A 135,575-nucleotide genomic window follows, 5' to 3' on the forward strand; every position below is an offset into this window, starting at 1 on the left:
GACATATGTAAGGTCACGAACCAGGAGTTCATGAACCTTGCAGTTTAGATCTGTTTTAATGCAGAGGCCATAAAGGTTAAGTTCAACCCCTTTGTACAGATTTTATGGGTTTAAAGGCTGAGCTGGGATTGCAAACTAACAGATTGCTTTGTCTGCTCTGAATAACAACGTCCATGCTGTAATGCATTTACCTTTGACTTAAAAGTTAACTCGTTAGTGTTGGGTCTTGTGCAGCTTAAAGCTCCGCCTACATTACACAGACCTGGACCTGAGTTATTGGTAATATCAACACATAAAGTATTAAAAACAGAAATCACTGATGTTCTGACAGGAGCCACAGATCCAGCTGAACACAGTCAGACATGAATACTTCACCATGAATTACGTTTATAATCACTCAATCAATCAATCAACTTTGCTAATATAGCACATTTAAGCAGCAAGGCAGTTTAAAGTGATTTACAAACACAAAAGCACATAAATGCTAAATCATGAAAAACACCACCAACAATTGAGAAATCTAATCACAAACGTTACATTTTGATGAGTCATCATAATCAAAATGCCAAAATCATCAATACTCATCAAATATGTTGTTCAGGGTTTCATTTATTATGGTTCAAAAGCAACTCTAAACAGGTAGGGTTTCAAGTGTCTGTGTTTTGGCTCTTTTGCAGTTTTCTGGAAGTTTGTCCCACATTTGAGGCAGATACATATATCATATTTTTATGATATATATTTTATATTTTTCATATTTTTCATCTTAAATTGTCTAGGGACTTTTTGCAACTCATGACTTGACATCACGTCCCTGTCGCTCTCTCTTGTTGGATAAAATAACTTCTCAATCAAGCAACATAATTGTTTGTTGATCTTTATCAACAAGGAAATAGATGCAAGAAGATAGGTAACTGCAGAAGCATGTCGCTACCTGCAGCAGGAGCGAGGATTCAAAAGTTCAAAACAACTGAAACTCTGACATGAAAAGGTCAGAAGAGGACACAACAAAATAAAGCTCAAAATATCACAATTATCATGAGTTCACTGCTTTTTCTAACCGATGTCAGAAATCAGACAATATAGATTCATAACAGAAAGAGTGAAATATTTCCAGCCTTAAGTTCATTTAATTTTCGGGTTCATGGCTTGACAATGTGACTATTACATTACAGTATTACATAAAAGGATTTTGTGAGGAGAAAGGCTTACTTCTGTGCACCAACACTTGGTTTAGCCAATCAAAAGAATATTTATTTTATTAAATTAAAGCCTGTGACAGACTGGCGACCTCTCCAGGGTGACCCCGCCTCTTTTTTTTATTAGTTTATTTGATAGGGACAGACATACAGCGACATAGACAAACTGAAAGAAAACAGCAGTCCCATGTTTATGTCACATTGCAATAGCAAAAGCTAATTCGCAGCACTTGTCCATAGAAGGGCTTTTTAAAAAAAACAAAACAAAAAAAAAACTCTAAAAGTAATAATCAAACAGACAGTAAAACATAAAACATCAAAACATCAAAAGTGACTACAGTTCTGTTTTTGACATAACCAGAGTTTTGTCTGCTTCTCAAACATACTAAAACTGGTTACAGACTTTAAATCAACAGGAAGTGAGTTCCAAACTGAAGATCCTCTCACGGACAGAACACCTTGAGCAAAAGTGGTTCTTCGAAAGGGAACCTTACAATTTCCATTTGAAGCTGCTCTAGTAGATCTGCTATTGTCCTGCAGTCTATTTATGCAGTCACTTAATGATTTAGATGCATATCCATTTAAACACTTAAAAATCAATTTTAAAAGATTATAATTTATAAAATTAGAAAAATCCAAAATGCCAAATTTAGCCAAAATGTGACAATGATGGAATCTGATTGGCTTTTGATATAAAACTTTCAAAGCCCGATTATAGAGACTTGCTAATGGTCTGAGTGAAGTTTGACTGGTCTGAGACCAGACAGTAGCTCCATAGGAAAAATGTGAAAGGATCATTGAGTTAAGAAACATCTCTGCACAGTGAAGTGTTAAACAGTTTCTAACAATTTTGAAAAAGTTTATATTTGATCATTTTTGCTGATTTTATCAACATGGCTCCTAAAATTTAACTGAGCATCCAGAATTATTCCTAAATATTTTTCTTGTGATACTTGCTCTATGGGGTCCCCATTGATCTGAATATTCAATGACTGTAATGATGTTTTCTTGATTGAAAAGCAAATACATTTTGTTTTCTTTGTATTAAGAGTTAAACATGAATCCTTCAGCTATGATGATAATATTAAGGCTGATTATTGCCCCTAAACATTCACTGGAGATAGGCACCCCCAACCTTGACCCCTTTGGGACAAGGGTGTACAAAAAATGGATGGATTAAATTAAAACACTAATCATGTGCAATTTTAAAAGTTTACATTAATTTCTTCCTTAAAATACAAAAAAAACTTGCATTTGTATTTTTTCAAAAAATTTTTTGTATTGTCTCCCTTCAGTTTAAAACTGAGGCAGCAAAAACATTTTTTGACCAAGAAATTCAATGACTTACGTTACAAAGTAAACTTTTAAGTCATATTCGATTAATATGGCAATTTTTAACAACTGAATTTAGCAGTATATACTGTATTGTTCCATAACATAGCACCATGTGCCTGGAAAATACGTAATACTGCTACTTTAACATGTACTCTGTAGGTGTGGGTCTGTTTCTCATGCTTTATATATATATATATATATATCTCCCTAAAGTTTTTTGCAGAGTGTAGAGTATCTGGTAAAAGAAAAACTTTTACTCAAGAAAAAGTAAAAAGTTCGGTGTGCTAAAACTATCCAAAGACTGATTTAACCCCCCCCCCCCCCGAAAAAAAATAAAATAAATAAATAAAAAAAATTATCCAAGTAACTGTACTTGAGTAATTGTAACTAGTGACTACTAGTTGCATTATTGTTGTGGTTTGTTAATATCTACTAAGAAGACAAGAAATAATCAGCCTTGATAAAAAAAACATAAGTAATTTCCCAGCAGAATAAATGCAGTTTTCGGCCCCTACAACTTTTGACAAATGAAGTCTAGGCGTAAATTCAAGCTGAGAGACTCTCTTCAGCCTATCGGCATCATCCAATTATCACGCCTCTGCCTCAGCCAACCAGCACCGGATTGCTGCTTCGCCTCAGCCAAACACCACGCAGGAGCTCCTTGAAAATGCCAACCAACTTCAGAGCCACCTGCTTTTCAGCCGCGCTTCGACCCACCTTCTCCCCGTCTCCACCCTCATCCTTCCAGGCTCCTTCCAGGCTCCGCTTCACCACCGGGGTCCAGGCCTGGAGGAAGACTACCCTGAGCTTTGCTCCGAGCCGAACATCCGAGCTCTCTGCGATTCTCGGCACGCGCATCTTCTGCGGGCGTCCGATCGCCAAAGAACTTTGGGCCAATTAAACTTTCTGCTGCTTTTTCTCGGTGTGAGTCTCTACAGATTTAAATAAACGTTCACAATCTTGACAGTAACAGATCTCCCGACTCTCCTTTAAAAAAAAAAAAAAAAGTTGCGTCCTTGGTATTTTTTACTTAAAATCCGAGTCATCTTTTTTATTGTTTATCTGCTGTGTGTCGCAATTTAAATGGGAATTTTATCGGTGCTGTCGGTACACAGTCACGGTCTCAACAATCTGGACCACATGCGATGTGGAGGGTCTTGGCAGAACCTGGTGGGCCAGTAAATCTGATGAAACATTTAGACACACACAGACTTCCTCCAGACTAGGAGGCAAAAACGTCTCATTATATAGTATTTAAAGCTTTTGTAAATGTACAAAACTAGAAAATAAATAAATAAATAAATAAATAAATAAATAAATAAATAAATAAATAAATAAATAAATAAATAAATAAATAAATAAATAAATAACACAATATTAAGCAGAACTTGACCAGCCACTGACACTTTCATAAGTGCTAAATTTAATCTTATGCAATTTCAGGAAAAAAAAAAAAGAATCATTAGAACAGTTTATCTGAAACCATATGCTGAGTAAATAACTAAGAAAATTTGCTAATTTTATCCTCCTCCATAAGAACAGGCGGAGTTAATATAGGACAAAGTTAATTCATGTGGAGTTTCGCAGTTAGAAAATTCCAACAAAAGAGAGAGAGAAAAAAAAAATCCAGTCGAGTTAAAGCGGTCCAGTCCAAGTCCGTTTGTGTCGGTGTGCAACATTTTAGCTCGTAAATTTTTAATTTAAAAGAAACAGACACAGATGTACTTTAAACATCAAAGACAGACTTTTGTCTCATTTGTGCTTCTCTTTATGGCACTGCATCAATCCACGACCCCTGCTGTTATTGTAAAATAACAAAACCTCCAAGTGTCTCGTAACAGTGCGTTAATTTGCTTTGGTTCACAGCCCGGAATACATTTTTCAAGTGAAGAATCTCGTATATTTGGTGGAACATGCTATCATGTTTAGGAATGTTTTTCCTATCAATAAATAAAAAATGAATGAAATATTTTTTTTTTCCATTTGAGACTTCATGGTCTCAGTGGTTCTGTTCTCACGGAAAACACATGGAACATCCTCCCCGTCCAGATTTGTGCACTTTATGATGCTCAGGTCATTTTGACAAGGCAGTAAAATACTGAGATTAGTAGCAAGAATAACAAGAAAATCTTACATTTTCAGTCAGCTTGTGTGTTCAGTGTGTCTTAGCCTCCTATTTTTTGTTTTGTTTACATTAGAAAGATGATCTCTGTGAAATCCTTTAAACAGACCTCAGACATTCCCAGCTCAACGTTTTCGTCAGCTTCAGCTGGGACTTGCTTTTACAGTGGCTTCCAAAAATATTTATACCCCTCAGAACATTTCCCATTTTGTCACAGAGCAACAATCTTTAATGAGTTTACTCGTGACAGGCCAGCAAAAAGTAGGGCAGATTTATAAAGTGGAAAGAAAGGGATGCTAGATTATCCAATCTTTCTCAAATTAAATAAAATTAAAAAAAACCTAAAGCTTTTTATGCTCAGCGGCTAGGGACTGGGAAGAGAAATCTTGAACTGTTGGGTTTTCCGTTAGGTTAAGCTCTGGACTTTGACTGAACCACCCGAGCATGTGTGTTTACTGAACTTCAAACAGTTTACCAACCAGATGTTAGCTTGGCAACTGTTTCAAAAAGGGCCTAAATTAGGAGTGACCTGTGGGATTTCCTGGCTTTTAGGATGTTTTTGTGAGTAAAAGTATTTTCAAAAAGCGAATGGATTTCTTTCTCAAGTGAGGGAAAGATGTAGCACTTATATATATTTGGACACACCCTCTCATTGAATTCAATTAGAAAGTGTGTCCAAATGTTTGGTCTGTACTGTATGTATATAATAAAAGCCACAAAGATTTATTGTGAAATTATTGATTTTTCTTGTCAGCAACAAAATAAACAAATAATCTAATATTTTAAGAAAACACACAAAACAGTAAAACCTTGAAAGAAACTTAAAAATTATGATTACTCACAAAGTAAAGACATGTTTGTTTCAATAAAATAAAAGCATAAAATGTCCTGAATTTTATATACCAATTGTTTGGGGATATTGTTTTTCTACCACTACGTCAATACACAGTTGTAGAAATTATAGATTCAAACCCTGAAAGTTTTCAAAAGTCGGAAATGATCGACTTTCGAAACTCTGAAATTTCCCCAATTTATTTTTCTAGAAAATTCACTCCATCTACCTTAACATGTTGTTGTACTTTTCAGCACCTATGGTTAAGTCTTTTATCAAAAAACACTTGACATATTTAGCCAAAATGAATGGCAGGACGCACCAACGTCTGTTTCTGAGTAAAAGTCACTGGATTATTTTTGCTCCTCTTTTTTCGGTTGCTTCCGTGGTTCTTAAAAAATCCTCACAATGTGCTGCGTTGCCAAATTTTGCTGCAGTTTGGTGCAGCACAAGTACAACCATTGCAACATTTAAGAAGGTTTTAACTTATCTGGAATTTTTTTTTAATTATTTTTTAAATGCAAAACACTTGTAAGTCTGAAGTCTTTATTGATTCAGAGAATTCCTTGTTACAGTACAGTAAAAGCCGTGTTCCAGGTCCGGACCAGGTCTGGGTGTATTAGGTTTGTGAAGTTCAGGGAACAGACCATGAAACACTGCTTTGGTTACATTATTCTTCAGGAGGGGAAGTGGCTTTTACCCGCTGAAGAGGAGAGTATCTCCCTTCCACCGAGGACACTGTCCTCTTTGGTTCAGGCGCTGAGGAAAGTGCTGACATGCTGCCCCAAATAAAGGCGTGGAAAATTGTGGAGAAGGAATGTTTGGGAGTGCATTATCTCATTATTAACTGATCTGATAGATAACATTGAAAAGCGGATCACATGCCAAATTTGGACCCTGCACTTTCCTGCGTGCCTACCAATTTATTGAGACTGCAAGCATGTGATTAGAGCGAAATGCAAATTTGACAAAATCCTAAATCTTCGACCTGTCCCACAGATGTCTGGCTGATAGAGATGTTCGCAGACCAGCATGATGATTGAATTTGATCACTGAGAAATTGTTCTCACGTTGTTTTGCGGAAGTTCTGCTCTCAAACAGAGAAACTGGACTCAAACTTTCACCTTAAGGCCAAAGTTTACATGCATAGAAAATAAACATCCATACCTAATCTGCTGATATACTGACAGCTTTTCTGTTCATCTAAAAGCATGATGAATAGATGCCCATTTAACCATCCTCATGCCCAACAGATAGTGCACAGATGTTGCCTTTTTTCATTTGTTTAGCCTTGGTTGCAAAAACACCTCAGTCAGGATTAAAAGGCACATTATATATATATATATATATATATATATATATATATATATATATATATATATATATCCCTCACATCTAGAGGGGTGTATTAGGGCCATTGTAGATGGAAAGAAAAAGTAAAAATAAATTTCCAGAAAAAAAACCCCTGAAATCTTTAGACTAATTTCCAAAATTTTCTGAAAGAAATCATGCAAATGTCTGAGCTTCAGAAGTCAAAACTTTAAAAAAAAGTTTTTTTCTAGAAAACTCCTGAGATCCAAATGAGATTTTTTTTTCTAGCAAATGTTTGACATAAACCTCAGAAATTTCCAAATTTCTTTCTAGAATTTTTTTTAAATTAATCTCAAAATTTCAGAGTTTTTTTTTTTCCATGCTAATTTTTGACTATTGGAGCTCAGAAATTTTCTTGTTTTATCCAGAACATTTCTGAATTTTTTGGTGGAAATTTATTCCTTTTTCTTCTATCCACTGTTGTCCTAATAAGCCACCGTACAGAACTGTAGCTGTAGAGAATCTATACTTCACATATGTATAGTTTTTTGTTTCTTTGAGCAGAGGTTTTAGGAAGTTATTAGTTGACTTGTAGAAAGTCTTTTTCTAAAAAAAAAAAAAATTGAAAAAAGAAAGGAAAAAACTTACCTCACTATTGCAGGCCAGCTAACTGTGAAACTGTGAAACTACCACGATCATTTCCAAACAACTTCGAGGTCTGGAGAAACACAGGAATGTATCATCTCCAATGCCATCGATCAAATGACATCATGTCAGAAATCCAAAACTTCACTGCTCTCTTGGTGAACCTCGAGAGAGCTGACGGGCCTCCAATAACCAGGCAGCTGCATCATCAATAGAAAGTATCTTTAAAAGTGACATAAATGTTGCAGCAGCAGCAACAGCAGCAACAGCAAAAGAGTACCATCTCTGGAAGAAACAGCTTTTCTGTTCAATAAGCTGTACCAGATGTTTGTTTCTTTTTTTACAAGCGCATTTACACGCATACTTCAATGCAACATCAGGAAGGCTTTCAGCAGGACATTAAAGCTGAACACCTGGATAATGGCCAGAGACATGTGGCTGAATATGATAGCCTACTTAAAGCACCAACATCAATTTCCACTTTTACTATTTGGTAAGCATATATCACCGTAGCAAACCTTGGATTTCTTTGGGATTGCATTGAACTGTAACATGTTCAAGTTAACTTGTTTTCAGTATCTACTAAAACAGCAATGAAATGATGAAATATTACTTATGTGAAAAAATAGCTTATAAAAGTTCCTCATTTATTTCAGGGCAAAGCAGTTAGAGCACATATGTCAGAGTCAAGGCCCGCGGGCCACATCCGGCCCGCGAGAAGATTTTTTACGGCCCCTGAGATGATCTTGATTTATTATTAGAACCGGCCCGCAGACCGCAGCAAGCCGGCACCCCGTCTGAAAAAAATATCTTCCTTATTTGAACTGTAAATAGTTCTTTAAATGTTCTGTGAGATGATGTACTTACCCATGTATCCATAACAACCGGAACTTTCAATATCCACCAAGTTATTGCCGAAATATACCGTCTATTAAACGAGTGCCCCCCGGATTAATTACACTCTCTGCAGCTGCAGCTGCGAAGTTACCGTATTAACCCGATACTTGCTGGAAAGTGCAACGTCTCCCCTTTCAGAAACCGTTGGAATTTTTCCACTTAGCGCTACGTGTGGCGGAATTACGGTACTGCAAATTTAGATGTGTCGCCGGCGACACGTCCGGTCTAGAAGGGTTATTATCACAGCAGTCGTCAGCATAACTGTAAAATTAACTTTCAGATACCCATCAAAAATGGCAAAAAGGAAGGTGGACACTGAGAACCGGGGGTTTCAAACAAGGTTTAGAGTTTATATGTAGAGGTTTTACTCAGTTCAAGTTTAAAAGTTAAAGTTTAATATTTGTTTTCACTGCATATTACTTCTCCTTGATGAAAGCGTTGTTTTTGATTAATAGAGTTTTGCACTTTATTTAATTGTATTTCAATCCAATTATATTTTAAAAATATTTCAGTTGTGTCTGTTGAAAATTAAAGATTACTGACAGAGCCATAAGAAAATATTGCTTTATTTATCTGATCATATTGGAATATATTTGTTAGGTTTTCAGTAGGTTTAATTAGGTTCACTAGACTATATGCGTCATTTAAAAAAATTTCAATGAACATTCGATCAGTCCGGCCCTCGGCTTGTAGCTAAATTTTTTATTTGGCCCTCCGTCCATTTGACTTTGACACCCCTGAGTTAGAGTATTCCAGACCAATGTGTGGATCAGTTTTACCTAACTGTAGTAAGTGTTAAAGGGACAGTATCATGTATATTCCAGCCACATGGTATCATTTTATAGCACAGTCAAGTAATCTACCTCGACTTGACCTTCTATCAAATATGACACCAAATAAATTTGACTTTGTGATTTAACACATTGATGTCCTAACATAGAACTAATCATTACTGGATACCATGTTCAGTCCTCCACAGCTGACTGTCCTGAAGTTTAAACGATTATCTGGAGAATGTTTCCTACAGCATCAGTGAGGAACGCCAGGCCATTTACTGCCCCCAACCCTGGCCATTCAGAGCACACCAGTGTGTGTGTTGCATCAAAAAATGTCAGGAAGTAAAACCAGCTAGCAAGAACATTCAGCCGGGGTTGCTTCAGCTCCTGCAAACCGCTTTAAACAAGACTGAAGTGCAATGTTCGAAGGGACTTTGTCATAAATGATGACACTAGCAATCTCTAGGAGCAAACATACTGAGTAACCTGGTACATTTTCCAAATTTATCAATTTGGAAAATGATTTCAAAGTCATTACCATGAGAGAACGATAAGCCCAAAATGCTGAAAGAGCTTAAAAGACGTCTTAGATGTGAGTGTTTAGATTGAAGGTGGAAGTGGACAGAGTCAAGATGAGCTACTGTGTGTGCAGAAATTAAAAAGAACCAGAAATGAGTCAACAGCACCAGAGGTAGAAATCAGAAGGGCTGGGGCATTAGGGTGAACACAGACTAGATCCACTGGCCACATTCTTTCATAGGCTGGATGAAAGAATGTGGCCAGTGCCATGATGAAGTACATGATGAAGTAATTCATCATGTACTTCATCTTTACATGATGAAATTCAGCCATGTGGTTTTCAACATTCAGTCCATAAAACAATAAGAACCCGACAGAAAGATCTTTATTTATTGATCCGAAGAGCAATAACTCAGGATGCTCCCATCCGTATTTCCAGTTAAATTGGCTAAAGTTACAGAGACACAATGCATCAGGTGCTTACAACTGAAAGATCAATACTCTGGATTTTTAAGGAGTTATCCACTGTTAAAAGATTCTGTCACCCACATTGTATGGTGCACTTCACTCAGGGTGGACTCAATGTGGACGTCCACCGGAAACGTCCGCGCAAAGGTACGTGTTTACGACCGCTTGCTTGTGTCTCACAGTAACCTGATTGGTGGGAAACGGTGCTCACATCCATCTGTTTTGTATGCGACACAGAGCTGATAAGATTGAGAATTGCAGGGACGGCGTGCAGCAGCTACAACCTGGTGTTGGGTGGCTGTCCAGGCAGAGCAGAAACAGTTTTAGGTTCCTAATTAGCTCATGGTACTTGCTAGCATCCATTCGGATGAAGGGGAAATAAAGTAATTTGTCACCAGAAATGCATGCAACCATTACGCTTGACTATGGCATCGTATCTGTCCGTGAACAGCATGCACAGTCAGAGTTTGCGCAGCTTGAACAGCATGGCAGGATCCAAAGAGCTGCGTGAGACCAAAGAAAGTTGTTGCAGCTTAAATATTATTGTCTCCAACCCTCAAATTTAATCGTCAGATCTACTGCGGTCTGCTGCTATTGGAGGTCTGAAAGTGCTTATCTGCACAATTAGCAAGGGGCTGCCCAAACTTAGCTTTCAAAGGGTTCGTGCAAGCCGGAAACTGTCAATTCCCAAGGTCTCTTTACTACACAGAGTCACAGAAATCTTATATAAAAATAAGAAAAAATGAAAAGTACTTGCCCAAGTTAAATCCATTGTTCACGATAAGGCACTGTGTGGTGATTTGAGACAGGTTGTACATAAAATAAAGACTTCAAACATCTCACAACTTATAGTGGGGAGTGGACCAAATTTTCCTAGGACAGGGGTCAGACATTGGTCAATCACTAGATGTGTCTCAGTGTCTTGAGTTATTTCAGCCAAGATTGTTTAACTAGCCATGAGCTACTTCTCAGTGAACTGCTGGTAAAAACATTAAAAGGTTAACAGAGGAGCCATGTTGTGATGACTTACTGGATGAGGAGTTTCAGAAACGAGTTATTAACATACAAGGAAATACCTTACGCAAATCTTAAAATAGCAGAGAGTACGATGGCCACCATAAGAAAGGCTTAAAGTATTCAAACCTATTGCAACTGTATACAATACTTTTGCGGGGTAACAAAAAAGAAAAAGAAAATCCTCCATGCCCCCATCAAAAGGAATATTTAAATTCCTTTTAATGACATGTCTGGTTTTTATAACAAAGGTGCGCGTTTGCCATCGTTGGGTGTGTGTGATTTACTGAAACTGCCATTAGTGATGAGGCAGACGCCAGGATTAGATCACTTTCTATTTTCCATGAGTAACGAACTCAGTGCACTGGAGCTGGGCAGGTTCCAGAAGGGGATCATCTGCTCCAAGCTGCCTATCCCAGTACTTGATCCTTGACCGGTTGCTGATCAGACAGATCACTGAGTGGGAGAAACACACATCACTGGCTATTCTCGCTGCTTATTCGGTTGTTGGGATCTTAACTATTTTAAGCATGTCAGCTTGGATTTGTCGTGTTAATAGCAATATGGTAATGTGACATATTTGCTAAATTAAATTTTTAAAAAGTACAACTGAGTTCTGATGAATCAGCTGTGCGGCTGTCACATGTGAGTAAGCTGTTTTTCTTGAAGCGATAAAATTGTCTCAAGTAGGTAATCCAGGCTGGAAGCACTTTCTTCAAGTGATGCAGCCAAAGAGAACAAATAGACTTTAAAGCACAATTGATGACTTACTTCACCTGTTCTAATTTTATGTCTTCTGGTACTGTATGATAAATGTCCTAGTAAGACACATACAGATGAGTAGAATAATAATAAATACATAAATCAATAATAATAATGATAATAAAAACATTCATTTTGATCATTTAAAATAGTGCAGCTATAACTGCTCTATTTCCACACAACCATCTATTGGGTAGGAAGTCTTACTAACAGAGCAATCCATTGTGTTGAGAGAGAATAACCACAGTCACTGCATGTTAAAGTGAATTTGCGTGACAGCTAATTTTAAGTGAATGACTTTTTTTTTTGTACCAGGACTGTCCATGGACTGAGAACAAATACTAAATAAAGAAAAACAAATACTAAATACAACCATTTATTACTGGTTGAGTCTAAGGTGACCCTTCAGAAGGTTTTTAACTCCACAATGCTGGACTAATAAACGCAGTCAAACTATGACATTTCTTATGACCAAACATATGGCTATGTATATAGATATATAAATATACACTCACTGGCCACTTTACTTGGTACACCTGTCCAACTGCTCAACACAAATGTTGAATCAACCAATCACATGGCAGCAACTCCATGCATTCAGGGATGTAGACATGGCCAAGATGATCTGCTGCAACTCAAAGCGAGCATCAGAACGGGGAAGAAAGGCGATTTAAGTGACTCTGAACGTGGCATGGTTGTTGGTGCCAGACGGGCTGGTCTGAGTAGTTCAGAAACTGCTGATCTACTGGGATTTTCACGCACAACCATCTCTAGGGTTTACAGAGAACGATCCAAAAAAGAGAAAATATCCAGTGAGCAGCATTTCTGTGGGCGCAAATGCCTTGTTGATGCCAGAGGTCAGAGGAGAATGGCCAGACTGGTTCGAGCTGATAGAAGGGCAACAGTAACTCAAATAATCACTCATTAAAACCGAGGTACGCGGAAGAGCATCTCTGATCACAAAACACGTCGAACCTTGAGGCAGATGGGCTACAGCAGCAGAAGACCTCAGCGGGTGCCACTCCTCTCAGGAAGCTGAGGCCACAGTTCGCCCAGGCTCACCAAAATTAGTCAATAGAAGATTGGAAAAACGTTGCCTGGTCTGATCAGTGTCGATTTCTGCTGCGACATTCAGATGGTAGGCTCAGAATTTGGCGTCAACAACATGAAAGAATGGATCCATCCTGCCTTGTATCCATGGTTCAGGCTGGTGGTGTTGGTGCAGTGGTGTGGGAGATATTTTCCTGGCACACATTGGACCCATTAGAACCAATTGAGCATACCTACCTGAGTATTGTTGCTGACCATGTCCATCCCTTTATGACCACAGTGAATCCATCTTCGGATGGCTACTCCCAGCAGGATGTCATTAAGCGTGAATCATCTCAGGCTGGTTTCTTGAACACGACAATGAGTTTACTTTACTTGAATAGCCTCCACTGTTCCCAGATCTTAATCCAATAGAGCATCTTTGGGATGTGATGGAGCGCGAGATTCACATCATGGATGTGCAGGAACTGCGTGATGCTGTCATGTCAATACGAACCAGACTCTGAGGAATGGTTCCAGTACCTTGTTGAATCTATGCCACGAAGCATTAAAGCAGTTCTGAAAGCAAGAGGAGAGTGAAACATGCTACTAGCAAGATGTGCCTAATAAATGGCTGGTGAGTGTAAATGGAAAGAATATCTCACATATTGTTGTTTTCAGGTGAGTCCAAACTGAATTTCTGGTCTACATGCAGTATCCCGTGTGTGGCAACAAAACAATACTGCATATCGTTCTAAACATGGTAGTGGGGATGCTTTTCTTCACCAAACTCAGGGAAGATGGTGTAGACTTACCCCATAATGTTTGCAGCTGTACTTTCACTGAAACTTTGGACTCAATGGGGCTGAATACAAGTCCTTGTTGAAAGAAAGTGTGAAAAACTTTTCATGTTCTTTTTATTCTGGAAAAGACCATCTCTGTCCGTTCACGGGTTGCTGTTAATTTCTAAATTTGAGTGTCAATGCACTTTCAGGGAAAGACGAATTGTGCAGTGATAACTAAAACAGCTTATATAATTTGTAGACAAGCCACTGGTCTACACCAGTAGACCAGTGACATATTGAAAGCCCATTAATCAGTATAATCTAATTCCTTTTTTACAGGCCTAATAAAGTGTTCCCTGGCAGATATTTACAGCAAGTCGATTTATTTAATCACTAGTGGCTCCAGCAAACTAAAATGCCTTGAATGCCTTCGATTTACCTGCAATTTTCTTCTGAATCACATGCTTGTGCGTCGGCAGACAGACTGCAAGATATCAGACATGGGTCCTCTTCCAGGAAAATGCTCTAAGTAATTATTTTTGCTTTGGATGCCTTTACAATTAGCCACATTATTTACTGTCTGCTTCGAGACAAACAGTGCGAAGATGACAAAACAACACAGATTTAAGCTACTTTGGTAATTAGTGATTCTTCATGCTTCATTTCTCTTATAAAGCATTAGAAAGTCATGCAGTGGTCATGAAGGGTACAACCTGGATGGTTCGGGGCCAACGCAGAGACAGACAACTATAACAGCAGCTCACACCTTAAAGCTCACAGAGAGAGATTTTCAGAGGTTTTCTCCATCCACCTCAAGTGGTGCAGCATGAATTTCTGGGCCTGTATAAACAAAAATCTTATTTGCTCACACAGTCACTGCATTTCCCTTACAAATGTGTGCAAATATTTGCCTATTTTCTGATGACGTCGAGAAAAAGCACAGTTTCACGGTTGCGATTTCTCCAATGAATACTTAATAAAATGAAAATCACACGTGAATAAGCTTGTTCATGCAACAAGTCATTACTTGGAGATGTATTCATAACTCAGCCATGGAACAAGCTCTCATCATCTATCAGCCAATCAGAGGAGACATAGGCGTCTTCTTCAGATGTTGGTGCAACAGGCCCCGCCTACATGGGACCTAGTATGCAGTATTCTGTGGAAATTGTAGTCAATGACTTTACAGAAGAGCCTAATAATTCAACACATGACAACTTTTCATGAACTGTGAGATGCTGTGAGATCTCTAGTGGAGCCAGCTGGACATTGTCAAAACCAAACCATCATCCTCCCATCACTGTTCCCATCACGTGTTCTTCGTCGTTTTCACCAGTAGTAACATCCAGCTGTGTGTTGTGTGTTGTGAAAATTTAGCCGCAAATCCGCCGCAAAAACATTTTTGTTTTATGCTTTTTCGAATAATGTGTGTTTTCAAAACTGCAGTGTTTCCATTAAGCAAATAAATTGTTATTTCAATTTGCACATTTTTATGGTTAATCAAATTGCAGCCAGAGTGACAGCAGATTATGGGTTCTTTGAAACAATCTCATAGTTTCCTGCTTTTATTATCTCACATTATACTACATACCAGAAACATACATAGTATTCAAATCAGTGAGCAGAAAACCAAACGCTATCAGATGGCAGGTTGATGAGGATGTACAGCGTTTCCTTTTCTTGGAAGACACACATTCAGGATTTGTGATGAACCAAAGGAGCCAAACGGATGTGACAGCCTGATTGAATGTAATGAATTGTTACTGAACTGTCTCCCAAAGTTCCCCATGGCATCAAAGCAAAAGATTAGCATTAGCCATGAAAATAATCTTACTTTCTGGTGTGTAGGAGAGAAAAGATTCTGTTTTGTTTGTCAGAACAGAACTGTTTTTCACTTTCTTTCTTTTTTTTTTTTTGTGATTTACCAACTGAATCTGTTTTTAGCCAGTCATGTGTTCTTCTAACAGTTCCTCCATTTCTGAACTGGTCCTATTCATAATGTGTGCAACCGATTTCATGGTCCTTTTTTATCAGACATTCAAGAAGTGATGAAGTACTTGTGCACACGTTTGACACACATTTTTCAACATCACATGGAAAATGTGATGACCGACAGACACAGATAGTCTGTCTTAAAATTTTAGACAAATCATTGTCACTGGGTGTTCATTGCAGCCATGACACAAAATCTGGTGTTTGTGGAGAAGTTGTGGGAAAAGAAGCGCAAATTTTAAAGTCCTCTATATGTTCCAATTACGTGAAACAAGGTGGTCACGTATGCTGAACTTTGGACCTGGACTCAGTGTGTGTTGCAAAACCAAACACTGCAGATCAGGCTGAATGCATCCTAGAGCTGGGCAATAAAACAATATCAACAGCTATGGTAGCAACAGCTAATGCAGCTGATGGAATGTCGATCCACTGATTAACTGGATCGACATTAATCAGTGGAAAAGAACCAAAGAACCATGCAGTTCTTTGATCCAGAACCACATGGCATTCTGGGGGATGGAGGCTAAGGAAAGACTACAGCCATCTGACTCGTCTTTTCAAAAAGGAAAAAGTGTTCATGTCTAACTGTTTTGTATTCGACACTGAGCTGATGGGACGATGGTGGGAGGAGTTTATCTCACCATTGGTGGGTTACTGAATGGGTGAATGACTGAATGTATGTGAAGCAATTTGGGGTCCTATGGACTTGATAAAATGCTGTATAAGAATAAACTATTTACCAGTTAATGTTGAGAATCAACAAGAGAGCTACAACCCTCCAATTTGTAGCTTCGGTTGAGAAGTTAATGGATGTTTTACTGGATCCAGTGGCAAAGTTAGGAGGTCACAAGACAAATCTGAAGCTACGAGAGGGAAAGGCCATATTAGTCCATATTTGCTAAATAAATGAAGCACAGTTAAGACAACGCTATTTATGTAGCACCTTTCAGCCAGAGACAATTCAAAGTGCTTGTACAAAAAAGTTAAAACATATATGAAAAAAAAAAAATATTACACAGATTAAAAGTAGACAGATTAAATAAAGTTTTTAAGATAATACATATATTTAATATTCAATAATACAGAATTTTTAGATATTGAAAACTTCTCACCACAACTGAGTGGCAAATTCATTATATGTAGGCAAAATAGTTCTGAAGATTTACACCAACATAAATTATTTATCCTATGACAGTGAAGGCTTTGTCACTCTGCCAAGAGGAAGAAGAAGAAGAAAAAAAACAAAAATACCTTTAGGACTTTTTTTTTTTTTTTTTTTTTAAACCACATCATTTTTGACAGGTCAGTTCACAAATTTTGTGACAATATTACAAGTTCACTGAAAGGTAAAAAATGTTTCCTGTTAGATTAAGGTAACAAGCCACTCAAAAATAATCTTTAAAAAAGTTGATTAAATGTAATCTGAGACTGGGGACCAAGTCCAAACCTGCATGGTTGTGGTTGGTTTTTGTTTTTGACAGTACTGTATATAGGAGATTTATTGTAGCACACTGTCACAACCTGCATGTCACTGTAGACTAACAAAAGGAATTTACAGAGATAAGAATGTTTAGTTTTATCTCACGCTAAAAACTGAACTGCAGGTAATGACATGAAAATCTTGTCCAGTCACAAAACTAAAACAAGAAATTTCCCCAAGGATAACTTTTCTCCACAGCATCACAAATATCAAAAACAAAAACTAAACATAGCATTAGGCCTGGACCTTAAATCTCAAGAGCTTTTCTGCAATTGGAAAATTATTCAAAGTTCAGTTTTAAGTGATAAGATTAATAAACTATTTTATTTAAATGTATTTAAACCCTGAACTGTCTTGGAGACCCAAAGAAAACATTTTTAGGGTCGCTGTTACAGAGTGAAATATTAATTGCTGGATTTCCATTACAAATGTACATAAAACTTTCTCACTGTTCCTTTGATGAAATGCAACTGCAGCGTTTCCATGACAAAAGAAAGGCAATTAAAACCGCATGTGATTAATTTTTTTCATGCTTTAAGTAAGTAGAAATCAGCCTCCAACTACTTCCTGTCACTTCCTTTTTTCTCAAAATTGTCATGTTTCCATTGAGCGAATTTATTTTCAAAATGTGAGCTTGTGCAGTTTCATTTCACCTGAAAAGCAATTTCAATAAAACTACCATGAAAGATCCAACATACAGACAAAACAGGCAAGATCATTTTGTACTCGCACCTTTTTGAATGTTGTCCTTGAAAGTGACTGCAGAGTGGTGTCTACATTTATATCACTACTGGTCGGCTGCACAAACTAATCATCACAGCATAACTTCCTTGATCTGCAAAGTCAACTTGGCTTTGTACAAGTCAGCTGATCCGGGGCTGGAAGTACCTCGCTTGGCAAGTCATAGACATAACAGACAGGCCTTACTTTCACAGAATACATGAAGATGACAAAAGGGTTTTCTTTTTTTCCCCAAGCACTTGAGGCTGAATGGGGAAAACAGGGTGACAACAGACAGAATAGACTGACTGGTACAACAAGAACCCGACAAAGACACAGAAACACAGGTGGCATTAAACACACCGAGGGTAATCAAGGAAGAAGACACACCTGGGAACAATCAAGGGCTAGACAGGATCAAAAGACACAGAAACCCAAAATAAACACAGAAAAACTTAAATCAATACAGAGAAAACCAAATCCTTACAGTATCAAATATTTCATTCCATTCGTATCATTTGTTGATCTCTTTTTGTTTTAGTGTGAAAAAAACTGCACAATTAGAAAACTGTATCAACTGTGAAACAGATATTGTTATTCCTGCTGTTGATACTTTGTTCTTGTCCCTTTTCCAACAAAACAGCTTTGACTAAACCTAGAGATGGATCTTTGACCATTTACTTTGCCAAAAGACTCTTGTAGTTTAAGGGTCTTCCTTAATGATAAGGTGCTCCCACTAACTGAGGACCAGGTGCTGAAAAATGAGGAGTACTCACTGTACTCACTGTTAGCCAATCCAAGGCTGGGGTTAGCCTTGGATTGGCTAACTAGCATGGCCAGGCTAGATTACTAGATTACTTTGTCTGCTGTTCATTTGCACAGAAAGGCTGTTGTTAACATTGGATAGGTTAGCATAAGCCTTGCACGGACTAACTAGCGTACCTAAGCTGGTCACCCAGTACTCACTGTTTCTTTACAAAAACATTATCAAGAAAAATAGTTGGCGTGTCATATCTGTCGTACTGTAGGTGTGTTTTGTGACAGACTTTACTGTAGTCCATTATGACATCAAGCACAAACGTACTGGATAACACGGAGCTCAAGTTGGCCTCCGACTCCAGCTTCCGATTCAACAAACTAAACTTACTTAAATAAAAATGCTCCGGTTGCATTTTCTTAAAAGGCCTTGCTAAAGGGCAGCAACAGTTGTACTTAGAAGATTACACAGCAACGGTTACATTAGAATACTTTTCTTTCACTGGATTCAGGTAGCACTTCATTCCAGTTGCACTGTTTAGAAACTCGACATGCCATCATGGCAGTTTGTAATCTAATCTTGAGGAAAAAGTATATTCCTCATTCCGTGGCTGACAGCACCTTTGGCAGTGGTTCAGAGCGTTTGATATCACCTGGAGCGATGCTACATATCAAACTACAGACATTTGTTCTTAGAACCGACAAAACACATTTTAACTGGAAATGAACCTCATGTAACGCATAAATACTCTAGACAAAGAAATAAAAAAAAAGTGTGTGAGGATACCTGGTACTAAAAAAAATATCATTAGGCAGCTTTACTTGTCTAGAGTGTTGTGGATTAGCTGTTGTCTTTTGTTTGAAAAAGAAAAAAAAACTTCACTCCTGCTAAACAAATTGTAATTGTGTCCCTTTAAATTAAATAAATATTTACTTTTAGTGCAGCTTAACTTAAACTGCAGTTGTAGTTAAGCTATTATATAACTATTTCTTGTTTCTAATAGTCCGTTGCTAATCCCGTCACCAATTTTTGAGGATTAAGAGTGTTACTGTACTTTGAGGCTAATCCAGTTTTATCTGCTCCCTTTTGTCATCAGTCTTAACTCAACATTAGTTGCTCTTCTTGGTTTCGTTTGACATAACAAACAAAACATTAAAACTCATGTCAAACAAAACCAAGAAGCAATTTTGACTAATAATAGCTGTGCTATCAGTCATTCTTTTTTTCACTGAAGAGAAAAAAAAGCAGCTACTCAAACTCTTTAGGTCAATATATTCTAATACGATACTATTGATGATGTTTTTTCCTTCATTAACAAGTGCAAAAAATAAAAAAGAAACAGAGTAGATGTTGCCTTATACATGGTTTAAGAGCTTTAAGAAAAAGTACAGCTCTTAATTTACTTCGACTGTCTACATTCTGTTCTTCACCTTTACGTCCAATAAGATATGATCATGGTGGAAAGAACCAGATTCCGGAAACAAGCTATTAAATTTACATTCCTTCTGATAGAGATCATGTTTGTGGAACTTCAGGTTTTTTTCCAGGGTGGGGCTGAGTGGTGTGCTCCCACACACCTGCAAATGATCAGCCATCCACCAATAATGATAAAAGCAGCGAACAGGAACCTCAAGCTTTCTCTATGTCTCTTATGGTTTTTCCGTAAAACCTAGTGATGGTGAGATGAAGCCTCATGAGGCATTGTACCACTTGAGCCAAATGGTTCGAGAAAGGGTTCATTTCTTGAGGCTTCATGTGCACACGAAACCACCTACTGGCCAGGTGTATAATCACAGCCAGCTGTATCTTAACACATGTGATGCATTAAATTTTTGTCTATTATTGCTCTTGGGAATGACTTCACAAAAGGTGTAGGACGAAATAATTTGTCCACATAAATTATGTATACACATATGTGTATAATAAAATATTGTTTGAATGTATTCTCTGTGTGTAATTATTCCCAAAATAGTAGTGTTGTGATATGGCATGTTGTGTAATAATGTTTTTCTGTGACTCTAGAAAAATGGCATGAGCTTAATCAGGCAGAGGACAGTGAAAGTGCTTGTGGAACTAGGGAGGGGGTAGTGAATAGGCTAATGCTTGTGTAACTTGGATGATTTCATTCATTTTTATTAAGAAACAACAATTTCTCCACAGTTTTTGGTTTCAAACGATTTCTCTTTTTTGACACTACTTCTCCAGCCTTTGAAAAGACACGCTCACATGGCACACATGATGCCAGGGTGCATAAATAAATAAGTGCAAGTTTGTACAGATTGGGGTACAGTGACCGATGATTAGCCCAGTATTCCAGGGGGTTCTCCAGCCTGCTTATGTTTGCCTCTGACAGGTAGCGCTGGACCTAGGTAGGCATCCATGTTGATGGATGTCCACATATCTGATGTAAGGCTAACAGCAGCCACCTTCTCTACTTTAGCCTTAGCGTGCTCCTTAGCAGACTCATATTTGGCCTCCACCATGGCCTTCAGAGCCTAAAGGAATAAATATATATATATATATATATATATATATATATATATATGTATATATATATATATATATATTGCTGAATTGTGACACATACAATAATGTAGTCATTCGTTTCATGTATGGACCCACACATACCTGCCTTGTAGAGAGAACATAATAGACACAAATGTCCTGAATCCAACGTCATCCACAATAGTGAAAGGCTGGGTATCCTTCACTATCATGGAGACTAGAGCTTCATCCAGCTCTTGTTTTCTGGTGGCTGGTTAAAAAGGAATAAATACAGTGTCTGTTACCTGTCTTTATTTGCACAACAAGCAAACATCAGCATGCAAAAAATTGTGATAGTGTGTTTGCAATATAGTAATGAAATACCTTGGCTGGGTGAAGCTCCAGTTTCCTCCCTATTCTCATGCAAGGCACGGTAGTGGCTTTAGCATGGATGAGGTGTTATTATTGTACCCCAACTCCTTGGTGCACAATAAACACCTCACCTTTACAGAAAATAAGAAACAGTGAAAAATACAGTTCCTCATAAGCAAACCTAATGCATCTGCAAATGTTCAGTTCACCTTACCTTGTTAGGGCTTATCAAATCGAAATGTTCCCACATAGGGGAAATCCTCCTATTTCTCGCTGGCTCCATCCTACTCCTATCCTGTCCTCACGCTCCTAAATCTCCTATCTATCTATCTCTCTCCTAAACTCTCCAAACACCAAACTAACTGTCTCAAACTAAATAACCATTATCCAAACTCTGCTATCCAAACTATCAAAACTCTATCCACTCTCTCAACTGACCGCAACTCGCCTACAACAACCCACATTTTGAATGGAGCCTGTGAGGTTTATAAAGCTGTCAAACCGCGCGACAAAATCTGAGCCATTTCCCGAAGCAGTCACGTGGTACAGCCGGGCAGCGAGGCCTCGGACGTCATCGTTTTCGGCTCCTCCTCTAAATGAAGCAAGCCTCGATACGCGCTTTACGGAAACGCCCCCTCCATTACTCGACACACGCCTCGAAGCCTCGGCTCATCACGTAACATCACTAAAAACCTTTGCTAACATTTTCCTCCTGCTTTCTGCTCAGGTCACTCCCCCCACCTGCTCAAGTTCCTACAAACAATAGTTCTTGGACATAAAATGTCCAAAATTCCCACCCAAAACGGTTCCATGAATACATCGTGCCCTGATTCCCCACCTTCACTTCCGGTTCACTGCATTGTTCATTAGTGTGTATATAGGTTCCCACCCTCATCTATGGTCATAAGCTTTGGGTCATGACCGAAAGAACGAGATCGCGGATACAAGCGGCCGAAATGGGTTTTCGCCGTAGGGTGGCTGGGTTCTCCCTTAGAGATAGGGTGAGAAGCTCAGTCATCCGGGAGAGACTCAGAGTAGAGCCGCTGCCCCTTCATGTCGAGAGGAACCAGTTGAGGTGGCTCGGGCATCTGGTCAGGATGCCTCCTGGACACCTTCCTGGTGAGTTGTTCCAGGCACATCCCACCGGGAGGAGGCCCCAGGGAAGACCCAGGACACGCTGGAGGTGACTATGTCTCTCGGCTGGTCTGGGAACGCCTTGGGATTCTCCAGCAGGAGCTTGAAGAAGAGGTTGAGGAGAGGGAAGTCTGGGCCTCCCTTCTGAAGCTGCTACCCCTGCGACCCGACCCCGGATAAGCGGAAGAAGATGGATGGATGGATGGATGGATGGATGGATGGATGGATGGTGTACCCGCCAAGTTTGGAGAGTTGGGTACATTGTGGCAGCAGCTGGATCTGTTGGATGGCGCTGTGCTCATCAGGTTGCTGCACCAGGATTTGCACTTTGGTGCAGAATGGGATTTATTTCAGTGGCTTTTTACTTCAAGCATTTGAAATTATGCTGTTGTGTGGCTGATTAAGATTGCTGCTGTTGCATATTATGCTCTCACCAAGGTGCATTTTTGAGATGCTCTCAGTTAACTGGTTAATAGTTCATCCTCTAGAGCTGGAGTTGTAACAAAGCACCACAGAACCAGAACAAGAGTTCATATTTCTTAATGGGACTGGACTGATGCAATGGGAGATTTATTTTTCTTTTGTTTAATATCATTTTGTGTGATTTATTTGCGTTGCTACTAATTTGGTTTGCAGTTGTTTTTGTTTATGTCTCAGATTGCTTACAGTGTTGTCCTAGGTTGCTGTGCTAAATTGGGTTTTAAATTAGAATAATAAAGTATATTTTTAATATAGTAAAAGAATGTATAAATAAAATGTATTTTGTATATTATTTCTGTTTCATCCTTTTAGGCCAAACCTTCCTGGGTATTTTTAATTGGGAGACCCAAGGCTACTTGATGGTATTTGAGAAGTCTACCAGTTGGCTCCAGGGCCACGTCCTCTGTCACAAGCCGGGTTCTTCCCCAGTGTTACACTTACTAAACGAGGAAATGAACAGCAAACCTAAATAATGTAAATGAAAGTAATGAGGATGAATGGGAACAATTCATAAACCCAGCACATCTTTGCCGGTCTAAACAAAACATAAACTATTCAGGAATAGTTTCTGAACAGGGCAGAAAAAACAACAGTCTCTGACCTAAGTACTTAATTAATTAAGTTAATTAATTATTAATGAACTGAATTGGAACTAATTACACCAGCAACTGTTTCTTTCTGGCTAAATTCACAGCGATCCAGCAGACTTTCAAGAAGTTTCAAACATGTGTTGCCTTCAACATTTGGAGTTTTTTATTTAGTTAGTTTTTTGGTAAGTTTTAGTTGAATAATCTTAACATATTTAAACATTTTTCATATATCGCAGAGAAAATACAAGTAAAGTCTCATCACTGTGTTCTTAAATGAGTGGAGATTTTAAGTGACAAATTTTGTCTGAAATTCTTTTTTTGTGTGTTTTGTTTCTTTTGTGACTCCAGCATCAGAGTGACCCAAATAAAACAAATAAATGATGGATTTTAGCTCTTTGGTCTCCATGGATTAGCTAATTGTGTCGTACTTGGGAGTAAAGCTGCAGAAAGTAACCAGAGGGAAACTAAACAACTTTTATTTTGTCTTTTCCTTCTGATCGTTTGGTCATTAAATTCAGCTGCTTCTCGTGATTTGCTAAAGGGGTACTAGTATGTAGAATCAACTTTTTTGAGCTTTACGTCTTGTTATAATGTTACTCTCTCATCAAAAACATACTCGGAGTGTTGTCATGACTCTAATGCAAGTTTGAAAAATCATTGAATCTCCAGTGGGGACCATTCAGCTGTGTGAAACGCCTGGCTGAGCCTAGCCCCGCCTTCAATATGGAGCTCCTCCTCCGAACTGCAGTTTCCGGGATTCCGAGCTTTCGCCTCACTGAGTAGACCTCTCCTTCAACTCCTTCAGACTAGCCAGCAGCAATTAGCGAACTCCTGGTGTAACTGTTCATCTGCCGAGCTTATTATTCGAGCTACTTCTCAGTGCAACGCTGGTAAAAATGTTATTAAAGGGTTAGTAGAGGAGCCATGTTGTCTTGACTTTCATAAGGCCAAGTTTCAGACAGAGCAGGAGTTTTCTAAAGTCACAAAGGCCCAGTTTCAAGGTGGTGAATTACGAATTAAATTAAGTCATTTTTGACATATATAGCATTTTCTTTAAAAACTGAAGTGAACATAGTTACTTGATTATGTTGTAAAAATGCCCCATGTTTCTGTAAAATGCATAAAACTGCCCCTGTAAGAAAAACTTTCGAATGCACACTTCTGTTGGGGAGGCAATTTACAATAATAGCAGGTCATTCAAATTTTTAAAGGAAAATAAACAAAAGGAAAAAAAGAGTTGAAAACTTGTAGTACTTTCACAGAATAACCAACAAATTTTATGCAAAATCTTGTTTTGATGCTTGTTTTCAAACTTTCTTTTGCTTTTTACAGACAAAGCATGTTCTTTTTACCTTTCTTTTTTTTTCCCCACAAGAAAAAAAAAAAAATCCAAGACTTTGAGCTCAGACTGACTGGCATCTAGAATAAGTCACGTTCCCCAGGGATGATAAAACCCTGGCAGGTAATGCTCTGACAGACTTTCTCTAATACCTCGCGCTCAGAACATTGTGACCGGGCGAGCCTCTTCTCTTAATGAACACTCGCATATGCCGATACGGCTTAATCCACGTAAGCATTCGGTAATCCTGTTAGATTTGTGCAAAACAAGCTTTCATTTTTATTCCCTGCAAACGACCCTGTTCCTACGTCGGGCAGACTGTCAGACTTGGCACACGCCCCCCAAACCTACAAGGCTTTTACACATGGCACCCAGTGTGTGTGACCTCGTTTCACTCCCTGTTTCACGGCGAACTGTTGGTGTCGAACAGACGGTAGCGATTGTTTTCAGCGCTCTAAGTTTTGTGTTTGTTGCTGCTTCTGGTTCACAGATTGCGACAAAAAAAAAAAAAACAAAAAAACAAAAACAAAAAAAACATGCTATCTGCACCACATGTTTGTTTGGGTTGACAGCTGTCAGCCCGTAGATATATCTAGACGTTGAGTTGACAACATTATGCGTCATATTTCTCTTAAATTTTAAAACGTGTATATTCTCATACCGGGTAGATAAAATGCTGCTGATGTAGCATAGAGATGAATGCACCAGTTTTTGATATTGTATTCAAAGAGAATGTTATGTCCTTAAATAAAAACATTTAGGCTTTAAATAAGTCATTTGGAGAGAAAACGTGCAGCACTTCCTGCCGAGTGATCCTCATGGAAACAGATTCTGTCAGGAATAACTTCCTGGTAACGACACCTGTCTGAAGCATCGATCCAGCCTAGTTCACATAATTGATAAACAAACCTTGCATGAGAGGAAGCAGCCAATCATCAGCTGGCGTCGAGCTTCAAGAAACAGGAAGTCATTCTAGGTGTTTCTTGAAAACTGTGTAAAAACGTGTAAGAAACATCCACCTTCCCCGCAGATGAGACGCCCACGTTTGAACTGGAATCTATTCATGTTGAGCTTTGAAGTAATATGTCACTATGAGCATATTCCTATTTTGATAGTTTATCCTCCTTCCAATAGGCAGGATGAACAATCTTCGGCAGCCCTATTGAAGGTGTAAAGGTTGAAGTAAGGAAGGTTTCACAAAGGATGAATGTATGAAAAGGCTAACGGTTAAGCATAGTGGAGGATCTATCAAGGATTCTTTCAAATATTGAGCAATTTAAATACAAATATGTTCATTTAAATACAAATATGGTGGACTCCAGCAGTAAACTGTCACTGGGAGTTTCAACATATTGTCAGATCAGTGCAGGCAAGGTTCTCCTGAAATCAACCTTCAGCATTTAGATCAGTCTTCTGATCTAAATGCTAAAGGAAACTTGTGAGACAAGTTGAAAAGAAGAGAGAAAAAGACTTTACCCACTGGATGAGCTTGAGAGAGAAGAAGAATGATTAAAGATCTCTCTGTATTGTGAAATGTCATAGGAGGAGTGTAACGAGTGACAGCGGTGAGTTAAAGTCTCCTTCACCAACGCCCAAGATGTGATGGCAACGGCAGCAACGCCGCAAGAAAGTTTAACACTTTTCTGCTTTCTCGTGGCACATCGCTGGCGTTCGTGTGCACGTCTACGTGTACAAGATTGAAAATTCACAAATTTCCCTCCTCAGCTGGACGAGTGAAAATGATTGTTGCCTCATCGCGCAAGTTCTGTAGAAAACAAATAGAGAGGGAGCAACATGTGACTGGTCCTGAAGTTCTCTCCTGCTGGTACATGTTGCATCTCCTAAGTTTGACATTTCGGCCTTTATAAGTAGACTCACAATCTGAATCTTTTTGTCAAAAATGAACTCTAGAGACAGTTGAGTGCTGTCTGTTCTTATACCACAATTTTCTGTATGAATTTCCATAAGGATTAGTGAATCCTGAAGAGATGAGACAGAAATCAGAAATGGGTTTTTTTAAGTTTCAAAGATTAGTTTTTAAAACTTGATACATAGTTTGTGTAAAGCTGTATTGTACAGTGACTAAACCTCACCTTTATCTCGAGTGCCTAATCTTAGCGTTTACGTTAACCCACTTAACCTCTTCTGCAGTCCTAATCCTGACTGTAACTGATCTAATATTGTTTCAAAACTACTTCAACCTGAGGGATTCAGAGCGAAGACATCAGTGATGAGCAAAACGAAGGCTTTCGGGTCATGGATCAGTAAAGCAGAAAGTGTACAGTTGGTTGGTTGCATGCAACTCCAGCTCAATGAGCTTTCAATGCACCAGTTTTCAGTGGTTTTTGAGGTTTCAAACAGTGATTACAACTTCCAGAGGTGTCACAATTAACATAAAAACAATCAAGAAAATCATAAACCACCACTTTTATTTTTGACCCCATTAGGCATCAGTAGAACTAAAAGATCTAAGACTTGTTCTACATACACAAAAATACTGTCTAAATCGAGTAGGACTAGGTTAGTGAGCCCTACTCCCTTAGCGAGATAACCACGATTATTGCCCATAACTTAGTTGAATTTAACTTTAGCTGTGTGAAGCTGTAAGAATACAGTTTATAATGTTATCTATGACGGCGTATCAGGACCATTGCAGAAAAATCTAGGAAAGAACATTCAAAATTTGCAAAGTCAAAAATTTGCTGGAAAAAAGATTAAAATATGGAAATTTCTGGGTTTGAAAAGAGAAAGTTTGCAAAAAAAACAACAAAAAACTCAGAAGTATCCATGTTTTAAAAAACAAACAAAAAAAAGATAGATTTCTGGAAGAAATGTACTTTTTTCCATCTGCAAATGTATAATGTACAAGTGTTCCAAAAGTGTCCCAAACTCATTATACACTTCACATATATAAATTCTTCAATTTATTTATTTCAAGCCTTTATTTCTTGTAATTTAGATGATTATGACTTACAAGTTATGAAAACCCAAAATTCAGTCTCAGAAAAGTTTAAAATGGTCAAAAAGTTAAATATTAAAAACTCACGATATCACATCCTAATCAGCAGGTCAACTCAAAACACCCGCAAAGGTTCACTGAGCAAGAAAGTTGAGTGGAAGGAAGAAGTGTAAGAGAGAAAGGTGCAGCAGCAACAGGGATAACTACAGTCTTGAGCAAAAAGAACAGTTTCATAATTTTCTAATGAAAAAGACAGTAATGTGATGCTTTACCGAATTGTGAGCATTATTACTCAATGGCATTGAATCTTCAAAGTTATTTATTGAATTGGAACAACTCTTTATTATCACAGTTCAGGGGTATTGGAACAGAAATTAGTAAAAGCAAAGGCAAAAAAATTTTGATCTCTTAAACAATGTCAAAACATTTTTACTTTCACATTAATATACAGTTGTATATGAACTTAAGACACACAAATAAGAATAAAAAAAAAAATCCTTCCTATTCAGTAAGCGAGTATTAATCATGAGGTAGTAATAATCATGTGAGAAATTGGTTTATTTCAGGAATAACTCACACATCAACGCAAATGAACTCAAATACTTTAATTTCAACAACAAAGTCAAACCAACTATCTACTAAAAAAATAGACAACTCACATTTTACTTTATTAGACTTTTATAGACTAGGTTTTATAAAAGCACCATCACCTCACAGTGAGGCTCAATGGCGAAAACAACATTTTTGGCTTTTTTTCAGGATTCCGGGATAAATATTGCTCAGGAAGTTTCCACTTCTTCATGTTGACGCTCTCTTATTTGAGGTTTTGTAAGACGGCAAAAAGGGTAGATACTGGAAACATTTAAACCGTTTCAGAAAACTGTTGCAGAACGGGATGTCGTAGCATGACAAATTAGAGGAGTTTAAGCCGCCCCCTTGCACTTTGTCCTGCCAGTTCTTGATCCCTCTTTCTTTGTCCGTGCCTAAAGAGAGAAGACCGTGTAAGCTGGCAGCAACAATAAATTTTGTAATAATTTGATGTTTTATAATGTTTTTTTTTTCTCTACCTGGAATCGTATTATCAAGAAGAAACCCAAAAATTCCACCGATGAACATATGTGTGGTGAACAGCACTGTGATCACCTGGTCCAGCTCTTTTATTCCTTTAGAAGGGAATAAAAAAAGTTAAGCACCTTTAAAAAGATCGTGCAGTGTCAAAAGTCTTGGTTAATTAAGTTTAAGTTTCTGAACCAACAATTCCATGAAAAAGTAAAGATTTTTGTTGGCATTACATTTTTTATGTATTCCATATGCAGTTTTTGAATGGTAAGCTCATTACATGTTGAATAAAGGTTGAATAATTTTAGCCCACTCTTCTTTGCACAATTCTTTTAAAGGGACAGTATTATGTGTATTTCAGCCACATAGAATAATTTTAAGAAAGGAACGCTGTTTCCTTCACTTGTTATAAAAATGCTACATAAATCAAATATTACTCCAAATAAATTTGACATCGTAATTTAACACCTTGAAACTGGACCGGAAATTAACATGGATATTGCTCTGCTCAGAACGTCTGGGAGGAGATTAAACAGTAGGCTATTAGCTAGCATGCTAACACTAGCTGGTTTCTTCTCTGTGATGAGGTTCTGGTCAATAATTTGGATCAGGACATGTTCTCTTTGAAGTTCCAATTCATTGTGTGGGAAACAAAAATATACTGGAGACGTGGCTGTCATGTTACACCAATAACTGATTTATAATCGCATCGTAGCCTACTAATCAAATCTAATTGTAAAGTGACTAAGAATTCCTGTTTCTAATAGATTATGTCCTTTTCATTTTTCAGTGGGACTTGTAAAGTAATTTACATTGATGTAGGTAAATATATATATAATGTATAATACATATATAGCACATTATATATGTAAAATTTTACCAGCATATACAATTGAAACAATTAGCTAAATATGTTCAATTTTGTTAATTTAATGGTAAATTAGCTAAATTGTTTTAGCTAATTTACGGTTAGCTAAAACAAACAAGAATATTTTTTCTACTATGATAAATTAAAATCTGTACACATAATTATTTAAAAAAAAAAAATCATTATCACAATTATTCCTCCCCGGAGAAAGAATGGTCCAAATTCAAAATTTATCCGGAACTTTAATTCAAAATAACAGTCCTGCCCTGATGAATGTATGTACACTTAAGACCGTATCTGTTTTCTTTATTTACCATTAAAGCTCTCACGAGCTAACCACTGGGAGCTAATGAGAAAAACAAAATTTAAGCTGATAGTAGATGAAGATTGTGAAAGGGATAAAAAAATAAAAACTGTTGGAGGACTGAATGCCTGTTTACTTTCCTGTGAGAACATTTACATGTGAGTGAATGGGGTGGGGATACTTCCTGAGTGGGAGATTAAAGCATTAAAAAGAAAGCAAAACAAAGACATTAAATAATTCCCAGAGTATTTCACTTTATAAAACTTTGTGTCAGTTACTCGGCCAGAGAACCTGACTGATTTGTTTTTAATGGAACAGCCTATTCTCAAAAGCTCAGTTTTTTTTCCAAATCCGAAGATGCCACAAACAAAGTTCCAATTAACATTTATAGTATGTGTTCAAGCCTTAATCTTGGAAATGAATGTTTTCGCCTTTGCCAAGAAAAACTAAATTCAGGTCCAGGAATAAATAAATCCATCAAAAGAGGGGAGAAAAGAATGTTTGTTTGTTTTTTTAAAACTTGGAACAGTCCAGTGGCCACACAGTCTTGTTAAAATTCCAGGGTGTAGAGCTTTAAAAAATTAAGAATGTGATAATTAATATCCAAACATTTTCCGTCAATTAATGTTGCATATATGCTGTGGCAATTATAATAAAAAACAAAACTCTAAAATAAATAAATATAAATGTGCATAGACCTGACTGCGTACTAATACTAACTCTTTGTAGGAAAGTCTTCAGGTTTAATGTCAGCATTCACTTTGATCATCATAGATTGTTAGCAAATCTTTTGTCCCCAGCTCCCTTCAGAACTTCTGCTGAATTTTGTTTTGGACTCTAGTTAGATCATTCCCAAAGTTACATATCACTCATCAGCTTTCTAACAGACACCTGTGGATTTTGGGTCTGTAAGCCACTTTGAAGGTTCAATGAGCCCAAAACCTATGATTATAAAACACAAAAGTGGTATCACAAGTTCATACATGCAGGCCAAACAATGATAAAATGAAATTTCGCTTGAAGAAAACAAAAACCACAGAACATGATGCTATCGCCACCATGTTTACTGTGGTTTCGGTGTTGTTTTGGCGATACTCACTGGTGTTTTTGTGTTACACACATTTTACAATTGTGGTCTAGAATTTCCAGTTTAGAGCATACTCTCCCACAAGACTTTGGAATATTTCAGCATGACTTAGTGTTTAAAAATAGACATCTGTTTTAGCTCATGCTCTAGAAATATGTGAAATCCTGATATGGTGTGGAATATTTTTACACCCTTCTTCCAGCTGATAGTTTGGTGGCTATGCCTTTATTGCACTGATGAGTAGATATAAGCACAATGATGTTTGGCTTGGCTGGAGTTTCATTTTCATTCACCAGTTTTACCGTATTTGGCTAGAGGTTTGACCTCAGTAAGAATGAATGCTTGAACTGACAAAAAAAGCCTTAGTTTAAAGGTTTCCATACACAAATCCAAATCCTTATCAAACTGACTTGTACACAATTCAGGTTTTCTTGAAGGTGTACCAAATGTGGAAATAATTTACCCAAATTTTTACCCATTTTTACTTAGGAAAATAAATGAATGCATATGAAACCCTTAATGTTGCAGTATTTAACTTTTATTTATAACAAGCTCTTTACATATTATGTTAAAACTATCACTTTATTGTGACAGTATAATATGAGACAATAATCTGTGAAAAACAATCAAGCTGGTCTGCTTTCTCCTATAAACCTGCTGTCATCTTTACAAATACACTGTTTCATCAGAAACAACCATCAGATAAAGGAGGAGGGTGTTAGTGCTGTCAATCACCCTTCACTTTCCTATCTGATACGCTACAGCTAGTTCACCAAAATGGAGCCTGCCACAAATGCTAATGCTAGCTAGCATGGCTACCGATGATGGCGCTAAACAGTTTTCTGTGATGGTAAGTTGTTTCTCTGCCTTTAACACATTGAGAAGCATGTACACGAGGTTCAGTGACAGCGCTAAGACCTTTCTCAGGGTTGATTTGATTGCTCTGATTGGTTGTGTTTCACCGGGAGCGGTACATCTATCCAAAATGGCAACAGGAGCCATCAGCTGGGAGGCGGTGGAGGAGCTCCATCTTTTCACAGATTATCTGTCTCATACCACACTGTCGCAACATAGTGACAATTTGAAAAAAATATGTGAGAAACATATTTTTGTCAAAGTTACATATTGCAGCCTTAAGAAGGTAAGATGGCAGGACTGATTGAAGAATGTTAGATTCAAGGGAAAAAAATACATCACCAGAAGACTGAGGTCGCATTAAAAATCTAAGAAGTCAAGAAGGTCTTCTGGTGGTAAAAGGGAACCCTTTGTTGTCACCAGACCCCATGAGTACTGATTTTCTCAGTCAGTGTTAGCCTTTTATGTGGCATGTTTGACCACCAGCACAAGGGTGAACACAGAGGGCTATTGAGTGTGAATGCCAGCATGTTGGATGCCCTGCTTTCATAACATCCCTCGAGCAATAAACCTCCTAATGAAGTTGTATCGAATTGAATCAAGAACTGAAAACAGCGCTGACGTAGTTTTAATCTGAACGCACTCTTGTTTGGTTAACCCAAGACGCACACACACACACACGCACACACACACGCCAGCATGCCCAAGCAAGCTCACACCCAAGCACGCAAACAGGAAATTCTCCTGCCCAGAGAGGTGCCAGTCAAAAGTTCATGGTACCTGCTGAGCTTACTGGAACTCACACAGCCGATAGTTTTAAGAATGTCTGGAACAGTCTACGGTTTGTTTACAAAGAGCATCGAGAGGCCTCGATCTTGTTGTGCGGACAAATCAGCTGAGTGTTGAAGCTAGAGGAAGACTCTGGAGAAGGGTGCTTTATTTGATCCGGGCAGATTACAGCCACTGTCATGGGGGCCAGCCAAGAGGATTTGGGAGGTAAGCAGCCTAGACCTGAGAAAACCAGACAAGCCTTTATGCCCAGTGATGACTCTGGATTAGCACCTCCCTTGGAGACACTCGCATCACATGACTTACAGGATCAAAGTCTTATGTCTGCATAGAAGAAATGTTTAATCTTGGGGATTGCTCCTTTGACAATGCCTTCATAGAGGGTCACCACAAATGGCCTCTTTGAAACCAGTCGATGGAGCATCAAGAGTAACTAACGGCCTGTGACGTGGTTATGACGTCTTCAACATATTGCACATAGAACCCTGTCTATTTCAACTGAATAGATGTGTTTTTCTGGCTGAGGCCATATCTATACCAAGGTATAAACATACTGTATAGTACGGGTGGGAATTTATCGTATTGTTTATCATTTATCATGATAAATTTCTTATTATAAGAATTTTGATTTATTATAGTCACAATAAATTCCTATTAACGAAGTTAAAAAAAAACTGAATGTATTGCTCAGATTATTTCTTTTTTTTTTTTTTTTACGATTTTCTCCACTGTTTATTCAATGAGAGTATCAATAAATATCAATAAATAAGAAAATGTGCTTAAATTAAGTCACAGTGTGCAGATTATGGATATAAATCACACTTCTTTATGTGACTGGTGTGATAAGAAGTGTATTAAAAATAAAAATTTGTTTCAAGACTAGTATTTGTGGGGCTATGAATGTTGTATCATGCAGTCACAGTCAAACAGTTAACTAAGAATTGTCTTGTTTATTGTTATCAAAACAGTACCAAAAATAGTGATAAAACCTGAAGGCCATATCACCAACCCCAACAAGAGGTTTTTTCTTATGTGAACTGAGATTTATGTAAAAACTTAACATAAACACCACAAAGGAAGTTGATTTTTAAAATTTTTTTTATTTAATTTTATTTTATTTTTTTATGTTTTATTTACAGTTCTTGAGCAGTTTTCCCCCAGTGCTTTCACTTTTTGATAATTCATTTTTGATCATAACCTTTAAGTCGATGAGGTTGATAGGCCAATGTGAGCTAATCTTTAAACTCAATCAACTCAATCTGGGTCACTCAAACACATGGATATGACTTCACTCACAAGAAACATGTAAATTGAATTAAAACATTTCTTATTCTTTCTTATTATTTATAGCCAATGGTGCAAATGATATTGGGCTTAGTTGCACTGAACAAAAAGTAAGAAAAAAGACTCATTGACTAGTTCCTAGACCTAGAAGTATACTTTAATTTCCTCCTGATATTTTGTTTCCTCATCGTTTTTCAATCTCTGTCTCTCTCTTGCAAAGCAGCCAATACACTACCCACAGCCACCACCATTTGTGGACACTGGTACACACAAACAACCCAGAGGTACCAGTTAACCTGGATTTAACCCAGATTAAACCCTGGGCATAGGTTACAATGCTCACCTGTCACCTCAATAGTTTAATTCTTGCCTTTGACCTGTTGCACCACTTATGTCATTCTGCTTTTGCTTCCACCATCCCACACATATATGAGTAGCACAGCAGACCAGCTTTACCAACAATTATCTAGTTAGATGGTTAAACGCATTAACAGAAAGGGTCACTAATGTTCCAGAGTATAAAATATCCCCTGTGATCCACTTTTTATTTCATCTGTCGTCTTCCATAAGCTTGTATGTTTTTTCTTTCACTGTCTCACCCACAGAGGTCATACCTTGTGGGGGCTAATAAGGCTTTTTCAGTTCATCCGGTTGTGCCAGAAAGCTTGGGAAAAATAACAAACAACAAAAAAAAAACTTCCTCTATACCCAGACGCTAACAAGACACAAGCCAAAGAGTTCAAAATCTGAGAGGAATCAACGATCAGGAGCATAGAAGACACATTATTGCCCCCAGCAGGCTGATCTGGTTCTTACATGCCAATGAAACTCAGCTGATTGGTTTGGCCTGACCGGCTGAGCCACAAACTAAATCCATCTACTCCCTCTGTTGAGTCTGACAGGAGTAGAAAAATGATGGAAAAACAACAACATATTTAGATCTGTTCAGGTTAGACAACGGTAAAGTCTGTCCTTGTCACTTGGAAATCCAGGCTGAAGGCTAATGATAAACTGTTTGCCATCTGGGGCCTCTGGGATTTGGCAACACCTTCCCTTTAGAAGCTTAGGCTGGCAGAACTGCTCCCATTTTTTCAAGTGTAATCTGAAAGTGGAAACACAATGGGAGAACACTCATGTTTTCAGTCATCAGCCTGTTATTTTTTTAGGGAATCTTATCTTCAATTAATCAGATGGTGGTTTGTCATTCAAACGGCAAATATGACACGTGAAATGCAAACGATGAGCTAGCATCACCGACCGTGACTGCTTCAGGATGCAAACCAAAGAACACTGGCACTAACAAGGTATACTTCTCATGGGAGAGATATACAACAGTAACCAGATACAGTAAATGTCATTAGAGCATAGTATTCTTGCTGATACTGATAAACCAGTGACGAAGATATGGTAGTTCCTAAACGATAAGCTAGTGAGTGGTTGGCAAAATTTGTCAAACATTTCCACATGCTGACAAGCTAATACAGGCCAGCAAGTTGTGATCTTATAACCCAGAGGTGGGCACTCCTGGTCCTCGAGGGCCCGGTCTCCTGTAACTTTTAGATGTATCTCTATTTCAACACACCTGAGTCAAATAATGAGGTCATTAGCAGAACTCTGGAGAACCTGACTGCACTTAGGAGGAGATTCAGCTGTTGGATTCAGGTGTGTTGGACCAGGGAGACGTCTAAGAGTTACAGGACACTGACCCTCCAGGACCAGGAGGGCCCACCCCTGTTATAACCTGTCAGTTTAACACAGGTATAGAAAACACATGGTTGAATGAGAATTTTTTTTTTTTTGTAATAAAACGGCGTCCTGGTTGTTACCTTGTTCTGTAAAAGTTTTCTTTGCAAATTTTGTCACGTTAAAACCAACAAATTGCGACGTATTTTATTATGATTCTAAGCAATAGTGCAACAGAAAGTAGGGAAATATGCAAAGTTTACACATTTTATTGACAAACTAAACTGGAACCCCCCAAATAAAATCCAGTAAAACAACTTGTCTCACTACCTGCAATTCCTGCATAAGCTTAAAATTGTGCAAATTGAAAGTACCAAAATTAATTTGATAATTGAAACACAGCAATTTCGAAAAAACATGTTCTTCAGTAAAACATTTTTGTACTAGGATGAGGAGGTTTTTCAGTTGTATCGAAATAGATGTATTTCGCAAAACTGCAATGGAAATATTTCTTTAGCATCACAAAAGTCACGTGATCAACAACCAGGTGTTGAAAGTGGTAGGAGGATGATGGTTTGTTTTTGTTTTTTGTCAGACAATGTCTAGTTGGCTCCTCCAGAGCTCTCACAGCATCACACGGTTCATGAAAAGTTGCTCTGAAACACTTCATCAAGTGCAGCTTAATTCATCATCCGGAGATGAACAAAAGCAACACACAATAGGAAAGCTGTCAAGACAAGAAGCCACGAAAGGCAAATATTCTTTACATTTACTACACTGACAGATGCTGCAGCGGGAAGAACTCATTAGGATTCAACAAAAGTTCTCTACTTGTGTTTTTATGAATTTTGTCAAATCTTGAAAGGGTTTTATTCTTGCAACATTGTGTAAAAGAAGAAATCAGAACATACAGGCCTTAATTCATTATTAAAGAAAGAGCCAAAAAGCCCATCAGAACCAAAAAGCCCATCAGAACTCTCCAGCTGCGGGTGGAGAATCTAGCAAACCCACTGCTAATAATTATGTCTCCTTCATAGATGAGTCGATAGAAAAAAGACCTTTTGCTTCAAAACAACCATGACTTTCTGTTAGGAGTTAAACATTTGTGAGGAAATCCCTGTAAGTTAAATTGATTTTAAATCTCATATTAGAACATAAAGTTATTAAAACACAAGACCATGTCAACTGGCAATCATGTCAAATGAAGTATGTAGATATATTGCCAAATTATTTGTCATAAATTGTAACGCACGGCCCCCTAAATCTCACTTTTTCAGTGTATACTCGCCAACATTAAAACAGAGTTTTCGCAAACCTCTCCTTTGGTCAGAGTTGTTGTAAATAATTGTTGTTTGTGAAATTACAGTTTTATGTGGCTGAAAGGCAAAAAAAGACAAAAAAATGATTTGATTTTCCAGATATCTGGCTACATGTGGACTAGGCCTAAGCATACAAATGCACTTTACTTGGGTAATCATTCATTTTTGTTGTAATGTTTTCCAACCTGAAAGGCTTTTAAAAGAGTGTCTATTGTAACTTTACCTGTGTCAATGATGCCTGGATTGGAATGAAACCAGGTAGGTAGCACAAGTCCACTGAAGGTAGAAAAACCAAGGATGAGGAGGTTGCGGGACGAGTTGAGATCAACATGCTAGAGAGGGGGGAAGGAGGAGGATGAAATTAAGCCACACAACTTGTTTAAATTGGTTTATTGACTATTACTTCCAGACTATTTTGTTGTTCTGTGAAAATGAGCTGCCAACTCTGTTTTGGGACAGATCTAAAATAAAATTAGACATAATGTGGAAATAAATAAAAAAAAGTCAAATACAATTTCAAGACGGATTCACATTTGATCATAACAGGTTAAAAATGTTAAAGTGGGGTTAGCCCATAATATTTATAGACTCAGAATTGAATCAGATTGGGGGAAACAAGCAAGAATCTTTATTTTCCCAGGACACAAAATTGTCAGTACTCAACATGAATAGCAGCAGGTAAACACAAATGCACACAGAAACTGGAACTTTTGACTTTCTATCTGTTCCATCTGCATTGTGCCCTTGTGTGTTTTTCCATTTGCTTAAAAACTGAAATACAATACCCCAGGTTTCAGTTCAATGCTAAATCTGAACTCTTTGATATTGCAACCAGGTATTGTGTAAATGGTACACACTGAGCTGCAGCTCCCTCAAGGTTTTGCTATGTATAACTGGGACTCGAGGGAGCTGTAGTCGTTCAATGGAAACAAAACAGTTGTTGGATGAATAAAAAAAGGAGCCAAAACGTATAAAGTTTCAACTGTTTTACAAAGACTGATAAAAGAAATTCTTTGAAGGAAAAATATCTCATTGGGGCAGGACTTCAAACACTAATGAGATGATGAGTCGGTGCTTTGCGAGAGCAGAGCAGAGATTTCTATGTTATTGGGGTTACTTTCTTGCAAAAGCTTCCCTGGACTCCCTGCTGCTTGTTTTTTTTAACACTCGTTAAAAAGCAGCATGAGACCGCTAAGGACCAGCCAATAAGTTATGATCTAAGGCAAATAAAACCAGCACAAACCTTTTAGTAGTTATTATTTGTTATTTGAGCGCTCCAATATTTTTCAGTTTCATCAAATGTTCTGCCAGATCTCATATTAACTTGTCTATAGCGGAGAAGGAAAGCGTTGTGATTTGAGTTCCTGTGTCTCTGAGTCTCTGTGTTCTCCGGTCTGCCCTTGATTAGTTCCCAGGTGTGTCTCGTTCCCTGATTACCTCCTGTGTATTTAGTGTTACCTGGTTTCTCTGTGTCATTGTCTGGTCCTTGTCTAATGCGTTCGTCAGTCCAGTCAAATTATCTTGTTGCTACCTGTGATGAGCCCCGGTCTCCGCTCAGCAGTGCTGCTTTGGATTTTGGACTGTTTTCCCTCATTAATTATCACCATTTTTACTGCAACCTGGTTCCACTGCGTCTGCATCACCACCCACCACCACACTTCATGACAGAAAGACCAACATCTAATGAAACCTGCTATTAAAACTAAAGACCTCAGTTAATGCGTTGATACTTGATAGGAAAGTTGTTGTTGATGGAAAGTTTTCCGAAACCTTTCCAAATTTTTTTATGCAACAAATACAAAGAAACACACAATTAATCGTGAGGTGAAGGAAAATGCAAAGTTTTTAACATTTCGTATTTCACATAAAAATCTGTAAACCATGTGGAGCGTATTTATACTAAGCCCTCCAGATTCAATACTCACGAAGAAGCACATTTTTGCTGCCGTTATACCTGGAAGTCTTTTGGTATATCAGCTCTGCATAAGTAGTTGACTGGTTTGGGTTTTAGCTAATAAACAGGGACGTTTTTGTCAAAAGGTAACTTCTCATGGGGACACACAGAAGTCACACGTAGGGTACCCCAAGGTTCCAGCTAGCTCAGATTTTAACAAGTCATAACATTAGCAACCATAGCTGTGTATGCAGATGATACACAGCTCTACATTACAATGTCACCAAATGACTCCGAACTTATCCACGTACTGAACAGAACCTTGGAACAAATCAATGCGTGGAGGTGTCTATGCTTTCTCCAGCTGAACAGAAACGAAACTGAAGTTATTTTCTTTGAACCAATAGAGGAATGATCAGCGTGCAGCTTCAGATTTTGTGGCTAGATACTATCAATCTAGCCTGAAATCTGGGTGTTGTGATGGACTCAGACCTGAGACATAAAGATAATTACAAAGTGGGGATTCTGTCACCTGAAGATCATTTCTAAGATTAAAGGACTAAAGTCCCAGCAAGATCCAGAGAAACTCATCCATGTCTTTATCTTTAGTTGCATTGAGTCAAACAGCTCCACGTGATCCAGTCCTGCTGCTGGCTCTCTCACTACAACCAGGAAGATAGAGCACTTCACCCAGGTCTATAGTTCTAACACTGGCAAGTTGTAGCTCAGAATAGACTTTAAAAGACTTTCATTAGTTCATAAATCACTGAATGGCTTAGCACCAAAATACACTGCAGTCCTGATGTTGTCCTGTCATCCTTCCAGAAAACTCAGGTCTTCTGGTTCAAGTCTACTTTGTATCCTCAAAATGAAAAGCAAACTCTGAGAAGCAGTTTCTATGCTCCACTAATCTGGAATGAACTTCAAAAAACAAAACAAACAAAAAAAACAAAAAACAGATGAAACACTGAGTTCCTTTAAATCAAGGCTAATAACTCACCTGTCTAGAGTTGCCTTTGACTGGAACATTAATCAAATTGTTTGATAACAATTATTCTTGATGATGGCATTTGACAAATTTTAATGTTGTTGCTTGTTTCATAATCAGTAAATGAAGCTTATGTAAAGCTCTTTGAAATGCCTTGTTGCTCAAATGTGATATACAAAAACATGATTTGACTTGTTGCCTATCCTTTGCAAAATAGTTGGAGCTCATGCTGATGCATAGTTATTGTGAAAATTGAAAAGAGGTGTTCATTTATTGATTCCCAGAGGCAAATCAATGTGTGGAGGTGTCTTTGCTTTCTCCAGCTGAAAATAAACTAAATTAAAAACAAAATTAATTTTGTCTATAAGGTGAAAGACATTCTTAAAACAACTAAAATTAGGTGTTGGAAAATGATGATGTTGTTTTTCTTTACACTTTTTCTTAAAAAAGTGTATTGTATAAAAAAAATGTTGGTGTTGTTGAGTCAATACAGTGTAGAATCAGCTTGTAAAGCATCTGTATAACACAAACAAAAAAAAACATAATGTGTTTACCTGAAGGTTGGATATCCCCACAGCTGCAATCATGCCAAACATGACAAGAAACATTCCTCCAATGACTGGATCCGGGATGGTGATAAAAACCGCTCCAAACTTCCCAAAGACGCCCAGAGCAATCATCAAAACTCCTGTTGTCTGAAGGACGAGACGGCTGCCAACCTGAGATGAAGCAAAGAAAATGAAGATACTTGGAAACCCTGATTATATTTAGATAATTCTGGTTTAAAGATTCCTCTTGGTCTGACTTTAATTGCTGAATATTTGGAAGCGTGGCCAGCATGGACTAAACGTTTTTGTTCACTTTCTCTGCTGACATTGCTATACGACGGGCAAATTATAATTGTGAAACAGTGCAGAAACTCAACATCACTGTTAACAAATTCTACTTCTGTTTGCCGACTGGCCCAGTTGAAATTCATTATGAGAAATCAAGCTCAATTGATTTCTCAACTACAGAAAAGTTCTTGACAGTCACTAGATCCCAGCTTAATAAAACATCACCCAGGTAAATTTTGCACGTATGCAACTATGGGTATAAACATGGTATTAGAAAACTTGTAAAGACTCATTTGGATGGAGAAAAGATGTGGAAGCGATGAAACTCTACATTTAAAGGCTCGTTGTTCATACAACTCTCCAATTCAGGCCTAGAGTTATACTTGACAAAAAGATGGATTACCAGTAGATTTGATCGGTGCAGTAGAAGCTCACAACAGACTCACCCTGTAACTACCTACTTAGATACACACTCGACCTTGTGTGTTCGTTTCTGTTCTATTTCTATTTTCTTTCCTCATATTTGCTTGGCAGGCCTGAACAGATAACAGTAACGCATTTCTCACCTGTCACAGGAGTGAACTCACTGTTTAAGTGTACTGGCTTCGTAAAGCAGGACAGTGTGTCACACAACGTGATGTATGTGTGATGAGTGCTCTGGTTTAGGATGTGACCACTGGTATCAGGTGAAGCTCTGCTGGCTTTTTTATATTTGAATAAACCAGCGATACTTCAAAGACAGAAATGAAGACGCTTGTTAAATTTTCAGTTAGCAGTTACATTTTATGGTGTGCATATCACTCGGCAAGTGTCCAAAAAGCAAGAATGTTGATGTTTCTAAAGGTGTTTCGTTCATTGGAAAACAGGTTTCATAAATCAACTGTGCTGTGCGCTTTTGGACATCAGGCCATGCCCTCAGCAAAATGAGATAATGTTTCTAACGTATAATTTAAGGAAATGAAGCTTAAATTTTATGATGCTAGAAGGTGAGAAGTCTTCAATCAAAGTAAGTGAGAAGCTATTAGAGTTACAACAGCTTGTTAAAGGGGCAGTATTATGTGTTTTACAGGCACATAGTCACTTGATTATGCTAGCAAATAGCACTGTTGACTTCATTTCTTATAAAAATGCTATATATATATAAAATATTTTTCTTACTTATTTAACTCCTTAAGATTGGGTCTCTGTCACTTTAAAGACTCCTTCTTTTTCTGAAACTCAGCCTTCAGTAAGTCATCATGATATTGCTCCTCTATTAACCCTTTATCAAAGTTTTTATCACCGTTTCACTGACAAGTAGCTTGTATGCTGAGCTTAACAGATGCACAGGTGTTTGCTAATTTCTGCTGGCAAGACTGAAAGAGATGAGTGGTGGAGTCAGCAGGAGAGGGATGCTCTGTGGTAGCTTGAAGAAGCTCAAGAAAGAAGCTGCACCTCCAAATTGGTGCTAGGTCCAACCAGGTGTTTTGCACAACATAATGGTTTTCACGGGATATCAAAGGATTTTTCAAACATGCATGAAAGAATCAAGGCAACACCCCAGGAATGTTTTTGAAGAGGGAATAACATTATAACACAATTTAAAGCTCAAAATTTTCAGTTTTACACAATATTGCCCCTTTAACATACATTGCCTTGCAGAAGTAATCATAATAGTTGAGGTTTTTCTTACTTTGTTACTTTACAAACAGAAATTTATAGTCCAACACCTGGTATTACATAATTGTGAAGTGAAAGGAAAATTAAACAGGGTGTTCATTTCTTCTTTTTACAAGTCAAATGTGAAAAATATGAACCCTTTCATGGTAATCACTGTTTCAAGTTTTTGGACATGTCTCCATTAGCTTTGCACAACAGCAGACTGAACTGGGGCCCGACTGGAGCTGTGTACCTTGGTAATTCCAAGTGCAGCGATGTTTTGGCTGTAGGAAGTGGTTCCATTCCCAGTTCCAAACAGTGCGGCCAGGATGCAGCCCATGCCCTCAACGGCGATGCCTCGGTTGATGGCGTGAATGGGTGGTGGAGGAGCACCAGACAAACGAGCGCAAGCATAGTAGTCACCAATGGATTCCATGGTAGATGCCAAAACGCCTGCCATCATTCCCAACACTGAGGACAGACTTACAGTGGGAATACCCCATTGACCTATGGATAGAAAACTAATTTACCACATTTAATTTTCCAAATGGCTGTACATAAAGTTCCTCATCATTCCATCGGTTCCCAAAACAAGATACACACAAAAAAAAGAAACTGTAAAAGCTCACACAGGGTCACTGCGACCCCAGCAGAATGCATACTGGGTACAAAGCTCATTGTCTCCAATGGACAAATTCTTCAATTCTTTAGACATACTGAATTGTCATACTAGAATAGAATTAATCAAGTATATAATGTAATTGGTTAGATGGTTTAATACTAAACTAAGCCATTAATTAAATAATGAGGAAAAATAACAGTCATCATCTGACCTTACATAGTTTCTACTCTTGTATTTAATTTTCCACATCACTGGGGGAAAATAGTTATTTTGGGTGTTTTACAAGGAGCAAAGAAAAATGAAATCTACATAAAAACGAAATGGAAATGTAGAGAGTTAACAGTTTGCCTCAATTTTACAACAGTTCAGTTATGAAATTTAAAACATAAAGGTTATTGCTGTTGGATAAGATGAACTGCAGTCCCTTCAATAAACATGATGAAAACCTTGTAAGAACTGGAAGCATGGATGCCATTCATTACACAATACAACGGCTATCACAGTAAAGAATCGTCTTTAGGTTTTTTCACTACAACTATTGTGCCAACTCTAATGAGTAACTGAAGTAACGCTTGACACTCTGTATGAATGTTTTGTTTTCTTTTGTTTTATATTTTTTTATTCATAGACGTCTATGTCCCATCTTGTGCTTGCCAAAAGAAAAAGTCTTTGCAAAACTTCAGCAGGGATCAGTTTTGCTTTAGGAAAGTGTTTTTCTTTCCTAACATTAAGTATTCTGGAAAACAACACACCACAACATAAAAATTAGAATCTATATGCTGTTGGTGTACATTTCCAGTCCTCAGGGGCTGGCTTCGTGCTAGTTTTAGTTGTGTCTTTGTTCCAACGCAGCTGACTCAAATGGTTCAACTAACTGTAAAGCATGTCTAAGTTCTGCAGAGGCCTACTGAGGAACAATAATTTAATTCAGGTATGTTGAACCGCAGGAACAACTAAAACATACAGAACACCGGTCCTGCAGGACTGACTTTGGACACCGCTGCTGTATGCACTTAAAGGTAAAACATGCAACAGATGTTCACAATTTCTTCAAGTGGAGGATTCGACATGGTATTGTCTTTTAATGCACACGCAGTATGTTAACTCCTCATATGGATGATAGTTTTTTTTTTTTAAATCTTTATTAAATCCTTCAACAAATAAATATACAGTGAAACCAATGTTGACAATATCACTACTGTGAAGTATACAACCTTTAGTAGTTATACAGAGAAGGATTTGAGTTTTTAACATTTTCCCCTCTGAACCCCTCCCGATCCTCCCATACTCCCCCCACCCAGCCAGCAAAAGGAGCTAAAGGAAAACAAAAATAAAATAGTAGAATAAAAATAAAATAAAATAAAAAAAATTTAAATAAAATAATGTAAATAAAAAGTACAAACACATTGTATCTTTTATTCTTGTCCAACAGTGTTTGAGCCTTTCCTCTATGGTTTTAAGAACGGTTCCCACATACTCTGATACGCCTCAATCTGACCGTTTATCTTGTAGATGAGTCGTCCATAAGAAGCAGTTTCTAAAAGTGCTGGATACCATTCTGTATAAGAAGGGATACTTTGACCTTTCCAGTGTCTTAATATAACTCGTTGAGCCGTAGTGAGGGCTATGTTTAACCATTGTACAATGATAGAGTGTTTCTTGTCACATCTGCCAACAACAACTGTAGGAGATGTTCAGTGGATTTCCGGAATGAAATCACTCCCATCAAATTACACTTAAAATTTAAACCACTGGCATTTCAAAAAGTTTATTTTGGTGGAAAAACTACTAAATTTTACTCCTCACTATGAGCAAATGTTTGGCATTATCATTATTTAGTTCTTTGCCACTCGAGCATAGCGCAGGTGAAGGCATAGTGCACACTGTTGACAGACGTCAGGATGGCCGAGTGGTCTAAGGCGCTGCGTTTAGGTTGCAGTCTCCCCTGGAGGCGTGGGTTCGAATCCCACTTCTGACACATATCCTTGTATTTAAGTGGACTGAGAATGTTAGTTTCTTGTCACATCTGCCAACAACTACTGTTGGAGATGTTCAGTGGATCTCCGGGATGAAATCACTCCCAACATATTACGCTTAAAATTTAAACCACTGGCATGGCAGAAAGTTTATTTTGGTGGAAAAACTGCTAAATTTTGCTCCTCACTATGAGCAAATGCTTGGCATTATCCTTATTTAGTGTTCTTTGCCACTCGGGCATAGCGCAGGTGAAGGCATAGTGCACACTGTTGACAGAGGTCAGGATGGCCGAGCGGTCTAAGGCGCTGCGTTAAGGTCGCAGTCTCCCCTGGAGGCGTGGGTTCGAATCCCACTTCTGACACATTTGCTTATATTCAAGTGGATTGAGAATGTGAGTTTCTTGTCACAACAGCCAACAACTACTGTTGGAGATGTTCAGTGGATCTCTGGAATGAAATCACTCCCATCATATTACACTTAAAATTTAAACCACTGGCTTTCAATAAGTTTACTTTGGTTAAAAAACTGCTTAATTTTGCTCCTCACTATGAGCAAATGATTGGCATTATCCTTATTTAGTGTTCTTTGCCACTCGAGCATAGCGCAGGTGAAGGCATAGTGCACACTGTTGACAGACGTCAGGATGGCCGAGCGGTCTAAGGCGCTGCGTTCAGGTCGCAGTCTACCATGGAGGCGTGGGTTCGAATCCCACTTCTGACACATTTGCTTATATTAAAGTGGATTGAGAATGTGAGTTTCTTGTCACATCAGCCAACAACTACTGTTGGAGATGTTCAGTGGATCTCCGGGATGAAATCACTCCCAACATATTACGCTTAAAATTTAAACCACTGGCATGGCAGAAAGTTTATTTTGGTGGAAAAACTGCTAAATTTTGCTCCTCACTATGAGCAAATGCTTGGCATTATCCTTATTTAGTGTTCTTTGCCACTCGGGCATAGCGCAGGTGAAGGCATAGTGCACACTGTTGACAGAGGTCAGGATGGCCGAGCGGTCTAAGGCGCTGCGTTAAGGTCGCAGTCTCCCCTGGAGGCGTGGGTTCGAATCCCACTTCTGACACATTTGCTTATATTCAAGTGGATTGAGAATGTGAGTTTCTTGTCACAACAGCCAACAACTACTGTTGGAGATGTTCAGTGGATCTCTGGAATGAAATCACTCCCATCATATTACACTTAAAATTTAAACCACTGGCTTTCAATAAGTTTACCTTGGTTAAAAAACTGCTTAATTTTGCTCCTCACTATGAGCAAATGATTGGCATTATCCTTATTTAGTGTTCTTTGCCACTCGAGCATAGCGCAGGTGAAGGCATAGTGCACACTGTTGACAGACGTCAGGATGGCCGAGCGGTCTAAGGCGCTGCGTTCAGGTCGCAGTCTCCCCTGGAGGCGTGGGTTCGAATCCCACTTCTGACACATTTGCTTATATTCAAGTGGATTGAGAATGTGAGTTTCTTGTCACATCAGCCAACAACTACTGTTGGAGATGTTCAGTGGATCTCCGGAATGAAATCACTCCCAACATATTACGCTTACAATTTAAACAACTGGTATTTGAAAAAGTTTACTTTGGTGAAAAAATGCAAAATTTTGCTCCCCACTAACAGCAAATGCTTGGCATTATCCTTATTTAGTGTTCTTTGCCACTCAAGCATAGTGCAGGTGAACGCATAGTGCACACTGTTGACAGACGTCAGGATGGCCGAGCGGTCTAAGGCGCTGCGTTCAGGTCGCAGTCTCCCCTGGAGGCGTGGGTTCGAATCCCACTTCTGACACATTTGCTTATATTCAAGTGGATTGAGAATGTGAGTTTCTTGTCACATCAGCCGGCAACTACTGTTGGAGATGTTCAGTGGATCTCTGGAATGAAATCACTCCCATAATATTACACTTAAAATTAAAACCACTGGCTTTCAATAAGTTTACCCTAGTGAAAAAACTGCTAAATTTTGCTCCTCACTATGAGCAAATGCTTGGCAATATCCTTATTTAGTGTTCTTTGCCACTCAAGCATAGCGCAGGTGAAGGCATAGTGCACAATGTTGACAGACGTCAGGATGGCCGAGTGGTCTAAGGCGCTGCGTTAAGGTCGCAGTCTCCCCTGGAGACGTGGGTTCGAATCCCACTTCTGACACAAATCCTTGTATTTAACTGGACTGAGAATGTGAGTTTGTTGTCAACTTGCCAACAACTACTGTTGGAGATGTTCAGTGGATCTCTGGAATGAAATCAATCCCATCAAATTACACTTAAAATTTAAACCACTGGCATTTCAAAAAGTTTATTTTGGTGGAAAAACTACTAAATTTTACTCCTCACTATGAGCAAATGTTTGGCATTATCATTATTTAGTTCTTTGCCACTCGAGCATAGCGCAGGTGAAGGCATAGTGCACACTGTTGACAGACGTCAGGATGGCCGAGTGGTCTAAGGCGCTGCGTTTAGGTTGCAGTCTCCCCTGGAGGCGTGGGTTCGAATCCCACTTCTGACACATTTGCTTATATTCAAGTGGATTGAGAATGTGAGTTTCTTGTCACAACAGCCAACAACTACTGTTGGAGATGTTCAGTGGATCTCTGGAATGAAATCACTCCCATCATATTACACTTAAAATTTAAACCACTGGCTTTCAATAAGTTTACTTTGGTTAAAAAACTGCTTAATTTTGCTCCTCACTATGAGCAAATGATTGGCATTATCCTTATTTAGTGTTCTTTGCCACTCGAGCATAGCGCAGGTGAAGGCATAGTGCACACTGTTGACAGACGTCAGGATGGCCGAGCGGTCTAAGGCGCTGCGTTCAGGTCGCAGTCTCCCCTGGAGGCGTGGGTTCGAATCCCACTTCTGACACATTTGCTTATATTCAAGTGGATTGAGAATGTGAGTTTCTTGTCACATCAGCCAACAACTACTGTTGGAGATGTTCAGTGGATCTCCGGAATGAAATCACTCCCAACATATTACGCTTACAATTTAAACAACTGGTATTTGAAAAAGTTTACTTTGGTGAAAAAATGCAAAATTTTGCTCCCCACTAACAGCAAATGCTTGGCATTATCCTTATTTAGTGTTCTTTGCCACTCAAGCATAGTGCAGGTGAACGCATAGTGCACACTGTTGACAGACGTCAGGATGGCCGAGCGGTCTAAGGCGCTGCGTTCAGGTCGCAGTCTCCCCTGGAGGCGTGGGTTCGAATCCCACTTCTGACACATTTGCTTATATTCAAGTGGATTGAGAATGTGAGTTTCTTGTCACATCAGCCAACAACTACTGTTGGAGATGTTCAGTGGATCTCTGGAATGAAATCACTCCCATAATATTACACTTAAAATTAAAACCACTGGCTTTCAATAAGTTTACCCTAGTGAAAAAACTGCTAAATTTTGCTCCTCACTATGAGCAAATGCTTGGCATTATCCTTATTTAGTGTTCTTTGCCACTCAAGCATAGCGCAGGTGAAGGCATAGTGCACAATGTTGACAGACGTCAGGATGGCCGAGTGGTCTAAGGCGCTGCGTTAAGGTCGCAGTCTCCCCTGGAGACGTGGGTTCGAATCCCACTTCTGACACAAATCCTTGTATTTAACTGGACTGAGAATGTGAGTTTGTTGTCAACTTGCCAACAACTACTGTTGGAGATGTTCAGTGGATCTCTGGAATGAAATCAATCCCATCAAATTACACTTAAAATTTAAACCACTGGCATTTCAAAAAGTTTATTTTGGTGGAAAAACTACTAAATTTTACTCCTCACTATGAGCAAATGTTTGGCATTATCATTATTTAGTTCTTTGCCACTCGAGCATAGCGCAGGTGAAGGCATAGTGCACACTGTTGACAGACGTCAGGATGGCCGAGTGGTCTAAGGCGCTGCGTTTAGGTTGCAGTCTCCCCTGGAGGCGTGGGTTCGAATCCCACTTCTGACACATATCCTTTTATTTAAGTGGACTGAGAATGTTAGTTTCTTGTCACATCTGCCAACAACTACTGTTGGAGATGTTCAGTGGATCTCCGGAATGAAATCACTCCCAACATATTACGCTTAAAATTTAAACCACTGGCATGGCAGAAAGTTTATTTTGGTGGAAAAACTGCTAAATTTTGCTCCTCACTATGAGCAAATGCTTGGCATTATCCTTATTTAGTGTTCTTTGCCACTCGAGCATAGCGCAGGTGAAGGCATAGTGCACACTGTTGACAGACGTCAGGATGGCCGAGCGGTCTAAGGCGCTGCGTTCAGGTCGCAGTCTCCCCTGGAGGCGTGGGTTCGAATCCCACTTCTGACACATTTGCTTATATTCAAGTGGATTGAGAATATGAGTTTCTTGTCACATCAGCCAACAACTACTGTTGGAGATGTTATGTGGATCTCCGGAATGAAATCACTCCCAACATATTACGCTTACAATTTAAACAACTGGTATTTGAAAAAGTTTACTTTGGTGAAAAAATGCAAAATTTTGCTCCCCACTAACAGCAAATGCTTGGCATTATCCTTATTTAGTGTTCTTTGCCACTCGAGCATAGCGCAGGTGAAGGCATAGTGCACACTGTTAACAGACGTCAGGATGGCCGAGCGGTCTAAGGCGCTGCGTTAAGGTCGCAGTCTCCCCTGGAGGCGTGGGTTCGAATCCCACTTCTGACACATATCCTTGTATTTAAGTGGATTGAGAGTGTGAGTTTCTTGTCACATCAGCCAACAACTACTGTTGGAGATGTTCAGTGGATCTCCGGAATGAAATCACTCCCAACATATTACGCTTAAAATTTAAACCACTGCTATTTCAAAAAGTTTACTTTGGTGAAAAAATGCAAAATTCTGCTCCCCACTAACAGCAAATGCTTGGCATTATCATTATTTAGTGTTCTTTGCCACTCGAGCATAGCGCAGGTGAAGGCATAGTGCACACTGTTGACAGAGGTCAGGATGGCCGAGCGGTCTAAGGCGCTGCGTTAAGGTCGCAGTCTACCATGGAGGCGTGGGTTCGAATCCCACTTCTGACACATTTGCTTATATTCAAGTGGATTGAGAATGTGAGTTTCTTGTCACATCAGCCAACAACTACTGTTGGAGATGTTCAGTGGATCTCCGGAATGAAATCACTCCCAACATATTACGCTTAAAATTTAAACCACTGGTATTTCAAAAAGTTTACTTTGGTGAAAAAATGCACAATTTTGCTCCCCACTAACAGCAAATGCTTGTCATTATCCTTATTTAGTGTTCTTTGCCACTCAAGCATAGCGCAGGTGAAGGCATAGTGCACACTGTTGACAGAGGTCAGGATGGCCGAGCGGTCTAAGGTGCTGCGTTCAGGTCGCAGTCTCCCCTGGAGGGGTGGGTTCGAATCCCACTTCTGACACATTTGCTTATATTCAAGTGGATTGAGAATGTGAGTTTCTTGTCACATCAGCCAACAACTACTGTTGGAGATGTTCAGTGGATCTCTGGAATGAAATCACTCCCATAATATTACACTTAAAATTAAAACCACTGGCTTTCAATAAGTTTACCCTAGTGAAAAAACTGCTAAATTTTGCTCCTCACTATGAGCAAATGCTTGGCATTATCCTTATTTAGTGTTCTTTGCCACTCAAGCATAGCGCAGGTGAAGGCATAGTGCACACTGTTGACAGAGGTCAGGATGGCAGAGCGGTCTAAGGCGCTGCGTTAAGGTCGCAGTCTCCCCTGGAGGCGTGGGTTCAAATCCCACTTCTGACACATTTGCTTATATTCAAGTGGATTGAGAATGTGAGTTTCTTGTCACATCAGCCAACAACTACTGTTGGAGATGTTCAGTGGATCTCTGGAATGAAATCTCTCCCATCATATTACACTTAAAATTTAAACCACTGGCTTTCAATAAGTTTACTTTGGTGGAAAAACTGCTTAATTTTGCTCCTCACTATGAGCAAATGATTGGCATTATCCTTATTTAGTGTTCTTTGCCACTCGAGCATAGCGCAGGTGAAGGCATAGTGCACACTGTTGACAGACGTCAGGATGGCCGAGCGGTCTAAGGCGCTGCGTTCAGGTCATGATCTACCATGGAGGCGTGGGTTCGAATCCCACTTCTGACACATTTGCTTATATTCAAGTGGATTGAGAATGTGAGTTTCTTGTCACATCAGCCAACAACTACTGTTGGAGATGTTCAGTGGATCTCCGGAATGAAATCACTCCCAACATATTACGCTTAAAATTTAAACCACTGGTATTTCAAAAAGTTTACTTTGGTGAAAAAATGCACAATTTTGCTCCCCACTAACAGCAAATGCTTGTCATTATCCTTATTTAGTGTTCTTTGCCACTCAAGCATAGCGCAGGTGAAGGCATAGTGCACACTGTTGACAGACGTCAGGATGGCCGAGCGGTCTAAGGCGCTGCGTTCAGGTCGCAGTCTCCCCTGGAGGCGTGGGTTCGAATCCCACTTCTGACACATTTGCTTATATTCAAGTGGATTGAGAATGTGAGTTTCTTGTCACATCAGCCAACAACTACTGTTGGAGATGTTCAGTGGATCTCTGGAATGAAATCACTCCCATAATATTACACTTAAAATTAAAACCACTGGCTTTCAATAAGTTTACCCTAGTGAAAAAACTGCTAAATTTTGCTCCTCACTATGAGCAAATGCTTGGCATTATCCTTATTTAGTGTTCTTTGCCACTCAAGCATAGCGCAGGTGAAGGCATAGTGCACACTGTTGACAGAGGTCAGGATGGCCGAGCGGTCTAAGGCGCTGCGTTAAGGTCGCAGTCTCCCCTAGAGGCGTGGGTTCAAATCCCACTTCTGACACATTTGCTTATATTCAAGTGGATTGAGAATGTGAGTTTCTTGTCACATCAGCCAACAACTACTGTTGGAGATGTTCAGTGGATCTCTGGAATGAAATCACTCCCAACATATTACACTTAAAATTTAAACCACTGGCTTTCAATAAGTTTACTTTGGTGGAAAAACTGCTTAATTTTGCTCCTCACTATGAGCAAATGATTGGCATTATCCTTATTTAGTGTTCTTTGCCACTCGAGCATAGCGCAGGTGAAGGCATAGTGCACACTGTTGACAGACGTCAGGATGGCCGAGCGGTCTAAGGCGCTGCGTTCAGGTCGCAGTCTACCATGGAGGCGTGGGTTCGAATCCCACTTCTGACACATTTGCTTATATTCAAGTGGATTGAGAATGTGAGTTTCTTGTCACATCAGCCAACAACTACTGTTGGAGATGTTCAGTGGATCTCCGGAATGAAATCACTCCCAACATATTACGCTTAAAATTTAAACCACTGGTATTTCAAAAAGTTTACTTTGGTGAAAAAATGCAAAATTTTGCTCCCCACTAACAGCAAATGCTTGTCATTATCCTTATTTAGTGTTCTTTGCCACTCAAGCATAGCGCAGGTGAAGGCATAGTGCACACTGTTGACAGACGTCAGGATGGCGGCGGTCTAAGGTGCTGCGTTCAGGTTGCAGTCTCCCCCGGAGGCGTGGGTTCGACTCCCACTACTGACACATTTGCTTATATTCAAGTGGATTGAGAATGTGAGTTTCTTGTCACATCAGCCAACAACTACTGTTGGAGATGTTCAGTGGATCTCGAATGAAATCACTCCCAACATATTACGCTTAAAATTTAAACCACTGGTATTTCAAAAAGTTTACTTTGGTGAAAAAATGCAGAATTTTGCTCCCCACTAAATGCTTGGCATTATCCTAATTTAGTGTTCTTTGCCACTCGAGCATAGCGCAGGTGAAGGCATAGTGCACACTGTTAACAGACGTCAGGATGGCCGAGCGGTCTAAGGCGCCATGCTAAGGTCGCAGTCTCCCCTGGAGGCGTGGGTTCGAATCCCACTTCTGACACATATCCTTGTATTTAAGTGGATTGAGAGTGTGAGTTTCTTGTCACATCAGCCAACAACTACTGTTGGAGATGTTCAGTGGATCTCCGGAATGAAATCACTCCCAACATATTACGCTTAAAATTTAAACCACTGCTATTTCAAAAAGTTTACTTTGGTGAAAAAATGCAAAATTCTGCTCCCCACTAACAGCAAATGCTTGGCATTATCATTATTTAGTGTTCTTTGCCACTCGAGCATAGCGCAGGTGAAGGCATAGTGCACACTGTTGACAGAGGTCAGGATGGCCGAGCGGTCTAAGGCGCTGCGTTAAGGTCGCAGTCTCCCCTGGAGGCGTGGGTTCGAATCCCACTTCTGACACATTTGCTTATATTCAAGTGGATTGAGAATGTGAGTTTCTTGTCACATCAGCCAACAACTACTGTTGGAGATGTTCAGTGGATCTCTGGAATGAAATCACTCCCATCATATTACACTTAAAATTTAAACCACTGGCTTTCAATAAGTTTACTTTGGTTAAAAAACTGCTTAATTTTGCTCCTCACTATGAGCAAATGATTGGCATTATCCTTATTTAGTGTTCTTTGCCACTCGAGCATAGCGCAGGTGAAGGCATAGTGCACTCTGTTGACAGACGTCAGGATGGCCGAGCGGTCTAAGGCGCTGCGTTCAGGTCGCAGTCTCCCCTGGAGGCGTGGGTTCTAATCCCACTTCTGACACATTTGCTTATATTCAAGTGGATTGAGAATATGAGTTTCTTGTCACATCAGCCAACAACTACTGTTGGAGATGTTCAGTGGATCTCCGGAATGAAATCACTCCCAACATATTACGCTTACAATTTAAACAACTGGTATTTGAAAAAGTTTACTTTGGTGAAAAAATGCAAAATTTTGCTCCCCACTAACAGCAAATGCTTGGCATTATCCTTATTTAGTGTTCTTTGCCACTCAAGCATAGTGCAGGTGAACGCATAGTGCACACTGTTGACAGACGTCAGGATGGCCGAGCGGTCTAAGGCGCTGCGTTCAGGTCATGATCTCCCCTGGAGGCGTGGGTTCGAATCCCACTTCTGACACATTTGTTTATATTCAAGTGGATTGAGAGTGTGAGTTTCTTGTCACATCAGCCAACAACTACTGTTGGAGATGTTCAGTGGATCTCCGGAATGAAATCACTCCCAACATATTACGCTTAAAATTTAAACCACTGCTATTTCAAAAAGTTTACTTTGGTGAAAAAATGCAAAATTCTGCTCCCCACTAACAGCAAATGCTTGGCATTATCATTATTTAGTGTTCTTTGCCACTCGAGCATAGCGCAGGTGAAGGCATAGTGCACACTGTTGACAGAGGTCAGGATGGCCGAGCGGTCTAAGGCGCTGCGTTCAGGTCGCAGTCTCCCCTGGAGGGGTGGGTTCGAATCCCACTTCTGACACATTTGCTTATATTCAAGTGGATTGAGAATGTGAGTTTCTTGTCACATCAGCCAACAACTACTGTTGGAGATGTTCAGTGGATCTCCGGAATGAAATCACTCCCAACATATTACGCTTACAATTTAAACCACTGGTATTTCAAAAAGTTTACTTTGGTGAAAAAATGCAGAATTTTGCTCCCCACTAAATGCTTGGCATTATCCGAATTTAGTGTTCTTTGTCACTCGAGCATAGCGCAGGTGAAGACATAGGGCACACTACAGACAGACGTCAGGATGGCCGAGCGGTCTAAGGCGCTGCGTTAAGGTCGCAGTCTCCCCTGGAGGCGTGGGTTCGAATCCCACTTCTGACACATTTGCTTATATTCAAGTGGATTGACAATGTGAGTTTGTTGTCACATCAGCCAAAAACTACTGTTGGAGATGTTCAGTGGATCTCGGGAATGAAATCACTCACAACATATTATGCTTAAAATTTAAACCACTGGTATTTCAAAAAGTTTACCTTGGTGAAAAAAATCAAAATTTTTCTCCCCACTATCAGCAAATGTTTGGCATTATCCTTATTTAGTGTTCTTTGCCACTCGAGCATAGCGCAGGTGAAGGCATAGTGCACACTGCTGACAGACGTCAGGATGGCCGAGCGGTCTAAGGCGCTGCGTTCAGGTCGCAGTCTCCCCCGGAGGCGTGGGTTCGAATCCCACTTCTGACACATTTGCTTATATTCAAGTGGACTGAGAATGTGAGTTTGTTGTCACATCTGCCAACAACTACTGTTGGAGATGTTCAGTGGATCTCTGGAATGAAATCACTCCCATCATATTACACTTAAAATTAAAACCACTGGCTTTCAATAAGTTTACTTTGGTGAAAAAACTGCTAAATTTTGCTCCTCACTATGAGCAAATGCTTGGCATTATCCTTATTTAGTGTTCTTTGCCACTCGAGCATAGCCCAGGTGATGGCATAGGGCACACACCTGAAAGACGTCAGGATGGCCGAGCGGTCTAAGGCGCTGCGTTAAGGTCGCAGTCTCCCCTGGAGGCGTGGGTTCGAATCCCACTTCTGACACATTTGCTTATATTCAAGTGGATTGAGAATGTGAGTTTGTTGTCACATCAGCCAACAACTACTGTTGGAGATGTTCAGTGGATCTCGGGAATGAAATCACTCACAACATATTATGCTTAAAATTTAAACCACTGGTATTTCAAAAAGTTTACTTTGGTGAAAAAATCAAAATTTTTCTCCCCACTATCAGCAAATGCTTGGCATTATCCTTATTTAGTGTTCTTTGCCACTCAAGCATAGTGCAGGTGAACGCATAGTGCACACTGTTGACAGACGTCAGGATGGCCGAGCGGTCTAAGGCGCTGCGTTCAGGTCGCAGTCTCCCCTGGAGGCGTGGGTTCGAATCCCACTTCTGACACATTTGCTTATATTCAAGTGGATTGAGAATGTGAGTTTCTTGTCACATCAGCCGACAACTACTGTTGGAGATGTTCAGTGGATCTCTGGAATGAAATCACTCCCATAATATTACACTTAAAATTAAAACCACTGGCTTTCAATAAGTTTACCCTAGTGAAAAAACTGCTAAATTTTGCTCCTCACTATGAGCAAATGCTTGGCATTATCCTTATTTAGTGTTCTTTGCCACTCAAGCATACTGCAGGTGAACGCATAGTGCACACTGTTGACAGACGTCAGGATGGCCGAGTGGTCTAAGGCGCTGCGTTAAGGTCGCAGTCTCCCCTGGAGACGTGGGTTCGAATCCCATTTCTGACACATTTGCTTATATTCAAGTGGATTGAGAATGTGAGTTTCTTGTCACATCAGCCAACAACTACTGTTGGAGATGTTCAGTGGATCTCCGGAATGAAATCACTCCCAACATATTACGCTTAAAATTTAAACCACTGGTATTTCAAAAAGTTTACTTTGGTGAAAAAATGCAGAATTTTGCTCCCCACTAAATGCTTGGCATTATCCGAATTTAGTGTTCTTTGCCACTCGAGCATAGCGCAGGTGAAGGCATAGTGCACACTGTTAACAGACGTCAGGATGGCCGAGCGGTCTAAGGCGCTGCGTTAAGGTCGCAGTCTCCCCTGGAGGCGTGGGTTCGAATCCCACTTCTGACACATTTGCTTATATTCAAGTGGATTGAGAATGTGAGTTTCTTGTCACATCAGCCAACAACTACTGTTGGAGATGTTCAGTGGATCTCCGGAATGAAATCACTCCCAACATATTACGCTTACAATTTAAACCACTGGTATTTCAAAAAGTTTACTTTGGTGAAAAAATGCAGAATTTTGCTCCCCACTAAATGCTTGGCATTATCCAATTTAGTGTTCTTGCCACTCGAGCATAGCGCAGGTGAAGGCATAGTGCACACTGTTAACAGACGTCAGGATGGCCGAGCGGTCTAAGGCGCTGCGTTAAGGTCGCAGTCTCCCCTGGAGGCGTGGGTTCGAATCCCACTTCTGACACATTTGCTTATATTCAAGTGGATTGAGAATGTGAGTTTCTTGTCACATCAGCCAACAACTACTGTTGGAGATGTTCAGTGGATCTCCGGAATGAAATCACTCCCAACATATTACGCTTAAAATTTAAACCACTGGTATTTCAAAAAGTTTACTTTGGTGAAAAAATGCAAAATTTTGCTCCCCACTAACAGCAAATGCTTGTCATTATCCTTATTTAGTGTTCTTTGCCACTCAAGCATAGCGCAGGTGAAGGCATAGTGCACACTGTTGACAGACGTCAGGATGGCCGAGCGGTCTAAGGCGCTGCGTTCAGGTCGCAGTCTCCCCTGGAGGCGTGGGTTCGAATCCCACTTCTGACACATTTGCTTATATTCAAGTGGATTGAGAATGTGAGTTTCTTGTCACATCAGCCAACAACTACTGTTGGAGATGTTCAGTGGATCTCCGGAATGAAATCACTCCCAACATATTACGCTTAAAATTTAAACCACTGGTATTTCAAAAAGTTTACTTTGGTGAAAAAATGCAGAATTTTGCTCCCCACTAACAGCAAATGCTTGTCATTATCCTTATTTAGTGTTCTTTGCCACTAGCGGTCTAAGGCGCTGCGTTCAGGTCGCAGTCTCCCCTGGAGGCGTGGGTTCGAATCCCACTTCTGACACATTTGCTTATATTCAAGTGGATTGAGAATGTGAGTTTCTTGTCACATCAGCCAACAACTACTGTTGGAGATGTTCAGTGGATCTCCGGAATGAAATCACTCCCAACATATTACGCTTAAAATTTAAACCACTGGTATTTCAAAAAGTTTACTTTGGTGAAAAAATGCAGAATTTTACTCCCCACTAAATGCTTGGCATTATCCTAATTTAGTGTTCTTTGCCACTCGAGCATAGCGCAGGTGAAGGCATAGTGCACACTGTTAACAGACGTCAGGATGGCCGAGCGGTCTAAGGCGCTGCGTTAAGGTCGCAGTCTCCCCTGGAGGCGTGGGTTCGAATCCCACTTCTGACACATATCCTTGTATTTAAGTGGATTGAGAGTGTGAGTTTCTTGTCACATCAGCCAACAACTACTGTTGGAGATGTTCAGTGGATCTCCGGAATGAAATCACTCCCAACATATTACGCTTAAAATTTAAACCACTGCTATTTCAAAAAGTTTACTTTGGTGAAAAAATGCAGAATTTTGCTCCCCACTAAATGCTTGGCATTATCCTAATTTAGTGTTCTTTGCCACTCGAGCATAGCGCAGGTGAAGGCATAGTGCACACTGTTAACAGACGTCAGGATGGCCGAGCGGTCTAAGGCGCTGCGTTAAGGTCGCAGTCTCCCCTGGAGGCGTGGGTTCGAATCCCACTTCTGACACATATTCTTGTATTTAAGTGGATTGAGAGTGTGAGTTTCTTGTCACATCAGCCAACAACTACTGTTGGAGATGTTCAGTGGATCTCCGGAATGAAATCACTCCCAACATATTACGCTTAAAATTTAAACCACTGGTATTTCAAAAAGTTTACTTTGGTGAAAAAATGCAAAATTTTGCTCCCCACTAACAGCAAATGCTTGGCATTATCATTATTTAGTGTTCTTTGCCACTGGAGCATAGCGCAGGTGATGGCATAGGGCACACTAGAGACAGACGTCAGGATGGCCGAGCAGTCTAAGGCGCTGCGTTCAGGTCGCAGTCTCCCCTGGAGGCGTGGGTTCGAATCCCACTTCTGACACATTTGCTTATATTCAAGTGGATTGAGAATGTGAGTTTGTTGTCATATCAGCCAACAACTACTGTTGGAGATGTTCAGTGAATCTCTGGAATGACATCACTCCCATAATATTACACTTAAAATTTAAACCACTGGCTTTCCATAAGTTTACTTTGGTGAAAAAACTGCTTAATTTTGCTCCTCACTATGAGCAAATGATTGGCATTATCCTTATTTAGTGTTCTTTGCCACTCGAGCATAGCGCAGGTGAAGGCATAGTGCACACTGTTGACAGACGTCAGGATGGCCGAGCGGTCTAAGGCGCTGCGTTCAGGTCGCAGTCTCCCCTGGAGGCGTGGGTTCGAATCCCACTTCTGACACATTTGCTTATATTCAAGTGGATTGAGAATGTGAGTTTCTTGTCAAATCAGCCAACAACTACTGTTGGAGATGTTCAGTGGATCTCCGGAATGAAATCACTCCCAACATATTACGCTTAAAATTTAAACCACTGGTATTTCAAAAAGTTTACTTTGGTGAAAAAATGCAAAATTTTGCTCCCCACTAACAGCAAATGCTTGTCATTATCCTTATTTAGTGTTCTTTGCCACTCAAGCATAGCGCAGGTGAAGGCATAGTGCACACTGTTGACAGACGTCAGGATGGCCGAGCGGTCTAAGGCGCTGCGTTCAGGTCGCAGTCTCCCCTGGAGGCGTGGGTTCGAATCCCACTTCTGACACATTTGCTTATATTCAAGTGGATTGAGAATGTGAGTTTCTTGTCACATCAGCCAACAACTACTGTTGGAGATGTTCAGTGGATCTCCGGAATGAAATCACTCCCAACATATTACGCTTACAATTTAAACCACTGGTATTTCAAAAAGTTTACTTTGGTGAAAAAATGCAGAATTTTGCTCCCCACTAACAGCAAATGCTTGTCATTATCATTATTTAGTTCTTTGCCACTCGAGCATAACGCAGGTGAAGGCATAGTGCACACTGTTGACAGACGTCAGGATGGCCGAGCGGTCTAAGGCGCTGCGTTTAGGTTGCAGTCTCCCCTAGAGGCGTGGGTTCGAATCCCACTTCTGACACATTTGCTTATATTCAAGTGGATTGAGAATGTGAGTTTCTTGTCACATCAGCCAACAACTACTGTTGGAGATGTTCAGTGGATCTCTGGAATGAAATCACTCCCATCATATTACACTTAAAATTTAAACCACTGGCTTTCAATAAGTTTACTTTGGTGAAAAAACTGCTTAATTTTGCTCCTCACTATGAGCAAATGATTGGCATTATCCTTCTTTAGTGTTCTTTGCCACTCGAGCATAGCGCAGGTGAAGGCATAGTGCACACTGTTGACAGACGTCAGGATGGCCGAGCGGTCTAAGGCGCTGCGTTCAGGTCGCAGTCTACCATGGAGGCGTGGGTTCGAATCCCACTTCTGACACATTTGCTTATATTCAAGTGGATTGAGAATGTGAGTTTCTTGTCACATCAGCCAACAACTACTGTTGGAGATGTTCAGTGGATCTCCGGAATGAAATCACTCCCAACATATTACGCTTAAAATTTAAACCACTGGTATTTCAAAAAGTTTACTTGGTGAAAAAATGCAGAATTTTGCTCCCCACTAAATGCTTGGCATTATCCTAATTTAGTGTTCTTTGCCACTCAAGCATAGCGCAGGTGAAGGCATAGTGCACACTGTTAACAGACGTCAGGATGGCCGAGCGGTCTAAGGCGCTGCGTTAAGGTCGCAGTCTCCCCTGGAGGCGTGGGTTCGAATCCCACTTCTGACACATATCCTTGTATTTAAGTGGATTGAGAGTGTGAGTTTCTTGTCACATCAGCCAACAACTACTGTTGGAGATGTTCAGTGGATCTCCGGAATGAAATCACTCCCAACATATTACGCTTAAAATTTAAACCACTGGTATTTCAAAAAGTTAACTTTGGTGAAAAAATGCAAAATTTTGCTCCCCACTAACAGCAAATGCTTGGCATTATCATTATTTAGTGTTCTTTGCCACTCGAGCATAGCGCAGGTGAAGGCATAGTGCACACTGTTGACAGAGGTCAGGATGGCCGAGCGGTCTAAGGCGCTGCGTTAAGGTCGCAGTCTCCCCTGGAGGCGTGGGTTCGAATCCCACTTCTGACACATTTGCTTATATTCAAGTGGATTGAGAATGTGAGTTTCTTGTCACATCAGCCAACAACTACTGTTGGAGATGTTCAGTGGATCTCTGGAATGAAATCACTCCCATCATATTACACTTAAAATTTAAACCACTGGCTTTCAATAAGTTTACTTTGGTTAAAAAACTGCTTAATTTTGCTCCTCACTATGAGCAAATGATTGGCATTATCCTTATTTAGTGTTCTTTGCCACTCGAGCATAGCGCAGGTGAAGGCATAGTGCACACTGTTGACAGACGTCAGGATGGCCGAGTGGTCTAAGGCGCTGCGTTAAGGTCGCAGTCTCCCCTGGAGACGTGGGTTCGAATCCCACTTCTGACACATATCCTTGTATTTAAGTGGACTGAGAGTGTGAGTTTCTTGTCACATCAGCCAACAACTACTGTTGGAGATGTTCAGTGGATCTCCGGAATGAAATCACTCCCATCATATTATGCTTAAAATTTAAACCACTGGCATTTCAAAAAGTTTATTTTGGTGGAAAAACTACTAAATTTTACTCCTCACTATGAGCAAATGTTTGGCATTATCATTATTTAGTTCTTTGCCACTCGAGCATAACGCAGGTGAAGGCATAGTGCACACTGTTGACAGACGTCAGGATGGCCGAGCGGTCTAAGGCGCTGCGTTTAGGTTGCAGTCTCCCCTAGAGGCGTGGGTTCGAATCCCACTTCTGACACATTTGCTTATATTCAAGTGGATTGAGAATGTGAGTTTCTTGTCACATCAGCCAACAACTACTGTTGGAGATGTTCAGTGGATCTCTGGAATGAAATCACTCCCATCATATTACACTTAAAATTTAAACCACTGGCTTTCAATAAGTTTACTTTGGTGAAAAAACTGCTTAATTTTGCTCCTCACTATGAGCAAATGATTGGCATTATCCTTATTTAGTGTTCTTTGCCACTCGAGCATAGCGCAGGTGAAGGCATAGTGCACACTGTTGACAGACGTCAGGATGGCCGAGCGGTCCAAGGCGCTGCGTTCAGGTTGCAGTCTCCCCTGGAGGCGTGGGTTCGAATCCCAATTCTGACACATTTGCTTATATTCAAGTGGATTGAGAATGTGAGTTTCTTGTCACATCAGCCAACAACTACTGTTGGAGATGTTCAGTGGATCTCCGGAATGAAATCACTCCCATCATATTATGCTTAAAATTTAAACCACTGGCATTTCAAAAAGTTTATTTTGGTGGAAAAACTACTAAATTTTACTCCTCACTATGAGCAAATGTTTGGCATTATCATTATTTAGTTCTTTGCCACTCGAGCATAACGCAGGTGAAGGCATAGTGCACACTGTTGACAGACGTCAGGATGGCCGAGCGGTCTAAGGCGCTGCGTTTAGGTTGCAGTCTCCCCTAGAGGCGTGGGTTCGAATCCCACTTCTGACACATTTGCTTATATTCAAGTGGATTGAGAATGTGAGTTTCTTGTCACATCAGCCAACAACTACTGTTGGAGATGTTCAGTGGATCTCTGGAATGAAATCACTCCCATCATATTACACTTAAAATTTAAACCACTGGCTTTCAATAAGTTTACTTTGGTGAAAAAACTGCTTAATTTTGCTCCTCACTATGAGCAAATGATTGGCATTATCCTTATTTAGTGTTCTTTGCCACTCGAGCATAGCGCAGGTGAAGGCATAGTGCACACTGTTGACAGACGTCAGGATGGCCGAGCGGTCCAAGGCGCTGCGTTCAGGTTGCAGTCTCCCCTGGAGGCGTGGGTTCGAATCCCAATTCTGACACATTTGCTTATATTCAAGTGGATTGAGAATGTGAGTTTCTTGTCACATCAGCCAACAACTACTGTTGGAGATGTTCAGTGGATCTCCGGAATGAAATCACTCCCAACATATTACGCTTAAAATTTAAACCACTGGTATTTCAAAAAGTTTACTTTGGTGAAAAAACTGCTAAATTTTGCTCCCCACTATAAGCAAATGCTTGTCATTATCCTTATTTAGTGTTCTTTGCCACTCAAGCATAGCGCAGGTGAAGGCATAGTGCACACTGTTGACAGACGTCAGGATGGCCGAGCGGTTTAAGGCGCTGCGTTCAGGTCGCAGTCTCCCCTGGAGGCGTGGGTTCGAATCCCACTTCTGACACATTTGCTTATATTCAAGTGGACTGAGAATGTGAGTTTGTTGTCACATCTGCCAACAACTACTGTTGGAGATGTTCAGTGGATCTCTGGAATGAAATCGCTACCATCATATTACACTTAAAATTTAAACCACTGGCTTTCAATAAGTTTACTTTGGTGAAAAAACTGCTTAATTTTGCTCCTCACTATGACCAAATGCTTGGCATTATCCTTATTTAGTGTTCTTTGCCACTCGGGCATAGCGCAGGTGAAGACATAGGGCACACTACAGACAGACGTCAGAATGGCCGAGCGGTCTAAGGCGCTGCGTTAAGGTCGCAGTCTCCCGTGGAGGCGTGGGTTCGAATCCCACTTCTGACACATTTGCTTATATTCAAGTGGATTGAGAATGTGAGTTTGTTGTCACATCAGCCAACAACTACTGTTGGAGATGTTCAGTGGATCTCGGGAATGAAATCACTCCCAACATATTATGCTTAAAATTTAAACCACTGGTATTTCAAAAAGTTTACTTTGGTGAAAAAATCAAAATTTTGCTCCCACTATCAGCAAATGTTTGGCATTATCCTTATTTAGTGTTCTTTGCCACTCGAGCATAGCGCAGGTGAAGGCATAGTGCACACTGTTGACAGATGTCAGGATGGCCGAGCGGTCTAAGGCGCTGCGTTTAGGTCGCAGTCTCCCCTAGAGGCGTGGGTTCGAATCCCACTTCTGACATATTTGCTTATATTCAAGTGAATTGAGAATGTGAGTTTCTTGTCCCATCAGCCAAAAACTACTGTTGGAGATGTTCAGTGGATCTCTGGAATGAAATCACTACCATCATATTACACTTAAAATTTAAACCACTGGCTTTCAATAAGTTTACTTTGGTGAAAAAACTGCTAAATTTTGCTCCTCACTATGAGCAAATGCTTGGCATTATCCTAATTTAGTGTTCTTTGCCACTCGAGCATAGCACAGGTGAAGTCATAGGGCACACTACAGACAGACGTCAGCATGGCCGAGCGGTCCAAGGCGCTGCGTTAAGGTCGCAGTCTCCCCTGGAGGAGTGGGTTAAAATCCCACTTCTGACACATTTGCTTATATTCAAGTGGACTGAGAATTTGAGTTTGTTGTCACATCTGCCAACAAGAACTGCAGGAGATGTTCAGTGGATCTCCAGAATGAAATCACTCCCAACATATTACGCTTAAAATTTAAACCACTGGCATTTCAAAAAGTTTGTTTTGGTGAAAAAACTGCAAAATTTTACTCGTCACTATAAGCAAATGTTTGTCATTATCCTTATTTAGTGTTCTTTGCCACTCAAGCATAGCGCAGGTGAAGGCATAGTGCACACTGTTGACAGACGTCAGGATGGCCGAGCGGTCTAAGGCGCTGCGTTAAGGTCGCAGTCTCCCCTGGAGGCGTGGGTTCGAATCCCACTTCTGACACATTTGCTTATATTCAAGTGGATTGAGAATGTGAGTTTCTTGTCACATCAGCCAACAACTACTGTTGGAGATGTTCAGTGGATCTCCGGAATGAAATCACTCCCAACATATTATGCTTACAATTTAAACCACTGGTATTTCAAAAAGTTTACTTTGGTGAAAAAATGCAGAATTTTGCTCCCCACTAAATGCTTGGCATTATCCGAATTTAGTGTTCTTTGCCACTCGAGCATAGCGCAGGTGAAGGCATAGTGCACACTGTTAACAGACGTCAGGATGGCCGAGCGGTCTAAGGCGCTGAGTTAAGGTCGCAGTCTCCCCTGGAGGCGTGGGTTCGAATCCCACTTCTGACACATTTGCTTATATTCAAGTGGATTGAGAATGTGAGTTTCTTGTCAAATCAGCCAACAACTACTGTTGGAGATGTTCAGTGGATCTCCGGAATGAAATCACTCCCAACATATTACGCTTAAAATTTAAACCACTGGTATTTCAAAAAGTTTACTTTGGTGAAAAAATGCAAAATTTTGCTCCCCACTAACAGCAAATGCTTGTCATTATCCTTATTTAGTGTTCTTTGCCACTCAAGCATAGCGCAGGTGAAGGCATAGTGCACACTGTTGACAGACGTCAGGATGGCCGAGCGGTCTAAGGCGCTGCGTTTAGGTCGCAGTCTCCCCTGGAGGCGTGGGTTCGAATCCCACTTCTGACACATTTGCTTATATTCAAGTGGATTGAGAATGTGAGTTTCTTGTCACATCAGCCAACAACTACTGTTGGAGATGTTCAGTGGATCTCCGGAATGAAATCACTCCCAACATATTACGCTTACAATTTAAACCACTGGTATTTCAAAAAGTTTACTTTGGTGAAAAAATGCAGAATTTTGCTCCCCACTAAATGCTTGGCATTATCCTTATTTAGTGTTCTTTGCCACTCAAGCATAGCGCAGGTGAAGGCATAGTGCACACTGTTGACAGACGTCAGGATGGCCGAGCGGTCTAAGGCGCTGCGTTAAGGTCGCAGTCTCCTGGAGGCGTGGGTTCAATCCCACTTCTGACACATTTGCTTATATTCAAGTGGATTGAGAATGTGAGTTTCTTGTCACATCAGCCAACAACTACTGTTGGAGATGTTCAGTGGATCTCCGGAATGAAATCACTCCCAACATATTACGCTTAAAATTTAAACCACTGGTATTTCAAAAAGTTTACTTTGGTGAAAAAATGCAAAATTTTGCTCCCCACTAACAGCAAATGCTTGGCATTATCCTTATTTAGTGTTCTTTGCCACTCAAGCATAGCGCAGGTGAAGGCATAGTGCACACTGTTGACAGACGTCAGGATGGCCGAGCGGTCTAAGGCGCTGCGTTCAGGTCGCAGTCTCCCCTGGAGGCGTGGGTTCGAATCCCACTTCTGACACATTTGCTTATATTCAAGTGGATTGAGAATGTGAGTTTCTTGTCACATCAGCCAACAACTACTGTTGGAGATGTTCAGTGGATCTCTGGAATGAAATCACTCCCATAATATTACACTTAAAATTAAAACCACTGGCTTTCAATAAGTTTACCCTAGTGAAAAAACTGCTAAATTTTGCTCCTCACTATGAGCAAATGCTTGGCATTATCCTTATTTAGTGTTCTTTGCCACTCAAGCATAGCGCAGGTGAAGGCATAGTGCACACTGTTGACAGACGTCAGGATGGCCGAGTGGTCTAAGGCGCTGCGTTCAGGTCGCAGTCTCCCCTGGAGACGTGGGTTCGAATCCCACTTCTGACACATATCCTTGTATTTAAGTGGACTGAGAGTGTGAGTTTCTTGTCACATCAGCCAACAACTACTGTTGGAGATGTTCAGTGGATCTCCGGAATGAAATCACTCCCATCATATTATGCTTAAAATTTAAACCACTGGCATTTCAAAAAGTTTATTTTGGTGGAAAAACTACTAAATTTTACTCCTCACTATGAGCAAATGTTTGGCATTATCATTATTTTGTTCTTTGCCACTCGAGCATAACGCAGGTGAAGGCATAGGGCACACTGTTGACAGACGTCAGGATGGCCGAGCGGTCTAAGGCGCTGCGTTTAGGTTGCAGTCTCCCCTAGAGGCGTGGGTTCGAATCCCACTTCTGACACATTTGCTTATATTCAAGTGGATTGAGAATGTGAGTTTCTTGTCACATCAGCCAACAACTACTGTTGGAGATGTTCAGTGGATCTCTGGAATGAAATCACTCCCATCATATTACACTTAAAATTTAAACCACTGGCTTTCAATAAGTTTACTTTGGTGAAAAAACTGCTTAATTTTGCTCCTCACTATGAGCAAATGATTGGCATTATCCTTCTTTAGTGTTCTTTGCCACTCGAGCATAGCGCAGGTGAAGGCATAGTGCACACTGTTGACAGACGTCAGGATGGCCGAGCGGTCTAAGGCGCTGCGTTCAGGTCGCAGTCTACCATGGAGGCGTGGGTTCGAATCCCACTTCTGACACATTTGCTTATATTCAAGTGGATTGAGAATGTGAGTTTCTTGTCACATCAGCCAACAACTACTGTTGGAGATGTTCAGTGGATCTCCGGAATGAAATCACTCCCAACATATTACGCTTAAAATTTAAACCACTGGTATTTCAAAAAGTTTACTTTGGTGAAAAAATGCAAAATTTTGCTCCCCACTAACAGCAAATGCTTGTCATTATCCTTATTTAGTGTTCTTTGCCACTCAAGCATAGCGCAGGTGAAGGCATAGTGCACACTGTTGACAGACGTCAGGATGGCCGAGCGGTCTAAGGCGCTGCGTTCAGGTCGCAGTCTCCCCTGGAGGCGTGGGTTCGAATCCCACTTCTGACACATTTGCTTATATTCAAGTGGATTGAGAATGTGAGTTTCTTGTCACATCAGCCAACAACTACTGTTGGAGATGTTCAGTGGATCTCCGGAATGAAATCACTCCCAACATATTACGCTTAAAATTTAAACCACTGGTATTTCAAAAAGTTTACTTTGGTGAAAAAATGCAGAATTTTGCTCCCCACTAAATGCTTGGCATTATCCTAATTTAGTGTTCTTTGCCACTCGAGCATAGCGCAGGTGAAGGCATAGTGCACACTGCTAACAGACGTCAGGATGGCCGAGCGGTCTAAGGCGCTGCGTTAAGGTCGCAGTCTCCCCTGGAGGCGTGGGTTCGAATCCCACTTCTGACACATATCCTTGTATTTAAGTGGATTGAGAGTGTGAGTTTCTTGTCACATCAGCCAACAACTACTGTTGGAGATGTTCAGTGGATCTCTGGAATGAAATCACTCCCATCATATTACACTTAAAATTTAAACCACTGGCTTTCAATAAGTTTACTTTGGTTAAAAAACTGCTTAATTTTGCTCCTCACTATGAGCAAATGATTGGCATTATCCTTATTTAGTGTTCTTTGCCACTCGAGCATAGCGCAGGTGAAGGCATAGTGCACACTGTTGACAGACGTCAGGATGGCCGAGCGGTCTAAGGCGCTGCGTTCAGGTCGCAGTCTCCCCTGGAGGCGTGGGTTCGAATCCCACTTCTGACACATTTGCTTATATTCAAGTGGATTGAGAATGTGAGTTTCTTGTCACATCAGCCAACAACTACTGTTGGAGATGTTCAGTGGATCTCCGGAATGAAATCACTCCCAACATATTACGCTTACAATTTAAACCACTGGTATTTCAAAAAGTTTACTTTGGTGAAAAAATGCAAAATTTTGCTCCCCACTAACAGCAAATGCTTGGCATTATCCTTATTTAGTGTTCTTTGCCACTCAAGCATAGTGCAGGTGAACGCATAGTGCACACTGTTGACAGACGTCAGGATGGCCGAGCGGTCTAAGGCGCTGCGTTCAGGTCGCAGTCTCCCCTGGAGGCGTGGGTTCGAATCCCACTTCTGACACATTTGTTTATATTCAAGTGGATTGAGAATGTGAGTTTCTTGTCACATCAGCCGACAACTACTGTTGGAGATGTTCAGTGGATCTCCGGAATGAAATCACTCTCATAATATTACACTTAAAATTAAAACCACTGGCTTTCAATAAGTATACCCTAGTGAAAAAACTGCTAAATTTTGCTCCTCACTATGAGCAAATGCTTGGCATTATCCTTATTTAGTGTTCTTTGCCACTCAAGCATAGCGCAGGTGAAGGCATAGTGCACACTGTTGACAGACGTCAGGATGGCCGAGCGGTCTAAGGCGCTGCGTTCAGGTCGCAGTCTCCCTGGAGGCGTGGGTTCAATCCACTTCTGACACATTTGCTTATATTCAAGTGGATTGAGAATGTGAGTTTCTTGTCACATCAGCCAACAACTACTGTTGGAGATGTTCAGTGGATCTCCGGAATGAAATCACTCCCAACATATTACGCTTAAAATTTAAACCACTGGTATTTCAAAAAGTTTACTTTGGTGAAAAAATGCAGAATTTTGCTCCCCACTAAATGCTTGGCATTATCCTAATTTAGTGTTCTTTGCCACTCGAGCATAGCGCAGGTGAAGGCATAGTGCACACTGTTAACAGACGTCAAGATGGCCGAGCGGTCTAAGGCGCTGCGTTAAGGTCGCAGTCTCCCCTGGAGGCGTGGGTTCGAATCCCACTTCTGACACATATCCTTGTATTTAAGTGGATTGAGAGTGGGAGTTTCTTGTCACATCAGCCAACAACTACTGTTGGAGATGTTCAGTGGATCTCCGGAATGAAATCACTCCCAACATATTACGCTTAAAATTTAAACCACTGCTATTTCAAAAAGTTTACTTTGGTGAAAAAATGCAGAATTTTGCTCCCCACTAAATGCTTGGCATTATCCTAATTTAGTGTTCTTTGCCACTCGAGCATAGCGCAGGTGAAGGCATAGTGCACACTGTTAACAGGCGTCAGGATGGCGGCGGTCTAAGGCGCTGCGTTAAGGTCGCAGTCTCCCCTGGAGTCGTGGGTTCGAATCCCACTTCTGACACATATCCTTGTATTTAAGTGGATTGAGAGTGTGAGTTTCTTGTCACATCAGCCAACAACTACTGTTGGAGATGTTCAGTGGATCTCCGGAATGAAATCACTCCCAACATATTACGCTTAAAATTTAAACCACTGGTATTTCAAAAGTTTACTTTGGTGAAAAATGCAAAATTTTGCTCCCCACTAACAGCAAATGCTTGGCATTATCATTATTTAGTGTTCTTTGCCACTGGAGCATAGCGCAGGTGATGGCATAGGGCACACTTTTTACAGACGTCAGGATGGCCGAGCAGTCTAAGGCGCTGCGTTCAGGTCGCAGTCTCCCCTGGAGGCGTGGGTTGAATCCACTTTTGACACATTTGCTTATATTCAAGTGGATTGAGAATGTGAGTTTCTTGTCACATCAGCCAACAACTACTGTTGGAGATGTTCAGTGGATCTCCGGAATGAAATCACTCCCAACATATTACGCTTAAAATTTAAACCACTGGCTTTCCATAAGTTTACTTTGGTGAAAAAACTGCTTAATTTTGCTCCTCACTATGAGCAAATGATTGGCATTATCCTTATTTAGTGTTCTTTGCCACTCGAGCATAGCGCAGGTGAAGGCATAGTGCACACTGTTGACAGACGTCAGGATGGCCGAGCGGTCTAAGGCGCTGCGTTCAGGTCGCAGTCTCCCCTGGAGGCGTGGGTTCGAATCCCACTTCTGACACATTTGCTTATATTCAAGTGGATTGAGAATGTGAGTTTCTTGTCACATCAGCCAACAACTACTGTTGGAGATGTTCAGTGGATCTCCGGAATGAAATCACTCCCAACATATTACGCTTAAAATTTAAACCACTGGTATTTCAAAAAGTTTACTTTGGTGAAAAAATGCAGAATTTTACTCCCCACTAAATGCTTGGCATTATCCTAATTTAGTGTTCTTTGCCACTCGAGCATAGCGCAGGTGAAGGCATAGTGCACACTGTTAACAGACGTCAGGATGGCCGAGCGGTCTAAGGCGCTGCGTTAAGGTCGCAGTCTCCCCTGGAGGCGTGGGTTCGAATCCCACTTCTGACACATATCCTTGTATTTAAGTGGATTGAGAGTGGGAGTTTCTTGTCACATCAGCCAACAACTACTGTTGGAGATGTTCAGTGGATCTCCGGAATGAAATCACTCCCAACATATTACGCTTAAAATTTAAACCACTGGCTTTCAATAAGTTTACTTTGGTTAAAAAACTGCTTAATTTTGCTCCTCACTAACAGCAAATGCTTGTCATTATCCTTATTTAGTGTTCTTTGCCACTCAAGCATAGCGCAGGTGAAGGCATAGTGCACACTGTTGACAGACGTCAGGATGGCCGAGCGGTCTAAGGCGCTGCGTTCAGGTCGCAGTCTCCCCTGGAGGCGTGGGTTCGAATCCCACTTCTGACACATTTGCTTATATTCAAGTGGATTGAGAATGTGAGTTTCTTGTCACATCAGCCAACAACTACTGTTGGAGATGTTCAGTGGATCTCCGGAATGAAATCACTCCCAACATATTACGCTTAAAATTTAAACCACTGGTATTTCAAAAAGTTTACTTTGGTGAAAAAATGCAGAATTTTGCTCCCCACTAAATGCTTGGCATTATCCTAATTTAGTGTTCTTTGCCACTCGAGCATAGCGCAGGTGAAGGCATAGTGCACACTGCTAACAGACGTCAGGATGGCCGAGCGGTCTAAGGCGCTGCGTTAAGGTCGCAGTCTCCCCTGGAGGCGTGGGTTCGAATCCCACTTCTGACACATATCCTTGTATTTAAGTGGATTGAGAGTGTGAGTTTCTTGTCACATCAGCCAACAACTACTGTTGGAGATGTTCAGTGGATCTCTGGAATGAAATCACTCCCATCATATTACACTTAAAATTTAAACCACTGGCTTTCAATAAGTTTACTTTGGTTAAAAAACTGCTTAATTTTGCTCCTCACTATGAGCAAATGATTGGCATTATCCTTATTTAGTGTTCTTTGCCACTCCAGCATAGCGCAGGTGAAGGCATAGTGCACACTGTTGACAGACGTCAGGATGGCCGAGCGGTCTAAGGCGCCATGCTCAGGTGCAGTCTCCTGGAGGCGTGGGTTCGAATCCCACTTCTGACACATTTGCTTATATTCAAGTGGATTGAGAATATGAGTTTCTTGTCACATCAGCCAACAACTACTGTTGGAGATGTTCAGTGGATCTCCGGAATGAAATCACTCCCAACATATTACGCTTACAATTTAAACAACTGGTATTTGAAAAAGTTTACTTTGGTGAAAAAATGCAAAATTTTGCTCCCCACTAACAGCAAATGCTTGGCATTATCCTTATTTAGTGTTCTTTGCCACTCAAGCATAGTGCAGGTGAACGCATAGTGCACACTGTTGACAGACGTCAGGATGGCCGAGCGGTCTATGGCGCTGCGTTCAGGTCGCAGTCTCCCCTGGAGGCGTGGGTTCGAATCCCACTTCTGACACATTTGTTTATATTCAAGTGGATTGAGAATGTGAGTTTCTTGTCACATCAGCCGACAACTACTGTTGGAGATGTTCAGTGGATCTCCGGAATGAAATCACTCTCATAATATTACACTTAAAATTAAAACCACTGGCTTTCAATAAGTATACCCTAGTGAAAAAACTGCTAAATTTTGCTCCTCACTATGAGCAAATGCTTGGCATTATCCTTATTTAGTGTTCTTTGCCACTCAAGCATAGCGCAGGTGAAGGCATAGTGCACACTGTTGACAGACGTCAGGATGGCCGAGCGGTCTAAGGCGCTGCGTTCAGGTCGCAGTCTCCCCTGGAGGCGTGGGTTCGAATCCCACTTCTGACACATTTGCTTATATTCAAGTGGATTGAGAATGTGAGTTTCTTGTCACATCAGCCAACAACTACTGTTGGAGATGTTCAGTGGATCTCCGGAATGAAATCACTCCCAACATATTACGCTTAAAATTTAAACCACTGGTATTTCAAAAAGTTTACTTTGGTGAAAAAATGCAGAATTTTGCTCCCCACTAAATGCTTGGCATTATCCTAATTTAGTGTTCTTTGCCACTCGAGCATAGCGCAGGTGAAGGCATAGTGCACACTGTTAACAGACGTCAGGATGGCCGAGCGGTCTAAGGCGCTGCGTTAAGGTCGCAGTCTCCCCTGGAGTCGTGGGTTCGAATCCCACTTCTGACACATTTGCTTATATTCAAGTGGATTGAGAGTGTGAGTTTCTTGTCACATCAGCCAACAACTACTGTTGGAGATGTTCAGTGGATCTCCGGAATGAAATCACTCCCAACATATTACGCTTAAAATTTAAACCACTGCTATTTCAAAAAGTTTACTTTGGTGAAAAAATGCAGAATTTTGCTCCCCACTAAATGCTTGGCATTATCCTAATTTAGTGTTCTTTGCCACTCGAGCATAGCGCAGGTGAAGGCATAGTGCACACTGTTGACAGACGTCAGGATGGCCGAGCGGTCTAAGGCGCTGCGTTAAGGTCGCAGTCTCCCCTGGAGGCGTGGGTTCGAATCCCACTTCTGACACATATCCTTGTATTTAAGTGGATTGAGAGTGTGAGTTTCTTGTCACATCAGCCAACAACTACTGTTGGAGATGTTCAGTGGATCTCCGGAATGAAATCACTCCCAACATATTACGCTTAAAATTTAAACCACTGGTATTTCAAAAAGTTTACTTTGGTGAAAAAATGCAAAATTTTGCTCCCCACTAACAGCAAATGCTTGGCATTATCATTATTTAGTGTTCTTTGCCACTGGAGCATAGCGCAGGTGATGGCATAGGGCACACTAGAGACAGACGTCAGGATGGCCGAGCAGTCTAAGGCGCCATGCTCAGGTCGCAGTCTCCCCTGGAGGCGTGGGTTCGAATCCCACTTCTGACACATTTGCTTATATTCAAGTGGATTGAGAATGTGAGTTTGTTGTCATATCAGCCAACAACTACTGTTGGAGATGTTCAGTGAATCTCTGGAATGACATCACTCCCATAATATTACACTTAAAATTTAAACCACTGGCTTTCCATAAGTTTACTTTGGTGAAAAAACTGCTTAATTTTGCTCCTCACTATGAGCAAATGATTGGCATTATCCTTATTTAGTGTTCTTTGCCACTCGAGCATAGCGCAGGTGAAGGCATAGTGCACACTGTTGACAGACGCAGGATGGCCGAAGCGGTCTAAGGCGCTGCGTTCATGCTCAGGTCGAGTCTCCCCTGGGCGTGGGTTCGAATCCCACTTCTGACACATTTGCTTATATTCAAGTGGATTGAGAATGTGAGTTTCTTGTCACATCAGCCAACAACTACTGTTGTAGATGTTCAGTGGATCTCTGGAATGAAATCACTCCCATCATATTACGCTTAAAATTTAAATCACTGGCATTTCAAAAAGTTTTCTTTGGTGAAAAAACTGCTAAATTTTGCTCCTCACTATGAGTAAATGCTTGGCATTATCCTTATTTAGTGTTCTTTGCCACTCGAGCACAGCGCAGGTGAAGGCATAGGGCACACTGCAGACAGACGTCAGGATGGCCGAGCGGTCTAAGGAGCTGCGTTAAGGTCACAGTCTCCCCTGGAGGCGTGGGTTCGAATCCCACTTCTGACACATTTGCTTATATTCAAGTGGATTGAGAATGTGAGTTTGTTGTCACATCAGCCAACAACTACTGTTGGAGATGTTCAGTGGATCTCCGGAATGAAATCACTCCCAACATATTACGCTTAAAATTTAAACCACTGCTATTTCAAAAGTTTACTTTGGTGAAAAATGCAGAATTTTGCTCCCACTACAAATGCTTGGCATTATCCTATTTAGTGTTCTTTGCCACTGAGCATAGCGCAGGTGAAGGCATAGTGCCCACTGTTGACAGACGTCAGGATGGCCGAGCGGTCTAAGGCGCTGCGTTCAGGTCGCAGTCTCCCCTGGAGGCGTGGGTTCGAATCCCACTTCTGACACATATCCTTGTATTTAAGTGGATTGAGAATGTGAGTTTGTTGTCACATCAGCCAACAACTACTGTTGGAGATGTTCAGTGGATCTCCGGAATGAAATCACTCCCAACATATTACGCTTAAAATTTAAACCACTGGTATTTCAAAAAGTTTACTTTGGTGAAAAAATGCAAAATTTTGCTCCCCACTAACAGCAAATGCTTGGCATTATCATTATTTAGTGTTCTTTGCCACTCGAGTATAGCGCAGGTGATGGCATAGGGCACACTAGAGACAGACGTCAGGATGGCCGAGCAGTCTAAGGCGCTGCGTTCAGGTCGCAGTCTCCCCTGGAGGCGTGGGTTCGAATCCCACTTCTGACACATTTGCTTATATTCAAGTGGATTGAGAATGTGAGTTTGTTGTCATATCAGCCAACAACTACTGTTGGAGATGTTCAGTGAATCTCTGGAATGACATCACTCCCATAATATTACACTTAAAATTTAAACCACTGGCTTTCCATAAGTTTACTTTGGTGAAAAAACTGCTTAATTTTGCTCCTCACTATGAGCAAATGATTGGCATTATCCTTATTTAGTGTTCTTTGCCACTCGAGCATAGCGCAGGTGAAGGCATAGTGCACACTGTTGACAGACGTCAGGATGGCCGAGCGGTCTAAGGCGCTGCGTTCAGGTTGCAGTCTCCCCTGGAGGCGTGGGTTCGAATCCCAATTCTGACACATTTGCTTATATTCAAGTGGATTGAGAATGTGAGTTTCTTGTCACATCAGCCAACAACTACTGTTGGAGATGTTCAGTGGATCTCCGGAATGAAATCACTCCCAACATATTACGCTTAAAATTTAAACCACTGGTATTTCAAAAAGTTTACTTTGGTGAAAAAACTGCTAAATTTTGCTCCCCACTATAAGCAAATGCTTGTCATTATCCTTATTTAGTGTTCTTTGCCACTCAAGCATAGCGCAGGTGAAGGCATAGTGCACACTGTTGACAGACGTCAGGATGGCCGAGCGGTTTAAGGCGCTGCGTTCAGGTTGCAGTCTCCCCTGGAGGCGTGGGTTCGAATCCCACTTCTGACACATTTGCTTATATTCAAGTGGACTGAGAATGTGAGTTTGTTGTCACATCTGCCAACAACTACTGTTGGAGATGTTCAGTGGATCTCTGGAATGAAATCACTACCATCATATTACACTTAAAATTTAAACCACTGGCTTTCAATAAGTTTACTTTGGTGAAAAAACTGCTAAATTTTGCTCCTCACTATGAGCAAATGCTTGGCATTATCCTTATTTAGTGTTCTTTGCCACTCGAGCATAGCGCAGGTGAAGACATAGGGCACACTACAGACAGACGTCAGGATGGCCGAGCGGTCTATGGCGCTGCGTTCAGGTCGCAGTCTCCCTTGAGGCGTGGGTTCGAATCCCACTTCTGACACATTTGCTTATATTCAAGTGGATTGAGAATGTGAGTTTGTTGTCACATCAGCCAACAACTACTGTTGGAGATGTTCAGTGGATCTCGGGAATGAAATCACTCCCAACATATTATGCTTAAAATTTAAACCACTGGTATTTCAAAAAGTTTACTTTGGTGAAAAAATGCAAAATTTTGCTCCCCACTAACAGCAAATGCTTGTCATTATCCTTATTTAGTGTTCTTTGCCACTCAAGCATAGCGCAGGTGAAGGCATAGTGCACACTGTTGACAGACGTCAGGATGGCCGAGCGGTCTAAGGCGCTGCGTTCAGGTCGCAGTCTCCCCTGGAGGCGTGGGTTCGAATCCCACTTCTGACACATATCCTTGTATTTAAGTGGACTGAGAGTGTGAGTTTCTTGTCACATCAGCCAACAACTACTGTTGGAGATGTTCAGTGGATCTCCGGAATGAAACCACTCCCATCATATTATGCTTAAAATTTAAACCACTGGCATTTCAAAAAGTTTATTTTGGTGGAAAAACTACTAAATTTTACTCCTCACTATGAGCAAATGTTTGGCATTATCATTATTTAGTTCTTTGCCACTCGAGCATAACGCAGGTGAAGGCATAGTGCACACTGTTGACAGACGTCAGGATGGCCGAGCGGTCTAAGGCGCTGCGTTTAGGTTGCAGTCTCCCCTAGAGGCGTGGGTTCGAATCCCACTTCTGAAACATTTGCTTATATTCAAGTGGATTGAGAATGTGAGTTTGTTGTCACATCAGCCAACAACTACTGTTGGAGATGTTCAGTGGATCTCGGGAATGAAATCACTCCCAACATATTATGCTTAAAATTTAAACCACTGGTATTTCAAAAAGTTTACTTTGGTGAAAAAATCAAAATTTTGCTCCCACTATCAGCAAATGTTTGGCATTATCCTTATTTAGTGTTCTTTGCCACTCGAGCATAGCGCAGGTGAAGGCATAGTGCACACTGTTGACAGACGTCAGGATGGCCGAGCGGTCTAAGGCGCTGCGTTCAGGTCGCAGTCTCCCCTGGAGGCGTGGGTTCGAATCCCACTTCTGACACATTTGCTTATATTCAAGTGGACTGAGAATGTGAGTTTGTTGTCACATCTGCCAACAACTACTGTTGGAGATGTTCAGTGGATCTCTGGAATGAAATCACTCCCATCATATTACACTTAAAATTTAAACCACTGGCTTTCAATAAGTTTACTTTGGTGAAAAAACTGCTAAATTTTGCTCCTCACTATGAGCAAATGCTTGGCATTATCCTTATTTAGTGTTCTTTGCCACTTGAGCATAGCCCAGGTGATGGCATAGGGCACACATCTGAAAGACGTCAGGATGGCCGAGCGGTCTAAGGCGCTGCGTTGAGGTTGCAGTCTCCCCTGGAGGCGTGGGTTCGAATCCCACTTCTGACACATTTGCTTATATTCAAGTGGATTGAGAATGTGAGTTTGTTGTCACATCAGCCAACAACTACTGTTGGAGATGTTCAGTGGATCTCGGGAATGAAATCACTCACAACATATTATGCTTAAAATTTAAACCACTGGTATTTCAAAAAGTTTACTTTGGTGAAAAAATCAAAATTTTTCTCCCCACTATCAGCAAATGCTTGGCATTATCCTTATTTAGTGTTCTTTGCCACTCAAGCATAGTGCAGGTGAACGCATAGTGCACACTGTTGACAGACGTCAGGATGGCCGAGCGGTCTAAGGCGCCATGCTCAGGTCGCAGTCTCCCCTGGAGGCGTGGGTTCGAATCCCACTTCTGACACATTTGCTTATATTCAAGTGGATTGAGAATGTGAGTTTCTTGTCACATCAGCCGACAACTACTGTTGGAGATGTTCAGTGGATCTCTGGAATGAAATCACTCCCATAATATTACACTTAAAATTAAAACCACTGGCTTTCAATAAGTTTACCCTAGTGAAAAAACTGCTAAATTTTGCTCCTCACTATGAGCAAATGCTTGGCATTATCCTTATTTAGTGTTCTTTGCCACTCAAGCATACTGCAGGTGAACGCATAGTGCACACTGTTGAAAGACGTCAGGATGGCCGAGTGGTCTAAGGCGCTGCGTTAAGGTCGCAGTCTCCCCTGGAGACGTGGGTTCGAATCCCATTTCTGACACATTTGCTTATATTCAAGTGGATTGAGAATGTGAGTTTCTTGTCACATCAGCCAACAACTACTGTTGGAGATGTTCAGTGGATCTCCGGAATGAAATCACTCCCAACATATTACGCTTACAATTTAAACCACTGGTATTTCAAAAAGTTTACTTTGGTGAAAAAATGCAGAATTTTGCTCCCCACTAACAGCAAATGCTTGTCATTATCCTTATTTAGTGTTCTTTGCCACTCAAGCATAGCGCAGGTGAAGGCATAGTGCACACTGTTGACAGACGTCAGGATGGCCGAGTGGTCTAAGGCGCTGCGTTCAGGTCGCAGTCTCCCCTGGAGACGTGGGTTCGAATCCCACTTCTGACACATTTGCTTATATTTAAGTGGACTGAGAGTGTGAGTTTCTTGTCACATCAGCCAACAACTACTGTTGGAGATGTTCAGTGGATCTCCGGAATGAAATCACTCCCATCATATTATGCTTAAAATTTAAACCACTGGCATTTCAAAAAGTTTATTTTGGTGGAAAAACTACTAAATTTTACTCCTCACTATGAGCAAATGTTTGGCATTATCATTATTTTGTTCTTTGCCACTCGAGCATAACGCAGGTGAAGGCATAGGGCACACTGTTGACAGACGTCAGGATGGCCGAGCGGTCTAAGGCGCTGCGTTTAGGTTGCAGTCTCCCCTAGAGGCGTGGGTTCGAATCCCACTTCTGACACATTTGCTTATATTCAAGTGGATTGAGAATGTGAGTTTCTTGTCACATCAGCCAACAACTACTGTTGGAGATGTTCAGTGGATCTCTGGAATGAAATCACTCCCATCATATTACACTTAAAATTTAAACCACTGGCATGGCATAAAGTTTATTTTGGTGGAAAAACTGCTAAATTTTGCGCCTCACTCAAGCATAGCGCAGGTGAAGGCACAGTGCACACTCTTTACAGACAGTCATGATGGCTGAGCGGTCTAAGTCGCTGCGTTTAGGCCGCAGTCTCCCCTGGAGTCCTGGGTTCACTCAAACATTCCATATAGAACACAACATTCAGTTTGTTATAGTTTGGGGTTTTTAGGCCTGTTGTGTATTTTACGATTAGTAATGAGTCTTTGTTTATTTTGAGTTTTTTTGTCTCTGTGTTGTCCTGTCTCCCCTTGACTGTTCCTAGGTGTTTCTTGTCTCCTTGATTACCCTCTGTGTATTTAACCCCACCTGTCTTCATCTTCCTCATCGGGTCCTTGTCATGTTTGTGTAGTCTGCCTGTGAGCATTTGCCCTGCATGCTTTTGTGCTGCCTGGTCTTTTGATCTTCATTAAACCATCTTATTCATCTCTACCTGGGTCTGCTGCCTCTGCCTCACCACCAAATCATGGCACATGCTTTTCTGATGATCTGTCAGTTTGTGTGTAGGTTGTCTTTTTTATTTTCAAGCTGTACCAAAACACACCTTATTCCACAGCACATCTATATGTTAGGTTTGTCAAAGTCAAGCATAACTCACCTTCTTCCCTATCCCTCTTTATTTTTTTCTTTGTTAAAACTTATTTCTGACCTTGTTATCTAGTCATAGAGTAGACAGTTAATAGCAAAACATTGCATCCCTTTTATGTGAGCTTAGATTTAACTCTTATTTAAGGAATAAGGACGGGAACTTTCATGGGTGACATCATGCTGCAATAAGTCTAGTTTAAAATAACATTGGAGCTCATTTAAGAATATTGTATTATGATATAGATAAAATATATCAGGATATTAGATTTTTCTCATATCCCCAAGCCCTAGCTAGGAGTCATGCTTCTGTCATTCGGCTGCAAAAGTTACTGAAGGTGTTCCTGCCACTGCTCCTGATTAAACTCATAATTAAACTAATCTGTACTGAACAGCTCTGTAATAGTAGACATCATGTCCATGGTCCACAGCTAAACATAAATAATGAGCCAGTCAATGAATGTGGTAAACTGTCAATCAAATTGTTTCCGTACCATGCCTTGTTTGGTGCTGCTAGTACTACCCCTGGAGTAGGAGCGACAATCTGAGAATAGCCAGGGTGAGCGGCACAGGATTTGCTAATGGAAAATTAATCTGGCACCGCAGCACATTGATCAATAGCCACTTCTGAAACAAAAACACTGGCCAGATAATTAAGAAAAGAAATACATCTGGTGAGTTATGTGAAACATATGTTGATATGCAGCTTATTATTAGCATGTATTGGTCTTCCATTTTACAGTGCATAAAGTTTTTGGCTGAATGCTTTAACTTCCAGCATAAAATAAGCATAATAACATGAACTGCACCAGAACCAAACTTTGGTATGTGGACTGGTGGATAGACCATGTTTCTTATTTAATTCAAGAATGACATCAGTATCACATTCAATACCAATAGTGCATCAAATTATCATTTGTTTATTACTGTGTTCTACTCGTTTGGCAGCTATATTAAATTTTGAAGTATGGGTTAGTGACTCGGACCTCCAACCTTTAAAGATAGAATTCTAACTTTGGTGGACAATCTAGTTGACCTGCAACTCCAAAATTCTGACAAATGCAACACTGACCTGAAAGTTGGGGTACCTTTTCACATGACCCTAGTGACCCTAAAGTCTGAGCTCTACTGAAAAGTTATACATTCTGTAAATTGGCATGTCTAAACCCTTGCTGAACTACTCAACACTCTGCTCAGGTTGCATTGTAAGTAATGCAATTTTTCCCATAGGTATTGTGAAAGTGGTTGTCTAGTGCATATGCACATGCTTACATAATGAATACATGCATGTAAGAGGTGAAAGAAACATAAAGATTTGCAATTCACAGGCGACTGTCAAAAGAAGTCCCAGTTTTCAGTTGACATGTCATTTTTGTAAAAGTACTGAAGTTACACTAATATAAAACGTATTCCAGTGGTTTAAACTTGGACATGTCTGACTAATACAGTATATACAGGATTTGAAACAGGTGTTAAAACTCTTTAATCTGATACACTGTACTGATACACAGGCCAGGCTCACTGAAGAATTTTAGAGTGAATGTAATGTACAGTCCTTGAATTCTATGGCTTTCAATACAGCAATTTTTGAGGAACCATTTGAATCCTTGCTGCTTTAAATGATTTAACGTTCAAACTTGCTAATTAAATGCACATGATTCAAAGGTTAGCAGTAAGCGTGACCACTTCTATGTAAGCAGAGACTGACAGTGTGAAGGTCTGCAGCAACCAGGCATGTTGACACAAAGACAAATCATTATCAATATACTTATAAGAGCAATTGTTGCTCCGTATTTATCATGGAAGAGTTAGAAAGAGATCTGTCATGGCAAAGAAATAGTTGAGTCAAAAAGCGAAGCTCTCAATTTACCGGTACCTGAAATTTACAAGTACCTCAAATGAGATTCCTCCGCAGAGTGTCACTTAGAGATAAGGGGAAAATAATGGATGGACTGATAGCCTTTTACAATCAACCTGAAGTCCCCTATTCAACAATGAAAAGTTGCTAACACAACTTTGGGAAAACCATGAGACAGTATTCATTCTTCCCAGGTATTAATGTGTTAGCAAATGTTGCCGATCCTGTCAGTGGGAATGATCCCAGCAGGTTCATTCCAATGTCTGACCGTGCATTGCTCAAAGCAATTGCCACAAAAACAAACAAACAAACAAAAAGAAAACAAGAACTGCAAGAAGTTATCAATGGGTTCCAAGCCCAACCCAGCAACTCTGCCTCTGGCCTTGGCCCCTCAGTCAAATCAGACCAGAGGACATTTTCTATCTGTTTTCTTACGTCTATAGTTGCAAGTTCCAAGAAGTAGTTGGTAAAAAACTCATGTGTGCTCTGTTCACTGTTGATTGAAATATAGAAAATATGCTTCAATCATGCGTCCAGACAGCGTGAAGCATTTACTCCTGTTTTTGCATGCACTGCTTTCCTGATTTACATGTCTGTACATGATGCCCTGATTGCTTCATAATGTTCTGATGCCGGAAATTACAGAACTACAATAGTCTGTGTTCCCTCTTAATCATAGAGAAGTTGTGCATTTTGGCCAACATCAATAACTGCATTTTGCATTTGCATGTTTAAATATTGACTTTTGGTATAAAGTAGGGTTTCTTACCTGGATAAGGCATGCGGAACCATGGCGAGGTTGCCAGGGCGTTCAGGTTGATGTCGGTTCTTGCTGAGAAGCCATACTGATTCGACTTTGAAGGTAGGATGTCAAAGACGGTCAGTAAAAAGCAGACCAGCCAGGCACCACACATTCCAAACAAAGCCTGAAATTTAAGATCAATGTCAAGAGCATCCTGGTATTATTTAACTCTTTTCTGCAACTATATAAAGGTACTAAAGTACAAAAGCAGAAAGGATGATACATTAAGTACAAATTTAAGTAGTCAACATTTTCTGTCAATTCACAAATTTATAATACAAGCTAATAAATCATTGTTTGCAATCATGTTGTCCAATAAGGAGGGGGGGGGGGGGAAATCAAGTAAATGTTTCCTAGAAAAAAAAAAAGCCTTTTATGAGCTTGAATGTTATACACAAAGGAGAGCACAACTGGTTTTGATTCTGAGTTCAGTCTCATGTGGAAAACATCTTTACATTTAAACCAAGTGTGCATGTACTCTTTAAAATGCCAAATAATTAGTGAGTAACTCTGTTGACATTTTGGGTTAGGTTGGAGCTAGAAGAGCTTTTCATCATATACAAGTACATGCTTAGTGATACAACATAACAAAAACAACCACATTAAAGCTGGAGGTTGAAAGGAAAACAAAGGATGCTCATGATATGCGACATACTGCCACCTTTTCTTTTCTCTAAAGAGAACCCTGAAGTTGAATGTAATGTCATGCATTACACTCTTAATATAATATAATACATGTCACTTACTGGAGAACATAGCTCAACCATTTTATGAAAGTTGTTAACATTCTGAAAAACATGTGGTCTCTTTTGATGTCATACCTGGCTTCATTTCCTCACACCATTAAGTGTAACATGTTGTATTTTCCCTTGACATGACTCAAATATGAGTCCAAATGAATAATTCTACAGACACATTTAAGACTCACAGCTGGGGTTTCTGTCCTGCGGAATCTTGCTAATTGCTGCAAGTCTTTGCCAACTCTAAAAGTTGGCCAGGTCCTGCAGCAATTAGATAAATTGAAAAACATATTGAATTCAAAACTATCAACGTTGAAATGTCATAGACTGAAGACTCTTTTTCTTTTCTGAAGACATTTCAGTCTCTAAATCTTTTTATATAAACTTCTATTTGTGAATTCAGAATTTGTTTTTTAATTTCAATTCTATTTTTGATCAAACGTGTATTTGTACACTCAGTATTATTAACTAGGATTCGCAAATCCTAATTTTGTTTGAATTTCTTATGGATTTTCTTTAATCCTTACACACTTCTCTTAGAATGCTTTGAGAGATTTAGAATATATTTTAACTTGACAAAGCGAGGGCCTGCTGACACTACTCAGCAATCAGGACTGAATGCAGCTTACAGCCAACGTTAAACTGATTTGTTCAGTATCGCCTAGAGCTAATACACAGGGTATATTTGTTTTAGTCTAATCCATCTAATACAATGTTTGCCTTGTGGCGATTAGAACAATCCCACAATAAATTCCAACTTGTGCACAGCTCTTAAAATTAATTTCATCCTCTCTTACCTTAAACCTGACATTTTTCCAACATTTAAAAAAAACAAGAAAAAAAATTTTGTTGTGAGAAAAGACAAATATGGAAGATAATCTGAGGCGACTCACAGAAAAGAGCTTGAACAGAGGATATTGGAAAACCTTCCACTTCTTATCCTTGTATGCGATCATTGGAACATGAACTTTGCTGAGGTACTGGGAGAACAGGAGGATCAGGCAGACTGTGCTGCAGAACAGAAGACAGGGCAAATGTTCATGTAGACACATTAATACTCACAATCACATCAGAGCCTTGAAATTTTACTTCCGTATGATAAGCTGATCTTCATATATGAAATAGAAAATGAAGGTGACATCATAGAGAAATAATATATCCAGTCATGATGCAGCAGAACCCTCTTAATTCCCCTTCATAGACATTTCTCACTAAAACCAGGAAGTTAGAGTACATCACCCCAGTTCTAAAGTCCTTCCACTGGCTCCCTGTAGCTCAGAGAATAGACTTTAAAATACTTGAGGTAGTTCATAAATCACTCCATGACTTAGAGTCACATAAACAATTGGATGTTGTATCCACTCATTTCTGGAGGGCCTACATCCACGGAAGCAGAACCAAACATGGAGAAGGAGCACTGTATGATGGGGGGGGGGGGGGGGGGGTATGTTTTTGTGATGAAAAACACTTTGAACTGCCTTGTTGCTGAAATGTGCTATACAAATAAACTTTTGACTGATTGATGCCAAGACTAAGGGTTTTAAAAACTCTCCTTTGCTTTCTCTACACAGTATAGAGTGTGACATTAGCTTTAGTACCAGTTAAAGCTAACTGGTATTAACTGGTGCTCATCCTTGGAACAGTTAAGGTCCAAAGATGAGCTGTGTGCATTTGGTGAGAGCAAGCAGTTGGGCACCCCAGAACGGTTCCCACAGGACATTCAAGGATTTTTCGAACAAGTATGAAAGAATCAAATCAACTCTCCAGGTACGTTTTTGTTGAAGGAATAACATTATAATATGATGTAAAGTTCAAAAAAGATAATTTTACATAATATTGCCCCTTGAAGAACAATCTAACTAATGTACTTGTTCTCACACATTAAAATTCTTTATGCAATACTCCAAGAAACACATTTAAGTGATTCCCAAACATGTGAAAATGCTTTGCAGGAAGGTCTGTTTGTCATTCTGATTGTTTTACTGCAGTTTCTTGAATCCATTGAGGTTAAAAATGCAACTTTTGTCAACAAAAAATATCAATGAAGCTGTGATGAAACTGTATAGATAACTCTAAAATCCTCCAGGACTGGGAACAACTGGGAAGCCACTCATCTAAGATGCATGCTTTGTTGGCATCAATGCAAAGACAAAGAGTAGTTTTATTAATATACATTGGTGTTTTTTTTTTGTTTGTTTTTGTTTTGCATATTTTGTTGCCCATATCCATGTGAATAAATAGGCTATGGAAAAAATTGCACTTTGTTACACAACAGTGTGTTATGTTCAGAGAAAATGCAAACCAAGTGTCCTCATTTTTGGCCTTTTTTTTTCTTTATAAGTGATCCGTGTTCAAAAATAAGATGAGGTTATCGTATTTAATGTTTCTCAATAACCCTCAGCTAAGAACAATGATTAAATCCATATTAAAGGAAGTTAAGAGTCTTTAACATTCTTTTATGTCACTTAATAGTTTTGCTCCAATTCAACTGTCTGAACTGCTCATTTAAAGAGCACCTCATGTGCAAACTGTTGGCAGAGGTTTTTCTGTTGTTGTTCCTACACAGTGAAATGCTTTCAGTAATGCACTTCAAAATGACACCTTTTTGACTCTGAAAAACATTTTTACTCTGTGCATTCTTTCTTGTTTGTTTCAACTTTTAAAACTATTGTCAGTTTGTGCACCTTTTATTCTGTGGCCTGTTTTTCTGTGTTTGATTTTAGTATGCAGCCTTTTGGTCAGCCCTGTGGTTTTTTTTATGTATTTTTTTAATGCTGTGGTATGGCACCCCGTGAGTTTTCATTTAGTCAACATCACACTATCTTTGATCTTTTTCAAATGAAAAACATTTAAGATATTACAATCTTGCCTATGTTGAAGAGATAAAAAAAAGCAAATAAAAAACAATGTGCTGCAGAGCGGGAACGTTTCTCCAGGGACGCTGTGTTAATGAGGGGGTTTATGTCAGCATAATTCTCCTGGTATTGTCCTTTGTGTCTGTTGTCAATAAAACAACAGATGCTTATTTATTAGGATCATTATTTATTTCTTTTTGTGTCAAATATTATAAAACATGCACCACTCAGACAACGTAAGCAATCCATTACCTTTGTCAGAGAAATTCAATATTGCTGTGAGCATCAGCAGAATCCAATTGTCCATGTATGATACTGGACAGGAAATTTGATCTCTAACTAGACATTCATCTGGATTAATTTTTCATGCCATAAAACCGATGACTGCAGATACACACATCAAATTTATTCCACACTATCACAAATGAAATGAAATGGATTTGGTGGCTGGTTTGTACATGTGCAGGTAAAGTCTTGGTGCACATTCACTGAAACATGACCCAGAACAGCTTAGCTTTTTAATCCGTAGAAAGAGCTTTTCTTGATGTGATATCGTCTAACAAAGGGAAAATTATGGATATATTTGCACAACAAGCAAAAGCCAACCATATCAAATACTGACTGTATCCTAAATCGCGTCCTAATCCTCAAACTGTCTTTTTTGGGGGGTTTTGGACCCCAACTTAACCCTTTCATATATGAATTATAAGTTTTTTTGTGTGTGTGTCATGATTTTTTTCCAATTTTTATTTTTATTTTCTTAATGCATTAAAAAAAAAGGTAGGGAAAAGAAAATTTGTATAAAAACTTTTTTTTTTTCTTAAGGTGATCAATAAGGTGACCACTATGCATGAAAGGGTTAATTATTTGCAGGCCACAGCAAAGGCAAACTGAGGATGAATCTTGGTAGAAGTTGGTAATGATATCAAAAACAACAGCACAGCCTCATCTAGCGCCTGAAAAGACGCCTGCGTTGTGTTTCAATTAGGGGTGGATGATATGGACTTCAGGTTTTGTCAGGATATTTTGTGGTTTTACTTTGATAACAGCAAACATGACCCTAAGAAATAAGTATTACTTTAGTGACAGTTAATGTATTTCCATTAACTGTAAAATTGTGCAAACTGATACATGCTTAATAGAAACACAGCAATTGTGAAAAATCTCAAATTTTTCAATAAAGTTTTGCGCCGGGATGAGGCGATTTTTCAGCCGTATCAATGGAAACACCTTTTTTCGCATCACACAAGTCGGCTGTTACTACTGGCAAAAACGACAAATAAGATGACACAACGAGGTAGGAGGATGATGGTTTGATTTTGTTTCTTTCAGATCATGTGCAGATAGCTATAATCAGAACTGTGACCATAATAATAATAATAATTAATAATAATAATAATAATAATAATAATAATAATAATAATAATAATAATAATAATAATAATAATAATAATAATAATAATAATAACAGAGGAAGTTGTTTGCTGTCTAAGAGAGAAATTAAAGTGATTGACTTAATTTGAATTTCACAGCATCACACAGTACATACATAGATGTGTTTTTTATTTCCGCATAAGCAGAATTACCATCCATGAGAAACTTAAAATCTCTACAGTAAGAAGGCAAGGCTCTGAAAAATGTTGATGGAGTGCATTAATGAAACACTCACAGAGCAGCAATTCCCCAGTGACTGCCACATTTTTTCCCAGCCTCAATGAACAGTGACAGGCCGATGAGGGTGATCGTAGGAGCGATAGCCAAAGGGCCGATGTATTTAAGCACGAGGCCGACCAGTCCAGACAAGCCCAGGACAATCTGAACCAGAGAGGCAACCAGGATGGCCCCCTGGATCTGTAGAAAGAAACCAAACAGGAAAACCTTTAAACTCCCATTCCAGAGAAAGATTATTACTCATAGTTAACCACCACTTACAGACATCATTTGCATACAAAGTGTTCCACTTTTATCCTTTCAGACACACTGATTAACATATTTTATACAGTTGAAACTGGCTTGAATACATAAAAGAGCCAGACCTTTTATCACACTGTCTGAAGTTAAATCAGACCAAATTTCTCTTGTTTTAGGTCACTTTGAATTACCAAATTTCTGCTTGCTAAATGCCACAAAACTGAGAGACAGGATATGTCAGAGATTGGTGGGTTTTTCACTCTTAAAATCAGAAGTTTACATTCAGAATGCACAGTTTCCCCCCTGTGATCTATAAATGTGGTGAGCTACCAGGCTAAGCATTGCTTGTTTATGTTGTATAGGTTTCTTTTATACACTGGTAACAGCAATAGTGGAGACATATAAAAATAAATTAGGTTCATTTATTCATTTATTTTTATTTTATTTTATTTATTTAGTTAGTTATTTCTTTATTTATTTATTCATCCATGTATAGTCACTCTAGGACACACTCTATGGCGACTAGACAATGACAACAAACCCAATGGTGTTCAATTTTAAGTTCAAAACCCAAACAGATGTACTAGGTAAGATTTTGTGTTTTGGCACTGCAGAACATAAATGGAGCTAGCAAATTTTAAATTCATAGACTAAACACCAAATAAAGGAGAAACACTGCAGCAACAATTTCTAAATGGAATTAGAACTATCAAATAATAACTCAGATGGAAAATAATACAAAAGTGAAACACAAATACTCACAGATTGTGACCAATCCCTCAACATTTCCTACTGAATGAATGAAGCTCAGTGACTCGGTTTACTGTTTTAATAATAAAAACTAATATGGGTTTTATTAAGTTTATAATGTGAGAGAGCAATTTTCTATGTTCCAGTTGTTTTTACAACACAAAACGAACTGAAGTCAGTCCTATTACATCCAGTGTATTAACATGAAAGTCCTAAAAAAATGCTTTGCTCTTTCAGTTATGTTGGGCAACATAACTGAAAACACAATGAAGTTAGCAGTGGGTTTGAATTTGGGAAACATGAAAACTTTTCAGCAATTTTTGTGAAATGCACATAACAAAATATTACGTAGCAAATATTCTGATCTATGGTATTGAAAATAATTCTTGAATAAAACGCATTTATATGTGAATACACAAAATCCTAATTACTTATGTGTTGTTTAAATATTTTCAATAAGTGCAGCTACAGTAATCTGAGACCCAATCACAAGGATTTTTTTTTCTTTTTTTGTGATTTGCAGCTGAGTAAATAAAGACATCAAGAGGTGAAAAGTATGCAAGTCAAGCTCTCAGCTAAGTCAATAGGGAAAAGAATTTCAAATGTGAACAAAGCATCTTAACTTGGCAGGTTCCTTAGTAAATTTACTACAATGGATAGATTTATGATTAGAACCCTGCAGCTTTAAGTATCTTAAACATCACTGCCTTCACTGTTGTTAAACACCATACAATTATAAATCCTGCCAGGCACATTTTTATTTGACGTGTATTATGCAGAAAATCTGGGGATTACAGCCCCATGCAGGGGGAAGCAGAACTGTGTCAAAAATTGTGCAAAGATGAATTCACAGGTAAAAGGCTTTTCTTTGGGATCTCTGTGACTGACAGGGAGGGAAAAAATGATTGGAGGATAGTCTTGCATAACAGCTCTTACCAAGCTGTAATTTTCAGAAACTTGTTTAAAAGCAGAGTTCATTAAAAATGATGTAGACTCCTGACCAACACCAAGAAAGATTATGCAGCTCAAAGTGAATTTTCTCAGGGAATTGTGGCTCATGCTGAGCTGATTTGCAATCTGTGAAAACCTAGTGGAGGTTCTTATTTCAGGCAGTGTCGCTAATCCAGCTTACTGGGAATTATTGCCTTCTTGCAGTGAATATTTTACTAACCTCACGTATTCGTGGCATCCAGATTTCATCTGAGTTTTCCTGTGGCAGTGGACCGGTGGCATTCAGCAGCTGCATGGACAGGGTCACAGATGCATTTGGGTCTGGACACTGCCATTTCGGCAGGGCAAGAATGGCCAAAGTAGGAGTGATGAAACTGAAAGTCCCTCCCTGAAGGATTGGTAACCTGTAAATCGGTAAAGTCGAGAGTTTACAAGTCAGCAGACCAGGGCGACCTTAATGGGTGCAGCCGGAGCCAAGCAAAGTTAGAGATGGGAGAAGACAGACAGTACAACAGTATCCGGCTAAAGTATGCTCCTGTATCTTTCTGTAAACTTTAGTAGGCAGACAAACCTGAACAATATCTATCTATGGATAGAACATCATATTTGTTATTAATGACAGGAAGGAGAAGTTAATCTTTTTCTGGTTGCTTTAATTATTAAAACCTTCTATCAGAAGGATTATGGATGTTACGTAAGACTTCCCTAGTGAAGTCTTACATAACAACTTTCACCAAGCTACTTTGCATTTAGGTGAAAATATTTGGCTTGTGGACTCATCTGATTAACGGAACTGCTTACACAGTTGTGCTCTTCTACACTAGTGTTTTTCACAGTGGGCCACCAGGAGGCGGTGTGGGAGCCTCAGAAAGTTGGAAGGAAGATGATGAATAAATAAATAAATAAATAAATAAATAAATCACATAATTTTTCTTAAATTTCTCACCATAATTTATTTTGTTATGCCATTTTTTATGTAAAATATAAGTTAAAATAATTAATTTAAATATTCCAGATTCTCAATTGTCAAATTCATCCAGCATTTTTGCTCCTCAAGCTATTATAGACCGCTGCAAGAAACCATAAGAACTGTGGAAATAAGATAAATGTTGATCTGATTAATATAAAATAATTAATAATAATCTAAAATAATATCACATATATTCTTATAATCAAAAGAACAGATTGTAATTAAACATTATGTTATCTGGAAATAGAATCATAACATATAAATAGCAAAGGTTTTCACCAAAAGACTTATGGCCTCCTAAAATCAGAACGTAAAAGCAAAATTTATGCTAAACAAATGTATAAGTGAATGGTGACTAAAAAGGTCTAAAAGTTGATGTTTCTTTACATATTTTGTAGCATTTTATGTGGGTTTGCAAAGGAGGTCCTCAGCCAGAAGTTAATGCTCTGTCAGAGGACCTGTCATAGAAAGGTTTACAAACCCCTGACCTAAACCACTTCTTCCCATTTTATAATTACTATATAATAATTACTATATAAATATAATTACTATAAGTACTTTTTGTTGGTCTATTACATGAAATCCCAATAGAAGACATTAACGTTCGTGGTTGAAGCATGGCAAAACATGAATAAGTTCAAGATGTGCAAATGCTTTTGCAAGGCACTGAAGAAACACGTTTCAGTTGTTAAAGAACTATTTGAACATATGAAAAGAAAATAAAGATTGACTAACCTATCACTCAGTGTCAACCTGTTTGCTTGGATTACTTGTGACCTTTTAAGCATTTGCCAACAAATGTAGGTGGAGAACGGGAACAAAAGCTTTAGTTATTTCCACATGCTAACTGATGCACAGATGTATGTGTGCACTTTCTAACACTGTGCCTCTACATGGAGGCAGATAGCAAATATGTAGTAACTATGAAGTTCAATAAACTCTAGTCACAGAAACTATTGGCAATTAAATAGAAAGCTTCAAACACAACCTCGTGAAGCCGAGTACAGTAAAGGGAGTGCAGGGCTTAAACTTGAAAGAGTAAGTCTTCCTCTTAGCATTTGTGTGGCAATCTGACTCACACCAAATCAATGCAAAGCCAAACATGGAGGTGGACAGAGATTTATTTTCAGGTAATCCCCCCCAAAAAACCTAAAATGTAAATGGGTCCTCTATCATTTCTGGAGACACTCAGTACAAGGGTCAAACGTTCAAATCCACCTGAGCACAGAGGAGGCATTGTTAGGTGAGATATTTCTTCATTTTACACATGCTTCAAACAAAAAAAGGGGGGGAAAAAACAACCCCAGAGCAAACAGGAACCCACCCACACATACAGCACAGTGATAAATATCCTTTTACACTGAAGTAAGTACCTTCCTAAGAAGTTTACATACATTTGAAAGGGCCAGTTTATGTAGCTGAGCTTTGCGTAAGCCAGGTGGCTTACTGGTTCACTGGGGCTTTGTTACCTGGTTCCAACGGTCGTCTGCAGCAGTGTGCACAATCCGGACACGAAGAATATGGTGGAGATGAGCTGGCTTTTGGCCACGCTGTTGTCTGCGATGCAGAGAGGCTCGGCGAGGATCAGTGGGACGGCGATGATTCCGCCGAAGGCAAGGACATAGTGCTGTGGATTGTGAAAGAGAAGATGGAAGAGGAGATGTTGAAGGACTAGCCCTGATCACAAGACCTCAAACTTCAGTTTCAGAACAAATGCTACTGGTTGCTACAGTACTATGTGATGTGGTCAAGTTCAGGTACAGTTGTGTTCACAGATGTGGGAGTATCCTCAAAAAGGAATTTCACTGTAACAGGTGTCTTTTTACTGTAAGTTGAAGAAAATGTCTGGCAACAGGTTCAGAGCAATGTTCAATTTATCCATCATCTATGCCCACTTATTTGTACCAGTGCATCAGGGGGCAGCATAGAGGACGGACAATCTTGCATGCGGGCAAATCTAGAGTAACCAGATAACCTAAGAAAAATGTGAGTGGAGGACTGTATAAATCCTTGTACATCTTGCACTCTTTCAGCTCACACTTCAGGCTTAACCTTTGTGTGTGCTGAGGGGAGTTAGGACGTCTCTGCTGGTGAAGATTACCACTGTTTAAAAAGAATTTGTGTAAAAGGAAATACAAACCAAAGACAGATGCTAATAAACTGGAGCAGATTAATGAAGGCACTTTTTACACTCCCACGAACAAAGCCAGCATATTTTAGATGGCTGTTTGGAGGATTACTTCAAATTGATAGCAGGTCATGATAGATTAACGTCTGGGATTAATTTCTAAGATTGGCACAAATTTGATTTCACATTTGTAAAAGATGATCATGACACACTGAAAATGCCATGTTGGGATAGTGAAAGCTCAAAGTCTCTTTCACACTGTTTTAACTATGCACTGCACATATAATTAAAGAAATACCAAGCGGAACAACGTACTGAGCGCTGCATGCCAGCAACACAAGAATGCACTGATTGGACAAACCAATGTGCTTATAATTATTTAAACAAGAGGAAGAACACATCCCCTTTTCTCTCCATCCATTAATCTTCTTTCGCTTATCCGGGGTAGGGTTGCAGACAGATTCTATAGTCGTAGCCAAGGTGTTCAGTGGATCTGTTTTGATGGCTTTCGAATTGTGTCTCTGCTTTCCTGCGGATGATGTGGTCCTACTGGTTTCATCTGTGATTTACAGCTTTCGCTGTAGTGGTTCACAACCGAGTGTAATGAGGATCAGTGCCTCCAAATCCGAGGCCATCGTCTTGAGTCGCAAAAGGGAAGACATCATGTCACAAGTGGAGGAGTTGAAGTATCTTGGGATAGTGTTCAAGAAAGAGGGAAAAATGGAGCAGGTGATGATAGGCAGATTGGAACAGCAGGTGCTGTACCAATCAGTAATGGTGAAGAGAGAGCTGAGTCAAAAGGCGAATCTCTCGATTTACCAGTTTACCAGTCTATGTTCCTAGTACCTGCGACAGACTGGCGACCTGTCCAGGGTGTACCCCGTCTCTCACCCGGAACGTAGCTGGAAATAGGCACCAGCAACCCTCCTGACCCCATTAAGGGACAAGGGTGAACAGAAAATGGATGGATGGATGTTCCTAGTACTTCTTCTATGGTCGTGACATTTGGGTCATAATTGAAAGAACAAGTTCACGAGTACAAGTGGCTGAAATAGGTTTTCTCTGTAGGGTGTCTGGGCTCTCCCAAATCTTTTTTATAAACATTACATTACAAAGACATATTAAGACAAACTTTTATCTTGGCTTTTTTCTATTCTTCCTCTTTTCTTTGTCCCTGCAGGATAAGTCATTTTTTGAGACATTGTTTTGTTAACTTATCTTCTACCGGAGCTTTGGACGTTTGGATGCGCTCCGAACATTGCACGGCAGCTCATGTTGCCATAAAAGCAAGGGTGACCTACAGCGCCCACAAGGGGGCCCCCAAGAGCAATTATTTTTCTCTTTGTCCATAAAATAATGATTTCTACATACATCATCAAATATATTATTGTAAAAAAAAATCGCTTCATGATAGAATTGTGTGTTTTTGTCATTAGAATAACATAGAAATTGTTACTAAAAAAAAAAAAAATCAGCTCTTTTGAGGGGGCCCCTTGGTGGCCGTGGGGCCCTAAGCGGCTGCTTAGTTTGCTTATGCCTCGGGCCGGCCCTGCATGCTGCCCTTTTAATTTCAACAATTTTCAACATTAGCAGAATATCAAAAGAACCTATGCAAATTTGCAAAGAAAATGCAGTTTGCTCGTGAGCTATTTACTTCAATAACAACACTGAGAACAAGTCATTCTACTTCCTGTTTTGTTTCCATTTTCAAATAAATAAAGTGCATCGAAGCATATCGTTAAGTTAAAAAGCTCAATAGGTGGGAATATTTTTACAAGGTGCTGCACCCCTTAATGCAGAGCCTTCCAACAGGAATGCAGAGGAAGAACGAGGCAGAGCCCATCCGATTAGATTCAGGGAATAAACAACCGGTTGACCTCACTGATGATGAGGTGACTGGAGAACCGTGAGGTCTGAATATCCTTTGGATTTATAGCAGCCTATTTCAAGCTGTGATTTAGTATGGTAAAACATGTGTTAAGCCCTGGTCTTCAGACATATGCTGTGGCTCTGAGGGGATCCAGATAACATGAAGACATAGTCTTTTATCTTCGCTTGAGTCAGCCACCTGGGAATTTACAGCTCCTCTTATTTTCCTTTTCAGGTGAAAAAAGAAATATGACTCTCCCACAGCGCATGTAGATAGGCATCATCCTGTGATAAGAGACAGGTACTGCCGACATCTTTATAGTTTTCGTTAGGAGTTGTCTGGCACTTATCCTCTGTCCACATTAAACACAGAAGCCTTTCACAAAAGAAAAAGACACGCACACTAATATGCCTGTAAACAACCTGATTACTTAATAAGATGAAAACGGCATCACAATAATCACAATAATTGCTATTGGCTTTAAAAATTTAAATGGGCTGCAAGGTAATAATTCACTGCGAAGAAGTGTTTTTTCAGGTGCAAATGTTAAAACTGGCCAAAAAACGTCAGAAACTAATGTTCTCAGAAGAACAAAAGCATGTTTTTGCTTTCAAGCTGAGCAGGTTTCCATTACATTTCATCACGAATCAGATGAGGATCTTTGGTGAGCCTCCAGTTGTGTGATCAACAGCAGAACCCTTAATAAAAGGCACCACCGTTTGCTTGCAATGCTTAAAAATTAAACTGATATTTAGTTTTATTACTAAAGGTTTGCTGGATTTGAATATCATTATTAAGTAGTATGATTTCATACACGAGTTACATATTAAAGGGAAAGGATTATGTAAAATCTCCTTTTAAATTAGCTTTACATAAGGGTATAATGTTATTCTCTCAACAAAACCAAACCAGGAATATAGATGTGATTCTTTAGTGCATTTTTGAGAAATCCATTAGTCTCCCATATTACAAAGCAGCCTTCTCCCCCACTCGGCTCCTTCAGACTAGCCAGGAGCAATTGGCAAACATCTGGTGGAACTGCACATCTGCTGAGCTCATTCTCAGTGCAATGCTGGTAAAAACGTTGCTAAAGGGTCGATAGAGGAGCCATGTTGTGACGACTTCCTGAAGGCTGAGTTTCAGATAGAGCGGGAGTGTTTCAATTAAGGCTCAAGGCATTAAATTAATTATTTGACATATCTAGCATTATTTAATAACTGAAGATAGTTACTCAATAGTGCCTTTAAAATACATAATACTGCCCCTTTAAAGGTTTATTGGTGGTGAAAGGTTTACAAACACTGATGTCAACAGCATTTTTTTTCCAGTATTTAGCCGTATTTGACACACTGTAATGATTAAAAAAATGATGGCTGTTCAGAAATGTATATTTTTACTCAGTATCAAGATTAAAGAGTCTTTTTCATTCTTTAAATGCCCAGTAGACCTAATAAGCATCATATCTATATTTATACAAATAGGTGCAATATTCAAATTCATAATCGCTATGTAATTCACCATCTGACTGACATCAGAAACAGAAATAATATTTTTGTAAAATTGGATATAAATTTTACAATTTATATTCAGTACAATTTATATTGTAATGGATTTATAATTGTACATATAAATTGGATTATATGTACAATTTATAAGGGAATTATGACTAATTCCCTTATTAGTCATAAGGGAATAATTATGTTCTTCTAATATGTAAAATTTATATCACGTTTTGTTTGTAACATAACAAAATGAAGAAAAGCTAAGAGGATATGAGCTTGGTTTCTTTCACTAATACGTCCTCATCCGTGGTTCATCTGGGGGCCTTGTGAAGGACCAAAGCTGAAATGATTAAGCTCTAAAAATATCTAATCGCTGATTCATGACCAATGTTTATCCATTTTGCTGTGCCTCCTTGTAACTAGTTTTACAGCATGATTCAAATGTCATGGCTGTTTACCTCTGAAACAAACTCATGACCCGCTGGTCCTCTGATTTCCTTGTGTAAGCGCAAGAACAACGTCATTTTCCCAATACCTTAGTCGTACTCCTCTGACATAACAAATGAACCTTTAACATCGTTACAGCTTTATTCCAATTTTTTGTGTATGTTTTGAAATGTGGAAGTACTTTGAAACGAATCGTCGCCACCAAATCTAGATTTGGCAAACTTTTGATAAAGTTAATACATCTAGAAAGAAAATGTACTGAATACTACAGGTCTGCAATGTGTTTTAAGAATTTCTAGTAAGGGCCGCATGCATATTAAAAAAATTAAAAACTAAAACAACAATGTCACAGTAGCTGTCTTGTGCTTGCATTAAACCCATTAGGGTTTCACATGAGAATTTTATCTAACTTTTTATAAACGCACAGACATGCTGGAGTCGGTTCAGTGAGATTGCTCAGAAAAAAAAAACGTGTTTGCTGATTGATTTTAAACAGCACAACCGAAAGAATGTTGTGGGTGTACAACACTACAGTAACGCATATCTAATTGCATCAGAACAATAAAAATGATCAGTTTGCAAGAAGAGCCAGAAGAATTATGCTGTGACGTGATTTTCAATACGGAGAGTTTCTCATCGTCTATCCAAGGTGAGAAAAGTCATCGTGGATGACTGGTGATATAAGTCATCAGTATATCATTCACTGAGTAGATCTACTGATGACTTATTTTATATGCAGTCTGTTTTGTCTGTCTATGGAACTGAACTGACCTTGAGCAAAACAAAGGAGAAAGCCCATAAAGATAAACCCACATAAGTAAATGCATAATTATAAGAAATAGTATGTTGAAGAGCAACCATACAATTTATTTTATGTATTAGAATATATATATAAATATAAAGAGAAAAATTTAAAATAAAAGAACACATTTATATAGATATTCTACTGTGATCAATAGGGCCGTCTGTCAGGATTGTAGCAGCTTATGAGTGTAGTAATGGATTTAAAGACATATCAACATTATTTCCAATCATACAGTTGAATGACATCCATAACAACTATCAATGTTATGAATGTCTGGCCTTCTAACTAAGCTTACCGTGAAAGCATGAAACTAAAAAGATCCTAAAATGTCACCACATGACCTGGACTAGGCTGTCGCTACTGTAAGAATGGAAGAGTATTTAAAGGAGGAAAGTTTAAAGGAGGAAATGTCTGCTTTCTAGAAAAAAATGAAATAAAATTCAGACGGAGGTTTGCCGCAAAAATGTAGACAATGAAATTCTTGTAAACCAAATAAAACATTCAGAGAACACAAAAATCTGATACAAATCAAGAAGTATAAACTTTGCTGCAGCAGGACTTGCAGATGTAGATCATATAATCCATCATTGCACCGTGTTTCTGAGGGCGTTCGAGAAAAGTATGAGACGTTTCTATGTGCTGTATATGAAAAGAAAACAGCAAATAACTGAAGCAAAACTAATCTTTGCAACATGACATTGATCCAAAACATACCAACAGACAGAGACTGGCTAAGAACTATTAAATGACTTGGATCAGCTCAAAGCTCAGGTCTTGATTTCATTAAGATGTAGTTGGGTGACTTTAATGAGGCCGTACATGCAAGGAAACCCCCAACACGTCACAAGTGAAAGGGAAAATGCTGGACAGCGGTGCTTGGCAGCCTCACCTCAGACAGACTGACCCAAGGAAGCTGCGCCACAGTCCAGCAGCTTTCCACCATCACATCAGTGTGTGAATGGGTGAACGGCTGAATGCAGCGGGAAGCACTTTGGGGTTCTCTGAACTTGATAAAGCACAATACAGGGTATCTTACCCTTTACCAAATGGGTAAAACCCACTATAGGGACTCATGTTAGCTTTATATGTTGTTTCATCTTAAAGTGATAAGCTGGTATTCATTTACCTGCAAGCCAAGGAGAATGCAGAGGTACCACGGCGGCCTGTCATTCAGGGAGTAAACCAAGTCGACACCTTCGTCTACCGTCTGTCCCAGAGGCTCATCGGTGTGTGGCTCCCTGGTGTCGGTTAGCTGTGGCTGTTCATCACTGCCCTTCAAACGCAGCAGGAGAAAAAGGTAAACAGGTGATCAATTACAGTCTAAGCCTTTTTCCAAACCAAGAAAATAACTGTGACTGTCTTGAATTCTGCTTTAGTCTCAGCATCAAAAACAGAGGAAGAGAAACAGACAAGTAGATGCAGTTATCACATTCAAATATTCACTAAGCGGTTTTCTTTTGATAGTTTTTCTTCTTATTGCTAATTATTCATTTTATTATTGACAACAAAAATTTGCTTGATGTTCGCTTGACATTTGAATGCTCAACTGAATGACAATAAAGTTTGTCTAAAGTTTGTCTTTTTGTTTGCTTTCACTGAATAAACTGAATAATTTCCCATTCATTAAACTCTTGGTTTGGAATGTGTGTATGCAGATATGCAAATTATTCCTGGAAAGGGAAAAGACTGGTTGGCAAAAAGTATTTGTTCTTTAAATATTTATAGGGAAACGGGACAATATTTTCAGCCAAGTCAAGTAAAAACAATTTTTAAAAAGGAAATAAAGGGGGTAAAACCTCCCAGAACACATAGGAGGTTGTTGTGGAAGGAAGGAAGGAAGATTAGATGAACCCAGCTTTTGCTCAACAAGTTGGGATGATGTTTTTGCTGTTTTGCTGTTTTATTTTACAGGTTTTGCAGCAAAACAAATTGTTCCACTTGGCTGATATCATTGTTCTTCAAGCCTTTTGAAAGGCTTTTTTCAGCTCTACCAGGCTGTGACAGTTGATGCCAATCGTTTGGAGACCGACAGAAACCGTGTCTCAAACTTTACTGCCTCACTTTTGAGGAGGATGAATTCAGCGCCCCTTGCATGTTTCCTGTTTTTTTGTTTGTTTTGTTTTTGCTGATTTTACTCATATGTAGTTGCTTCAAGTTTTTAAACAAATTGTAATATCTTACATAGACTGATGATTTCCAGACTAGTAGATTTAAGAAATACATGGGGCTGAAATACATGAGTAAGAACGCCCAATGCTCCTCCACTGAATCGAGATCAAAAAGATTTCTGAAATCTGAAAAGAGCAAACTTTTCAGCATGTTGAAGAGCAGAAAGAAAGGAAAATGTTGATTAGGTGTGTTTCTGGTTTGGAGTCAATGAACATGGCTAAACAAAGTGTAATTTTGTCAAATGTTGACATTGCACATGGTTGTAATAAAGAGAAGAAGAGGTTGCAAACTGTTATAAACCACACATATTAGAATAAAGCAGAGTCCACCCGTCCGAGCTGGAGATTTGGACTTTGAAATCTCTCCAAGCCTTTCACCACCATCAGTGGGAACGTTCCACCACTCCCAGCTCAGCCTGGTGTGCCACTCCAGGCTGACAGTCCTCCCCTCTGTTCTGGAGGTTTGGACTTTTCAGAGTTTTGTGCCTCTGATGAGACACAGACCCAACAGCGATGGGAAAGCTGCGAGGTTTTGTTTGTTGAAACATGAGAAAATGGGGAGAAAGTCGGATTGCTCTCCTAAATGGAACTCAGACTTCTGAGAAAAATCATTTCAGAAACACTTTGGATTAACTGAGCTTTCGGTGAAGCAGTCCCACTCAAGAGTAATGGGAAACAACTTCTTCACCTCTTCCTGCTTCACCTGCATATCATTATCTCAACAGATCTTCAACCCAACCAAGCTGCCAATGGTAACCAACCCCATATGAATTTCTGTTTGCATTCCTGGACTAAACTGTCTGTAGAGCCATTGGAATCAGATGCAGCTTGTAAGAAATATCAGACAAAACCTGCTCTCAATTTGAACATACATTTTTTTTTTTTTTTTTTGTTCAAACCACAATGTACATCCACTTATGTTTTGTTTTGCTTTAAAGGGGCAATATTTTATGTGTTCCAGACAAATAGTGTCAACTCATAGTGCAATCAAGTAACTCTGTTAACTTCAGTTTTTATAAAAATGCTATACATGGGGCGTGCTGTGGTGGCGGGTTAGCAAGCTCCACGCCTGGAGGCCCCAGTCCCCGATGCAGACGTTGTGGGCTCGACTCCCGGTCCTGACGCCCCTCGCCGCATGCCTTCCCTCCCTACTGTTGTAAAAATACGAGCCACTAGCGCCACAAAAGAACTCCTCGGAGGAAAATGGTATACATAAATAAAATATGACTTAAAAGAAATTTTCCTTCCTAATTTAACGTTCTGCCATGTGAGGTGGAGGCTCACAAACTGCAGGTCCTGCAGGCTGAGTCTCAAAGGCCGAGTGTCAACTTTGCACGGCTGGACGGTTGCGGCAGGATATTAAAAGAGTTCTCAAATATGTATGGAAGAATCACTGCAACACTCCAGGTACCTTTGTGAAGAGGGAATAACCTAATTAAGTTATGTAAAACTAAAACAGTTGATTTTATATAATAGTGCACATTTAAAGTCCAGAGCTGCTTAAAAACACCCCAGGCTTAATAATTTCCCAGATAACAAATGGATGGCCAAATTTTAGTGCTTATGGTCTTTGTATAGCTAACTGTATGGAGGACAACAAAGAGGTAAGTCTGACAATTCTCAAAGAATCGAGGGCTTTCGTGAAAGAAAACATGACATCAAGGGTAAAGTAGCAAAAACAAGCTAAACGTTAGCTGAAGCAGAGACAGAGATTACAACGTCTGAAGACCATCATAACATTTATGTTTAAGAGCCAGAAACTAGAACAGGAACGATTCCAAAAGATTTATTACAAAACACAGCGGGATGGCATTGAAGTGGTCCCAGAATACAAGAAAACAAAGATGAGTGACATGACTGGATGAGAACCAGGACACAGGGAAAACATAAAGGAGATTTACCAGGAATCAGGGATTTACAGGGTCCAAGAATCCAGCTTCTGAAGGGCTGGAGGATCTGTGAAAGTCTGGCCTTGAGGGCCTCACAGATGTTCACTGAGAGCAGAGATAATTGTGTCCACAAGCCAATCATTCATGGTTCATAAACTGTCCAGGGTCATGAACAGGAGGGTTTCTGGCAAGGTGGGGGAAATATCCAGAATACAACAGACTCGAAACAAGGTCAAAGTCAGGCAAGGTTCGGCAATGGAAGTTCAAAAAGTCTGCTGTTAGACCGGTAAGGACAAAGCAAAAAGCAGTGGTGTGAGTCAAGCAGGGCCAGTATAGTGTTGGCTCCTGAACCAGGGCTTGAAGGCATCATACAGTCTCACACGGAGCAGGTGAAGAGAAGGTGTTTAAATATGGAGCACAATGAGCAATCAGCAGACGATCAGCAAAAAGAATCAAGGTGGAACTGAAGTGATGACAATTTTATCTGCATTTTCATAAACCAAAAAAATTGCACAAACTGAAAGTAAGAAAATAAATTTGCTCAATGGTACAACAATTTAGAAAAAAAAACACTTTTTTTTTATAAAACGTTCTTGCGATGGGATGAGGTGTTTTTTTTTTTGTTTTGTTTTGTTTTTTTGTGGTATCAAAATAGATGTTTTTCACAAAACTGCAATAGAAAAACATTTTTAAGCATCACACGGGTCACCTGATCATCAGCCGGATGTTTCTACCGATGAAAACCGCAAAGAAGACGACAGACGGTGGAAGGAGGATGATGGACTGTTTTTGTTATTTTGCAGCCAATGTCCAGTTGGCTCCACCAGATCTCTCACAGCATCACAGTCCATGAAAAGTTGTGTGTGATTAAAGCGTGTTGAGTCCTCAACTCTTCTGTAAAACCACAGATTATAATTCCCCCTTAAATCACAGCATATGTAGAGGCTCCCAAGTAGGCGGGGCTTGTTGTTCCAACAGCAGAAAATTTTTTTATTATACTCATAATTCATAGTTGAAGTATGAATATACAGTAAAGCTCGTGTTACATCTGTTGCTGTCATGAGTTTTAGTGACTGATTGCATGAAGAAAGTTATCAATGTGTTATTTTAATTTCATGTTATTTAATGGAAACAGCAGAATTGCAAGGTTGTGTTTTTTTGACATGAACAGAATACAGACAAAGATTTGTGAACATTTGTAATGAAAACAGCTACTTTGCATGTGACAGCATTAGATTTTAATTAGAATTGATGGGCTAAAATTCTATTTTCTATTTCAGCTAATTATAAAGTAATTTTTAAGTTTTTTTAAAAAAAAAACCTTTTCCATTTTGAGGAAATAGTCATTTTTAAACTAACTTGCGTTGCTGTCTGTGTGGAAGATGTTCATTGAAAAGTTATTCTGCTTTGTGTTTGACTCTTGACAAACCACCAAACATTCGTTTTGATATGGAAATAAGCACACACAAAAAAAGGTTTCCAGTTCACAAACCCTTTGATGAGTTTTGAATTGGTCTCCTAAAGGCTGTGAAACTCCGTTGAGGCTGTTTTATAGGGACAGGAAACAGGAAAATGGTGGAGAGAGAAAAGCGTTGATGATAGGAAACCTTTCTTTTTTATTATCTGTTACGTTTCAAGGTCTGCTGTAATGCATTAGGACATTCTGTGCTGTTCCGGAAATCAACTAACTAAAGTCTTCACCGATAATTTCTCTGTGGAAAAAGCTTTTTGATTTGGTAATAAATAAGAGGCCGTGTCAGATTCAAGCAACCGTGTGGCTGAATGTTTCACATCCCATCGTTACTTAAGTCACGCACATGATTTAAACCGGTGAAACAAGCAGAAATGCAACGTGTTGTGCATTTTCTCTCTTGTTTTACTTTAACGTTACCGTTTCTCAGCAGGTATTTAACTAAAAACAAAATGGCTCTGGATGTCGCATGTGAAAGTGTTTGCTTCCATCTACTGGCCATCTGACGCAGTTACCGAGAACTCCCGCAGAGGAATGCACACATATTTGTTGCATTATTTGCGAGAGTTTTTCAAATGACCATTTATTTTGCTCATAAACAAAGAAGGTTAAAAGAGAAAAGGTGGCTGTGATTTTAGATAACTATAAACTATTTGCACTTGTTCTCGTTTCACTTCAGTTTTATGAAAATCATCAGAAATCTCGAAGACGGAGGAAACGTAGGTCAGCTCATTGCAAATTTATTCCACCAAGTCAAGACAAATGTCAAGTGTGTATTCAGATTAAATTAAATTAAGGATGAAAATATGTTCAGTTAAGACTCCTGTGAGAGCGTGACGTTGTTTTCCTGCAGAAACACAAAATGTTACCAAGTATTTTGGTCTACTTTCTAGTGAAAATATCCCAGTTGAAATAAGACATAACTAACTTACAAATTAAAAACTTACAAACTTGTTCTATTGATGTATGTTTTTCCCCTGTTCATTAATATTAAGGAATTATTAACTTAACACAAAGTTCTATTTCTTGTAAAAAAGTTACTTGTAGGTGAGTTTTGTCTTATTTCAAGTGTACTGAGATATTTTCACTAGACCATAATACCTGGTAACATTTTGTGTTTTAGTACTGTGGTAATTGTTTCCTGAATGACTCGGCACAATCTGTTGGGTTTCCTTAGACAGAACATTTTTTAAACTACTTTGAGTTTATTAACTGAACGTAATTTACTGTTTGATTAGTAGGATCGGTTGGAATGTACGCGTGGCTTATCAAATCAAATCAGAGTTTATTTGTATAACAGACTTCAGCAACAAGATGCTTTACATCATAAAAACAAAAAAATGCAAAGACATAGAACACAGCCAGCAATTGAAACATTACATTTTACTGTCATTTCAAATCAGATTGTTGATTAATATTTCATTGATTATATTTATGCTTACATGTGACTTGTTGTGAACTGGTGTTATAGAAACAAACTGAACTGAGTTGGTTGTGCAAGAGAGAAATGCCTGAATTTAGAGCACTGGTTGAATTGATTTCTTTGTTAGGTCAGTTATGTTTGCTTCTTCAGCTAGTTTGTTTACATTTTCACCTGAGTTCAGTTTTGTTTTTTTGACCTCTTTTATCAGCTCAGTTTATTTTTTTGTCGTTGATAATCTTTGGGTTAAAACAAATTTTTTTAAAAACCCTATTTTTCTAATATATCCTGTGACTTCTCTTGTTTTTAACTCGGCCCATCACATTGTGCTTACATACACTTCATTTATGCATTTATATATACACTTTATATACATTTTGCTTTGTGTACTTTTGTTCTATACTCTAAAGCATTTTGTGATATTTCTATCTGTGAAAAGAGTTAAAATGTACTCATTTACATTTTCAATCTAATGTAGGTGGAGACATAGATTTTTACTTTGTTCATGTTATTCTTAGAATTTTGCTTATAAGTCATTCCTGAACTTGACCAAGTTTAACATAATAGCATTAATAATAATCATTTTAAAAATAAGATAAAATGTAGAAGATAAATAATAATAGTAATAATTGCTATTATTATTATTGTGGCAACACCAAATTTACACCAGTGATATTACTATTACTTTCATTTCACTTTAGTTTTATCTAAAGTTCATAATACCAATAATAATATTGATTATTATTATTATTATTATTATTATTATTATTATTATTATTATTATTATTATTATTATTATTATTATTATTATTATTATTATTATTATTATTATTATTATTATTATTATAACAAAATAATAATAATATCAATATTATTATTATTTTGTTATTATTGGAAGGTTAAAATTCTGTCTATAGATAACTATAAAGGAGGGGTTGGGATGAAGAACTCATTAAAGAAGTTATAAAATCCGCTCTGTTCGGTTTTACAATTGACAGTTTTTAGTGTCTTGAACAGTAATTATCACCACTTGTACTTGTAGTTCTGCTTGTCATGAACTCTGCAGCTTTTTAGTCGCAGCACACTAATAGCAAATCTTTCTACAAAAATAAAATACATCCTTTGCTCACGAGATTAGCTTGATACCTTGAGACCATTTTCCTCTACTGCTAAAGTGATTTGTCACCAGTGATGGTATAGTTACTTTGAAAAGGTAACTTTTATCGGATTACTGATTACTCCTTGAAAAAGTAACTTAGTTAGATTACTGACTACTTCATTTGGAAAGTAACCGAGTTACATTAAAAGTAACTATTTTAGTTACTGTCAGCAGTTGCTGACAACAACCCTCTGTCATCTTACAGTGACTTTTGCCAAAACTTAATTGCAAATTATTTCATAATAGTAACATTAACAATATGTCTCCACTTATGCGGTTGAGCTGTATGGCAGATTGTTTAATGGTTATAATAGACAAAAAAAACTTTAGTAATTTTTGCATGCTTTTGTTTGTTCCACTATTGTCTGGAAAACTATAAATAGGAATTTAGAACAGTATTGTAGAAAAGTATTCAGCCACTTTTGTACTGACATTGGATTACACACAGGTGGGATTTATTCAGGGATTCAGTGATCAGGCAACTTCTGAAGGCAACTGGTTGCACTCAGAAAAGTGGGGTCAAATGTTTTTGTTTTTTCAGCTTTTTTATTTGTTAAAAATGTTTTTGAGTCATGCGCAATTTCCTTTCTAGATCACATCAGTACAACACTTTGTGTTGGTCTGTCATAGAAAAATCCAACAAAATATATTGATGTTTGACAAAATATGGAAAAGTTCAAGGGGTGTGAATACTTTTGCAAGCCGTTGTATATTCTTGAAAACTGGAAGTTTTCGCTCCACCTGGTTCAAATTCACTAAAGGAATTCTGCTGCTGTGATTTAGGCAATGCAAGGGATATTTTTGTTTCTAAAAAAAGAAATAGAATTGTTTATTTGCATCTTTTATCATATTTCTAATATTGTATAAAAGAGGCTTAAATTACAAATCTTGAAAGGAATCTTAAATGCAAAATTGATCAATTAATTATCAGGATAATGAATTGAATAATTGATGACTAAATCAATCAGGAGTCCTGCAACCATCTGCTGTATCTCTGCTTCAAGATTTTACTTTACTTGTTTTAATTGATTCACCAAAGTTTCTTTATAGTGCTAATACTGTTCTCAAGATTTGAGTGACAAAGCTTTGAAGAAAGCTCCACCACTTTTATAAATTGTTATTATATTTTACCAATGACAAAGGGAAAGAGAGGACATCATTTTTACACAATGAGAATGTAGTTATTGGTTAACTGATAATTATTCTGCTTTCTATCAGCCTTTTAGAAAAGAGCAATTTTCCTCTTCCTCTCTTGATCTAAATGGAAGATATTTTTGAATTATTTGAATTATCAAAGCCACTAAAAGAACTTTTTTTTTTTGTTTCTGAAAAAATAAGGTTTTGTGTCACAATTTTTTCTTTTTGGCAATCAAAAGGATGGATCCAGATGACTCTTAAAATAATCTTAAAGCATATTCCTGTCATGTGTGATGTGTTAACAGTGACCTGATCCCCTTGGAAGGACGCCGGGACCGCTCCGAAATAAATCAAGGATATTCAATGTGTTTGGTTGTCTTGGCCCGATATCGCAGTGTGTGACGTTTAGCTAATCAGAAAGCGAGGTGACGGAAACACTGAGGTGAATCCAAAATACACAGAAGACAATATAACACACCAGAAACTGTGGTAGATGTCTTGGTATTTCCTTTTCTCTGTTAAACATCGTCCACAGACTATTGCCAGTGCTTCGTCTCAGTCGGCCACGTTTGCTTTCTCTGAACTCACGTTTCATCTTGAGAGGTTTTGCCAGATTTTCTGTCTGACCTCTGAATGTTGGTGAGGGAAATCCATTGTGGTGGTGTGTGTACCACTACAACCACAGAAAACTAAGATTTTTTTTTTTAATCTTCTATATGCGGGGTCTCTCAGGTCTTGAAAATCAGCCTTCAATTTTATATTTTTCTGACGCTGTGTGTCTGGTTATTATTTACAATTGCCTTGTTACTACTACCATTACTGGTCACTGGCCATTTTTGTCCTGTAGTGAGAGTCAATTTGTATTAATTTTATTTGTAAATGATATTACATAAATCAGCACAGTAAATTGAACAGGTTGTACAAATACCTTCATTTGTTCTTAAGTACAAATTTCTGCTAAGCAATATATTTCATTAAACTGAGATAAGGGATGAGATTAAATAAATGTTCACTTCTTTCTAATCCTTTTCAGACAGAAAAGTAGTGGTATGCTAGTTATTTTTGTTCTCAGTTAAGTATCCATATGTTTTCTCTTGTCCTACTGGTTAGCTGTTTTCTTTGTTTTCTAAAACCTGTCTGAAATAAATCAATAAATAAATGAAATCTTGCCTTGTGAACCAGGCATCAGATTAGAGACTTTTAATTCTCAGTGAAAAATTGGTAACATTTTGTTTTGTTCTAACCAACCCGGTATTTTTTACTGGCTCATTTTGTCTCGTCTAACGACAAACTCAGCATTTGGAAGCCTAACGTTCTGCTTCACAATGACTGTTGGTTGGTCTGGATATGAGGATGTAGATAATAGGACCTCGTGCTGCTGTGTGTACACACATTGACCGCCTGCCATGTTCACACATCTGCATCCTAGCATTTATGTTCCCTGTCATCCAAAGTACTTATAAAGTTCTCTGAGGGGAGGAAAAAAAAAACAAAAAGGAAAAATGTCAACCTCTGACTCAGCTGTGAACACTTGTGCGCCCTATGCAGTCTGTTTTGCTCCATTCCCATACACACAGTGGGGGTTCATGTCGCCATGGAGGCCATGAAACTGACTGAAAATAATTTTATTCAAAGTGCATTTCAGCTTATTCACAATAACTATTCCACATTCTGACCTACATCTAACCCTGTGGCATAACCCTCACAATGTTAGTCCTCATAAAGTTTCCAAAATGTGACTGTAAACAGATTTAGGTCACTGTGACAAAATAAAAGTTCACATTTTTCTGTATGTCCAGCTGTGTTTATTGCTGTCTATCTTGGGGGTTCATGTTTTAGCTCTTTAATACTTTAAATCTGGCATCTAGGTTGGAAAAAACCCCAACCTCTCTACTCATATGTTTTGTAAGCATTAAAATCAATTCCACTAAAATATTCCCGTGCTTGGTGAAAGTCATTCATGCTTTAGTCACTGCATTCCACTGTGGCTTACTTTTAGCCTTTACTCCACTCTGTACTTATTTTACCCCTCTGTCTATTGTGATAAAAAAAACAAAACAAAAAAAAAAAAAAAAAAAAAAAAAAAACCTAAAATTAAATGTTAAAGAAAAAATCCTGATTAGTAATGTTATGATGTCCTTTGAACTTAAAGTTTCTAGTTGCAAAGCACCGGTAAAACTTTTAAAGAGAATCCAGATGACATTTTACTTACCCCAAATGCAGGATCGAATCCCAGCTCAATATTCTCTTCTTTAGTCGGATGCATTCTGGTAGCAGAGGTAAGACAGAGCGTCGTTTCTTCTGTTGGCCCGCGGTGACAATACCAGACGGGATTAAAGCTCTCAACTGACTGCAGAAGGGAAGAGGGATCCCGTGAACAACAGCCACACGTCACCAGAGGATCATAGTGCCACATTCAAAACGAGTGTGGCTCTGGTATTTTGTAACTTGCTCTCCCGCTCTCTGAAATCTTCCTCGCTGTGCTCGTGAGCAAATGAAAGCTTCGACTACTTTGACGTGCAGTCATGTGTCTGCTGATGTGTGACGATGGATCTAACAAGGGTATAAGACGATTTGTCACATGAATTATCCACTTCTATGCAGGTCTTGAGTAGGAATATTTATGCTGTAAGTGTAATTTGGAGAATCCCAGGGTTTCTCTTTAAAAGTGGACACTACATAGTGGTTTATCTTCTCATGGCACCCAACTAGAAGTTTGGGTGCCATGACAACTGAATGATTGTTATGGCACCCATGACTGACATATAGTCATATATGTTATATTTAATTCCTGACAAGACTGAGTTAATCTATATAAAGCCAGAGTTTTTTATATAAATTGTTGCATTAAATTTAGAATAAAATTGCTCAGTGAAACAAGAAAAACATTGGATCTTCTATTTTGTCCTTTTACTCACTATGTTTGCTCTATTGAGATTAACTGACATGGAAAAAAAAAAACATCATGCGTTGTAAGTATTGTTAGCATTGGTTTAGGAAACTGTTTGAAGTTAGTCTTTACTGTGAATCTAGGGAAAGGAATATAAAATACCATGAAAATAAATAAAAGACCAGTTTAGAAACCTACAAATTACTTTTTCATTCAACAGCATAAATTTTTGACTAGAAGTCAAGTTGGTTTAGTTGGAGGCAACAAATATGGGCAAGATTACTGTCAGTAGAAAGACGTTTGAACAGTTTATTGATACAAGAGAATGAACAGAAACAATTCTGGAATAAACTCCCAGAAAACTGCAAAACAGCCGAAACACGGAATTCCTTTAAGTCAAGGTTAAAAACTCACCTGTTTAGGATTCCCTTTGATTAATAACAACTGGAACACTGATCAACATAATTGATGTGTATTTGATTGATCATCATAATGACGGCATTTGACAAAATATAATATTTATTGCTTGGCATGGCATTCGTTTTGTAAATAGAAATGATATACGGCTCTGAAAAAAATTGAAGAGACCGCTACACTGAACCTCATTGAAAACCTCCTGGTTATTCCACCAAATGTTGACTTCCTATCGCTTCCTTTTTCCTTCTAAATGAATGTGAACTAATTTTCTTTGCATTATTTGAAGTTTGAAAGCACTGTGCCTTTTTTGTTATTTTGACCATTTCTCATTTTCAGCAAATAAATACTAAATTTTTGCTTGTAATTTTGGAGACATGTTGTCAGTAGTTCATGGAATAAAACAACAATGTTCATTTTACTCAAACATATACCTCTAAAAAGTAAAATCAGAGAAACTGATCATTTTAAGTGGTTTCTTAATTTTTTTTCCCCCCCGAGTTGTAAATGTTTTTTTATATATAGTTCAGTTAATGTGGAATTTTAATTTAATTTATGTAAATGTTCCAATCGGTATTCTGAAGTTAAAGCAGAGCAGGGATTGGTTTATCTACTTGCTAATAATTTGCCATGAATACCACAGTGTGATTCTATTCTAATTCTCTGCATCAGCACAGGGAAAAGTAGTAGAATCATAAATAATCACTGAATCATCAATGTCCACATGAGGAAACTCATGGCCATGATTTGTATTTCTGCCCAGTTCTTCCTGTGACATCACTATCAAATTGATTGGTTGTGCCTCAGATATCTTCACACAGGACACAGTGGCGCTATGACCAATATACAAGACAAATCAAATGCAACCGTGCAATTTCAATTTGAAGAATAATTACTCTAAATGTAGCAAAGTCGCTATACGTGCGACTGAAGATCAAACTTTATGCTTCCTTAAGGTTCCTGAAGGCTGAGGTTGCCTTAATTCCTGTGATACCTCAGAGACATGGCTTTCACGCAGAAACTCGTGATCCAGATGTGCTACTGTAACCGCTGATGTGAATTGGCCTGTAATGTGGGAGTAGTAGGTGGTTCAGAAGGACTTTTCACAGGGAACTTAGCGACCTCATCATGTTCTAAAATTCTCTCTTGTATTTTCAGTTAGAAATAAAGCTGCAGTACGTTACTTTTATACACACTTTTTTACATAGCTGTTGAAACTGTCACTATGTCGTGACATATGAGACAAGTAAAATGTGAATTTAAAAAATCCTGTGCCTTATCCCAGCGCTAACTAGAAAGAACCAACCAGAGTCTGGAGGCAGGTCTTAGTGATGTTAATCACTCTCTGTGTGTGCTGCTCATCCCGCCTGCCCATCCTTACCTCTCTGTGCTACACCACAGCTTCTTCTTGATAGGGTCCATAGTGAATGCTAAGGCTAATTAGCATGGCCTCTGATGACAGCGGATGAACGGTTTTATGTAATGGTAAGTTGTTTCTCTGTCATCATCACATTCAACAGCATTGATTGGCAGTGTTAAGACCCTCCTCCTGGCTCTGATTGGCTGTTTTTGGTCAAGAACGATGCATTTCATCAGAGGGTAATAGAAGCTCAGGGTGGCAGTGGAGGAGCTGGATCTCTTCACAGATTAGTTGAAATGGGGGCAGTTTTAACAAATGTGTAAAAAAAAACAAAAAAAAAACATGTTTTTATTTATTTTATTTTATTTATAAAAGTTACATTCTGCAGCTTTAAGTGCTCTACATTCTTCTAAAAGGCTCAAAGGCCAAAGTCTGTAATTATATTTTGCACATAGTCTGTGATGCATTTAAAAATAAATTATCCAGAAAATTGCATTGTCTTTCATACCTTTGTGAACACAGAAATTAAATATGAGTTATGACCACATCTGTGCTGTTGAACAATTACAACACATATACACCAGTTTCCACAACTACTGTGTTAAAAAAAATATGCAAAAAAAAATAAAAATAAATATATATATATGTGTGTGTGTGTGTGTGTGTGTGTGTGTGTCTTCTTTTAAATACACAAATTTTGATACCCCCTCAAAGAAGCATATCATTCTCATGCCAACACATTTTCTTGAAAAATTAAGTTGTTATTTTTTTTTTTTTTTAATTGGCATGTTTCCATTAAGCAAATTTATTTTCAAAATGTCAAACTGCATAATTGTATGGTCAATGGAAATGCAGCTTGTTGTTCCATGCAGTCCCTTATGGAACAACATGATTTCTCTGTCCTCAACAGACCCACCAGAAGCCAGGAGCTGCCTGGTGAGACTCATTGGGCCGTTTGGCATCATCCACTGTTGAATTCACAGTGACCCCAGTAGAGACAACTGAAAAGCAGCTTGAGTCTGTAAATTCAGCTTGACATGAAAAGGAATATTTGAGATACCTTTGTGGAGAATGAATGTGTTCCTCGCATTGGCTGTGCACTTCATTTGTGTCTTTAGTTACTTATATCTTCATCACAAAGAACACCCTTAGCCAAGGTCTTCATTCAGGATTTGACACTAGAGCCTCTTTTACTCTAGCTGTACTTGTGTCTAGGGAGCACAACTGTGGGAGCTGACTTCAGACTGAAACTTTACAATTTCAACAAAGTGTCTGTTTATAACCCATACAAAGGTGTGTGTGAAGAGATTTTAAACAGGATTTGCATGGACTGAAAGGATTTTTTGTGTTGTCAGCGTAGAGGAGTGCAATAAAGGAGAGCAGAACTGTCTCCATTCTGGAAGTGCGTCATTGTGTTCGTATTAAGTCAAAATTTACTTTTTGCCATTATATATTAAGGCAGTGCAATAAGTCACTGAAAATTTCCAACATTAGACCGTTCTCATGGACGGTAGCTAATGAGATATGTGGAATAAAATGAACCTTAGCTTAATCTACAGGCTTGAAGCGTGAATTCTTGTGATGGCTGAGACAAAAGCAGTTCCGTCCGTAACCCATGACATGCACACATGCACGCAAAACAAGTGACCAGCATGTGCTACTGTAACAGCTTCCAACAGCCTACATTATTGTGAATGCAGTGTTGGCATCAAGTCACAAGAAGAAAGTTACGGTATCATTCGCGTGAAAAGCGTGCTTCTAAATGATACGCCACCGGAGAAAGGAATTGCTCTTTTTCTGCCAAAGTTCATGAGAAGTTAGTGCAAACACACACCAAAAAGATCATTTGGCTAATAAAAACATATTTTTCATTGGTAAAAAAAAAATAAAAAAATCCTTTATTTTGTTAAACAACCTTGTTCTTTCATACGTCTGTGCAGAAACAAGAGTTCAAGATTTATTGAGGAGCTTACAACCTTTAAGACCAGTGTACCCTAGGGATGTGTTTTTGCCCTTTTCTTTCCCACACTACCATGTGATACTAGTGATGATGGTGGCTGACTGGTCCACTGATTTGGTAACAATCACTTGGAGCTCTAAGAGCCTAGGACTCAGAAACAAGTCTTATTCTAACAGCAGTTTATAGGATGTGTCCTAGTTCTGTAATTCACTCCTCACTGTTACAGTTCATTCGTTGGGCTAGTGACGCTGCTCAGTCCCATTCGACTAGCATTCAATGCTAATTTCTACTGATGAATGAGCAGGAGCTGCAGGATGACAATGATGCTCATCATTCGTTTGTTCTTGTTTTCTGTCGTTCTCCGACTAACTCCAGATGTTTGTAATAAGAAAGAGAACGCTAGCTTGAGTCAAACCTCAATGTGATGAGTCTGTATTTGTAGAACACAACACACGCCTCATGAATGTAGCACCACATTTCAAATGTTTCCTGCCGTAAGCAAGGCCGAAGTTCATGAAGGGATTCAGACATCCCTGAGGAGAAAGCGGTAGTATAGAAATGGGAGCAAAAGAATTAGCACATCTTAGTTGTACTTTGTTTTAGTGACCACTAGAGGGACCAGCTGCCTCTACTTGGTAACTTTTCACCACCTACTTACTCTGATGGACTTTTGAAGTGTTAAGTATACAGTAATGAGCTATTTTCTTTCCATTTTTTTTTATCTATCATAATGAGTAGTAAATGAGAAAGATTATTAAGAAACAGAGACGGAGGAGGAACAGTCTTAGCTTCAACAGTTTGGGACAGCATTTAATAGAAACAGTAAGAAAACTGGATGAGATGAGAGGACAAGGCAGTGATTCCAGTAGACTGTTGGAGAAAAACATAGTAATGCCAGATATGCTAAGAGGAATATTGGTAAGGTAATTAAAAGCAAATAGGGATAACTAATAAAATAATCAACAAATGAACAGCAAATGACAATGTACAGAAACACAGAAACAACTAAAGCAGACCTTAATCATTTCACAAAACCTAAGTCAAAATCACTCAAAAGAATACACACCTAAGAATGATTTTACCCATATTTTAGTTATAAGGGCATAAACCCTAAAAGGATAAACGTTTCTCTACGCTTTCACATCCACATAGAGTAACTATTTTCATCTCACATAAATTTTGAATATATTTTGATTATCCCCTTTTCATTGATTGAAAATCATAAGTAGTAGTAGTAGTGCATTGTACTGCTTTTATCAAAAATATTAAGTTTTTACATTAAAAGTTTTATTTATCTGCCGTCTTAATTAACTAAAGGCTGCAATTCCACGCATGCCCACCAGATGGTGGCACAACCAAACTCTTTTTGTCCTGCTGACTGTCCAAGTGAGGTTCAATCAATTTAGAGTTGGTTTGCATTTAAAATAAAGATTTTTTTCTGAAGTAAAAAAATAGGAATAAAAGGTCTTTAGGTCATTTACACTGACACTCATTTATGTGCATATTAACTGAACTCAAACATTTGAGACAATGTTTGTGAATGTAGAGTTAACTCTCAGGCATGACAAGCTTTGCTCTGCAAAATCCATCCATCCACCAACTACAGCTGTTTGTCTTTGCAGAGTTGAGGAAGCTGGTGGGAGACATTGACAGCGATGGTGAAGATGATGAACTGAAACTAAAACTGAGCATCAGAATGGAGAACAAGTGAGATTTAAGATACTTTGAATACTGCTCTGCTATGATGGTGTGAGAATTTTAGAAAATGTTGATAAACTTGGGTTTTTAGTTGGTGTTTTTTTTTTTTGTTGTTGTTGTTGCAAACAATTATCTCACTGGTATATAGGAAAACACTCAGGAAATAGCAGCTGAGGGAACAGAAGATCCTTGAGGCTGTTAGAGATCAGCGGAGAATAGGCAGACTGGATTCAGACGATACAAAAGCAACAGTAGCTTAAATAACCACTCATTACAACTAAGGAATGAGTTGTAATGAGTGACTATTATAATAATAATAATAATAATAATAATAATAATAATAATAATAATAATAATAATAATAATAATAATAATAATAATAATAATAATAATAATAATAATAATAAAAAATAATGGAAGAAGTGGGTTGCGTAAGAGAAAAATTCAAATGATTGACTTTTTTTTTTTTCTTTTTCGTTGGAAATGAACGACCAACGAATGTTGGTCGTTCATTTCTGAACGACCAACATGCCAAACCTTGAAGCAGATGTACAGCGGCAGCAGCAGCAGATCACACCAGCTGCCATTTCTGTCAGTTAACAACAGGAAACCGAGAGTTGCGATTTTCACTCACTCAACAATGTAAGACAAGAATAGATTAGAAAAACATCATCTGGTCTGATGAGTCTTGATATGAACTGTAACATTTAGCTGGTGGAGTCAGTCAATTTGGCGCAACCAAAATAATTCTGTGCATCTGTCCTGCTTGTGTCAGTGGTTCAGGCTGCCTGGTGGCGGTTTAATGATATAGGGCAGTGTTGTGAATGAATGTGTTAGAGTGGAGATCACGTTTTGAGAATTTTGAACAGGGCAATGCTCTTGTTTTGCATGACAAACTTGAAATGTTCTAAGGCCAAGGAGATGGTCACTTCACATCATTTACATATATAAAAAATATTAGAAATTGTTTTTCAAATGGACATGGAGACAGAAAAGCATGGGAAAAAGAAAACAAAAAATGAAAGGGAAAGTGGTGGGGCAAAAAGTTGAAAGGCAAAGAATGAGATAATAGTTGAGGAGAGAAGGAAGGATGATGCAAATGCAAAACTAAAACCCTAGCAGTCTGCTTCCACACCTGCAGAAAGAGAGAAAAAAAATTACAAAGAACCGAGAAACCACAGTGACAAACAACATTTACATGTATTGTAACAACAGCATCACTGAAAACTACATGTTACTAACACTTATAGAAGCCCAACATGGAGTGTATCTGTACCCACCTGAATCCAAACACCTGGCTCCTCCCCACTTTGATCAAAATTATACAAATGTATAATCATCACAATATTTACCAATATTATCAACATTGAAAGACTTTCTAATGTTGTGCAGCCCTAATCTGGTGGGATTTGCCCATGTAAGATGCATTTGTTTTGGTCTGAGAGAGAATACAATTAGGGCTGTCCCAATTTATGCCTCATCACAAATCTGGATTTTCTTTGTTACATTTTACAGAAAATGTTAATAGATATGTTCTTCAGTTTAAACTGTTCAGCACTCTTTCAATTCACTCAATTCAAGTCAGTTTGTTTATATATCGCCAATTCACAACAAATGTTGTCTGAAGGCACTTTAAAAAAAAAACCATTAATTTCAATTCAATCACTCAGAAACTTTTTAATCTGCTTTGAGTAATTAATTTAGCAGATATCCAAGATCAGTTGTATAAGGAAAAGCAGTAGATTGCATTGAGTAATTCTAACATGACTATATGAGTTATACATTTTTAATTAAAATTTCACTTAATAAGCTTCACTTTTTGAATTTTATTACTGAAATAAACCGTAACGTTTGATCATTTTCTAATCTTTTGTTATTCCCCTGTAAACAGCTGTTGTTTTTTTTTCTCAGCCGTAAAATGTAAAATGTGAAGCTCATGCAGGAAACCCTGCCTGGGTAGCCAACCACCAACAGCAGCTTTGCAGACGGAAAGCACATGTTTGGAAACCATTCGCGTTCATGTTCACGACAGATGTTGCACAGCATGTAGAGTAAATGAGGTCACTGCGATTCCTGTGATCACTTGCCATTCTGCAAGGTTTCTATTTCCTCCGTAACAGGATGTTCGAAACACAAACGCACAAACTCGATAATGACGCAAACAAACACATGGATCCAGGAGAGCAGTCAATTTACCTCCTGCGCTGACACACGCATGCACTTCCCGACCCCAGCTTTGACCTCTTTGCAATCAGTGTGTGTCAGTGGACGACCTCTGGAATTGATTACTTTGACTGACCCAGCTGTGTCCATTTAACAATGGTTAATTCACTCGGAAAGCCCTGGCAAACAGGGCAAATGTAAATGCTAAAGCAGTGCATCTGCTGCCAACATTTAAAGAGCACAATGAATGTATAAAAATTAAACAGAAAGAATAACATACAGTATTTTTGTCCCCTCATTAGTATTGCCAATCATCAGAATATTACTAAACTGATAAAATGTTCTGATTTCAAGAAAAAGAAGCTCTGAGTGGAAAACTAAAACTTTTAAAGTGATATTCACAGCTGAACTGCTTGGCTGTAAGAATAAATAGACATTTAGATCATTTCTAACATTCATGTCCCTCAGACCCCTTCACATTTTCAAATCTGAGGGCAAGCGTCCTGTGGCTGATTGGGGACTTTTAGGCGGTCTGTACCAGCAGACAGGTTAATCAATCAAGTTTATTTCAGCACATTTCAGCAGTAGGGCAGTTCAAAGGCGTGTCGCTGAAAGGTGCTTTACAAGACAACTGGACTTGACTTTGAAAAAAAATTAAAAAACCTTCACACTTTCAAATCTGAAACCTTAATATTTGGAATTCTTACCTGGATTTTCTGTGACAGAACAATAAAAAGAATTGCAAGACTGAAGGGAATAAATGAGCTGGCCCTGCTGTTACTATGATACCCCTAAATAAAAGCTAAAAACAAATTGCCTTCAGAAATCACCTATTAAGGAAATGGAGTCCGCTTGTGTGTTATTTAATGTCACTGTAATCTATATGTCATAAAATACATACAACAGATTGAGGTCTTATGGTTTTAATGTGATAGTTTTGACATGTCTTACAGGAATTCATACTTTTGCAAAACACTGCAGCTGCAACAGGAGTGCCCTCATTTTTCTATTTGTGAATGAACGTGCACATGTTTCCCCTGATGACAGCATCTCGCCCCTCCCTCCATGGCTCAACAGTCTCCCTTCCCCCATTCCATACAGTGGCTGCTTTTTTTGTGAATGAGCGCCGACAATGTCATCATCAACCGCCGCTGTTGCCGTGATGCAAGGCAAACAGAAATCATCTGATCCCCTGTAAGCACGTATGCGCGCGCACACACACACACACACACACATACACACACATGCACGCCCCCATGCACACGAGCGCAGCCGCATCCGCTCATTTTAGGATTACGGAATTTAATCTTCCCTGCCGAACCACCGCCGGATGCTGCTGCAATCCGAAACCCATGGGTTAGGGCAACGAAGATGACAACAGGAGTGAAAGAAGCTGGAGCTTATTAGGAGGGAAGAAATGCGCGCACCCACACAGAGAGGCTGCAGACTGTTTCATATTCATGGTGATAGAGAAGTGTGGAATGCAGGGAGGTAGAGACAGGATTAAGAATGGCTGATTATTCATTCATAATTCTGTCCTCATTCAGATCGCCTGGCAGCCCAGTGAACAGTATTATCACTCTCTTATGTAAGAGAGGGAGGGAGGTGGAGGGGTGGAGGGGTCTACAGCAGCAGGAGGATTGGATGAATGTGTGTGAGGGGGTGAGGGGAAGGGGCAGGAGGCTGAAGGGTCAGGTGGAGCAGGGTTGGACTGGTAAGGGAAGCAAAAAAAAAATCTATTAAAATCATAATATTCTGAAATCTTGGTATTTTTAAAGAGGCATTATTATGTGTTTAGTGCCATTTTATAGCACTACTATGCTATAAAATTGTCTTTTTATTGTTACAAAAATGCTACGTCAAGTATGACTTAAAGGAAATTTCACTTCGCACTTTATCCTCTTGAAATTGGGCCTCTGTCTCTTTAAGAAACTCCAGCTCTTTCTGAAACTCCGCCTTCAGGAAGTCATCGTGTCTCTCCTCTATTAACCCTTTAACGTTTTTACCAGCATTGCACTGAGAAGTAGCTCCTATAATGAGCTCAGCTGATGCGCGATACTACCAAGTGTTTCCTAGTTGCTGCTGGCTAGTCTGAAGGAGCTCAGAGGGGGATCTGTGGGGGACGGGCGCTCTGTAATGCAGAGACATGGAAGTCGCAGATCCAAGGATGAGCTTCGTCCTCTAAGGAGGTGCTCGGTCCCCCCACTTGATTTGCACAGCTGAATGGTTGCCACGGCAGATTAAAGGATTTCTCAAATAGGCATGAAAGAATCAAAGCAATACTCTGGGTATGTTTCTGGTGAGTGGATGACATTATACCATAATGTAAAGTTTAAAAAAAATTATTTCACAAAAACTGCCCCTTTAATATACTGTGAGAAAATGATTCCATATCTACACGGCGTCTTCCTTTATGAATCCCAATGAGTTGCCAACAAAATTTGTAAGCTAAGGGCTAGTCAAGTCCAAAACAAACTTCAATCATCTTAGTCTTAAAGAATGGAGTTTTTCAAACTTTCTTTGACATTTTTTTCTTATGTGTTTCATGTTTGCATTTTGAGGTTATTATCTGGCATTTACTCTAGTCAAAGATGCTTTACATGTTCTGTTGTTTTTTTATTTTACAAAGGAAAAGCCTTGGTGGGTCACCAACCTTCATTTCCTGTGTAAATAGTCATTAGTTTCTGTGTGGATATATATGTATTTGAGGAATGGTATCATTATTAAAAAAAGCATTTGAATAAATTTCTATAATCCTATTAGAGATGGGAGTCGTTTTAAGAAGAGTATGCCCTTTTTTGATAGTAGTTAGCTTTAGCCTCTGGCGCTAGCTAAACATGATGTATGCTAAGTGAAGACTCTGACAGAGCTATTAGCCTCAGTCAGCATGTCAGGTCATGGTAGGTAAAAGGAAACATCGGTACTCCATTCTACATCCTTAACCTTCTTTTCAGGACTTTTGAACACTGAAGGAGACCTAAGAGGTGAACGTCTTGATTGCGAGCCACTAAAACAAGTCAAGCAAACATTAATGCGATGGTTTAAACAGGCTCAATTGCTCTGTCTAGAGTCAAGATGCAAGAAAGTTTGACCTGGAACTGTTTTGTGGCCTTTACAGTGGCCTCCATAAACTGCAGTTCCTGTTTAAGACTTGTGCTACCTAAAGTCATCTGTACTTGGATCTGCTTCTTTGCTGTTCTGTCTTAAGACATGCTTTTGACTTGGGTATATTTCTAACCTTACCGAATTCTGAATTTCTCTCCATGTCTAAAGAGGGTCGTTCTGACTGACTCACAGCTTGTACCACTACTGGAAAGAGTTCAGATTGAGGAATTTTAGGGGGAAAATGAAAGAGGGTGAAGTAAGAGATGAATCACGTCACAGTGACTAACCCTTTGCATAACAAAGTCTGAGAATCGTTGTGAATTGTCAGCAAGTGCCTACGAAAATAATGTTTTGTAAGCCACCCACGGTGCCTTCCTTAAAATCCCTTTCCTGCAGACACACTGATGCAGTTTGGGATCTTGCACTCAGACATGGGAAGTATTTAGCACATGCTAGTTTGGAATAGCTTGAAAATGTAAGTTGGCAAACTATGGGTTGGCAGAACAAAACTCTGTAACACTTTATTTGATGGGGTGTGCATAAGATAGACATGACATAACACCTGTTATGAAGATGAAGGAGTCTTTATGAATGTCTATAACTGTTGTCATGAAGTGTCATTCAGTAAATAATGACACTTTTAATTCAAAGTTGCTCTAAAAGTAGCCTTGAAAGTCCATTAAAAGTGCAATTTTGCATCATTTTGTAAATAATCACACTTTAATGCAAAGAAAGCACTTTTTAATGGACTTAAAGTTTCAAACAGTGTTGAAAAATACAACAAATAAAGAGTCAAAAATCGGTGGGTGTACAATATGTTTAACACCATGAAAAAACAATTTGCTGCCTGACAAATTTCTTTTGTTTTTACTTCTGTTTGTCACGCATGAATGTTTCAAATCATCAAGCAAAGAACCAGAGGAAAAACATCCAAGAAATCCTTTTAAAAGATCACTTGAACCGTGAAGCGAACGTGTGTAATTTCTAAAACTCTTTCCTTGAGTTGTATCTGTTGCTTTCTGCTATTTTAAACCGTTGGCCTACTTGCGATGGAGGCATCCCTGTCTGCCTCCCTCCCAAACACACATATCCCTTTTGCGTCACACAGCAGAGCAATCCAAACTTGGACTGGATTTTGTAGTTCCGGCTAACCAAAATAAATTGCCTTTGGGAGAGGATGAATCAGAGCACCCCACCATCAGCTAGCTCTGCCCCTTCCTCTTTTCCTCCATGTCGCTTTTATTATGCTGGTCTCCTTTCTCTTATATGCCACCCACATTTATTTTTTATGTATGTATCCCCTCTTTTTGTATTTTATCACCGGGCAGAAAGTTAGATTGCTAATTAAAAGATTATCATAATTCCATTTTTAATTGTTCTTTCTATGGCATTTAGAAGAAAATATGAATTTCTTGCATTTTAGTGTGTTTAGTTCCAAAAATACAAATTCCAGGCAACTCAAAGGATAAAAAAGCCCTAAAAACTAAATACCTTTACACTCTCTATGACTTATGACGTACAGGAAATTCTGGAGGCAGCCACACAAAGAAACACCCAACTCATGATTCATGAGATAAGAATGGAACACTCGCTGTCATCACTTCTTATGCAAGTCAATCAAAAGCATAAAGAAATGTCTAATCCCTGTCAAATCAACTGGGTTTGACTGCACAAATGCAACATGGATGTTTGTGCAAATTCAATGAAAGAACATGAGCCTTAGGAGCAGGCAGAGCATCATAATAACAAAAAAAAAAAAAACACTTTTGATTTCTCACTATGAAAGAAAGCTCAATTAAGTTTATTAATTTAGCACCAATTCACAACAAATGTAAACTATGTGCAGAAATGTATCATAAAAAGTTGCATATCCAATCATAAATGATTCAAACTCAACTCCAGTACAAGAAGTCCTGCTGAAAGATCCTCGACCAGGATTTGAACCAAACACCTTCTTGTTGCAAGGCAACAGTGCCTGCTGTTTGCGATCCATGTTTGACTGGAAAATGAAAAAAAAAAAAAACTAACACTGAGAATCTTGAAAACTGAGACTAAAAATAGAATCACACTTCAGCATCATCTCACACTTTCCTGTGAGAAAGCGGACAAGCTGTGAAAGCAGGAAGGAAAAAAGGAGAAAAAATTTCAATGCTGTCCTGCACAAAAGAAATGGGCAAGTTGAACTGTTTCAGTCTTCTCTATTACTCTCCAAACCTTTAATAAACTTTGCATTTATTTAATCTAATTCGAGCTAATTTATACTCGACTGAGAATGTGCTAGTTAAACGATGGAACAGTTGGTACCACTGAGGTACAAGAAGGTCCTGGGTTCAAATCCACAGTCTATGGAGTTTACATGTTCTCCCTGTTTTCTCCAGGTACTCAGGCTTCATCCTTCAGTTCAAAAACGTGACATTTGGGTTAATTGGCTGTTCTAAATGTTACATGTTAGTTTGCATGGATATTGCTGTGTGACTCTCTGTAGCCCTGACAAAAACCAAACCTCTCAGCCAATGACTGCTGGAGACAGGCACCAGCAACAAACTCCCGTGAGCTCGGCTTGTACTCATGTCTATTTTTTTTCTCTGGAAAAGAAGAGGGGTTTTTTGGCACTAGTGGGTTTTCGTGAAACCAGATATATGGTTGAGAGAGCAGGGGGAAGTCATGCAAGATTGGGAATGGAAGTCAGGATAACTGTGTCGAGGTCTACAGCCCCTGCACATGGTACATGTGCCCTACCACCTGAGCCACCCAGTGTGCAAAGAAGAGTAAATTACTGACAAGCAAGTTTTTAGTTGAGATTTAAAGGAAGTCAGTGTTTCAGCTGTTTTACAGTTTTCTGGAAGTTTGTTCCAGATTTTTGGCGCATAGATGCTAAATGCAATGTGACCAAATTACTTCTTCTTTGGTGTCTACAGGTTACCTTAAGATTTTCTTTTCTACTTTAGGATCCTTTGTAGCGCTGTAATAGTTGTTGGACTTTGTATAGCATGCTAGCAGTGATGCTTAGTGTGTTTTCACAAGTGAGAGTCCGGTAACACGGTTCGATTGGGAACCAAAATTGTAACATTTGTAACATTTCCGGCTGCTACAGTTCACTTTCACACTGCACTGCCAAACGATGAAAACTAATTGAAAACCTCGCCTGTGGAAACCACCGAAGACATGAGAGGAAAAAAATTGAGTTATGTGAGATTTTAGTGGTTGTAGGATTTCTCTTTTGTTTTGATAAAAGACCACAAGTCATTTCTCCTGCGTTTGTCTAGACTAGTTTAGACAAACGCAGACTAGTTTGTCTTGTATTTAGCCAGAATGCTCTGCGTTACAATCCTCTACCTGCTTTTGGAGTGGTTTCCGGCCTAGATTTGTAGGTAGAACAGAGTCCACTTACTTTGGTTCGATTATGCATTCACACCTCCCCAAACGAACTGGACTTTCTAGGAAAACGAAGAAGAGTTTGACTAAAGCGGACCAAACATGGCTGGTGTGAATGAATTTTACCTTCGTTTTCCCAGGTAAAATTCACCAACCAAAAATATTAAATCCCTCATTTTTACATTACACTCCTGCAGTGTCGACGTCAGCATTAAAATGCGATCAAACTTTCTGCATTACCATAACTCAGTTTAGAAGCAGAAACTGAAATGAGGAAAAAATATTAGTAATATAACTTAGATATTTCTACTAATCCTTTTAAGGAGTTTGATACCCTGCAGCAGAGAACATAATGCCATGTACCCACTAAACTGTCAAGAATGAAAAATATGAGCCAAGCCTTACATAACATGTTCTTTTTGGAGCTGTATTTTACTGACAAATGCACCAACATGCTGCTTGACAGCCTCAAGACAAATACAAACATCCAAAATGAGAGAAGAGCCTGCACACATAAAATGAAACATCTGAAATATTGATGAGGACATCAGCATGTTGATATTTATCAGAAAAGTAAGGCTCAGCATGAACATGAAGCCAAGACAAGCTAATCTATTATTCCACTCTTTCTTTCTTTCTTTTTTTTTTTTTTTTTTGCTTATTCTTAAATCTTACATAAACATGAAGTCATGAAATCAGATTTGGAGCGATTACACAGTCATCCATCCTGAGTTCACAGCTTGTGGCAAACAGCAGACGAAACATGAATTCTTAATGTCTTCTGAGAATAAATGATGCTTCGTGCTGACTGCCAAACATAATGGAGAACGTTTCTTTAAAGTAGCTTTGAGCTTTAAACCTAAGGTAGCATAAAGCTTCGGTCTAAAGTCAAGGTTACCACTGGTTATAACCCAGCTGCCTTTGGTCATTCACTGAAAGTATCTGTGGGATAAATAGGAACTAACTCCGATTAAGTGACCAACAGCAGAACAGAAACATCTGTTCATCACTGTGTTCTGTTTACCTCTGAAGTTGGACTCCAGATCTGGGTTTTGTGGGCTGTTACGTTCAGTGACCAGGCTTGCGACTCAAAGCAATTTCTTTGCATTTTGTAAATTTTTCAACATGTTCACTTAATAAAGTTGTGTAAAAATGTGTGTTAAAGGTTTCATGAGTTACAAACAGTCAGAAATCCAAATGAGCTCACATAACTACACCGAGTCCTTGTACCAATCAAGCAGTGCCAGAGGACAAGAATGTTTTGTTGTTTTCATGAAAAGTCACTGGAAGCAATTCAAGTCCCGTTGCATTGCTGTTTGCTACCAGGATGGTGGTATTTGAAAAAGGTGTTATTTACCTTATTGTTACAAAATGTTAAAAAACCCACTTGCTTAAAGTAACTGAAGTATTGCAAAAATGTTACTGTTTTCCTGTAAAGCATCTTCAGATTAGGCTACATTTACACAAGACCGCTGTCTGGAAACTGACAGACAGAATGTTTGGATGCTGATTGGGGAAAAGTTTCATGTTTAGTCCAGACCACAAAACGTTTTGAATCCACTGTAATTGTCCTGCCAAGCCACTAGATGGTGATGTGATTTTAGCATGTTGTTGAAACCCACATGCGCTCTTGACCTTTACCATTCATCTCCTGTAGAAAACGGTTTTCTGTCTCCATGAACCAAGTGCTCATGTAGCATACATCTGTATCAGAACATGTGTTAAACAGGTTATGGCGCGCACGCAGAATAATGGTAGCCGCCATTTGTGTTGTTGTTAACTTCCTCCGTTTGCTATTCATTGACAAAGTGAGAGAAAGCAAAAGTCAGTTTCAGAGTAAATAAGGCAGTTAGAAGTGCCTTTCATAATACGCATCAATTGAGTTATTTACTCTGAAACTGACTTTGCAGCAGGTGCTAATGAAGCTGCCTCAATGTCTCTTAGGATTGGAGCACGAATTTTTGAAAGCAGTTGAGTGACTTCCACAATATGAATACAATTAGTTTCCGTGCTCAAACTGGAAGTTTTTTCTTAGAAGGATTTCAGAAACCTGCTGCAAGCTAACATGATCCAATCACAATTTGAGACAATGCTCTGCATGACTCTTAAATTATATCATCCAACCTATACATCATTTATCCACCTGGCTGGCACTGAAGTTAGCATAACAGCTACTTGTTAACTAAAAAAATGCCCTTGAATTTTTAATGACCCAATGCTGAGGTAACATGCTTTCTAAATGCTAAAGTGGTTGTGGGAGGTACAAAGATAGAGAAACCCTCCAACCACCTGGATATCCTTGAAGTCACCAGTAGGACTGTGAAATGAGTACGCTTCCGTTTTTATGCAGTCTGACTAATCCAAGGTAAGACTTTGTAATATGTGTCTGAGTCAAGCTGGGTGTGCTACTCGTATTCATCATTTGGCAACAACAAGTGGTTTTAACCTTCTGTTGCTGTTTTACGTTGGAAAATCTGGGTAGACTGTAATTATCTAAAAGTATCTTATCATACAGTAACACATCAATGTCGATTTCAGGAAGGCCGGTGGGAGACTCATGCCATTTAAGTCAGAGAATTCTGTTAAATCCTAGATTTACATACATTTCTTAAAGGACTCTCTAGTCTGCTTATTGTTTTACCTCTTTAGACTAATGATGTTCCTCATCTTCACACAACCTCATCAACACTTATTTCCGCAAATATTAATATTGCTTCATTGTCATATAAAAAAGTCACTTTCTTTAACTTTGCATCTTTGAGCTGCAGTGAATAAAGGGCTGTGTTACTAGACTAGAACCAGGGCCGGCCCAAGGCACAAGCAAACTTAAGCAGCCGCTTAGGGGCCCAGGGCCACTAACGGGCCCCCTAAGTAGAGCTGATATTTTTTCTATATCATTATAATGACAAAAACACACAATTTCATCATGAAATGATTTGTTTTTATAATAATATATTTTATAATGTATGTAGAAATCATTATTTTATGGACAAAAAGAAAAATAATTGCTCTATGAATATGACATAATGACATCAATAAAGTGGGTAGATCAGTTATTACTGCAATGCTCAGTGCAGCTAGAGATGCAGTTGCTTCCCAGTTTCTTAGGTGAACATTTTCATTTAGTACTATTAGTAATTATTTATTTTAATATTGAATTTTTTGTCACCTTTATCTCAGTGAAGTTCATTGCTACTCTCAAGTGCCTTCCTTAGGGGCGCATGTTAAATACCAGGCAAATATTGTCTATATTCGTTATTGCAATCAAGGCTGCATTAGAAGCATCTAAACCTGATGTCACAAAGTTTCATGGGCACAAGCTCAAGTTTTATTCACTTTGTCCCTTTTGACTCCAGCAACCACCAGACACTTTACCTTGTTTCTGGTGAAAGAAGGTTTTGGTGTAAGAGAGAGCAAATGTCTCAAAAAACAACAACAAAAATAAACCAAACAGGAATGTGACTCCCAAAAGACTAGAGCGGGAAAGTTCTGGACTGTAACTTTTCACCACTGAATCACCATCACTGAGCAACGTTTCAATTTGAGCATCAAAGTCTCAGTTTTCACAACTTGGCCGTGTAATGAGAGTAATTCGGAGCACTTTGGAAAGGAAGTGACTCATCTGACAAGTTTACAGCAGCGAGCAGTGATTCAGTCTTTTAATTGTTATAAAAAATAGAATCTTATTCAAATCTTAAATGATTCATTGTTTCTAAAGATGCTGCGAAGCTCCATTTACATAGTCTATAATTAGATGAACGCAGAACACTTTTGGAATACAGTAAGTGGATTATTTTTGAAGCTTTCGCACTCGGCCTGCTGAATATCTCGGCTCGTGTTAAAAACGCTTCTGTCGCCGTCGGTTTATCCGTCCGTTTATCCGTCTGTTTATCCGTCCTCTGCATTTTAGGTGTTTGAAGTTTCAACGTCCAGTCTGCACATGCACTGGTTCAACAGAGGTGCGTGTCTTCAGACAAATACCAAAGGTTTTTATTTTTCAGATGGAAGCTGGAAAACTGCAGACTACACAGACTGGTCCATTAAGACTTCTTGAAAAGTCAACACTTCTAGGCTTCAATGCAAATACCGTTAGAAGTTATTCAGCTACTCCAACACCAACAAGAAGAATCTCTTGATATCTTTTAAGTCATGTTCTATGATGTCTAGATATATTAATGCACTGTGAAACTTCCCCCATAAATAGCTTTACCTTAATAAAAAAGGCAACACTCCAGGTATGTTTTTAATGGGGGAATATATACATAACACTGTTCCTTTAACAAAACACTGTACTTGTAAAACCAGCACTAAGTTATAGAAATCCCTATTTTTCAAACTTTAGAGATTCTGAAAATTTGGTTTTGCATTTTCATAATCATCTCCTTTTTTCCTCTAGATTATTTTTTTTTTTTTTACTTTGCAAGTTAAGTTTCTTCTAAGACTAAAAAGCACCAAAAAAAAAAAAAAAACATAAAAAAATAAACAGAAAGAGATTTTATGTCACTAGGGGCAAAATCACTGCATAAAAGGACTTGAAAGTAGAATTTCTTTGGTTGTAGCAGAGCGCTGCCAAATCTTAGAACTCGGTGCGTTTCACAGCATCAATATTTGAGCCTTCTCCGCCAGGCTTCCGCTGAGCCGTGACGCCGCGTTGAGTCATCCGTTTGACTTTAATAGTCTTAGATCATTTCACAAGGCCTGTGAAGGAGGGTAAATGAGGGCAGCACAGAAAATACTGTCATCTTTACCTCACTCTGTGAGGTAACATTCAAAAATGTTACCTCACAGAGTGAGGTCCATTTCTCTCGGAGGGGGGAGGGGGAGGTCAACACAGGAATGAGGTCCAGCTGTCTTTTTGAGGATGTGATGTGTTCCTAAATCAGCCACTGTGACGTTCCTAGTTAAAGGCCGCAGGAAGCCGGCGTTTAACATTACGGCCACGAAGCATAGTTTCACACTGACTAGTGAGGAATTATGCAATGGACATTGGAAGCGATCGGTTTTATGACTGTTGGCGACGGAAATATGGCATCACCATGCCTCCATTAATAAATTGGTAAGATTTGTATTTCAAACGCGGTTAGATCCACGTTCAATGGATTGAAGTGTATTTAATGTGCGCTTAAATCCCTATTTGTTTTGAAATATGTATCGCAACAAAAATCCTAACCATTAGGCCCTATGCGTTATGACTGTGGTGTGTGGTCCCTGAACTGTGTTTCAAGAGTTTAAAGGTCACAGAGATTCTCCCTGAGGGATGAGTTTGTAATCTGCCTCTTATCATGTGTGTGAGACGAGACTCCGCCGCCCCTGTCAGCGGTGACCTCTTGAACTTCCAGCTAGAATGAGGTCAGACCCCTCAGTGTTTACAGGATACTCACAAATTTTTGCCACTTAAAAGGACTGTTGGGAATTCCACAAGTGGCCCATTTTTAAAGAAGCTGCTCTGTCTTCCAGGGCCAGCAGGCTCGTGGCCCCCAGGCTGAAAGGTTAAATAAATAACGCTTTAGGGCGGCCCATGAGTGACGAGAATGTCACCATGTTGTGACACTATGCTGTGAGAAAGATAATCTGTGAAAAGATCAATATCCTCCATGTCCTCCCTGAGTTACTACTGCGGTCTGAAGAAATGCACCGACCAAAAACAACCAATCAGAACCGAAGGCGGCTCTCAGCGCTGTCGGTTAACCTCATGTACTCAATGTTCAATCTGCTAATGGAGGAGAAACAACTTACAGTTACAGAAAAAAAAAACATTTATCTGCCATCATCGGTGGCTGTGCTAACTAGCTTTAGCCTTCACAACATGCTATGCTAGCGCATAGTGAAGCGCAAGGGGAAAGGTGGGATTACCAGCCCCACATGAGATTGTGATTGACAAAGCTAGTTCCCACCTCCTAGCTCTGATTGGTTGTTTCTAGCTGGCAATTGGAGAAGGCAGAGGAGCAAAAACTTTTTCACAGATTATGTGTCTCATACCACACTGTCGCCACATAGTGACAGTTTCAACAAACATTTTACCAAATATTTTTACCAAAGTTACATACTGCTGCTTTGAAGCATAAAACTGGGAACAATTTCACTCTTTAGATGTGCAAAACTAGGAGAAGCATGCAAAAAATGCAGCAGTAGAAGTTGGTTTTGGTATAGATGCATGCCACACCTTTCAGATTCTTTTGAGAAACATTGGTAGACTTTTTAAAAAAATTACAAATTACTGATTACTGAATTGGCATGAAATTCCAGTGAAATATGTTGCAATTTGGTTGTAGTGTGACAAGATGTCACATTACAACCAAATGTGCAAGACATTTGCAAAGCACTTTGAGCTTAACAAGCGAGCGAACAGTTAAGAATTTTCCAGACTCCTTGTGAAGTCTCTCGGTTTCCGGATCACAAATCACAAATTTGAAGATGTCTGTTGTTTCCTCCACTGGTGTCACGTTCCCCCCCCCCCCAGCTCGGTGTGGCCCAGCGGCCCACGCAAACCCGACTCACTCTGTCCGGCGCGGCGGATGTAGCGGCTCCTTTTAGCAAGGTCTTGGCATTCTCTGGTTACTGAGAGTGCGAGCAGACAGGTCCCTGTGTGTATCCCTTACACTTGCTCAGGCAGGCAGGAAGTTCCTGTTGACATGAATGAACTGGCCTTTCAATAATGCAGGAGGAGCTCAGGGGAGAAGGGCTGCCTCTCTCTCAGGGCCATTACCTCAGAAGCTGCCCTGCTTTGGCTGGAGTGTGTGTGTGTGTGTGTCAAGAAAGAACAAAAAAAAGAGGAGGAAGAAGCTAAGTGACCTTTAATGTCATGTGGACGCTTCCTCACAGGGAGAACATTAGAAAGAATATACAGCCTCAGAGATATTAATTTGTTTCCATTTAAACTTAAATCAAAAGGTCTTTATTGGGCATGTTTTCAATTTCATATGCATTCAATAGGAAAATTTTAATATTTAATTTTACTACACTTTTGTTAATTTTGCCTATTTGGAAATAAATCATTTGCTTACACATTTTCCATTATGGTTCCTGGTAAATTAGTCCTGATGACGTTCCATACTTTAGTATTTTTGGTCAATTTCTATCCCAACGTTTCCCATCTAACACAAGACGTTTCGGTTCATACCCACTTTGACAAATTATAATTATTATTTTTTATTTTCTACTCACTCTGCTGTAAGGAAATGTGAACCCAACAGATAATATCTAGCAGCAGGACGTCACTTAGAGTTATTTAGATTTGGTCGGGGATCAAATCCCAGATATAAGTAGCTGGGAAGGTTCAGCTGGGAGGAGAGCTCACCGCAGTGAGTTTGTTCACGCGATGCCCCATAAAAACATTATGCCATATCATCAACCTCCCACCACTTCAGTGTCTAGCCTCACAAATGCACTTCTGGAATTATGGTCAAAGATTTCCATAAACACACTCCTAGAAGAGTCGAGGCTTTGGAAAATCAGAACTGGATGTTACTCAATTCAGACATATGTGAAGGCAGATGAGAGAAAACCTTTGGCTTTGTAGAGCATTTTATAAAGTTGATAAAGGCTTAGAGGGGCAGTATTGAGTAAAATCAACTTTCTTGAGCCTCCCTTCCCCTGCGACTCCCCCACTCAGCTCCTTCAGACTAGCCAGCAGCATTAGCAAACACTTCCTGTAGAAAGAGTTTCAAAAGGAGCAGGAGTTTCTTAAAGAGACAGAGGCCCAATTTCAAGACTTTAAATATCAAAGTTCTTTTAAGTCATGCTTAAATGTATTAAGCATTTTTATAACAACTGAAGGCAACATAGTTACTTGATTGTACTATAAAATGGCACTATGTGCCTGGAAAGCACATAATGCTGTCCTTTCTAGAAACATTGCATTTGCTAGCCTATCTGCTGGTTCTCATGGTTACAGTAAGACAAAGATCTCTCACAGCAGTCAAATTATTTCAAATTGTGTAACTTAAACCAAAGACTATTTCTCCTTACATTTTCTCAGACAAGTCATGCATGAAGTACACAATGATACCAGGAGCCATGGGTAATGACCCCTGTTATATGACCAGACTAAACAAGGCCGACCATGTAAACATTCTTGTTTATGAGTGCATGCTCCTCTTCCTCTCCACTCCTTCATTTGAAGTTGGCCCCTGCAGCTCTCGACTGTTAGCCATCCTCCCAATGCAACTTCATTTCCATCCGCACAGCTGCTGCCATCGTAGGTTGAAGGACAGCACAAATCTATCGTCTTGTTTTTGTAGGTGTTTTTGAACAGAATCCTCTTCAGAGTTGTTTAGAAGGACGTTTAAATATTTCGCCACCAGGCCAAACAGCATAGAATTTGGCAAAAGCCATCTTTATAGCTTACAAAATTAAAATAAGATGTGTCCTAAGGACAAGAGTGTTAGAAAATGGATGGATGGATGGATGGATGTGTTGATTGTGTCTCTAGTTTAAAAAAATAAAAATTTTAATCAGATTATTTGCTCAGTTTTGAATTAATTGAGTTGTCGACACCAAGTCACGTCACATATTGCATTAGATTTTGCAGAAAATGTTCAAGCCCAGACAGAAGCAACTTTCACCTCTATGCACGCTTATGCATTTTGCAGTAGAGTGAATTGTGGTTTGCAGGTGGAGGTGTTGTGTTGCCTTGCGTTGCATGTGGTCTTGATGTTTTCTGCACGCTGTGGCTCTGGAGATGGATGGGGAGGTTTTGTTTCTATAGCCGCATTCCCACAACAAACTTGCACAAAACTTTGTTGATTTTCCGCTAATGTTTAAAAAACACAATTTCGCAATTACTGTTTCCATTAAATGACAAATGCTGTTAAAAAAACAAATGTGAATAAGTTTGGTCATGCGATAAGTCATTTAAAAAAAAAACATGCCACTTGCCCACTTTCTGTCTTCATCTTTTCCACCAGTAGCAACATCCAGTCCCAGTCGATCATGTGACTCATGTAATGTGAAAAAAGTGTTTTTGTTGCAGTGTACTAGTTTCAATACAGCCAAAAAGAGAAAAACCTAGTGCAGACAATTTGCATTTAAAAAAAATGAGTTTTTTTCCAAATTGACATCTTTCCATTGCATATTATAGTTTGTCTGTATTATTTTTCTTGCTGTTGACTCTTGACTTGTGGAGAATGATTTTAAATGATTGTTTTTAAGTGGTTGTAGAGGTCATTTTCTCTGTAAGACGACATCCTTTGGCCTGTCCAGTTTTGTGGCTAAACCTCCTATGAGTCAGATAGAGATAACTGTAGACAGGAAACAGGACAACTGTGTTGAGGACTATAGCCTCTGTTAAGCATGGCGCCCGCTCTACCAATAAACCACTCGATGCTCCATGATTGTTTTTTTTTTTTTTTTTTTTTTTTTTTTTTAAATTTGCTGGATGAAGAACAGAGGTTCAGCTGAAGGTACAGTATTGCCTTGTTCATCTTCACCTGGGAAAGGAGGAGTATGAAAGGGAACTTCAGCTTCCCAGAGAACCAGAACTGAGAAAACTGGAGGAAGGAAAGAACTGGAAGCCAGAGCCGTAAAGATGCTCAGGTTCTCCTTCTCCTGGTATCCAGATGACTACCTCCTCAAACTTTGGCGTAACAAAAAGTATTCCTCCATTTCGTGACTGTGAGGTTAAGATTTACTTTAGTGCTTTTGAGCAAATTGCTGTGCAATTAAATTAGCCCATGGTTTATAGGCAGCATTTTGCTGCACTTGGAAAACCTCTAGGCCAAACCCGTGACTTCAATCGATGGTGTTGCAGCTTGTAAAGTTAAAGACCAAGCGTTGCCATGCAAGTTAGTCCCATATGAGCTCAGAGACCTCAACATGTAGCAGTTTACCTTACCAGCAGCATACTTGAGACAGTACTTTGAAGAATAAACACAAACTAATAAATGACAAAACAAGAACCAAAAATAAAACAAGACACACAAACAAAAACCCAGAAAATATTTCCATAAGTATATGAATAAAGAGTAGTTTACTAAAAGATAAACAAACAGAGGTAACAGAAAGTAAATAAAATATAAATTAGACAGAAAACAACTAAAAAGGGGCACCTAAAGGGCTTAATGTATTCTAAAATTATTATAAGACTTAAATAAAGGATGTATGTCATGACAACTGGGAAGTAAGTGGAGCACCACTCATGGGGTCACATCGAGTGTCAAAGACATAACATGATCCAGAAACGGTGACCAGATTCTTGAAAATGTCATTTCAGAACCTTTGAGAGTATGCCTAATTTTTTCCAGTTTCATGAACCAAAGGGCATTTTTTTTTTATCCAATGAGAATGTGAGGGTGGGAGAGGATTCTTCCAATGCATCAGTATAATGCGTGGAGCCAGTAGCGTGAGGAAGGCCACAAGGTCAGCATGATGGGGTGACAGTAACTGGTTTTTTGGGAGGACCCCAAATAAAGCAGTGAGTGAGTGGTGCCAGTGGACATTTAACTGAACTTCTCATGTTCTGGTATTTTTCTCCTTTTAAAATGAAGGTTACAGCGTCTCAACAAATGAAATAGATGCCTCATTAAGGAGGTATATTGTGTGCTTCTCACCACTCAGGCCATTTCTGAGCCCTTTATTGTATTTCAGTAGATTTTCTGTCATTGGACAATGGGTCTTGCTCTACTTGAAATTCTCTTTTGACCGTTCAGGTGCCGCTCTAACACTCTTCTGAGCTCCGCCTTCTTGGTCCCTAAAAATTAGATCATAAGTTTTCCCTGTCTGCATTTTTACGCACCTCGGCGTTTGCTGAGTCCCGGCATTTTTGTCCTTTTTAGGGGATTTTTATTGCAAGTGAGTAACAGAGCTAGAGATTTGCAGTCCTCATTAGAGTACTCAAAACATATGTTTACTCAGCAGAAAGCATTAACCCACCACTCAGCTATGCCGGGTCCAATATGCTGTATCTCTCTTTTGTGTTTTCATATGTGGGCTTGTAAACAGATGTGCTGCCCCTCACCTTTCCTTCATTTACTGACTTCCTCTCACTAAGGCAGTAAAAAGACTTCAGCCCTCATTATTCCTTCAGTTTGTAGCCGTTCCAGACAGCAGGATCAATGGAAGTTCAGCCAGGATGTTGTTTGCAGATGAGCTCAAGTTATTGGGCACATTTTCCATGCAAACTGCAAAGAACCGAGGTCTGAGTATTAGGGAGTTTATATTCTTGGTTGATTCACTGTTGAAGCGATAGCTATGCAATCAAAGCGGTCGTTGCGATGTGAACTCTCATGAAAATGAATTGCGTAGCTGATCACAAACATAATAAGGTGATCTTTAATTGCACAGCTGAATGTGCCTGATTACAATGTTGTTGGACATTTTATTCAAAAACACCTCTAACACATTTACAAGCGTCAACAGCATTTCTAAAAAAGTTTGAGTTTTTGAATTAATATTTTGAATTATTATTATTACTCTTTGCTGGTGATTTGAAATCCAGAGGAACAAATGGCAGACTGCCAACATTTAGGCTTTACTTTGCACTGCAATGTCACTTTTACCATGCACTTGAATGCAGTTCAGGTAACTGCTTTAAAATAAAATCCAGTTTAAATGTTATTTTATATACAAAGAAACAGACCAATAAGTTTGCATTTGAAGATCATTAATTTATAGCCATTTTCATATTTCAGATTTGAGATATTAATCTTTACATACGTGTATCTCTTTGAGGTGCAACGATATTGTTCTCAGCTGCCTGAAGTGCGTATGGGTGAGTTGAACAGATTGTAAAAGAAAGAAAGCAGATATTTTGAAAACGTAAGCTCAAGTTTGGCAATTTTATTCCTTCATATGCTGCGAGGGGCAAAAAAATTCAAACATCTCGATTTGTGATGCATTTTTGCATTAACAGTTCCTAAAATGGGGACAGAATTTCCTCCCGGACAGTAAATCTGCCTCTCCGAACCTTCGCGTGCATTTATATAAAGACTCAAACAACTGTGGATAAATTTGCATGAAAATTGCCACTCATAAAACCCAAATCTGGTAGTATTTTTCCACCCAGCCATTGTGGATACATGCAATCGTTTCTTGTTAGAAAAGAAAGAACTCTATAGATACGTGTGGCTTGTCATGATGTGACTGAACGCAAACGGTCTTTCAGTGAGTTGCATCAGTCCGGTTCCATCTGCAACATGCAATTGTAAGTCTGTAACAGCTGATTTATTCCTTCATCTGTTGCATTTATTTGGTTTAAATTGGTGGCTTTCATGCTTTAGAGTGGATGAAGCCATAGTAAAAAAAACATTGTCTACAA

At 39.2% G+C, this 135,575-nt stretch overlaps 1 protein-coding gene and 89 non-coding genes across 90 annotated transcripts; 89 read left to right on the forward strand and 1 right to left on the reverse strand.

Annotated features, from left to right (window-relative positions):
* Window positions 1–28,588: 28,588 nt before the first annotated feature.
* Window positions 28,589–109,048, reverse strand: si:dkey-106n21.1 (solute carrier family 23 member 1). The gene is made up of 12 exons (XM_044124009.1): window positions 108,570–109,048; window positions 98,240–98,386; window positions 91,831–91,988; window positions 89,612–89,795; window positions 87,449–87,630; window positions 83,818–83,935; window positions 82,152–82,308; window positions 42,856–43,109; window positions 40,683–40,847; window positions 37,470–37,578; window positions 29,066–29,161; window positions 28,589–28,981 (listed from the first exon to the last, which is right to left on the reverse strand). Exons 1-12 carry the CDS (start codon window positions 108,771–108,773, stop codon window positions 28,797–28,799), a joined length of 1,959 nt encoding a protein of 652 aa, XP_043979944.1. The 5' UTR covers window positions 108,774–109,048; the 3' UTR covers window positions 28,589–28,796.
* On the forward strand, window positions 45,120–45,202 carry trnal-uag. Its single transcript has one exon. It is a non-coding gene; the product is annotated as a tRNA-Leu (tRNA).
* trnal-aag lies at window positions 45,480–45,562 on the forward strand. The gene has a single exon. It is a non-coding gene; the product is annotated as a tRNA-Leu (tRNA).
* Window positions 45,839–45,921, forward strand: trnal-cag. Its single transcript has one exon. It is a non-coding gene; the product is annotated as a tRNA-Leu (tRNA).
* trnal-aag lies at window positions 46,199–46,281 on the forward strand. Its single transcript has one exon. It is a non-coding gene; the product is annotated as a tRNA-Leu (tRNA).
* trnal-cag lies at window positions 46,558–46,640 on the forward strand. Its single transcript has one exon. It is a non-coding gene; the product is annotated as a tRNA-Leu (tRNA).
* On the forward strand, window positions 46,917–46,999 carry trnal-cag. The gene has a single exon. It is a non-coding gene; the product is annotated as a tRNA-Leu (tRNA).
* trnal-aag lies at window positions 47,276–47,358 on the forward strand. Its single transcript has one exon. It is a non-coding gene; the product is annotated as a tRNA-Leu (tRNA).
* Window positions 47,633–47,715, forward strand: trnal-uag. Its single transcript has one exon. It is a non-coding gene; the product is annotated as a tRNA-Leu (tRNA).
* Window positions 47,992–48,074, forward strand: trnal-cag. The gene has a single exon. It is a non-coding gene; the product is annotated as a tRNA-Leu (tRNA).
* trnal-cag lies at window positions 48,351–48,433 on the forward strand. The gene has a single exon. It is a non-coding gene; the product is annotated as a tRNA-Leu (tRNA).
* trnal-aag lies at window positions 48,710–48,792 on the forward strand. Its single transcript has one exon. It is a non-coding gene; the product is annotated as a tRNA-Leu (tRNA).
* trnal-uag lies at window positions 49,067–49,149 on the forward strand. The gene has a single exon. It is a non-coding gene; the product is annotated as a tRNA-Leu (tRNA).
* Window positions 49,427–49,509, forward strand: trnal-cag. Its single transcript has one exon. It is a non-coding gene; the product is annotated as a tRNA-Leu (tRNA).
* On the forward strand, window positions 49,786–49,868 carry trnal-aag. The gene has a single exon. It is a non-coding gene; the product is annotated as a tRNA-Leu (tRNA).
* Window positions 50,145–50,227, forward strand: trnal-aag. The gene has a single exon. It is a non-coding gene; the product is annotated as a tRNA-Leu (tRNA).
* trnal-cag lies at window positions 50,504–50,586 on the forward strand. The gene has a single exon. It is a non-coding gene; the product is annotated as a tRNA-Leu (tRNA).
* Window positions 50,863–50,945, forward strand: trnal-aag. The gene has a single exon. It is a non-coding gene; the product is annotated as a tRNA-Leu (tRNA).
* Window positions 51,222–51,304, forward strand: trnal-cag. The gene is given in 2 exon segments: window positions 51,222–51,259; window positions 51,270–51,304. It is a non-coding gene; the product is annotated as a tRNA-Leu (tRNA).
* Window positions 51,581–51,663, forward strand: trnal-cag. The gene has a single exon. It is a non-coding gene; the product is annotated as a tRNA-Leu (tRNA).
* Window positions 51,940–52,022, forward strand: trnal-aag. The gene has a single exon. It is a non-coding gene; the product is annotated as a tRNA-Leu (tRNA).
* On the forward strand, window positions 52,299–52,381 carry trnal-cag. Its single transcript has one exon. It is a non-coding gene; the product is annotated as a tRNA-Leu (tRNA).
* On the forward strand, window positions 53,007–53,089 carry trnal-aag. The gene is given in 2 exon segments: window positions 53,007–53,044; window positions 53,055–53,089. It is a non-coding gene; the product is annotated as a tRNA-Leu (tRNA).
* trnal-aag lies at window positions 53,366–53,448 on the forward strand. Its single transcript has one exon. It is a non-coding gene; the product is annotated as a tRNA-Leu (tRNA).
* On the forward strand, window positions 53,725–53,807 carry trnal-cag. The gene has a single exon. It is a non-coding gene; the product is annotated as a tRNA-Leu (tRNA).
* Window positions 54,084–54,166, forward strand: trnah-aug. The gene is given in 2 exon segments: window positions 54,084–54,127; window positions 54,132–54,166. It is a non-coding gene; the product is annotated as a tRNA-His (tRNA).
* On the forward strand, window positions 54,443–54,525 carry trnal-cag. Its single transcript has one exon. It is a non-coding gene; the product is annotated as a tRNA-Leu (tRNA).
* trnal-aag lies at window positions 54,796–54,878 on the forward strand. The gene has a single exon. It is a non-coding gene; the product is annotated as a tRNA-Leu (tRNA).
* On the forward strand, window positions 55,155–55,237 carry trnal-cag. Its single transcript has one exon. It is a non-coding gene; the product is annotated as a tRNA-Leu (tRNA).
* trnal-aag lies at window positions 55,514–55,596 on the forward strand. The gene has a single exon. It is a non-coding gene; the product is annotated as a tRNA-Leu (tRNA).
* On the forward strand, window positions 55,872–55,954 carry trnal-cag. The gene has a single exon. It is a non-coding gene; the product is annotated as a tRNA-Leu (tRNA).
* trnal-aag lies at window positions 56,231–56,313 on the forward strand. The gene has a single exon. It is a non-coding gene; the product is annotated as a tRNA-Leu (tRNA).
* On the forward strand, window positions 56,584–56,666 carry trnal-aag. The gene has a single exon. It is a non-coding gene; the product is annotated as a tRNA-Leu (tRNA).
* trnal-aag lies at window positions 56,935–57,017 on the forward strand. Its single transcript has one exon. It is a non-coding gene; the product is annotated as a tRNA-Leu (tRNA).
* On the forward strand, window positions 57,294–57,376 carry trnal-cag. Its single transcript has one exon. It is a non-coding gene; the product is annotated as a tRNA-Leu (tRNA).
* On the forward strand, window positions 57,949–58,031 carry trnal-aag. The gene has a single exon. It is a non-coding gene; the product is annotated as a tRNA-Leu (tRNA).
* trnal-aag lies at window positions 58,302–58,384 on the forward strand. The gene has a single exon. It is a non-coding gene; the product is annotated as a tRNA-Leu (tRNA).
* On the forward strand, window positions 58,661–58,743 carry trnal-cag. Its single transcript has one exon. It is a non-coding gene; the product is annotated as a tRNA-Leu (tRNA).
* Window positions 59,020–59,102, forward strand: trnal-cag. Its single transcript has one exon. It is a non-coding gene; the product is annotated as a tRNA-Leu (tRNA).
* Window positions 59,379–59,461, forward strand: trnal-cag. The gene has a single exon. It is a non-coding gene; the product is annotated as a tRNA-Leu (tRNA).
* On the forward strand, window positions 59,736–59,818 carry trnal-uag. Its single transcript has one exon. It is a non-coding gene; the product is annotated as a tRNA-Leu (tRNA).
* Window positions 60,095–60,177, forward strand: trnal-cag. The gene has a single exon. It is a non-coding gene; the product is annotated as a tRNA-Leu (tRNA).
* trnal-aag lies at window positions 60,447–60,529 on the forward strand. Its single transcript has one exon. It is a non-coding gene; the product is annotated as a tRNA-Leu (tRNA).
* trnal-aag lies at window positions 60,806–60,888 on the forward strand. Its single transcript has one exon. It is a non-coding gene; the product is annotated as a tRNA-Leu (tRNA).
* On the forward strand, window positions 61,165–61,247 carry trnal-aag. Its single transcript has one exon. It is a non-coding gene; the product is annotated as a tRNA-Leu (tRNA).
* Window positions 61,523–61,605, forward strand: trnal-uag. The gene has a single exon. It is a non-coding gene; the product is annotated as a tRNA-Leu (tRNA).
* Window positions 61,882–61,964, forward strand: trnal-cag. The gene has a single exon. It is a non-coding gene; the product is annotated as a tRNA-Leu (tRNA).
* Window positions 62,240–62,322, forward strand: trnal-uag. The gene has a single exon. It is a non-coding gene; the product is annotated as a tRNA-Leu (tRNA).
* Window positions 62,599–62,681, forward strand: trnal-cag. Its single transcript has one exon. It is a non-coding gene; the product is annotated as a tRNA-Leu (tRNA).
* trnal-cag lies at window positions 62,959–63,041 on the forward strand. The gene has a single exon. It is a non-coding gene; the product is annotated as a tRNA-Leu (tRNA).
* Window positions 63,318–63,400, forward strand: trnal-aag. The gene has a single exon. It is a non-coding gene; the product is annotated as a tRNA-Leu (tRNA).
* Window positions 63,675–63,757, forward strand: trnal-uag. Its single transcript has one exon. It is a non-coding gene; the product is annotated as a tRNA-Leu (tRNA).
* trnal-aag lies at window positions 64,034–64,116 on the forward strand. Its single transcript has one exon. It is a non-coding gene; the product is annotated as a tRNA-Leu (tRNA).
* Window positions 64,394–64,476, forward strand: trnal-aag. Its single transcript has one exon. It is a non-coding gene; the product is annotated as a tRNA-Leu (tRNA).
* trnal-aag lies at window positions 64,747–64,829 on the forward strand. Its single transcript has one exon. It is a non-coding gene; the product is annotated as a tRNA-Leu (tRNA).
* trnal-uag lies at window positions 65,106–65,188 on the forward strand. The gene has a single exon. It is a non-coding gene; the product is annotated as a tRNA-Leu (tRNA).
* On the forward strand, window positions 65,459–65,538 carry trnal-aag. The gene has a single exon. It is a non-coding gene; the product is annotated as a tRNA-Leu (tRNA).
* On the forward strand, window positions 65,815–65,897 carry trnal-cag. Its single transcript has one exon. It is a non-coding gene; the product is annotated as a tRNA-Leu (tRNA).
* On the forward strand, window positions 66,174–66,256 carry trnal-cag. Its single transcript has one exon. It is a non-coding gene; the product is annotated as a tRNA-Leu (tRNA).
* On the forward strand, window positions 66,532–66,614 carry trnal-uag. Its single transcript has one exon. It is a non-coding gene; the product is annotated as a tRNA-Leu (tRNA).
* Window positions 66,891–66,973, forward strand: trnal-cag. The gene has a single exon. It is a non-coding gene; the product is annotated as a tRNA-Leu (tRNA).
* On the forward strand, window positions 67,250–67,332 carry trnal-cag. Its single transcript has one exon. It is a non-coding gene; the product is annotated as a tRNA-Leu (tRNA).
* Window positions 67,603–67,685, forward strand: trnal-aag. The gene has a single exon. It is a non-coding gene; the product is annotated as a tRNA-Leu (tRNA).
* Window positions 67,962–68,044, forward strand: trnal-cag. The gene has a single exon. It is a non-coding gene; the product is annotated as a tRNA-Leu (tRNA).
* Window positions 68,321–68,403, forward strand: trnal-cag. Its single transcript has one exon. It is a non-coding gene; the product is annotated as a tRNA-Leu (tRNA).
* On the forward strand, window positions 69,030–69,112 carry trnal-aag. Its single transcript has one exon. It is a non-coding gene; the product is annotated as a tRNA-Leu (tRNA).
* Window positions 70,095–70,177, forward strand: trnal-cag. The gene has a single exon. It is a non-coding gene; the product is annotated as a tRNA-Leu (tRNA).
* trnal-aag lies at window positions 70,448–70,530 on the forward strand. The gene has a single exon. It is a non-coding gene; the product is annotated as a tRNA-Leu (tRNA).
* Window positions 70,807–70,889, forward strand: trnal-cag. Its single transcript has one exon. It is a non-coding gene; the product is annotated as a tRNA-Leu (tRNA).
* Window positions 71,160–71,242, forward strand: trnal-aag. Its single transcript has one exon. It is a non-coding gene; the product is annotated as a tRNA-Leu (tRNA).
* Window positions 71,519–71,598, forward strand: trnal-cag. The gene is given in 2 exon segments: window positions 71,519–71,556; window positions 71,564–71,598. It is a non-coding gene; the product is annotated as a tRNA-Leu (tRNA).
* On the forward strand, window positions 71,875–71,957 carry trnal-cag. Its single transcript has one exon. It is a non-coding gene; the product is annotated as a tRNA-Leu (tRNA).
* On the forward strand, window positions 72,234–72,316 carry trnal-cag. Its single transcript has one exon. It is a non-coding gene; the product is annotated as a tRNA-Leu (tRNA).
* On the forward strand, window positions 72,587–72,669 carry trnal-aag. The gene has a single exon. It is a non-coding gene; the product is annotated as a tRNA-Leu (tRNA).
* trnal-aag lies at window positions 72,940–73,022 on the forward strand. Its single transcript has one exon. It is a non-coding gene; the product is annotated as a tRNA-Leu (tRNA).
* Window positions 73,299–73,381, forward strand: trnal-cag. The gene is given in 2 exon segments: window positions 73,299–73,336; window positions 73,347–73,381. It is a non-coding gene; the product is annotated as a tRNA-Leu (tRNA).
* Window positions 74,021–74,103, forward strand: trnal-aag. The gene has a single exon. It is a non-coding gene; the product is annotated as a tRNA-Leu (tRNA).
* trnal-cag lies at window positions 74,371–74,453 on the forward strand. Its single transcript has one exon. It is a non-coding gene; the product is annotated as a tRNA-Leu (tRNA).
* trnal-cag lies at window positions 74,730–74,812 on the forward strand. Its single transcript has one exon. It is a non-coding gene; the product is annotated as a tRNA-Leu (tRNA).
* Window positions 75,089–75,171, forward strand: trnal-cag. Its single transcript has one exon. It is a non-coding gene; the product is annotated as a tRNA-Leu (tRNA).
* trnal-cag lies at window positions 75,449–75,531 on the forward strand. The gene has a single exon. It is a non-coding gene; the product is annotated as a tRNA-Leu (tRNA).
* trnal-cag lies at window positions 75,808–75,889 on the forward strand. Its single transcript has one exon. It is a non-coding gene; the product is annotated as a tRNA-Leu (tRNA).
* trnal-cag lies at window positions 76,166–76,248 on the forward strand. Its single transcript has one exon. It is a non-coding gene; the product is annotated as a tRNA-Leu (tRNA).
* On the forward strand, window positions 76,524–76,608 carry trnal-uag. Its single transcript has one exon. It is a non-coding gene; the product is annotated as a tRNA-Leu (tRNA).
* On the forward strand, window positions 76,881–76,963 carry trnal-cag. The gene has a single exon. It is a non-coding gene; the product is annotated as a tRNA-Leu (tRNA).
* Window positions 77,240–77,322, forward strand: trnal-gag. The gene has a single exon. It is a non-coding gene; the product is annotated as a tRNA-Leu (tRNA).
* On the forward strand, window positions 77,598–77,680 carry trnal-cag. The gene is given in 2 exon segments: window positions 77,598–77,635; window positions 77,646–77,680. It is a non-coding gene; the product is annotated as a tRNA-Leu (tRNA).
* trnal-aag lies at window positions 77,957–78,039 on the forward strand. Its single transcript has one exon. It is a non-coding gene; the product is annotated as a tRNA-Leu (tRNA).
* trnal-cag lies at window positions 78,316–78,398 on the forward strand. The gene has a single exon. It is a non-coding gene; the product is annotated as a tRNA-Leu (tRNA).
* trnal-uag lies at window positions 78,674–78,756 on the forward strand. Its single transcript has one exon. It is a non-coding gene; the product is annotated as a tRNA-Leu (tRNA).
* Window positions 109,049–135,575: the final 26,527 nt, after the last annotated feature.

This window comes from Gambusia affinis, linkage group LG08 (genome assembly GCF_019740435.1).
Source record: "Gambusia affinis linkage group LG08, SWU_Gaff_1.0, whole genome shotgun sequence".
Taxonomy (NCBI): Eukaryota; Metazoa; Chordata; class Actinopteri; order Cyprinodontiformes; family Poeciliidae; genus Gambusia; species Gambusia affinis.

Bases quoted from the DNA above. Each gene is read 5' to 3' on its own strand.
- si:dkey-106n21.1 (XM_044124009.1), bottom strand. From the start codon at position 108,773: ATGTGGCACTATGATCCTCTGGTGACGTGTGGCTGTTGTTCACGGGAT. The intron at 98,387-108,569 runs GTAAGTAAAATG...CTGCGTTTGAAG, and splicing joins GATTCGATCCTGCATTTGGG to GGCAGTGATGAACAGCCACA. The intron at 29,162-37,469 runs GTAAAGTTACAA...TCCCTTCTAAAG, and splicing joins TCCAGGCATCATTGACACAG to GAATAAAAGAGCTGGACCAG.